General features: G+C 42.3%; 1 protein-coding gene across 1 annotated transcript; it reads left to right on the top strand.

Annotated features, from left to right (window-relative positions):
- The first annotated feature begins 42,361 nt into the window (after nucleotides 1-42,361).
- On the top strand, nucleotides 42,362-117,573 carry LOC126354164 (putative inorganic phosphate cotransporter). Its single transcript, XM_050003587.1, has 10 exons — nucleotides 42,362-42,635; nucleotides 58,946-59,166; nucleotides 62,902-63,135; nucleotides 65,232-65,316; nucleotides 73,832-74,055; nucleotides 81,684-81,845; nucleotides 98,728-98,860; nucleotides 102,686-102,927; nucleotides 109,700-109,823; nucleotides 117,309-117,573. The coding sequence occupies exons 1-10, from the start codon at nucleotides 42,482-42,484 to the stop codon at nucleotides 117,401-117,403; spliced, it is 1,674 nt and encodes a 557-aa protein (XP_049859544.1). The 5' UTR covers nucleotides 42,362-42,481; the 3' UTR covers nucleotides 117,404-117,573.
- The last annotated feature ends 4,323 nt before the right edge of the window (nucleotides 117,574-121,896 follow it).

Below are 121,896 nucleotides of genomic sequence, written 5' to 3' on the forward strand. Positions count from 1 at the left end.
CTCCATGAACCTGGGCTACGGTCCCGCACACCGTTAGCCCGTCTTCCGCTCACGCCGCAACATTGTGCAGTCCGCCTCCAGTGGTGTCGCGACAGGCGTGAATGGAGGGACGAATGGAGACGTGTCGTCTTCAGCGATGAGAGTCGCTTTTGCTTTGGTGCCAATGATGGTGGTATGCGTGTTTGGCGCCGTGCAGGTGAGCGCCACAATCAGGACTGCATACGACCGAGGCACACAGGGCCAACACCCGGCATCATGGTGTGGGGAGCGATCTCCTACACTGGCCGTACACCTCTGGTGATCGTCGAGGGGACACTGAATAGTGCACGGTACATCCAAACTGTCATCGAACCCATCGTTCTACCATTCCTAGACCGGCAAGGGAACTTGCTGTTCCAACAGGACAATGCAGGTCCGCATGTATCCCGTGCCACCCAACGTGCTCTAGAAGGTGTAAGTTAACTTCCCTGGCCAGCAAGATCTCCGGATCTGTCCCCCATTGAGCATGTTTCGGACTGGATGAAGCGTCGTCTCACGCGGTCTGCACATCCAGCACGAACGCTGGTCCAACTGAGGCGCCAGGTGGAAATGGCATGGCAAGCCGTTCCACAGGACTACATCCAGCATCTCTACGATCGTCTCCATGGGAGAATAGCAGCCTGCATTGCTGCGAAAGGTGGATATACACTGTATTAGTGCCGACATTGTGCATGCTCTGTTGCCTGTGTCTATGTGCCTGTGGTTCTGTCAGTGTGATCATGTGATGTATCTGACCCCAGGAATGTGTCAATAAAGTTTCCCCTTCCTGGGACAATGAATTCACGGTGTTCTTATTTCAATTTCCAGGAGTGTAGAAATAGAGAAATTAGTAGTTAGAGACCATGTGGTGATGGGATGACTAAAGTAATAAACGTTTATTTTATCCACAGGAAAAGACCATCATGCTTGTTTCTATAATTTTGTTTTGAAAATTTTGTTTAAGAAATGACGTAAGAGCAAGTGGCTTAGGCAATAAGTAAAATAAAATATCGTATCGTTAGTGAGTGCAGTTACACTTTGTGCCGGTGACTGGCCAGCTGACGACGAGCGGAACAGCAGACGAGAACCAGGAGGAAACTTCGTCCACATGGGCACGTTCGCTGCTGCTGCCACTGGCGGATCGTGAACGCTTCATTTTTGCACGTTTAATTACGAAGACGTGATAAGTACTGGACGAACGAAGTATGGGAGCAGTGTGAGAGTGAGGTGGACCGTGCACTGATTTATATGGGTCCTGGCTAGCGCGTGTATGTAGGCGCGGGGGTGTGATAGAGAGAGATGGCGCTATCTCTCTCCCTCGCACCGCGCCATGGCAATAGGAACTAGACACGCACCACGTGGTGGATCCACTGGGTGCGACCTTGTTGTTGTTGAATAACGGTGCTTTGGAATGGTGGCGGTGTTATAAAAGCATTTCATGCGTAGCGTGTATATGTAGGTGGGGGTGTCTCTGACGTCATCGCCGCGATCATGGATAACGGTACTTTGGAACGGTACCGGCAATGGAATGGCACCGGCCTTGTTCCAATACTATTGTTAGTCAGGGCCATTCTTTTGTAGGGAATTTTGAAAGTCGGATTGCGTTGCGCTAAAAATATTGTGTGTCAGTTTAAGCACAGTCTTTTATAATTTTTCTAAGGGGACGTTTCATATGTCCACCCTTAGCCGAGGATACGTCACTGCAATCTTCTGATTTTTTCTTGTAGTTTGTGTAATTAGTGTAGCTATCGTTTATTGCTAGTGCATAATTATAGAGAGAATTTCCTTTGTAGTTGTAGTTTTTCATTGTTGTACAGTAAAACAGTTGAGACATGCATGTAGATTTGCACCAAGTATTTCGCACCTGCGCTTGCACATAACTAGATATTATTTTCGGTGATATGTTAATGTGTTTTCTTATTTTTGCTCTTCAAATTGTGCTTTTCTTGTTATCGTGTGAAATACGTGATAATTATGGCGTGTAAAAAACTTAACACTAGGCTCCAAAGTAAACTGAGAAATGACAGTGAAGACGAAATCAGTGTGCTACCGCTACCGTGTATTGAATTAACTAATGCTCAAAGTAGTAATTTGGTAATTGTGCATAGGCAAATGGAGCGGGCTGCAAATAATGTTGTAGACAGTGAAACATTTAGTGAAGAGGGAAGCATTATCGATCGATCGGTCGGCAACAGCTCGCCTCGGGAATCCGAAATGACGCGGCACAATCTTGCAAATACTGTACATTCAGGTTTTGCGTCCGCACCGTTTTCTCAAATAAGTCAAGGCACAATTTCTGCTTTTCAAAATGCGAATATTGGCGGCTCAAATGCACTGCCGAATAGCACTGAGGAACATGTTTCAGACACCAGTGCTTTGTAATTACAGTTAATGCAACAAATGGGAAAAAAAGTTCAAAAGTTAGACACAATGCAACGAAATCAGAGACAAACAGAACAAAAGTTAGACACGATGGAACAAAATCAGAGACAAACGGAGCAACAGCTTCAAAAGTTAGACTCATTGGAACAAACGCTTGAACAAGCACGTGAAGGTTTAACTGCTGAGTTACTTAAAATCGAATCGAAATGTCAAAAAGTCTGTAATGATGTAAAAACACAAATTTGTGAGCATTTTCAACCTATTTTTTCGCGTCATGAAAATGCATTGTAGAATCACGAAGCAGCCACAAAAGAACTGAAAACTATTGTTCATGAAAATCACGACACCTTACAAGCTAAAATTGACTCAATTGCATCTACCGATTCGGTTACACAACTTGCAAAAACTCAGGAAAACTTAAAGTTAGTGGATACGATTTCAACACAAATGGACACTCTGAAACTTGGTTCAGAAAAACACACTGAGGAAATCTGTTCACTATCGGAGAAAGTAGCCGAACTTTCGGATCAGTTCACTAACTTATCTACAATGGTAGATGATGATGTGAATGACACAAGACCCGTAGCTTTCACTGACACAGAAGAGTGCGAACAAATCAGAAAATTCAAACAAAACCCAAATCAAATCAATACACAGTACAAAAGAGAAATCCAGGAAGTACAAGGTCAGTTGACACAGGTAATAAAAGAATTACATATTTCAGAGAACACTCGCGCTCCAATACGGGAAAAGGGACATAGAAATACGGAACAGCTACAAAATAATAACACAGGGCACTTCGGAAATTATGAAAAAAATTGGCAAGGTATACCGAATTTTGAGATGGAACCGCCGAAAAAAGTAACAATGACCGATATGCGACTCGCCGACATGATGATTTTGTCTATAAGCTGTTCATTACTACACGTAAATTCAAAACATTTAAGAAAACTGGTAACGACATTCATCCACAAGAATGGCTTCATCAATTCTCTCATTGTTTTTCTCCCAACTGGTCACTGGAGCACATGTTAGAATTGATGTGCGGTTACTTAGAGAATGAACCAGCTGTAAGAATGCGATCGGTCATTCACGATTGTCACAGTCAAGGAGAATTCTATCATGCCTTCCTCTCTGCATATTGGTCTCAAGCTACACAAGACCGAGTAAAACATAGCATCACAATGATAAAACATTTCGAACAATCTGAATTTTCCAGTCTTGTGAAACATTTTGGAGACATGTTGCACAAGAATCAGTACCTGTCAAACCCATACAGCCCCTCAGAACTCATCCGCATTTGCTTAATCAAATTGCCTGAACATTTACGACATATTATTTTGGCAGGACGTTGCAAAGACGACATTGGAGCTTTTCAGGTACTGTTACAAGAATTGGAAATTGATACTGACAATCGCAGGACGTGAAAACAGGAACACAACAGTTACAGGTCACATCCGTCACAATTCCGCGACGACAGAAATAATAACTCGACAAGACAAGGCTGTTCTTACAACGCAAATCATGACCAAAACAGACACCACCCGTTTGAAAACCGTTGGAAGAGTAGTAATAATTACAGGGAAAGATCACTTCTCTGTGGTAATGACTGTCACAGAGACAATCAGAGATACAGACAATATGGGAACCAAAATAATTATTATCAAGAGAGACAGAATAACTTCAGACGTAACGGTCCACCACAAGTTACGATTCCGGGAGAAATTCTCCACCACACTACCGACAAAAAAGAAACTATGTAAACTAGCGACAAAACGACAGACCTGAATTGCATCAGACAATTTGTAGAAGTTAGGTCTCCTAATCCGAATAACGACGTGCGCCAACCAAGACAGACAATGACTCGCACCGCAGGCAGCCACGTGCGCCGGCTGGCTCAGCGAAAAATAACATAGACACAAACCTTGAGAAAAATTTGTGCATTCTTTGCCGACGTATACCACATAATAACTCTGCGTACTAGGAGTAAAGGATTGCACCACATCTCACATGTAAAACCGTTTATTGAGAGATAATCTACCTTTTATCTTAGTCTTTGCTGTAAAATTTTTCACTTCACGTTACTAGTACTTTTTTGCAAGTTGTGTAACCGAATCGGTAGATGCAATTGAGTCAATTTTAGCTTGTAAGGTGTCGTGATTTTCATGAACAATAGTTTTCAGTTCTTTTGTGGCTGCTTCGTGATTCTACACGTAGAAACTGTTAACATGCAACTATGTTTTAAAGGTAACTATCCAGCCAAGAACCGAGGAAACTTATTTAGACAACTAATTACAAATTCATTGTTATAGTTGACAGAGGACACAGTGTTATTGTGTGTGTACATTTTTGCTTGTTAGTTGTACGATTACGTAACGATTATAAGCCTTACATACTTAGAACATATACTGCTAATGAGATTTTAATGCAACATTTTGGTTTACTTGAAAAGACATTCTTTATTTGAAGTACTTTCTTTGAGATTAAAGATGACTTAGTATTTGATTTCTTTGACCGCTACATGATTATATCACGACGCTACTAATGTGTGACACAATTTACATTGTTGCTTTGTGCCGTATCTGTTTTATATCTGCACAGTTTTTCTGAATTCTTCTGGAAAGTAAAACATGTTTTAGTAGTAACTTTTGTGGTATAGCTACAATGAGACAGCCTTTTCCACAGCACAACAATTCGTTACGGTATAGTACTTTCTTCATCACGGCAATAAATGTAATAACTACGATATCTATACGCATAGCATTTCACTTTGTTTATTACGAGGTAAGTACATTGACTTCTACATAACTTTGCTTACGGACGACGATAATTACGACACTTGGCACATTTTTTACCCTTAAGTAATGACAGATTTTATCTTAGAATAAGACGCACAGTTTAGCGCTACAGTACACGTATTTGAGTGATTCACTTTGTTCTTAAAACATTTAGGTTTTACGATTTTTGAAATACAAAGATACAAAGGTTTTCTGTGATACATTTCATTCCATTGCTGTAATCTGTAACACCTGAGGGTATAATTACTTTAATCCTTGGGGCGGTGGGGGGGGGGGGGGGGGGGGGTACACTCTTACTTTGTGTACCATGTGTGTGGCAAGCACAAGGAGCCCTAGGTAATATGGTATTTCCTTATACAACTTTACACATCGGTACCATATTTCTCTAACACGTAAATTACACAGCTACCTGATCATTTAACTGAGAGAGACAAACATTTTTTTTACTACGTCAGTGACACATGTTTATGTAATTACACAGTTACATAACTTCACACTTACGAAATTGTATTTTGTCTGTACTGTGTCAACTGTTCATATTTTTTCAGAACAATTGTGATACTATGAGAGCTTTGAGTGATGTGTTTGGTATGGGATCATGATTTTAAAGTACGATTCAGGTAGATGACACTACTGAAATGAGCAGAAAATTTTTTTAGGTTTTGAAATTATTGCAAAAGCTATGACGTTTTTGAGATTTGGCTGAGGTTTTATGATGTTATTATTACGATGACGATGTGTATTATGCTGTTGAAGTATGCCTATAATCAATAAGACGATGCTACCGTATATGAGGAATTTGATAATGCTATTATTATTATGAAATATTGAAGAAGTGTGGACGAGTATGTATATGTGTAATAAGGTAAGGAATAATGAGTAGTGGTTAGGGACTCTGATTTGTGAAAAAGGATGCTGGAAACCAAGAATCGTACTTTAAGAGATATGAAATGTGTGTAAATGCGTGAATGTATCACAATGCCGCCTAAAATCTTTTGGACTCTGTTATATTTATAGGATTTTGTTGCTACACCTTTGTAACGCGAATTCTCGACCTGTGAAATTTTTTTTATGAGACTGTCACTGTAGCGCAAACTGCTGTCATAAATATTTCGGCAAGGAAGTTAAGCGACCTTGAAGTAATGCGTTGTGGGCACCCAGCTTTGCTTGTCGCCTGGGGAAAAAGCCATTAGTTGGAGAGAAAATGAGGCCATTAACCTCGCTATTGACATTCCTTTGTAGAAAGCATCGCAAATATGACATGCTATTACTTGGAAACATATGATTATGCTGTGGTGCACGTACTTTGTGCTACTTACTGAAATGCTTATGAATTGATGGGAAATATTGTTACATCTGCACACCTGATTAAGACAAGTGTCTTTCAACGAGAATTGAGAGAATTTCTACTAACTTATGAAATGCCACAGGACTATTGAATGATATTTTTATGCTTTGCTTTACACAGTTGGTTATTTCATTTGATATCTGGTTTCCAGCTGTGTTGCAGCATTGGTTGTATAAAATGAAATTAAAAGCATTTGCTAATAATAATTTTATGATCCACATTCTTCGAAAAAGGAACACTTGGAAAGGAAAGAACAATAAGAAGGGACTAATAACAGTAAATGCACACATAATTTTCTTTTCAAGTACTTGGTAATTTTTTTGAAGAATAAGTTGTGGTGCACTGCTTTAATGACATAGACATTAAGATGTGAATAGACATTTCCCCTATCTGCATTGTTGTCTTTAGTGTACAATTTTTTTCAACTTGTGGGTTTGCCATGATTAGATATAAGTTACTGCATTGGCTGCTGCTGTTTGCCAGGCATAGTGCTACTTAATTTCACTTTGTATTACTCTGTTAAGCCAGTTTTACTACTGATTTATTTTTCTTGTTTGCTGCGCATTGCCTTATATTAGTTGTAATACTGCAGTTGCTTTGCTAATTTAGATTTACTGCTGCTAGCTTTCCCAATTTGCATTTTTTTGTCACTGCTGTTTGTGTTAATTGTTTTGTGCTGCTGCATTGCCTTGTCCCTTAGTTTATGCATCTGAGCTCTGTAGATTTAAGTTAGCTTAAGAGGGAATAGACTATATAAGAGAATTAGTTGCGATAAATTGGAAGAAATGCATTGAGAAGGTATACGAAAAAAGTACAGAAAGCAGGTCTCCAAGAAGTAAAGAAAGTTCTGTTTGCAAAACACTGCAGTAAAAAAAACCCTGTCCTTTCCTTTTGTGTTATTCCGCTTTGTGTTAGTGTACCCTTGCGTATTTGTGTTCTTCCTGTCTTTAGGTGTTTATTTGATGAGAGTTACGTTCTAGAATTATTCTAATACTATTTCATTTACTTTGCAAAGATGTTTAGACATTATTTTCGAAAGCAATTCTGATCTTTTATGTATTTACTTATGTCATAAGTCCTGTAACACTGATGTATATGTTTGCTTCTATTCTTTTGTAAAGCCTGTATTACTACAAATGTTATCTGTATTGTTATGTTCTTTAATGAGGTATATTGTACCTTTGTAATTGTATTCTCATGTTGTAAATTTATAATTGTATAGACACCAATTCTTCAAATTAAGTTTCCTTGCACAGAACACGTTTCTGTTGGTCATAGTATATGCACAATATGTGAGAAGTTGGGACTGTTAGTGTTTGTACGTGTGTTAATAATTTAGCAATGGACTAGTTAACAGCATTGCTGGTTCTAAGAACATTTCAAAAAAAGTTTTGTGAGTACGCAAGTGTTGGTTCATGGACTTGCTATATTATCCGCAAGACTCTTCGATGGTGATTGTGCACCTGCACAGTTGCGACAGATGGCTGCTGGCCGTCTCTACAAGGACTGCAATGGGTCTGTACCTTTGATGGCCCACCAATACCATACTCTCTACCAGGACTGCAGTGGGTCTGCACTGTGATGACCTACCTACCTATAGTCTTCAAAACTTCGATTGACTCGTGGGTTTGCTCTTTTGTGGACCATTACCTGCCTGCATGTCAAGAGTCAACACTGTCTTTCCGTTGAAAGGACAACACTACGTCTTCAAGACTGCATGTAAATCCGCTACTTCCGTGTGCATTTTCTTTTACTGCTCAGACTTTGAGAAAAAAATACTTTAATTACAACTTTGATGAATGATTGGGTCTGTCTTTATGAGAACAGTTTTTGCTTCTGACCAACATTGTATCAATAAGTGTGTGCATTTGATAACTTTGTTATTGTAATTACGAAAAATATTATCAAATCATTATTGGCCACTGCCCAAAACAATTTGTAAAATTTTTTGTGGGGAGCATGGGGTCTATGTAAGTAGGCTCTTTAGGTTTTTATGTTGGTAACGCCATGTAGCACTCTATATGAAATTGTGCGGTTCTAGGCCCTACAGTCTGGAACCGAGCGACCGCTACGGTCGCAGGTTCGAATCCTGCGTCGGGCATGGATGTGTGTGCTGTCCTTAGGTTAGTTAGGTTTAATTAGTTCTAAGTTCTAGGCGACTGATGATCTCAGGAAGTTAAGTCGCATAGTGCTCAGAGAGTCTATATGAAAATCACTGATTGTGCTGTGTGCAGTCTGAGGCTGGTGGGCATTGTTGCAATATTTGCTATTGTAGTGTTCGGCAGTTGGATGTTAACAGTGCGTAGCGTTGCACAGTTGGAGGTGAGCCGCCAGCAGTAGTGGATGTGGGGAGAGAGATGGCAGAGTTTTGAGAGCGGATGATCTGGACGTGTGTCCATCAGAGACAGTAAATTTTTAAGACTGGATGTCATGAACTGATATATAATGACTTTTGATACTATTAATGTAAATACATTGTTTGTTCTCTATCAAAATCTTTCATTCGCTAACTATGCTTATCAGTAGTTAATGCCTTCAGTAGTTTTATTCAGTTGGCAGTATTGGCACATGCTGTTATGCATTAGTTTGAGTAACGAAGATTTTTGTGAGGTAAGTGATTCATGAAAGGTATAGGTTATTGTTAGACAGGGCCACTCTTTTGTAGGGATTTTTGAAAGTCAAATTGCGTTGCGCTAAAAATATTGTCAGTTTAAGCACAGTCATTTATAATTTTTCTAAGGCGAGGTTTCGAGATAAATGCGTCGGAGTAAATTTTTTGGTAAAGCCGTAATAAACATTTTTTGAACGATGTCAGAGTCGTATGATTTCCCATTTAAATTTTTACTTATCGACAATGCTGTGCTAGGAAAATCGTGATTATTGCACCAGTTCATATAACGTAAACTTAGGGATGAATGTAGTCAGTGCTGCGTTTGGATCAAAGTTAATGAATGTTGGAGGAAAATCTGTGAAGCTACAAATATGGAACACCTGCACTGTGCAGTTATTTTTAGACAGGAGAAAAGAAATAGACTGTCTAAGGGACATCGTGGAGGCAAAATTAAGCTGGCAACGAGTGGGGATGCATTGGATCTTCTCCATCTACAAGAATTTGATAGTAGTAGCAAGTTGTTTTGAGCAAGAAATGTTTATCCAAGCGAAACGTGTAGAGCTCGAGGGGAGCGGAATTTTAATCAGTGGAACTAAGTGTAACATAATAGGGCCTAGCTTCCCTCTGCCAGCGTCAATTTCAGGAGTCACACAATTGAATGTTACGCAGCCACGGCTGTACTGGCAGATTTGCCAAGGCAGAATTTGACCTTATTAAATCAAACTCTCTACCCAGGTCTGTTGAGATCCGCAAACCAGTTCTTTATAGAGCAAGAGGGGCGCATATCAGCCGATCAGCTTGTTCAACATGTCGCGCAATATAGGGAAAGGCAAATAACGATCATTTTGAACACCCCTGTGCCAAGTGCCAAGTGAATAAATGAAGGGGAAGTATGAAATTGAAGATTACTGCAAAGGAATGTTCCGTGAATATAGATAAAAGTCTAAGGCAGAAGTGGAAGATATTAGAGACACCACTGCTGTGATTGAGAATAGGATAGGTAGTTTAGAAAAGACAGTACAGGGTAAGCAGTTTACTGCATCACCAGTAATAGTGCAAATAAGGGATGGTAGTAGTTTCAATAATATAGTTTTTGATCCTATTGGAGATGTACATCCCTTGTCTTTTGTGAATAGTTTGAGAAGTCAGTTTACTACAGATTGGACAGAAAAGGAGAAACTAAGGGGGGCAAGTGCTTGTTTAAAAGGGGAAGGTTTGGATTGGGGAGCTGACACACCAGAAAAATATGAAACATTTGAGGACTTTGTGTCAGAGTTTTTGAAAGAATACTGGTAGAAAGAAAAACAAAGTGTTGTCATAGAAGCTTCTAAGAAGGCCCCATGGTATGACAGGAGGAGTAGGGAGAATGTGAGAGAATATTGTGAGAAGTGGATAAGTAAACTAAAACATTTGGGCAGCACATGGAGTGACAAGATGTAGGAATAGCAGCTGACGATGAGGAGGAAGTAGGTGTTTGTGCTCTTCAGATATGTTTAGAAGGGAAGGAAAGTTCAAAGTTGAATTGTGATGACTGGGCACATAATGAAATTGAGCAGGATTTGGTATGCGAAGAAAGTAATGATGATGGTGATAGGATTTAGCAACCTTTTGTGAAATTGGAATGTTTGGTAGGGAAGAAGAAGCTCTTTTGGATACAGGTAGTGAAATTAGTGCTATTGCTGAAACTTTATTTAATAACATAAAGGAGCATCATGAAGTGATGAATGTACCAGTAGTAGGTTTGAAGATAGTGGGTGCTACAAGGAAATTAAGCAAGGTAATTGAAAACCAAATAATTTTGGAATTTGAGATTGGGGACATAGGTTTAGTGCACAATTTTTTTGTAGTACCTGGGTTATATTGAGCATGGATTGGTTGACAGAGTGCAAGGCGGAGATAAATTGTGGAGAGAGTTTGGTTCATTTTGAGGGTTATGGGTCAAGGATCAGTGTGAAGTTTGATGGATTGGTGATAGATAAGGACCGATTGATAGGGTATTTAAAAGTGTAAATGATGCCTGTAGTAAGTAATTTGGGTGATGTTAAGCTGAACTTGGAGTATAAGAGTGAGGATGATACAAGAGGACTTATGGACGAATTTAAGAAACAATTGTCTAAAGTTGAAGGGTTTAATTAATGCCAGAAAAAAGAATTGAGAGAAGTTTAGTGGGTGAATAGGGAAGTTTTTTCTGACAGGCCAGGAAGAGTAAAGAATTATGAATGTAATCTGGATATCAAACCACATGAAACTTTTTCGAAGAAACCTTATTCCATACCATTTGCACAGAGGGAGACAGTAAATAAAGAAATTGAGAGGATGTTGAATTGTGGTGTTATAAAGCGAGGGAAGAGTGAATATAATTCACCTCTAGTCATTGTGGGCAAGAAAGATGGTAGTGTGAGACTACTTATTGATGCCAGGATGTTAAACGAAGTGGTAATGGTAGAAACTGATAGGTCAGAGAGTATGTAGGGGATGTTACAGAGGTATCACAAAGTAAACTATCTTAGTGGTCTCAATCTGACCTGCGGATACTGGCAGGTGCCACTTGCTAAGGAATATAGGAAGTATACAACATTTTTGGTAAACCGGGAGTGTTATCAATATGCTGTTGTCCCATTCGCGCTGAATATTAGTGTGTCTGTTTTTATACGAGCCCTTGATCAAGTATTAGGACCAGAGTTGAGTTCAAAACTGACAATATATGTGGATGACCTATTAGTCGCCACTCAGTTATGGGAAGAACATTGCTGTTTATTAAACGAGATGTTTCAAACCTTAAGGAAAGGGGGCATGACGCTGAGACTCAAAAAGTGTGAATTGGTTCGCAAAGAGATAAGGTTTTTGGGTAGGATTTTGTCAACTACTGGTATTAAGATGAATCCAGACAAAATGAAAGCAATCAAAGAGTGTCCATCCCCAAGAAATAGGAAAGAGTTGAAATCATTTTTGGGTATGTGTAATTTTGTATGGGAATTTTGTGCCAGGCCAAGCTTTTAATACCCCATGTCTGAACAAGTTATTGAGTCCTACAGTGAACTATGTTTGGACAGAAGAGTGTCAAAAAGCATTTAATGAACTTAAAGGAAGCTTTGAAAGAGGAAAAGATTTTACACCATCCTGATCTTAGTAAACCATTCTGTTTGGGGACTGATTCGAGTGGGTATGGTATAGGAGAGAAATTGTTTCAAAATTTTGGGGATGAGGAAAATGAAGATTATAGGACCATAGCCTCTGCAAGTAGGTCATTGACCAGGTATGAGAGAAATTACACTGTGACTGAGTGTGAAGTACTGGCAATAGTTTGGGGATTTCAAAAGTTCAGAGATTACCTATGGGGGAATAAAACTATCTTATATACTGATCACAGAGCCCTTATATTTTTCAAAAAGTTTTGGCTGCTACATAGATGGTTAACAAGATGGACTTTGTTCTTACAACAGTTTCCTTTTGAGATAAAGTATATTAAAAGTACACAGAACAAAGTAGCAGATGCTTTATCCAGGTTACCATTGATTTAAGGTAATGATACAGGGTATGATGTTGATGAAGAGCACATAAATTTGTTTTATATAAAAGGTGTTCAAGGAGAGAAGAAAATTGGAGGTATTTGCAAAAACATGAGAAGGTATCAGAATCAGGATAAAGTGTGGAAAATGATAAAGCGTGAACTGGAAAGGAAAGATAGTAACAATAAGTTGCCAAAGTAATACAAAATTCATGATGTAGTGTTGTTTAGACGAACTGATGAAAATTCAGAAGTTTGGAAAATATGTTGTCACTGTGGACACAGAGATAAGAATATAGACTATATTCATTTGAGTTTTGGATATGTAGGTGCTAAGAAGTGTGTGCAGAAATTGAGGGAATGTGTATGTTTTGACAACATAGTAAAGAGAGTGAATAACTGTATTAAGACATGTGACAAATGTCAAAGAGCCAAAGTTACTACTCAAACATGTAGGCTCCCTATGCAAAATATTAAACCAAATGATGAAATGGAACTGTTATCTGTGTATCTTTATACCTTGGTATCTTTATCCCTTGGTTTTACCAAAAAACCAAGGGAGGTTTTGCATACATTTTTGTAGTGTTGGAAGTGTTTTTTAGATTTATAAAACTTTATCCACTATGTAGAGCTACTGGAAAAGCCGTTTTGAGTAAATTGGAAGATGATTATTTTGTGAAGCCTGGGAAACCTAAGCCCATATTATCCGACAATGGGTCACAGTTTGCATTTAAGAAGTGGAAAGAAGGCCTTACCAATCAAGGAGTTACAGTAATTTACACATCAACGTATCATCCACAAAGGAATCCAATAGAACGTTATATGAGTGAGATTGGCAGATTCTGCCGTACTTATTGTAGCAATGACCACAGTTCATGGGGAGACATAATAGGAGACATTGAGGATGTAATGAATACTGTTGTTCATGAGGTACTGGGGTTTACACCTCAGGAGATTATGAAAGGTGAGAGACAAAAAAGTCTGATGGAGGAAAAGTTATCTTTCCCTGCCAAGGAGGAATTAAGTTGGGGTGAAAAGAAGAAAAGGGTAAGAGAACTGGTAGAGAAGAAACTGTTGGGAAAAGAAGACATGATGATAAGGTGAAGGGTATTTTATAAGGGTAGGAGATTTGGTCCAGACTTATGAGAAGTCAAAAGAGATAAATAGTGAGATTTCTAAAATTTTTGATGTATACAAAGGACCATTTGAGGTGGCTGGTATACCCCACCCGAATGCATTCTATCTGATTTATCCCAATTCCAAGAAGAAATTTGCGCTTAAGAATGTAGTTGATTGAAAACCATATAAGGTAAGAACAACACACTAATACATTTGCCCATTTACTGTTTACAGAGGAAATAGATTTCGGTGTAAACAGTGTAAAGATTTGGTTATGAACTGTAAATAAGTGTTTTAAGAATAATTTCTTGTATTCCATTATATAAATTTCTTTTTGAAACCAGAGAGTTTTTTTTTACATGTTTGATGATGTGAAGAGTCAAGTAGTTATCAGATTCAAGCAATCAGATGTGAGTTGTTATAGTAGACTCTGGCTTTACTTATAAATTCTTCCAAAGACACTCCAGAGTGTGTGATGATAAGTAGTACATACAATTGTCAAGAATCTAGCAAGATTAGTCTGCAGCAGCATTGTATAGATTTACTGTAATTATTTGTTCGTCCTAGAATTCTGTTTGTGCTGTAACTAATACCAGTGTTAATTTTAGTCTTTACTATAAAAATATTCATTTGTTAATTTTATTTACTTACTTTATGTCAACATACTCAAAAAATTGTCTACAATACTGTTTCATTGATCTTAAGGTTATTTGTACTGTTAGATGATGTATCCAATTGTTCATGTCAAATATTCTGAATAGGAGTGTGAATACTTTAGCTCAATTTATATACCCATGACATGACCTATCCTTATGACGTTGGTTGTCTCACAAAAGTCAATGACATTTTATCTTGAGAGGTTCCTGGGAACATCTCATGATAAAATGGAGGGCATATGTAAAGACATTGCTAATTACTCTTATAAAATTTTTTTCGTGATTTTCTTTATATTTCTATTCTTTTTCTTTTGTTCATATGGACCTTGCTAATTGTGATTATGTAAAATTATACTGTGGTTTTTAAATGAAAAGATGTAATTGTGATTATTTCGTTTGCCAGTGGATAAATATCTTTCTTGTTTTATACCTGTGGTAAAGTTTGTAAAGTTCTCTTTTGGAATATAATTAATTGTGAAAAATGCAGTCAATAACATTTATAAAGATTTATGTAATTTACGATAACGATATAACATCTATAGACAGGGGACAGCGATAGTGATATTGATTGTCGAAAGGTTGTTGTGTAGTAGAGGGGATGGTGGATGGTGCGTCTATGAAGCGTGCGCAGAAAAATTGTATTGTGTTTTATGACAAACATACCTAATAGTATGGACAGTGATACACGACTGTCAGATTATTAATTCTCTTTATCACTGCGGCATGTAATGCCATCGCCAACGAAAGTGCGCCAACAATACTTTGTTGTGGCCGACACGAACAGTGCTTTTATGCTAATGAACTTTGCTGGTATTGGTTTTGGGTGGTGGACCTGTTGTCTATCACATTCTATCAAGCCGTGAAAGTGAAGACTTTAATTAACTGTGCAATATAAATGACTTTCAGATACGTTGTCGAAGTTAGAAATGCGAGAACAGAGTGGACATTGTTTACGGTGTGCTTCACACACAAGAACAATTCTATGAACTGTGTATTTGTGGCTAAGACTATATGAATGTGACGAACTGTGTAATTATGGACGATAGCGTCACGGACAGTGCATAAAGTGTAAAAACGAGCGATGTCTACGTAATGTACTCTGAAAGAGAGGACATGTCAACAATGGTCGTGTACTGGCGTCTTGTGGTTTGTTAATCACCACGGGGTTAATGATACAACTGTGCCGGAACTTTATTTGCGTTTCGCCGCAGAAGATTAACCAACGGAACTGCCTGTGTCCTGCTCTCATCATCGTAGCCCGCCGACATCGTGCTGCCCAACGCAACACTTGGTATGCATCAAAAACGTAAGCGATTTCGTCGAACGTTATCCCCTGACCTAGAAACTTTCATTCTCTAATAAAAGTATAAGAATTTTTACAGACTCTATTCAAATAAGTTTATGTTTTCTTTCTGCTAAAGAAAATAAAATTATAATCAGTGAATTAAAAGTTACCTGGTAGTCTTTGTGGAAACACCAGTAAATATAAACTTATTCCTCTCATTAGAACTAATTGTCCTTGCATGTCAAAATTATTGTAGTTATTTTATGTAGTTTTATGTATTGTTATGAGACTAGATACATGACAATGACTAATAAGAGTATTTTGTCGCAAAAAATGGCTTCGCGCGAAAATAACGGCGACCGCCATAATTGCTTGCGCTCTGACCAATAACGGAAAAGCTGCTATTCCCGTAATGGTGCATTTCCAGTTGTGAGCGTGAATTATAAATGCCAGATGTATGGTGACCCCCCCCCCCCCCCCTCCCACAGTGTTCATGCGATTATTAACTGTATTGTGTAGAATTCACGACATTTTTTCACTTTTTCTAATTCCTTTTATATATTGTGATAGATGTCTTTGAAGTTTCAGAGAATATGTACACAACTTTGTCGGTTCAGGTTAATTTCAGAGCAGTTTCTCGTGAATATTAGAGTTTTCAGTTCATAAACGAAGTGGGATCGTGACCAATTGAGAAGTACAACAAAGAGTGTGGTTTTCCGACTAGAATTTTGGATGACTTCACAGTTCAGATGTTGATAATTAATTTTCCTGTGGGTTGAGGTCATCACAACTCCAGCGGCAGTTGTGGGATGTTTCTAGTTCGTAAATCACACTGTTTACTCAACAGACTGCTTAAAATTCCCACTTTAGGTCTATTAAAACGCACATTTCCTCCATTGTTCATATCCTAGTCACGTTGTTCTCTATGTAATATAGACAAATAAAAACTTCAATATCAATGTACATGTTTAAGACAAAAAGGAAAGTACCATGTTTAATCAATAAAGACAGCGGCTTATGAAAGTTCCGTTACAAACAGTGGGACACTACTTCCTGGTAGATTAAAACTGTGCGCCAGACCGAGACTCGAAATCGGGACCTTTGCCTTTCGCGGGCAAGTGCTCTACCAACTTTTTTTTAATGTATATATAATCTCATTTTGTTCGTTTTCGTGTATTGTATCTGTTCGGGGCGGATGTCGGGAGACACCCGATTCAGTTCGTGGTTGATCATCCATTAACTCAGTTTTTTTTTTTTTATTGCAGAAGGCAGCTAACCCTCTGACCGAACACGCTGAGTTACCGTGCCGGCTGCCAACTGAGCTACCCATGCACGACTCACGCTTCCTACTCACAGCTTTATTTCCAGCAGTACCCCGTCTCCTATCTTCCAAACTTTACAGAAGCTCTCCTGCGAACCTTGCTGAACTAGCACTCCTTAGAGAAAGGATATTGTGGAGACGTGGCTTAGCCACAGCCTGGGGGATGTTTCCAGAATGAGATTTTCACTCTGCAGCGGAGTGTGCGCTGATATGAAACTGGCTGTGAGGACAAGGCGTCAGTCGTGCTTAGGTAGCTCAGTCGGTAGAGCACTTACCCGCGAAAGGCATAGGTCCCGAGTTCGAATCTCGGTCCGGCACACAGTTTTAATCTGCCAGGAAGTTTCATTTCAGCGCACACTCCGCTGAAGAGTGAAAATCTCGTCCTGGAGTGGGACACAAATTTGCAATAGTTGTCCACGTAAGATAAACACTATTTTATCTTTCCCACATTTTAGTAAAACCCTAAAGTCATTCTTACCTGATCACTGTTCCTACCAAGTAGCAGAAACATTACAACATGTAAATCACGAAACTCAAAAGAAAAAGGAACAAAATACCTTTATTCAAGTAGCGCAAGCTGTCCTGTAGATTAAGCCAATCTAACAAACTCCTCAAATAAAGGTGAACTTACATTTACTAAACATCAAATATTTTAGTATATACTGACACTAAACTAACAAAGCATCAGAACCTATTATATACGCGAATATTATGAAAAAATATTTAGACTTAGCGTGATGCGAACGATCATCAGATCACGTATCTCTTCTTGAAACGTCAAGGCTACTCAGTACGTTAAAGTGACAATTCATTTCAGGCCCTCTTATAAGATCTTCCCACTGTCTAAAAGCTTTAATTGTAGCTATGTACTGACAAATTTAATTATAACAAGTTGTACCAAGGACAATGTGTTTTTCGTAGATCCTCAGTGTGTCGCTACCTTCAAATGATATACTCTCGTAGTACGCAAGTTACAATAAGTTGCCACGAATATGATGTCTCTCATTATTTTATTGCAACGAATAACGCAGTGAACAACAGGTTTTCGAATGATTCTCAATTTGCTGGTGCTCTGAAACGACATATATACATGTAGGCTTGAACGGAATGCCAATATGGCGCCTCACAGCTCAATGTTAAAGGGAGATGGCGTGCATGTAACGTAGGTGGCTTTGTGCCATCTGATTGGTCAACGCTCAGATGCACGCTCAGGATATCTGACATGCTGGATATTGCTCTGCACGTTCGGAAAGACTCCCGAACGTGCTATCCCACGCTATGACGTCAGAAACTCGGAACGCTCAACATTCGGATGCACGGTCCGTGTGCCGACGGCTTTAGGGAGATGTCCATTTATATGAGTCTCATTTATGCTAGATAGTTTTTGCACAGATGTATTCTTAAACTCCAGAGGTGCTTATGACTTACAAGAGCCTGCCGACACATTACCAAGGATGATTTGACTACACTGTAGAAGTTTCTCTGGGAAGCTGTTACACATTCTCCAAACAGTCCCAAACTCTCCTCAGGCGTTTTACATAGTTTTAGAGCACTGAAGAAAGACATTCATGGCACTCGATTTGCTTCAGGGAAAGAGGTGCAATGCCTGGGAGCATTCATGGTGACTGCAAACATTTTACCACGAAAGCTTTGACTGCCTTGTTTCACAATGTAATGCATGTATCAACAGCTGTGTACTTACTTTTTTTCATCTGTCAGGTTTTCATTTGACTGCCTCTTGTACCTGGTATTTGTCGCCCTGCCCGCCATGGCTGAACTGTCCCTCATCTTAGGCCTTACCTATGTATACACCGAGATACCTTCTGACTGTTTTTCTAATAATATATTCTTATCAGTTTACAGTTACAGGTTGCAATGAACCTTTTTCTTCTTGCACCATGTTGTCATCTTCTGATACGACATAGGACTTCTGCTCAAGTGATTACCACGAGTAGTCAGCAACGGCTAGAAAAATATGATTTGTGTAGACATCGCTGCCTTCCTTTAGGTCTAGGAGGGTTTCGATTATGAAATTCAAAAATATTGTTCACATACTGACAAATTCAGGAACGATTTTGCTACTCTGTCACTTTTAACTAGTACTCCTGTTGTAGTACACCATAAAGATGTCAGACTGCCTTGTTTCGCAATGGAATTCATGTATTAACAGCTGTGGCGAATATTTTTGAAATTATAAGTAGTGTACCCCCCCCATTAACCATGGACGTTGCCGTTGCGTGTCTCAGCGATACAGATAGCCGTATCGTAGGTGCAGCCACAACAGAGGGGTATCAGTTGAGAGGCCAGACAAACGTTTGGTTCCTGAAGAGGGTGAGCAGCCTTTTCAGTAGTTGCAGGGGCAACAGTCTGGATGATTGACTGATCTGGCCTTGTAACACTAACCGAAACGGCCTTGCTGTGCTGGTACTGCGAACGGCTGAAAGCAAGGGGAAACTACAGCCGTAATTTTTCCCGAGGGCATGCAGCTTTACTGTACGGTTAAATGATGATGGCGTAATCTTGGGCAAAATATTCTGGAGGTTAAATAGTCCCCCATTCGGATCTCCGGGCGGGGGCTACTCAAGAGGATGTCATTATGAGCAGAAAGAAAACTGGCGTTCTACGGATCGGAGCGTGGAATGTTAGATCCCTTAATCGGGCAGGTAGGTTAGAAAATTTAAAAAGGGAAATGGATAGGTTAAAGTTAGATATAGTGCAAATTAGTGAAGTTCGGTGGCAGGAGGAACAAGACTTCTGGTCAGGTGACTACAGGGTAAGAAACACAAAATCAAATAGGGGTAATGCAGGAGTAGGCTTAATAATGAATAGGAAAACAGCAATGCGGGTAGCTACTAGAAACAGCATAGTGAACGCATTATTGTGGCCAAGATGAATCAGAAGCCCACACCTACCACAGTAGTACAAGTTTATATGCCGACTAGCTCTGCAGATGACGAAGAAACTGAAGAAACGTGTGATGACATAAAAGAAATTATTCAGATAGTGAAGGGAGACGAAAATTTAATAGTCATGGGTGACTGAAATTCGTCAGTAGGAAAAGGGAGAGAAGGAAACGTAGTAGGTGAATATGGATTGCGGCTAAGAAATGAAAGAGGAAGCCGCCTGGTAGAATTTTGCACAGAGCACAACTTAATCATAGCTAACACTTGGTTCAAGAATCATAAAAGAAGGTTGTATACATGGAAGAAGCCTGGAGATACTGACAGGAACGACGTTTTAAATTGTAAGACATTTCCAGGGGCATATGTGGACTCTGACCACAATCTATTGGTTATGAATTGTAGATTAAAACTGAAGAAACTACAAAAAGGTGGTAATTTAAGGCGATGGGACCTGGATAAACCGACTAAACCAGATGTTGTACAGAGTTTCAGGGAGAGCATAAAGGAACAATTGACAAGAATGGGGGAAAGAAATACAGTAGAGGATGAATGGGTAGCTTTGAGAGATGAAGTAGTGAAGGCAGCAGAGGATCAAGTAGGTAAAAAGACGAGGGCTAGTATAACACCTTGGGTAACAGAACAAATATTGAATTTAATTGATGAAAGGAGAAAATATAAAAATGCAATAAATGAAGCAGTCAAAAAGGAATACAAACGTCTAAAAAATGAGATAGACAGGAAGTGAAAAATGGCTAATCAGGGATGGCTAGAGGGCAAATGTAAGGCTAGGGCTAAGATAGATACTGCCTACAGGAAAATTAAAGAGACCTTTGGAGAAAAGAGACCCACTTGTATGAATATCAAGAGCTCAGATGGAAACCCAGTTCTAAACAAATAAGGGAAAGCAGAGAGGTGGAAGGAGTATATAGAGGGTGTATACAAGGGCGATGTACTTGAGGACAATATTATGGAAATGGAAGAGGATGTAGATGAAGATGAAATGGGAGATATGATACTACGCGAAGAGTTTGACAGAGCACTGAAAGACCTGAGTGGAAACAAGGCCCCGGAAGTAGACAACATTCCTTTAGAACTACTGACAGCCTTTGGAGAGCCAGTCCTGACAAAACTCTACCATCTGGTGAGCAAGATGTATGAAACAGGCGGAATACCCTCAGACTTCAAGAAGAATATAATAATTCCAATCCCAAAGAAAGCAGGTGTTATCACATGTGAAAATTACCGAACTATCAGTTTAATAAGTCACGGCGGCAAAATACTAATGCGAATTCTGTACAGACGAATGGAAAAACTGGTAGAAGCCAACCTCGGGGAAGATCAGTTTGGATTCCGTAGAAATATTAGTACACGTGAGGCAATACTAACCCTACGACTTATCTTAGAAGTTAGATTACGGAATGGCAAACCTACGTTCCTAGCGTTTGTAGACTTAGAGAAGCCTTTTGACAATGTTGACTAGAATACTCTCTTTCAAATTCTGAAGGAGGCAGGGGTAAAATCGAAAGGCTATTTACAATTTGTACAGAAACCAGATGGCAGTTATAAGAGCCGAGGGACATCAAAGGGAAGCAGTGGTTGGGAAGGGAGTAAGACAGGGTTGCAGCCTCTCCCCGATGTTATTCAATCTGTATATTGATCAATCAGTAAAGGAATCAAAAGAAAAATTCGGAGTAGGTATTAAAATCCATGGAGAAGAAATAAAAACTTCGAGGTTCACCGATGACATTGTAATTGTAATTCTGTCAGAGACAGCAAAGGACTTGGAAGAGCAGTTGAACGGAATGGGTAATGTCTTGAAAAGAGGATATGAGATGAACATCAACAAAATCAAAACGAGGCTAATGGAATGTAGTCGAATTAAGTCGGGTGATGTTGAGGGAATTAGATTAGGAAATGAGACACTTAAAGTAGTAAAGGAGTTTTGCTATTTGGGGAGCAAAAGAACTTATGGTGATCGAAGTAGAGAGGATATAAAATGTAGACTGGCAATGGCAAGGAAAGCACTTCTGAAGAAGAGAAATTTGTTAACATCGAGTATAGATTTAAGTGTCAGGAAGTCGTTTCTGAAAGTATTTGTATGGAGTGTAGCCATGTATGGAAGTGAAAGAAGGACGATAAATAGTTTCGACAAGAAGAGAATAGAAGCTTTCGAAATGTGGTGTAATGATGTTGCTTTATTTTGTTATGTGAAAGCGGTGCTGATAGACAATAAAAGCGGGTTAAAAGCTGTGAGCTATCTGAGGAAGTTAACGTTGCATTACTGAGCAACTGTTTCACCAGGTATCCAGTCTAGCTTACCAAATTACCAACCAGACTAACATTAATTATAATCTTTTAATAGTCATACGAAAACTGGTGATACATATATAAAAAAGAGAATTTAAATAAAATGAAAAAAAATCAGTTTATATTTGGAAATTTATTTTAACATTGATCATTGAAATTTCAGCATATTAAACTTGTGTCATAACTAAGCTGGTGCCTTATTTAGGATTGTTGTCGACCGCGCTCCTGAAGTGGCCCGGCTGACAGTGTGTCCTGCTGGGAAACCCACCGGTTTACAACTAGTCCTCCTCCTCGCTGCTCCCGCTGTCTCGTAAGAGTTTAGCCGGTTCGCTTTCAGATTCTCAACTGCATTCACAGAAATTGTTCATCAAAGTTAGGTGACTAAAAAATGTCATACATAATACCACTTAGTATTGTCTTTCACAATTTTTTTTTTTTGGAATAAAGGTGGGACTTAATTTTTTTTACATAAAAAATGTTAGATGAATCGACAATATAAAAATAAAAGTTAAATGACTTGACAATATAAAAAATAAAAGTGAAATGACTTGACAGTATAAAAATAAAAATTAAATGAACTGACAATATAAAATCTAAATCCACATCACTAATGTGGTTCACTTACGTTTTAATAAATCAAATGCTACTTATTAATTCGCTAAAATGAATAGGATTATGCCTTGTGTAAGTATAGGTGAGGACAGCATAGGGTTCACATGTTATTTACACACACACATGCACTCCTGTTGTCTATTCTACAAACTAACTACCCATAAACATGCATTACTCAAAATTTTACTTCAATCCACTACTAGTTAATCCAACAAGCTACTTCAATGCTATTTCAACACCGTGTTTTTACCACTACAACATTTTTTTAATTCGTCCTCTTCTTGACGCGAGCGGCATATGTCTTGTCACATGATTAATATGGAGAAACTTTCCTTAAACATATATAGTAAAAAGAACAATAGTTATTTGCATGCTAAAACATTTATACCAGTTGACACACCTGATAAGAGACTCGCAATTATATATTTATCATACTCATATGTTCATACCTAAAACAGTAAGACAATTTCATCTAAAATTACGTTATCACAAGAATTAATCACACAGATGACTCTGAAAAGGGTAAAGATATTTTAATTATACAGGTTATACTACATTTTCTTACCCATTTTGCTCCCATTTCGTTCATTCTTTAAGTTACCTTTCGCTTCCAAATCAGTTATTTCGCCTGTGCTGGTCATTCTGGATTCATTTCTCATGAATGGCAAAACTGTGGTCACCTCTATTCTGTAAAACCGTTTCATCCTAACATATTGAACTTACAACAGACACAAAAGATCCGAATCTTCCTGTAGTTTAAATGACAAATGTTTTGCTTCATCCTTATTACATTAAACCATGCTTTCCTTCGGTCCCATAATCAAAATTATTTTATCTTCCTCTACCTTCAAGAGCGAAATTTCCTCAGTACAAATCATATAGGCTGCAGTGCATCTCGCACCAGCGAAAGCAGTAAGCTGTAATGCTCACAGCATCAGGGAAAACACATAAACGTCGCTTTTCTAGGACAAGTATTAACGCAGAATAATCTTTCAGGCTCTGGCTCAACATCAATCAACACTACAAAAAGGATCCATATTTTTGTTCCATTCTACATTTGCTGAAATACTGCACGTATTTGACTACCACAATAATATTTCAGGGCCACGTAAATTACACAAACCACAACTATTCTTTCACCTTGAAAGGATTCAATCTACTTACGAAATCCACAGTCAGCACTTTATGTACTCAGCATAAAGAACAAAAAAGATATATCATCAGTATTAACATATTAGTGCATATTGGGGAGCCATTGGTTAAACAATCGTATTATCGCATCCTGTTTTCAAGATTACAAACTTACTCATTCCTTTCTCAGAGTTCTCCTATCTTAAAATATTCATACAGCACGCATACTATAGTAAGATATGCTCATTTATACTGACAGATATATAATAGTAATAGATAGATACTAGCACTGAAAGCAAAAAATCGGAAACAAGGCTACTAACAGCTGGGGACCTGGGTTTTCGAGACACATAATACCCACAGATCAGATATTCCCCTGAGTTTTGCATTAATTCAACACAGATCTTGCTTCTCTCAGGAGCGACTCTTTTCAATTTACACCAAAAAACTATAAACAGCATTTCACTCGTTCACAAAGAAACCTTTTATCTTCACATTTGAACCAACCTAAATCCTAATTGCACAAGGAAAAAAAAACTAAAAACATCAATTCAGTCATCACATAGAAACATCTTTATCACTAATTTTACCAACATATTATTCAAAATGCATACGTCACAAATTTAAACTAATCAGTTCTATCTCCTTACCGTCCTCTCTACTCCTCACTGTCCTCTCTATATACCCTCTGTACTCATTTGCCATGTCGCTCATTTGTTCCGATTGGGCGCCTTCTGCGCTGATCGTTTGTCTTTGCCGGTTTTGTTCATTTCCATTTGCTGGATTATGTCTAGGGTTAGGCGGCCGAATTTCAACATCATGAGGTGCTCCGCCTACAGTCCTATTCCCACCGTATTCATCGTAAAATCGATTCTGGTTTCCGTACCTGTAGCGTTCACGATCTTGTCCACGTCCACGATCATTTCCGTTGTTCCACCTGTGTTCGCGACTGTCACCCCAGTTTCTATGCGGATGGTTCCGATTATTGTTCCTTTCGCGTCGCGACGACCAGTCACGCCGTTGATTAGTACTACGACCACGACTGCGATCACGCTGCTGTGCCCCGTAATAACTTTGTGCTGATTAGGCGGGCATTCTCCTGTATTATATTCCAACTCTTGGGGAAGTTTCTTAAACGTCTCCACGTCCTCTTTGCATCGTCCCGCAAGAATGACGTGGCGCAAGTGCATCGGCAATTTGCCTGCACCATGTGGTCGAACAGGCGTGCTGGGCTGCCGAAACCAGACGGGTTCAAATTTGTCAGCATAATTATGCCATGCTTGACCCTATCTTGTGCCGCTTCCGACCAATAGGCGGACAGAAACGCTTGTCGAAACTCCCGAGTGGAGTTGCAGTGACGCGCTGCCGACCTCATGCGAATCGCCGGTTCGCCTTACAAATAGCCACATATATATTCTATCTTATGTGAACTTGCCCACTCGGGGGGAAGACAGAATTCAAATTGCTCGAGCCATGCTCGTGGATGTATTCCTTTTTGAGAGTTTCGAAATATCTCAAACTTTCTCACCGTAAGGAAATGTTTGAAATCAAATCCCCGCATTTCCTCCCGGCGAGGCACTTGAATGTTTCTATTTTGCTCATGTCTGCCCCTCAAAGTACATTCTTCCCTGTCGTCAAAATCTCCCTCGTGGCCGGAGTCCCTCTCTGCACTGTGCGTACGGCTATTTTTAGTGCTATTGGCGAGTTCGGAATCGCACCCCATGCGGCTTTCCAGACGGGCCACGCGTTCTTGTAATTCACCTGTTACAGCTTTGTGCCGCCTGTTCACTTCGAACTGTCCCTTCTGAAATCTAAGAAGCGAACGCACTTCTTCGGTCTCTGCGACCGCTACCGGTGTAGTACTGTTATCGCTCTACGTCACCTTCATCATGCCTACGCTGTCCGCTAATGCCGCAATCTTATCATGTATTTGTCTGTTATCCTCCGCCCCAGTCTGCTTCAATTGTTTTACTTGCTGCTCGAGTGCGTGAATCGCAAGACTGTTGTCCGCTACTGTGTTGCCAACGGTCGCGGGACAATGCGTTTCCGCCTCCTGGACCCTCGAGAGTACCTGCTGGTGTTCTCTTTGGCATTGTTCTCTCAGCGCTTGGAAATTTCTAAGTAGCTGTTCTTCGCTCTCTTTCAATTCCGCATCGCGACTCCGCTTGCACTGTTCTAAGGCTTGCAGACGGTCATTGATTTGTTCAAATGTACGGCCTAATTCTTTCATGATATCACTTTTTATTTCACTTGCCAGATTGTTTATTCTTTGTGAGATATATCCTCGAACACTCTCTGCAACGACTTGTCGACTTTATTTGTCTGCTGGATTAGTTTTTCGTCTTCTCTTCGCTTAGTTCCCGGATCGATTTTTCAGATTTTTGAGTCATTTGTTCGCCTAGCTCACGGATCGAATTTCCAGATGATACTTTCTGTTCTCGAAACGATTTTTAAGATTTCTCTGCGTTTTCTTTATTTTGTTGCAATAAGGCTTTCATGAGTTCTTCCAAATCAGTTTGGTTAGTTGGAGGCAAATTAATTTCTGGCTCTGATGTGAGCCCGTTCGTCCTGTTTTGCATTTCCTCTGAAGTATTTCCCATTGCATTTTCGGAAGCGTCCGATGCGTTAATATTCGAAATCAGATTATCCCCTTGGTCCACGTTGCTTAAGTTGTTGGACTGCCTACTTTTAGCTTGGGTACGTGTCAGCATTAGTTCAATTTATTATACCCGGTACGCAACACACTAATCAGAATAAATGTATCCCCCAAAAATCACGACAGTCACACGAAAGGTACCCAACCTAGTACGCACTTTTTGACACTTAAAACAAATTTATATCTTTGATCGAAACAGAACAATTTACAAGACAGAAAAAAAACACACACATATAAAACACACAAATATAGAAAACAAAACAACACAACACCGCTCAACAACGCCGTGAATCTATTGAAAGTATGCTCAAAAACAACGCAGAAGTTGGTTGAGCGCTACAGGGAAAAAAAAATTAAGATTATACAACGCTCGCAATCTAACGTTTCAGACTTTCCAGAGTCTAGCGGAATCACACAACAGGGTCGCCATGTGTAATGTTGTTGCCTTATTTTGCTATGAAAGCGGTGCAGATATTCAAGACCATAAACGTGGGTTAAAAGCTGTGAGCTATCTGAGGAAGTTAACGTTGCATTACTGAGCAACTGTTTCACCAGGTATCCAGTCTAGCTTACCAAATTTCCAACCAGACTAACATTAATTATAATCTTTTAATAGTCATACGAAAACCGGTGATACGTATATAAAAAAGAGAATTTAAATAAAATGAAAAAAATCAGTTTATATTTGGAAATTTATTTTAACATTGATCATTGAAATTTCAGCATATTAAACTTGAGTCATAACTAAGCTGGTGCCTTATTTAGGATTGTGAAAATGTGAGTTTGTAATCTTACAGAAAACATCAAATAGGGAGGCAAGATTGGGAGACTGCATACAACACTACATTCATAAAATAACACACGAAGAACATTGAAACATAAGCAAGAGGAAGTTAACCACAACGAACCGATTCAATTTTCATCTAAAGAAGTTACATTCGTAGCGCAATCCTGTCCGTCATGTAATTACCACACACTGGTATACTAAATTCATACTAACTCTCTGTGAAATCTTCCCGAAAAGAATAGCTGAGGGTTACTTTGATGATTACACCACATGCTTCACGTGGTCAACTTGGTTTACACAAAGAGTGTACTCCACAATAATCTTGATAATTAAACTAAATTAGATCGAAAAGCAATTTACAAAACAAAAACCTCGAACTGGTTACTATCGTCTTACTATTAACCTGATGGGTGAAACAATTGTATAAGCACGTGGTATTGGTCTCACAAAGTACACCCCACGTGCGTTGAACATAGAGAAAAGTTGCTATATAAAAAAATATTGTTAAGACAAGACGTTATAATCTCACGCACATTCGCATTTAAAATTGATGATCTTAGTTAGAGTTACTGATTAACACGTGGTTCCACTTTAATCACAAAGTAGTGACAAAGCAACTACTGGAAAATATTCTGAAGTTCACACTCGAAATACACTGCGTTGCAATTTAAGATAACATTAGATATTTTAGAGCTAAACCTGAAATAAAGGTGATAAATTTTCAGTTAGGCTGAACTTAAGAAATCCATTGTCCTACGGACTTAGCAGACACGCGCTTAGCCGGAGATCTTAACACTTCAGACGCTCGCCACGGACAGACCGACCTGCGCTCCTACCAAGGGTGCTTCCGTATACAAAACGGAAGTGGCCAGAGGGGCAGCTTCCTATACCAACATGACAAGGGACGGACAGAACCATACTAAGGACAGAAACCTCTTTGCTTATAGAAAGCATAGATACCTGTTCCGACGTTGGTCCTACTGTTCTCTCGCAGACAGGCTTGTCTGCTACCCTCAAGCATGCAACTAGAAATACATTTGCTCATTTATCCTCTCACACAAAAGGGAAGGGGGATGACAGTATCTTATCATATACAGTACATAAAAGAAAGCGGATGTAGGTTCCGTATGAGACTGTGTGACATGAATTGCATATAAACTGTGTTTTAAAGTGTAGTAGTGTGACAGATCGTTCTTGTTTATGTGTAAAAGTAACACGTTCCACTACTCAGTCTCCTCGCAGATAGTCAGAAACGCCACAGTAAATTTAGAAGAGGAATTTATGCCGTAAATGACAACAGATTTAAGAAATTAACATGAAAGGAATCCAACAGAGACCTTTCAGTGGTGCCACAGAAGAATGCTGAAGATTAGATGGGTAGATCACATAACTAATGAGGAAGTACTGAATACGATTGGGGAGAAGGTAAGTTTGCGGCACAACTTGACTAGAAGAAGGGATCAGTTGGTAGGACATGTTCTGAGGCATCAAGGGATCACAAATTTGGTATTGGATGGCAGCTTGGAGGGTAAAAATCGTAGAGGGAGACCAAGAGATGAATACACTAAACAGATACAGAAGGATGTTGGTTGCAGTAGGTACTGGGAGACGAGGAAGCTTGCACAGGATAAAGTAGCATGGAGAGCTGCATCAGTCCAGTCACAAGACTGAAGACCACAACAACAACAACAACAACAACAACAACAATTAGTGTACTTAGTTTTTTCCGTCTGTCAGATTTTTATTTGACTGCTGCTTGTACCTGCTATTTGGCGTCCTGCCCGCCATGGCTGAATTGTCCCTCATGCCTGGGCCTTACCTGTGTGCACTGATGTAACTTCTGACTGTTTTTCTAATAATATATTCTAATCAGTTTCCAGATATAGATTACATCGAACCTTTTTCTTCTTGCACCATGTTGTCATCTTTTCTCAACTGTAAGAATATCCAATACCACAAGAGACTGCCCAGGCACATGCGATGTCAATCATTATCATAGCTGTATATCTGCAGCGAGTGTTACCTTCTATTGCAACAATTATGTCAATAAGTGATACCCGCTATTTCATAATGCTGCTGCCAGAGAGTACATAGTGAGAGAGTACATAGTGTATGATGACACAGCACTTCCAGCATGGCAACTTGGTAAGACGGCATTGCAAGTTTCAGATGGCTCTGAGCACAATAGGACTTAACTTCTGAGGTCATCAATCCCCTAGAACTTAGAACTATTTAAACCTAACTAAGCTAAGGACATAACACACATCCATGCCCGAGGCAGGATTCGAACCTGCGACCGTAGCTGTGGCGCGGTTCGAGACAGTGTGCGCCTAGAACCGCTCGGCCACACAGGCCGGCGGCATTGCAAGGAAGGAAGATTGGATTTAACGTCCCGTCGACATCAGTCAAATAAAAGAACGCCATTGACGGGGGTAGGCTGCAATTTATGGTCAGATAAAATTTCCGCGACACTGTTTGACCGAAAAATAAGAAAGTATTTCACTATCCTGTGCCTCCGAAGCTGGAGTAAAGAGTGGTGGAGGAGGTCGCCATGAGCAGTAGTATGTCGGTCTTAGCTCACGCTCATTAAATGAATCTCTCTCTTTACGTTAATCATACCATTTTTAATTACAGGTAGAGTCTCTGAGTCGTGGAATCATGGTCGATGGCCTCTATCTTACACTTATTGTTTACAAGGTAGGATCACCCTTGTAAAGTGATCTCTTGATGTTCTGCCTACAGAGCAGACTAGACGCAATTGTGTAAGGCGCAGTGTGTGTGACGACACAACTGGATGAATAGGTTTATGTGGCATTGCTCTTTAAATTGTGTACGCTCTCTGGTGACCAAACAGTAGCAGATAACTCCTTTCACAATTCACCTTCGTATCCAGATCTGGTGAACGCATGACGTATTCTTCATGTCATGTTAATCGAATCGTCTACTGAGCTACTTGTTAGAAAATCCAATTCGTTGTGACTTAGACTACGAAGTTCTTTGCTTAGCTGAAGACTGACAGTCGAAAATTTAATGAACCTTAATGTTTGTACTTAGTAGGTAATAGTGTGTATAATATTTAACCTTTGGGGATTGTTCTGGACCTGTTTCGCTAGTCACAGCATATGTCGTCTTCCAGAACCAAGTCTCCTGTCTCAACCGCAGTGTCTCGTTACTAAGATGTGCAGTGTGTGGCGCAAGCTGTTGCAGTACCTAAAGGAGCAGTAGAATACACTAAATGGACATGCAGAATATGTTCACTCACAATAAAATTTAAACATCATTAGAAATGGCCGCTAATGGAATCTCGTGAAAAAATTTTGAATGCCTTATATACGAATTGCTGTCTTTTTTTTAGGGTTCTGCACGTCAAACGAAAAAAAGGAACACTTACAGCCTCACTTCGTTGTCCCTTGTCGCCTACTAAGGTCTACAGTCACCTGGCGGAGTGGAAAATTTTAACTCCTAAGAAAATGCAATGAAAAGCCATCGCTATTTGTGCCCAACAACTATGAAATTTGGCGTGAAACAAAGTTGTACAGCATGAGCAAAGGAAAAATATCCGAAAACTATTAACTGATAATTATATCACATGAAAAAGGCATTTCTTGTCAGAGCAAATGCTAAATTAAGCAAGAAATTCGAAGTTGTAACATAAAATTAAAACATTCACGAAAGGCTTGGAATTCCTGGGAATGATGTTTTGTCACTGTGGATATCGATAACAGGTAAACTTCGTCCACATTCTTGCTTACTTCGATATATGAGGTATCTACTGTATATACATAATTAAGTTTGCAAGGCACCCTCAGAAGGCGTGTGCTACTAGTACTTGGCCACTCTTTTATTCAGTAAAAACTTATTATACTTACGGAGACAGCCAAATGCGTTCGGAGATATCCCATAAACTGTTAGATTTCACGATCTGAAGCAAGGCAGCCAGCGATCACGACTAAACAAAGACAGCTGTGGTCACGAAGTGGGTCTTGAGCGGAATTAACTATGAAGTTTACGTGAGCAAAAACATAACTTAAAAATGGCATAGTACACAGAGAAAAACACACGTGAAAATGTGAATCATTTCCTGAAACGCGTCGTGTAAATAATAAAGAAAAGAAAATGCTGACTGGCAACAGAAAAGTTGTTTACAACTAACTCATTGTTTCCACGGTCACATGCATTCACAAACCGTTTATAACGGATCAAATCAGTTTATTTGTGGCAAGCCAGGCAACGGATGTTATAAATAAGCAAAAAAATCTTAAAATTAAAGTACTAAAAACAGTTGCTCATATGAGATTCAACCAGCACTGTCAACAACTAGGTATAACTCCGAATTACGTAAAAATGAAAATAAGTTCAAGGGCAATACAGAAAAACTTATAAAGCACAAAACAGAAGAACTATGGCTGAAAACCGAAATAAGGTAGCTGCACAGGAAGGAATTGCTAAACAGACAGCTACTGAATATGCAGACGGATGCAGAAAACAGTATGAAATTCACAGTTTACGACAGCATATGGAAGAACATCTAAGACACAATAGAAAAGGAGTATCTGACCATTTGCAGTACACATAACACGAAACTGCAAACCTTGACATCCAAACAAAATAACAAATCCTGCTTTGTAACAACAGCAAAAAACACACACACATTTTACATAACCTCAGTAACTGTACACTAAAATAGGTCAGAGATGCAGCTAAACATGCAGCAGATGCTGCAATATTAAGTTCAAATGCAAAAGCAACAGTAGGTCATAAAGTAAGAAAGCATCTTTGAGAAAGAAATGAATAAAGATACATTTTGATCTGACTATACAATGATTGATGCAAAAACTCTAAAATCTATAAATAAAATACCTAGAAACAACCATTTCATAGTTACAAAGTCAGAAAAAAGCTGTACATTAGTTGTTATGAAACAAAAGCAGTACATGCACGAAACAATGAATTCATTGATGCTAATAATATTCAGCACATTAAAAAAGACCCCAACAAAACAATTTCAACTCCGAATTAAGGAACAACTGAAGATTATACATTTCCCATTGATAGAAACTGAAAAGAAATATCTTTTATGCATGGATTCAGTGGCACGATAGCTAATAGCACACTCAAAAATACACACAGAAGGTAATCTGATATATACCGCGGTATACTCTATGAATATCCCAGTATACAAAGTGTCAAAGAAGCTAAATGAAATACTGATGAAATATTATACATGTGAAACAACGTATTCTATATAAAAACAGCATGATACCAGCTGAAGAACTAAAAGCCAGAAAACTCCCCCAAGATGCTCACTTTTTATCACTTAACATTACCAAACTTTACCCAACATATTCATACAAGGAGCTGTAACAGTAATCCATAAGGACCTTATGAAACATGAAAAACTTTGACAGAGATTGTTGAATTTATGTAACTCCTCCAGGTAACCTTAAGTTACAACTACTTTACTTTTAATGGCAACATTTATAAGCAGGCACACGGGCCAGCAATGGGATCATGTATGTATCTACCCCAGATGACACATAAATAAATCACTCGGAACAAAAATTATTTAGCAGGCGAGAAACCTGCCTAAAGGAAATGGAATTTTATTGGGTGTACGTAGATGAGACAATACTGTTAGTGAAAGTGGATGCCAGAGGCATAACAAACTTTCTAAATTAATTCACTAACTTACATGAGAATTACATTCACAGTGGAAAAGAACAAGACAAAAGCATCAGTTACCTGGACCTAAATACTACAAGTTACAATAACACACATATATTCAAAATATATAGGAAAACTAGTGACTGACACCACAGTCCCCCAGTCACCCAAACATCCATAAACAGGCAACATACAAAAAAAGGTTCAAATGGCTCTAAGCACTATGGGACTTAACATCTTAGGTCACCAGTCCCCTAGAACTTAGAACTACTTAAACCTAACTAACCTAAGGACATCACACAACACCCAGCCATCACGAGTCAGAATAAAATCCCTGACCCCGCCGGGAATCGGAACCGAGAACCCGGGCGTGGGAAGCGAGAACGCTACCGCACGACCACGAGATGCGAGCAGGCAACATACTGATCATTAGTACGTAGGGCAGCTAAAATGCTTGTAATCCAAGAAAACATACGTCAAGAAATAAACATAGTGAAACAGACTGCAGTTGCCAATGATACACCGCTTCCATCGTTGACACAGTGTTAGACAAAGTGAAGAAAGACCAGACGTCAACTGTACCACAGAAATAAAATATAAAAACAAATGTATATCTAGCATCCCATACATTAACAACTATTTTCATAAACCACAAAGTAAAAATTAGGTTTTTTGGATCTAATAAAATATAATATAATCTAATACATGATGTAAAGTGTAATCATGACCAGTATCCAAGCTGTGAAATACACAAAGTAAGATGCCAGGAATGCTCCATGTCCTACCTAGCAGAAACAGAAATTTGAACGCCAGCTACACAGAGCACATTAAAGCCCACATAAACAAAAGATACATAACATTAGAAATAACCTCACACATACATAGGGCTTGCCATACTGGACGCTACTGTGGTATTTCTTCACGCCTCTACCAGTGGCAGTAGTGTACACTCAAGAAAGGCTCAAATGGCTCTGAGCACTATGCGACTTAACTGCTGAGGTCATCAGTCACCTAGAACTTAGAACTAATTAAACTTAACTAACCTAAGGACGTCACACACATCCATGCCCGAGGCAGGATTCGAACCTGCGACCGTAGGGGTCACGCGGTTCCAGACTGAAGCGCCTAGAACCGCAAGGCCACACCGGCCGGCTACACTCAGCACAAGCAAGCTTTTGCATCCACGTGCGTGTAAGTCGGTTATCTTCTTCTGTTGGGTGCTGTGTCTTCCCCGACAGCTTGATGGTGTTGCTTTAGCTCTTAGTGCACTAAGAATATTTTGGGATCTGCAGCACCCGTTTTTAAAGTAAGTAATTAATTTGGTTGATATATTTCGGTCACATATGCTATGTAAGGAATGACATTTAACCTGCGTTTGATGATAATATCTATAAAAGTACGTACAAAATGATTACAGCCTACTGCGTATTTGTCGTGCAGTACTGGCTGTCCAATCGTCTTTCAGTACCAGCCGGAAGTAATTTTAATTTTTAAATTATGTTTTCTTCTTCTTACTTCTTATCAGATTGAAATGATGGGAAAATGAGAAAAAACAAGACTAAAATGAAATGAAGAGTGCGTGAAAACGGCTCTTAAGCACTTAAACGTACCCGGCGTATTTCTTCTTCTAATAATTTCGGGTGTGCCGCCGGAGTTGTCCGGCATCTTCACGTGAGTAGGTAGACAACTACTCAAGAACATTTTTGTTTTAAAAAAAGGTTGGAGCCCCTACTGCGTACACCGGCAAGATGGCCAACACAAAAGATCTACTGCCATCTCTGCATAACGGTTAATGTTCACCAAGTGAGGTCTGTGCAGGAGGTGGGTGCCAACGTCTGATTATGATTCACTGTTAATACACCCTCATCTGGAGGTAGACTGCGTCGAAAATAGAACGAAGGGTAGCCGTTTGAAGGGCAGAGGAATCAAAATGCTAAGGCTGGAACTAAGGGAAAAAACCTCTGCGATAATTGGGTAGGGTAGTAAACGCTGTAGCGGATTTCTTGTTGCTTGCGACAGGTCATACAGTGGCAAGTTTTGTTGGTATCAATCATTGACACCGAGTCAGAGCCATAAGTCGTCGTAGTGAGAGGAGTCCGGTGCGGCAGGGCAGTGTGCTGCTTTGAGCGCTCTGCGGCGCTGTCTCGTTGGCGATTTCGTGCAGCGTCAGGCTGAAGTTGAACGGCAGCATCTCGCTGTTCGGCGCCGTCTCCTGTTCACCACACCGGGCAGTTAATCCTCAAGCAGTTGTGCGTGATTGCTTGACGAACTGCACTGCCGATTCTTCGGAGAGTTGCAAGGCCGTTTTCTAGCGTTAGGGCGAGGATTGCTGCCTTCTTTTCTTCTGCCTTGGCGCTAGTCACCCCCGTTACTTTCGGCGTCGCTACCGTTGCCTTTGGAGCGACGAATGTCTTCGCGGAGCGCTTTTCCTGCGGCGCTGCTGGGGCGGTTGCAGGTGCGCACACCATTACGCTCTCCTCATTCCCCGCAGCCAAGGCGGCTACGAAGGCGGCCCTCTCTGCAGCGATGACGGCTTCAAGGACCGTTGTCGATTCCTCCACGACGCTGCAAAGTTCGCTGCCGCTGCTCTTCCCGACCGCCCGGTTGCAACGGTCGTCCCGCTGTTGGCGGGGAGAGCTGCCTCCGTGCTGTCTCTCTGCACTACTGGGCTTGTCTTAGCCGCCGTCGGTGCTGTCGTCATCTTCTTCTCCGCTGCGTCGCGGCGGCCGCGGGCGCCAAGCCGCCTTCGGCCCGGCTTTGGCTTGGAAAAGCCGGATAGCCATGCCAGCTGGCGACGTGTGGCTCGCCGCACCGAGCACAGGTCGGCAAAACTTCTTAGCCACGTCGCAGGTGTGGCTGTCGTGCTCACCTGGGAACTTAACGCACTGCTCTGTGTTGCGGTAGTACTTCGCTACATGGCCCTCGCCCTGGCACTTGAAGCACTGGGGCTGTGAATGCCGGTTACAGGGAAGCGCAACATGCTCAATGAGAAGAGATCGCTAGAGCCGTCGGTAGTTTGCACTGCGAGGACAAACAGCGGCGATCTACTCTTGTTGGTACGACTATGTTCCCGTATGGCGGCATTACCCAAAACTGCACACAACAGCCCTTCTCGAACTGCTGTAAATTTGGAAATTTGTGGTAATTTCCTATGGAACCAAATTTCTGAGGCCATCTAACTCACGCTAGGGACAAAACACACGCTTATATCCGAGGGAGGACTCGAAACTTCGACAGGGGATCCGCACGAACCGTGGCAAGGAGCGTCAGACCGTACGGCTACCCCGCGCGGCTCCGACTGGTGTCTCATCACAGCACAAAGGCATCCCTCTCACTTCTTGCAGCAGTGGTCTTCTCTCACCCACGTGGCACGTCAGCAATATGGGCGGCCACAGCGCTCTTGATTTCCCTGTGGTCGGCCATGTTCGCTGGCTGCACTCAGACCATCGAGTGTGAACCCACAGAGTCGTAGATCACCTCGTGCTTTGATCAGAACGTCATCAAGTCGTACAGTGTTCTGTATGCGCCTCTGCACTTACTGTAAAAAGGGGTAAAAGGTTGCGACTCGTCTTCTCGATTCTTCTTGGCCTCGTCGGCTGACTCAGTGAGCTGCACGACCGATGGCCACTTCGTGAAGGCAGGTTTCTTCTGCGCAGCCTCCTTCCCTCGGCCGTGGCGCGGAGACAAGACAATTTGCTTTCGTTGTTAAATCAACGTACGACAATTTGCTTTTCGCCACAGCCACAGCACACAACTTCTTGGCGAGCTCTCGTAGACCCAGTGGGCGTAGCGCACGGTAGCAGCGCCCCTTACTGGTTCAGTCCGAAGTGACACTCAAGGGCTCAGCTGCATTCACGGTATTTATGCCGAATCTTGCGCACGCGAAATGTGTGAGACAGCCGACTTGAGTGTACTGCCCTCGGTGGTAGAAGTGAGGGATGATTTACTCATTGAGTAGAGAATGACCTCGTTGATTACGCTGTGAGTGGATAATTTTAATTATAGGATTCCAGATTTTGTCCAGTTATATATGGGGAAGTGTTTTCACCGTACACGTAGTTCTGTGGAATTTGTGAACCATTTGAAGACAGTTAAGTTTAGCAGCACTAATTTAATAGTTAGCTTTGATATGATCTCACTTTCTACCGATGTGCCATTAATAGACTCTTACACCTTCTTGGTAACTTATTCACAGCTGACCTGGCGCCCTTATTTCAACACACTGTGTTCTCGACCTACTTCTTATTTAATAATGAGTTCTTTGAACAAACAGACGGAGTCCCCTGTGATGGCTAATCTTTTTATGGGAGATTTTGAGAAGAAAGCATTTGGGTCTGTTGTTTCAAAGCCCACCGTTTTCTGGCGTTATGTAGATGATACTCCTGTTGTAAAACCTAATGGCGGACAAGAACTGGAGAAATTCCTTCATCATTTAAACTCATTACATGGGAACATCAAGTTTACGATGGAGACTGAGAAAGATGGGTCTTTACCCTTTCTAGATGTGCTAGTACGCAGTAAGAATGATGAGTCATTCTGTCTATAGAAAACCCACGTACACAGATCTATCTCTCCTGGAGTCTAAGTACCATCACCCCGCAGAAACCGCCGGTGTTCTTAGTACCTTAATACATCGAGCCACCTAATATCGCCGGCCGGAGTGGCCGAGAGGCTCTAGGCGCTACAGTCTGGAACCGTGCGACCGCTACAGTCGCAGGTTCGAATCCTGCCTCGGGCATGGATGTGTGTGATGTCCTCAGGTTAGTTAGGTATAAGTTGTTCTAAGTTCTAGGGGACTGATGACCTCATCAGTTAAGCACCATAGTGATCAGAGCCATTTAAACCATTTTAACAAAGTAATGTCGGACGATGAAAACCTTCATCTAGAATTAGAACACTTGGAGACGGTTTCTAAAGAGAATGGCTACAGTCCACACCAAATAAGGAAGGACATGCCTAGCTATAATAACAAAAAGCAACCCATTGAGAATATTGACGACGAATATGCATCAAGTATGTTCCTTCCATAGCCGGGAACGTGTCTTCTAAAATAGGCAGATTGCTTAGTAAAAATAAAACCAGGGTTATCTTCCGTCCACCAACGAAGAACCTGGCCCTGATTGGATCCGTTAAAGACGACTTACACCTGAAAAATGCGGGCGTCCATAAAATTTCTTGTGAGTGGCGTGTTGCATACCTATAGGTCAGACGACACGAACTATCCAGGAGCTTTGCGCAGAACTCGAAAGACACACCCGTCTTCGGCAGCCGTTAAAATCAGCAGTAGCAGAACACTGTGTTCCCATGGGACACAAAATAGAGCATAAATTTTAGCTCCAGTTTCCAGTACAAAGATTTAAAAAAAATTGCTCTAAGCAATATGGGACTGAGGTCATCAGTCCCCTAGACTTAGAACTACTTAAATGTAACTAACCTAAGGACATCACACGCATCCATGCCCGAGACAGGATTCGAACCTGCGACCGTAGCAGCAGCATGGCTCCGGACTGAAGCGCATAGAACCCGTCCGCCACAGCGGCCAACTATCAAGATTTAAGTGAGTTTGAACGTGGTGTTATAGTCGGCACAGGAGCGGTGGGATACATATCTCCGAGATAGGGATGAAGTGGGGATTTTCCCGTACAACCATTTCACTAGTCTATCCTGAATATCAGGAATCGCTGCGGCCGGGAAAAGATCCTGCAAGAACGGGACCAAAGACGACTGAAGAAAATCGTTCAACAAGATATAAGCGCAACCCTTCCGCAAACTGCTGCTGATTTCAATGCTGGGCCATCAACGTGTGCCAGCGTGTGAACCATTCAACGAAACATCGTAGATATGGGCTTTCGGAGCCGAAGGTCCACTTGTATACCCTTGATGACTCCACGATACAAAGCTTAGACCTCGTATTGGCCTGTCAACACCGACATTGAAATGTTGATGACTGGGAACTTGTTGCCTTGTCGGGCGAGTCTCGTTTCAAATTGTATCCAGCTGATGGATGTATGGAGACAACCTCATGAGTCCATGGATCCTGCTTGTCAGTAGGGGACTGTTGAACCTGCTGGAGGTTCCATAATGGCATGGGACGTGTGTAGTTGGAGTGATACGGGACCTCTGACACATCCAGATATGACTCTGACTTGTGACACATACGTAAGCATCCTGTCTGATCATCTGCATCCATTCATGTCCATTGCGCATTCCGACGGACTTGTGCAGTTCCAGTAGGACAGTGCGACAGCCCACACGTCCAGAATTGCTACAGAGTGGCTCCAGGAACACTCTTCTGAGCCGACCACTGTGGTCGAGTGGTTCTAGGCGCTTCAGCCCGGAACCACGCTGCTGCTGCGCCGCAGGGTCGAATACTGCCTCGGGCATAGGTGTATGTGGTCCTTAGGTTTAAGTAATTCTGAGTCTAGGGGACTGATGACCTCAGATGTTATGTTCCATAGTGGTTAGAGCCATTTGAACCATTTTGAACACTCTTCTGAGTTTAACACTTGTCCTAGCCACCATCCCCCCTCCCCCCCTCCCACACACACACGTGAACATTATTCAGCACATCTGGGATTCCTTGCACCTTGCTGTTCAGAAGATATCTGTAACCCCTCGTACTTTTACGGATTGGTGGACAGCCCTGCAGGATTCATGGTGTCATTTCCCAGCAACACTACTTCAGACATTAGTCGAGTCCATGCTACTTTGTGTTGCGGTACTTCCGCGTGCTCGCGAGGGTCCTACACGATATTAGGCACGTGTACCAGTTTCTTTGGCTCTTGAGTGTAGTTGAGGAGTCGTCCGTTATTGATATACCTAGAAAAATGTCTTCACTTTATCCTGGCACAATTCAGTCACACATACTGCCTAAAATAGGTTAAAATTTTAACAGCGTGCATTCCATAGTAGGACTTCGCACTGGAGCACCAGTGAAATCCATTTAGTATTTTTTCAAAATGAATTTGCATTGACGAAATATTGTCTGCCACCTTGACTTTGTCCCGTGAATCGTCAAACATCTGCAGTGGTACAATACCAGGAATTTACTGCAACAGCAGCAGCACCTAATAAAGTGTTGTGTGGAATCATTTGTGCTCAACTCCATTAAACCACACTGAACTCCCAATACGAATTTCACATTGTAATCGCAGAGTTGTTTATTTCTCTATGTTCATTTTGAATAGCTTAGATTCACTTGTATTTAATGAGGACACATTAAAGGGATAGAATACCACAGCACATGAGAGATGTTTCATAACCCATGTTTTACGATACTGGCCTTTTCAATTTTATATTGAAGTGGTTCTACAATGTTCAACAGGTGGTGTCTGTTTATACATCAGTGACTTTAGTGTAGTAAAACATACACAAAAACTATTTCTGCGGTTAGTGTTTGTTAGTACTGTCATTCAGAACATCGTGTGACATACAGATTAGTCAGAGTGCATTAATAGTTCCCTTTTTGCATAATCGAAGTCCCAAACCTTTAAGCCATGCTTAATATACTTAAACACTACAATTTTTGTTAAAGCGATCTAGAGAAACTGCTTATCTCTCGAGTAATGTCTATACATAGAAGACATTCTGGTTTTGCACTTGTTTCTGTTGTGTAATGAGTCTGAGGTAAGCTATAAATGCATCGTTTTGAAGGACAGTTTCAAAGACTGAGTGCTCATCAGCACTACTGCAGGGTGCTTAAATACAGCCCGTAACAGCACCTCATATTTTAATTGTTTTGGCTTACTGTAGACAGTGAAACAGGATTAACTATCATTCATAGTAGCTGCGGTCATTATTCTGCCACACCAGTAGGTGTTCAGACGTGTGAAAACAGTAGTGAAGAGTTTATAGACAATTAAATAGTGGTGGTATTTTATGGCATCATATTACTGATGCGCTTAGAACCATAAGGGCTTCAAGTAAACCGTCATCGATTTTGAGATTGTAGCACATATGTGTGGCTCTGAGATCTATAGATCTTATGGTGAAACAGCTTGATGTATATCTGTAGGACAACACTGTATACACGAACATTTATTAAAAGCGTTTTTATGGAGTTCTCGGGTATTTATTTCCATATGGACCCAAAGAACAGTGCATAATTTTGCTACTCTGCACTGCTCAATTGTTATCTATGGTTGCGAACATATTTTAGCGTTTACATCATGTATGCAGTGTAGTACTTAACAATCGGAGGCAGCTATATATGAACCTGAAGACATAGAATGTGGATAATGAAAATGATGGTCACGAGAAAAAAGAAGTGTTGGAATGCTTATAATTGCATGTATGGCTACTTAGTACATGTTCTTTATGTTCCGAGTATACTTTCACCTTTGCTACAAGCTTAACAAATTTCAAAAGGCACTAGTGTCACCATTCTCTAAATTTAAATTTTAGAATTGACATTAATAATAAATATAATTATAAATTAGGTTCTTTATTTTCCCACTGGAAATTTAGGATGTTGAGACTTCGTTCAAGAAGAGGTCAGAACTATGAGACTGGTGGCTTGTTATTTGATTTTCACAAGGGCCTACTTTTATAAAAAAAATTTGTGTGTGCTTTGGGCGCTTATGGTTCTCAGTGCTTCATCCATGTTGGAGAGAAACGTGGCTTATAAATTTTTAGAATTCCTTGGCATTTTGAGAGTCTTTGTTTTGATACTTTCACATTCTCGGAAATATGTCTTAGAAATTGGAAAACTGATAAGAGTAAGAATTTAAACAGCTTTAAGAAAGTTTTTGTTTCGAGAGGTCATGAGCTTACTCGACCCCACGCCTCCCCATCTCCTCTCTGGATGTGCAGCTGCCACAGTCAGAATTTAACATCTACACAATGCTATAAATTAGGAATGTACAGCACGACCTTTGAGGGTGATGAATGTAATTTTTTTTTGGATTTGCGTCTAATGAATAGTAAGCTACTTTTGTTTCCCCAGTGTTACTATCTCTCGTAATTACCGCATTCACGTGTTTTAGTTTGAAATGAACCTTAGCGGTATCTCCTCATATAAAAATTTCAAGATACTCAAGACCTCATAGATGACTGCAGTGACACACAGGACCAAATATGGTCCTGTTGTCTGTGAAGCGGAACCAGAGTCGCCCGTGAGGATTGAGGATGCTCCCACTCCCCACCCACGACTCCGATCAACGACCGCCTGACCAATGACCGGAGCCGCCTGTGTCCGCTGGATGCCAGGCCAGGCATCAACAACGCGTAGCGTCGCAGGGTAGGGCGTGACGTCAGTGATCACGTGCCGGCGGCGCTGAGCCTCACTTAGCACGCGGCGGCTAACGACCGCCGCCGGGAAGACTAGGTGCGGAGGCTGGCCGGGGGCCGCAGTGCCGCCCGCCGCCCGCCGCCGCCATGAGGACGCCGGTGTCGTTGGACCCCCTGCCGCTGCCCGCCGCCGTGCAGCTGCGCGTCGAGGAGGCCCTCAAAGCTGCCGCAGCCAACGGAGGCTGCGGCGCCGATGGCAACGCTGACAGCCAAAAGCCGCCGCTGCCCCCCGACACCAAGAGTGAGTGTTTTGCTGTCTCACGATGCACACCGGAGATTTGACAGTCTCATGTGCAGTACCTTTCCTGCAAAACGCTACTGATCGAAACTAGCGCCACATATTACAACGTGAAAATTCAAAAATTATACTACTTACAAATAAATTCTCTTATGTTGGAACAAATAAGCCCTCTCTGTTTCTGAGTGCTGTCTACAGTACATACGTCGATCCCGATGCAGTTTTTTGGCAACTGTTGACAACATTTCTCTTGGAGAAACAGTGTGCTCGCCGAAAGTAATTTAAAAATGGATTACAATTTGTTTCGATTGCAATAAAATATTTATTTCAGCAGCTACCGGTTTCGGTGAGTTTGTAACCATTGTCAAACCGTCTATACCTTGGTGGTAGGAGATGGCAGTGAACGGAGAAGCACTGCTCGCCATAGAGTCGTAACCTGTTTCGTTCACGGCCAGCACCTACGCTCATGGTATAATTGGTGTGAGGATTGTCACACTCTGAACGAAACCGGTAACCAATTAAATAAATGTTCTGCTGCCGTAGAGATAGTTTGTAATTCACTTTGAAAGTATTATTTCGTTCAGTTATCGAAAACGCTACGAGCTACACGTCATGACGCCACAATGGAAAAGTCAGAAATATGTTGTCAACAAAACTTTTCATTAACTTTATCTTAATGTTTCTCAGCTACTAAAACATTACATAAATTTTGTACCTATCCCAACTATATGACATTTCTGTCAGTGATCCAGATCACTACTAATTGCAGTCAGTGTGACACACTGCAATGCCAAAAACAAAACAAAAAATATTATTAAAAAAATTCTCACCCATTTTCTCTTACTGCTACCCAAAGCTTAAATCGTGAAGCAAATGTGAGTGATTAGAGATTTTTATCTGTAGTATCTGAAGCAGCATACAGGACCAGATATGCCGTAGAGACGAAGGAGGCAGCCGCCTAGTGCGCTGCAATTTGGAAGAGCGAGAAAATTTTGGCGAAAATCCATAAAATTTTCACGAATTAGATTTGTTAAGTTGTTAGCGGTTTACCCTCCTCGTCAAAATAATTTCGAAGCATAAGTCAACGGTACATTTTATAAAAAATAAATACACTAGTGTGCAAAACTTAATGACGACAGTAAGCTTCGCAAGATGTGCCAGTGTCAAATAACGTAACTCAATGAAACTTGCGCCGTACATAGAAACACTTCTATGTGTAGCAGGGAAGGTAACGGAAAGAAATATGTAATGTAACGAAGAGAAATGATGCTCTTATTCAAAGACAATAATTACACTGAAGACACGCGATTTATGAGGGTCATCTGGATTTTACAAAACCTGGGGCATGGACCTTAGTAGGATCTGTAGCCACCATGGATAGCAATGCAAGCTCTGCAACATGCTTCCATGCTAGACCCAAGGTTGATACAGAATTGTTCTGGGATATTAGTTGGTTATGCGGACTTGCTGTAATTATTTTCTTCAACGCATACCACATGTGCTCGATGGGACAGGTCGGGGAAACGGCAGGCCACTCCATTCGCGGAATAGCCTCTGCTCCAAGGACTTTTGCACCTGCGCTGATTGATGTAGTCATGCGTTGTCATCCATGAAAATGAAGTCAGCGCCAAATGCACCCCTGTAAAGACGCACACAAGAAAGGAATAAAATGTCATAATAACACTGGCCAGTGAATGTACCACCTTCGACGATCTGGTCAGTACACCCATGTAACATATGCTTCCCCACACCATAACACCAGAAAGATGAAAACGATCATGTTTGACAGTGTTCCTTCGTGCATTCCCACCTCTTGCCACGTGAGGATGCTTCCAGAATCACTAATCAGACTGAATCTACTCACATCCGACAAGAGCAGGAGCCTCTGCTCCTCGTTGCTCCAGTCCCCACGCTCTTGGCACAGCTTCAAACGAGTCGATGTGTCGGTGTCAAAGGACAAAATGAATTGTCTTCGTTCATCCATTATGTTCCTTGGGACAACAGCTGGCATGGACTTCATGATGCAATAATTTGCCAACAGCCGTATGTATTGTAAAAATTTATTTTATTTAATGAACTTCTATGTGCTACCAGTTTCGGCATTACATTGATGCCGTCTTCAGGCCTCACTTGTCTTTGTCGTCGGGCAAGGCGATGACCCGTACGCAGTCGCCTTGCCGCTGTAGTGTCAGATTGTGTGCCTTGTAGTCCTGTTAAATGTGGCTGCAGCTGCAACCGCTGTTTTGTGTGAGTCCCTTCGGCTGCACAATGTAGCGGTTATCTGCTGATGCAGTTCACCGTGGTCGAGCATCTCATCTCCATTTGGCAGCAGCGCCTATCGTTTGGAACGCTCCCTATGCACATGAAACAATGCTGTGAGCAATACCAAACTCCTGGGCTACACTCAACACACTTCGTCCTTCTTCCAGTTTCCTTATGATACTTCCCTGGCAGAAATCATCCACACGTCTGTGTCCACGCCGTGTTGTAATGAAGGACACCACCATAGTTCTCAGTAACTGCTCGTCGATGTCACAAACAGTCTTTTCGCTATCTTTTAACTGTTTCGCGTAGTGGGGCCAGCCCCATTGGCGCTGTAGTCACGCTGATATCATGCCATCAGACGTTCAACGTTTTAACATATTGCGTCTCTACAGTCTGAATTCTAGGAAATGTCGAAAGTCCCACTACATTTACGACTGCATTGCTCAGATTTGATCCATGTACAAATCTAAGAATATGATGAAAGTGTTCAATAACCATACATAGCAGAAATTAAACAAAAAAGTAAAGAGTTCCTCGATACCAAAACGGTGGTAAGATGATTTCTTTCCCGTTTACTTTCACGTGCTTCTCCAGCTCGTTCTCCCATCTGTATTTATCTGTGGCGACGGAAAGTTAGAGTAATAAAGGCAGGTGCCGTACGAATGCACGTGTTACGTATACAAGTAGGATAAGAGTAGGATTAAGTTAGGTTGGTACCGAAAAAACTCTACAGACTATGTGAATTTATACACTCCTGGAAATTGAAATAAGAACACCGTCAATTCATTGTCCCAGGAAGGGGAAACTTTATTGACACATTCCTGGGGTCAGATACATCACATGATCACACTGACAGAACCACAGGCACATAAACACAGGCAACAGAGCATGCACAATGTCGGCACTAATACAGTGTATATCCACCTTTCGCAGCAATGCAGGCTGCTATTCTCCCATGGAGACGATCGTAGAGATGCTGCATGTAGTCCTGTGGAACGGCTTGCCATGCCATTTCCACCTGGCGCCTCAGTTGGACCAGCGTTCGTGCTGGACGTGCAGACCGCGTGAGACGACGCTTTATCCAGTCCCAAACATGCTCAATGGGGGACAGATCCGGAGATCTTGCTGGCCAGGGTAGTTGACTTACACCTTCTAGAGCACGTTGGGTGGCACGGGATACATGCGGACGTGCATTGTCCTGATGGAACAGCAAGTTCCCTTGCCGGTCTAGGAATGGTAGAACGATGGGTTCGATGACGGTTTGGATGTACCGTGCATTATTCAGTGTCCTCTCGACGATCACCAGAGGTGTACGGCCAGTGTAGGAGATCGCTCCCCACACCATGGCACCAAGGCAGAAGCGACTCTCATCGCTGAAGACGACACGTCTCCATACGTCCCTCCATTCACGCCTGTCGCGACACCACTGGAGGCGGGCTGCACGATGTTGGGGCGTGAGCGGAAGACGGCCTAACGGTGTGCGGGACCGTAGCCCAGGTTCATGGAGACGGTTGCGAATGGTCCTCGCCGATACCCCAGGAGCAACAGTGTCCCTAATTTGCTGGGAAGTGGCGGTGCGGTCCCCTACAGCACTGCGTAGGATCCTACGGTCTTGGCGTGCATCCGTGCGTCGCTGCGATCCGGTCCCAGGTCGACGGGCACGTGCACCTTCCGCCGACCACTGGCGACAACATCGATGTACTGTGGAGACCTCACGCCTCACATGTTGAGCAATTCGGCGGTACGTTCACCCGGCCTCCCGCATGCCCACTATACGCCCTCGCTCAAAGTCCGTCAACTGCACATACGGTTCACGTCCACGCTGTCGCGGCATGCTACCAGTGTTAAAGACTGCGATGGAGCTCCGTATGCCACGGCAAACTGGCTGACACTGACGGCGGTGGTGCACAAATGCTGCGCAGCTAGCGCCATTCGACGGCCAACACCGCGGTTCCTGGTGTGTCCACTGTGCCGTGCGTGTGATCATTGCTTGTACAGCCCTCTCGCAGTGTCCGGAGCAAGTATGGTGGGTCTGACATACCGGTGTCAATGTGTTCTTTTTTCCATTTCCAGTAGTGTATATGTGTTTACACATGTGGTGTCTGTTCTTTCGGACATTTTGATCCTGCAGCGACTGTGAACAAGACACAAGGGATTTAAAGACAACAGCTGCCAATGATCATTGATTTATATCAATGGGACAAGTCGAAGGATACGCACACTGGTGTCCCGCTGACTAGGCAAATATGCTGACCACTACGCCACCTGTACACAGCTGTCACCACAACCGAATAGACTACCCTAGCACGCCTCCTGTCAAAACCAAATTCTCAACTTGTACCGCACACTACTTAAGTAATTAACCTCATTACTTGCGGCTTGTCGCCAATTGCTGTAAGACTTGGAGCTTGATGTGGATCTGCACTGAAGGGGTCACTGGGCGTCATCGCCTTGAGGGGAGTTGGAACGTCCTATCCCTACAATGTTAAATTTAATGACTTACCTTCCTTGTATTTCAGGAACCACAGTAGTCATTGACATGAAACTCTTACAGGACATAAAATTTTATGTTCTGAATCTACTGAACTAAAATAACTGAATTTCAGAAATTGCTTTCGGAAATACAATTTTTTAATTACACAGTTAAAATTTTGTGTACTTTTTTGTACTTTATCCTAAATACTTTTTATTATGCATAACATTATGTCCTTCTTTTAGTTCAGTAGACTCAGAGTATGTATGTTATTACTCCCTAAAAATCTGAATACTCTACTCGAAGGGGTTTCTGAGATTTATGGAAAAATGCAACACAAAATTTTAATGTTCAGGAACGACTTCTAAAGACTGTAACTCATTTAATAAATGCTTATTTTTTTATTTTTAGTCACACAGAGGCAGCCTATCCCCTATTGCATATCATCCTCTTGATCTTTTTCCAACTTTTTCTTATATATTTTTTTCTTTCTGGACTTCTTAGTGCCCAACTGTGGTGTATACTCTGCTTTAACAATGTGAACCATGTCCATCCGTTCAAGTTCTCTGGTGCAGTTATCTCCAGGATTAATAACCACATGCTGTAGCAGTTCCACCCTACCAGTGTCACCATGACTAAAAGCAATAACAACATTACTGACCCCCACTTCAGTGTCTTCATTCAAATAAAAACATTTTTTGGCAAGCGAATCCATATAAGATTATTGAAAGACTCATTGGGATTTTGAGTCTGACTATACAGACACTTTTTCAGTAATTCAGGATTTGCCACCGAGCGAGGTGGCGCAGTGGTTAGCACGCTGGACTCGCATTCGGGAGGACGACGGTTCAATCCCGCGTCCGGCCATCCTGATTTAGGTTTTCCGTGATTTCCCTAAATCGTTTCAGGCAAATGCCGGGATGGTTCCTTAGAAAGAGCACCGCCGATTTCCTTCCCCATCCTTCCCTAATCCGAGCTTGTGCTCCGTCTCTAATGTCCTCGTCGTCGTCCTCCTCCTCCTCAGGATTTGCCAGGCCTCTGTAAATAGGTTTTATGATATCCATGACTGCCGCTGGGATGGAATCTTTATGGCTGTATTAACTGTTTGAGTACTGGGCATTGAGGTAATTGTACCATGAATCAGGTCCAGGAGGGCAAAGGTAGCTGTGGAAGGAGGTAGCCCATACTACCTGCTTCATTTTCAACAAATCCTCAGCATTATTTCTAATTGCTATCTCATAATATTGCTGTAGTTCATCAATCATTTTGCCTGTCAGCCTGCCTCTTATGGTTTTGCCATCAGAAAGTTTCTTGTCTCTCAAACTTTGTTTCAGCTTCCTCAAATTGGTGCCCATCCTCTTCTGGACATGACCAACACATTCCAGTTTTGTGATAATCTTCTCACCAGAAGGCCGAGCGGCTACTACACTGTTATATACTTTTGACTCTCCATCACCTAAGAAATTAGTGTAACACACCCCCTTTTCGTTCACATATCGACCAAACATTTCATTAGCTGGCCTCCACACCACCACTTGTTCCTTCATAACTTCTGATACTGATATGCCCTTCTTCGTTCCTTGATTTACACTTATAAAAATGTTTGGTTAAAATCACATGGGTCACTGTAGCAACAGAATTCTTAGAGCCGTGGCCGTGCTTCTGCCAAGTGCCATAATTTATTTCAACGGCTTTGTTTGCAGCACCCTTCATTGACTCACATGCAACAGATTCCACAGCAGCTCCAATAAATCCTGCATACTTGTCGATTTCACAAGGTGGGCGTGGTATATTCATCAAGGCACATATTGTTTCTGTCGCAGTGAGTCCTTTGCCAATGGCTTTCAATCCATAAAACCACCTAAAATTTTCACAAGGTGGGCGTGGTATATTCATCAAGGCACATATTGTTTCTGCCGCAGTGAGTCCTTTGCCAATGGCTTTCAATCCATAAAACCACCTAAACTTTACTTCCAAATAATTATCTTTACACTTATCAGAATTCCAGAATGCATGAGTATATTTACAACTGGCACAATTAATGGTACGTTTCCTGGCTAGTTCACTTGATACTTCACTGTCTTCATGTAAACTAACTAGCACTCCACGTATTTTACAACACACACATTTACCTAACACCCTTGTTAGGATGCATAAATCTATCAGAATATAACCTAACCTACTATTTGCATCACTTCTGTTTTGAGAAAACTGTTTATTACAACGTTTTATTTTAATCTTCGAAGCACTAATAGGTGTTTCTCTAGATACTGATGAGCTTGCCCGCATTTCATTGTCTATAACTTTCCCTTTATTTGAAAATCTATTATCATGTAACCCATGTTTCTTAAAAGCAGTTTGTTTTGGCGTCGTACTTTACTTTTTGAAAGATTTACCAATCCATTTATAACTTTTCCTCGGGAAAACGTTAGCACTTCGACATACAACGCGTGTTCATACTATGAAAGGATACGATACCGTTTTTACCAATGCTACCAATACAAACACATAATTTAACCTTTATAACGCAGTAGTCCACAGCCCTCTATATAAAATTATATATTTCATTAGATCTTGAAGTAATGCACATAAAAATTTTAACATTTTGCACCGGTGTGAATTATATTAAAGTAATAAAATGAAATACTTACCATGTGTGTTTATAAGTGATACATGTATCATTTTAATCGGAAAACAGCAAATTTTATAATGAGATAAAAATCCGAAAATGTGAAAACAAATTTTTCGATGTAACTCCCCTTCATTATCTTTGGTGTCTGTTCATTCCGACAATCCTTCTGTGAACATGCGCACGAAGCTCGAACTCTTACGGCAACTGGCGGAGTGCCGCGAGCAATGAGGCTAGTTTGGGTATGATGGGCAGAGTCGTAGGGTGGTGCATGCGGTGACTGTGACTACTGCGTCCGGATAGCGTAGTGGTCAGCACATTTACCAAGTAAGCAGGAGACACGATTTCGAGTCTCCGGCGACACAAGATTCAACTTTCCCCATTGATATACATCAATGTCCACTGGCAGCTGCCATCTTTAATTCATTTTTGTCTATGTGATGTACTCTGTACATTTGGATTATCTTGGAACGGACGGAGGTGACTGAAATACATTCACGGAAAATGTTTAAATTCAAGAACACCGGACATGCACTGTGGCAAAGTATTAGTACACTGAAACTTTCAAAGACCGCACGATCTTGCAGGATCTACCGGTTTCTTTGCATAAATTCGTTTGTTGCAGAAAAATGTCTTATTATTGAAAATGTTTCGTTTCTATCTCTTGAAGTCTTCTTGATTTTCATGTACGTGCGAAAATTACTTTTCGTTATAATGTACAGGTAGCATTCGCGTTCCAGGAGACTGGACGATTCTGAAATGAACTTTGCGAAATAAGTGAACTGCAGACAGTGTATGCACTAACTACACTAAGTTAACAAACAATATCAGCAAAAAAAAAGTCTGCCCGAGAAGGGAAGTAACAAGGAAACTTTCGGTGCGACAGTCTCATATGAGACAAAGTGACTCGGTGTGAGCTGCTCTTGCATATTGCACAAAGATGACACATGAAACGTCTGTGGTTAACCACAGAGAGAATTTAGTGGCCTTGGAAATGAATACTGTATAGTAAGGTGTACGTTGCATAATGGACAAGGAAGAGTAATACCAGGAAGATTTATTTGTGTCTTCTTTTCTCTCAGTAGAAACATTACTTCCTTCTCGTTACATAACTACAGCGGTTATAAAAATCAGTCGAACATATTTTTAATAACTTTAGGTAACACATTAAAAAATTTTAAGCTATCTTGCCGGATCATTCAGTAACACTCCCCAACAACATATACTCGGATAATGTGAGAAGCTTTAACTGATAATGTTGGTAGGTTTGATAACTGACGTTATGAGAGGTGCAGAAACCTATAGTAACATGTGTATGCTTTAAGATAAAAACTGACAACACAGTTTATGGATTGCGGTAGATGCTAGCACAATACCAAACGCTACTAATAAATATGTGACATTCGTGAAATTTTCCGGAAAGATTCAACTAAGGGAGTGAAATACTGACCCTGATAAACGAATTATTCCACAGAAGCGTAGGATATGTATTCTGGAAGTACCTTAGGATAAAATAACTGTGTCAAGGGAGGAGCTTACTGAAAACAGATGGATCAGCACTATCTTCTGCCAACAAATTCAGTAGGTGGGAAAGGACTGCTCATTTCGACATTCAGGTTCCAGAAGAAAATTCAATGTCATTTTAGATGTGGCGATATACAGGTAAAGAAAAAATACCGCACTTTGAAGTCGACAGGCAATTCCTGATCCCAGTTCAAAATAAAAATGTACCTATCAGAACCTAGTCCCGCCAATAGGATTAATACAGATACGATTTAAAGAAAACGAGGCTCTAGAAATGATGTAAAGTGCGTGCAGCGTGGCCAAGAACACAGAGCGTGAAGTCGGGGCGATGCAGGAGCTGTCGGATTGGCTCAGTGGAACAAATAACGCCACGGGGAAGGAATATGCAGACTCCTCTATGTTCCAGTCTGTTCACAGCAAACTTCTTTTTTCATTTACAGCACAAAATTGTATCCAACTCACACCTCCACAATGTTGTATCTTGTGTACTTCTTTCTTGTACTATTACCTTTATTTAAACATTAAGACATAGCATGAACTTCTTACACACCTAAACAATCACTTTGTTTCGTCTATAACAAATAAAGCCAACAGAAAATAATAGAGTCTACATCTACATTCATACTCCACAAGCCACCTGACGGTGTGTGGCGGAGGGTACCCTGAGTACCTCTATCGGTTCTCCCTTCTATTCCAGTCTCGTATTGTTCGTGGAAAGAAGGATTGTCGGTATGCTTCTGTGTGGGCTCTAATCTCTCTGATTTTATCCTCATGGTCTCTTCACGAGATATACGTAGGAGGGAGCAATATACTGCTTGACTCTTCGGTGAAGGTATGTTCTCGAAACTTTAACAAAACCCGTACCGAGCTATTGAGCGTCTCTCCTGCAGAGTCTACCACTGGAGTTTATCTATTATCTTCGTAACGCTTTTGCAACATCGACTTTGTCCAGTGAGGTACAAGTACAAAATAGATAAGCTACACTAGATTGCGCATTATGCTACGCGCCAGTAAACGTTCCCCAGCTCGCTTAGGTCAATGATTCGCGCCAGAGTTCGCGCATTGGTCCACCTATGGCCCTTATGCAAGCAGCTATTCGGCTTGGCATTGATTGACAAAGTTGCTGGGTGTCCTCCTTAGGGATACCGTGCCCAAGTATACGCAATCGGCACGTTAGATCGTGAAAACCCGAGACGCTCTGAACTGGGAAGGGATCCGGCGACTTCGCCGGCCCAGGTGCGGATCATCAAGCACGAGCACAGGCAAGAGAGATTCTCGTCATGTGCGAGTTGGCAGTATATTGCTGAAATGTAATCCCAGAATGGCTCGCCATGAAGAACAACAAAACGGGGCGTAGAATATCGCCGTAGTACATTGTGCTGTAAGGGTTCCTAGGATGGTAACCAAAGGGATCGTACTACGAAAAGAAATGGCTATCCAGATCATCACGCCAGGTAGTCGGGCCTTGTGATAGGTGAAAGTCAGGTTGATATCCCACTGCTGACCGCTGGAATCTCATTTACAGGAGTAGACTTATCTTCAGTGATGAGTCCCGCTTCGAACTGAGTCCCGATGACCAGATAAGACATGTCTGGAGATTCTCCGGACAGTGATGGGATACCAACGTGACTGTCGCTCACCACGCAACCCAACAACCAGAAGTCATGGTCTGGGTTGCCGTTTTTTTCGTAACAGGACCTCTTTGGTTGTCATCTGGAGCGCCCTTATAGGACAACGAAAAAATGGTTCAAATGGCTCTGAGCACTATGGGACTTAAGATCTATGGTCATCAGTCCCCTAGAACTTAGAACTACTTAAACCTAACTAACCTAAGGACAGCACACAACACCCAGCCATCACGAGGCAGAGAAAATCCCTGACCCCGCCGGGAATCGAACCCGGGAACCCGGATAGGACAACGGTATGTCGATATTCTACGTAGTTTAGTTGCCCTTCATGACAAGCCACCCTGGGCTTACATTTCAGCAAGATAATATCTACCGGCATATGGCGAGAGTTTCTATTGGCTGGGTTCGTGTTTGCCAAACCCTACCTTGGCCAGCAAGGTTGCCGGATCTCTCCCCAGTCGACAAACTTTGGAGCATTATAGGCAGGGCCTTGAAACCAGGTCGGGATTGAGTCGATCTAATGAACCAGTTTAACAGAATCTTGTACGATGCCCCTCAGTAGAGGCACAGATTGATTAATACGTTATTATTCCGCTCAATTTGTAAAACTCTTCTCTTGAATTAATCACAAAATTTTTCTGAATTTGTGATCATTTGTTTGTCTGTACATGTATTTCACATTGTCTGCACATGTATTTCACATCTACCACTATACGTCACTATTAGATAATTCCTTCGTGGTGTGTAGTTTTTTCTTTCTTAAAACAAATACGTAAGTTGAGTGATAGTGAATTTTTAGAATGGCTACATTTCAATAAGTACTAGTGGGGACCAAATCTGCTACCCTTTCCTACAGCTCAAACTTCCTTAATCTATTACAGCTTCAAAGCGTATAACACACTTATGTGACTCTGTCTTCAAAGTATAGAACAATCTGTTCGAGCATTCGATAAGAAAGAGGGTAGTAACTATCATGCGGGACATTTGAGTTGCAATCATGTACCTTCATACTGGGTATTGTGTTGGTACCCGATGCTGCAGAACAGTTACTCTGAGTTAACTGCAATGAAGGAGAAGAAGTATTCCATGAATACATGATAGAGGAAACAGATTTGTGGCCTATAGGGCACTAATCGAGGACACTAAAAGTAATCAATCAAAGCCTAGTGCTGTTGACTTAAATGGAGCCAATGCTGAATATGATCTCATAAAAACTTCATTTGATTTGCTCAATGAATGTTCTGTTATATTGAACTTAATACCGGCTTGGTAAGCAATGCACACTATCCTGAAAAGCACCAAGGTTCACTTTGCAACTGACAGAACTTCGTTACTCTTGGGGGGCCGTGAGACACTGGATGGTCTTACTGAGAGATTGTTCAACACGTTTGACGTCTGAGTATCACTGATAGTGATAGGATATTCACGCGCTTGCTGCCATGGCTCACGAGACCAGCAGGGCACACACTCCCACTTCACGTGCTGCTCCAGGAAAGCAGCCTTTGTGCACCGCATGATAACCGCAGCTCAACAGGAATTTTCTGATCCTGTATACTTTAGGATCCGGACGCAACCGGTGTTTTTGTTGCAAACAAAAATCATTTTGTAGAATTCAACCATCTTGTATAATATCCAAATGTCACAACAAAGCGTTTCAAAGGCCAAACCTCTGTTAAGTACGTTGATAATTCTTAACTCTACTCGGAATCAGGCAGAATCAAAGTTTGTGATGGCTCCCACAGATGGTGATGCAGAGAGTAACACAAATGAAGGAACGTAATCAGGCTTCCACGGCCAGTTTGAGCTTAAGCCCAAGCAACATGCAGCGCGCCCCAAACTAACTTTTACTACGGAAGTAGAAGAACTCTATTGCTTTACTATTAATAAAGTTTACAACAAACACAAATGATTCACTTTCAGAAAACCAAAATGCACATATACTATTGTGAATGCTTGCTCCTGTGCCCTTTGAAGAGGCTACAGAAATAAAAATCAAATAGTAGGCAAACGCACACTCAACCAGGAGATAGTGCAAAAAAAGAAATAATTAAAACCATCCCAATGAAATTTCATGCCAATATGCCTCAACCAGAGAAATGTGTTAGAAAATCTAAAGTCAGATGCCGTTTCCAAGTTAACAACACGCTACAACTTCTCGTAAAACGTTAGTTGAGAAGTGCACATGACAAATTTGATAGCTGCGGCGTATACAGAATAGAATACGGTAATTGTGTTACGTATTGTATCGTCCAAACCGGCCGCTCTTTTAATGTTAGTTTTGAGGAGCTTTTACACACGGGTAACAAAACTGCCTTTGGGTTGCATTTAGCGGAAACCGACCATACTATAGGGAGTATTGAAAAAAGTATGCGTATTCTGCACAGAGCGCAAAAAGACCGTCCTCACAATTTATTGGATGGGCTTTAAATTTATAAAGCCAAAAGGTAGAGCCGCGAAAGTGCTCAATGGGCAATGTGATTTTGTACCCAATGCCTAGTTTGCTTTGTTTGAGAATGTTTTACGTTAATGGTAGAACGTCTCTCATATGTATATCTTGCCCTGTCGTTACGTAGTATAGGGTGCACCGCATCACATATTTGCTCCGTTCGCTCGCATTTGAGTCTCCCTTCTCTTTTCATGGAACACAATAATTGTCAAGATAATCTTATTAAGTGATTGTTACAATATCTCATTACAGTTTTCTTGGAACGGCGTGTCCGAAGGCATGTGACGCCCTTTATTTGTTAAACTCCTCTGGCTTCTTGCCTACGCTGCATTCTGGTGGCGAGGCCAACAGACGTCACTGATTCCTTATTTTAGTCTTTTGCCTTCATCATTTTTCGCTTGTTTCTTTAGTAATTCTATCAACTTCGTTGTTTTTCTAGCTCCATAATCTTGTTCTTACATGTGTTATTTTTGTCTAAAATGGCCACAAGGTCTTCTTAGAAACATGTATTATCACTTTACTACTTCCCTTTAACAATAATAAATTTAACTTTATCCGTTTTTCTAATTATTAGACATTATCACTGTAATAACGTATACTTTGGTAAGCCCACTATAGACTTTGCCTATTGTATTACTCATTTACTGCATACTTTACAATATTATAATCAACGAATTTGTGTAGACTTACATTAGCGACATCTGATGAGCTTACGGCACGAGCATATGCTGTGGCTAGTGTAATGTAGTTAGTAATAAACAGTAGCGATAGAGACAGTGTGACTGCCAGAACTGTGTCCTAGTTTACATCACATTTCAAATATGTGAGACGCTGCTAAGCTGATTTTGTGTATATTTTGTGACGATGCCAGTATGGATTTATTGTATTAGGAAATGTTGTAAAACAGTTATGCCTTGTCATATTTTAAGCGTATGCTTTCACACCCATGAAAGTAATAACTTTTCCTTATGGTACATTTCATTTTTCCAAGACGTAATCTGTTCACTAGTTGTATTTCATTTCCCATGTTTTGCTACAGATCTGAAGATGGTCATTACTTACCGAAACTGGTAGTCTGAGGACCAAACGTCTTGTGATCACTGGCGGAAATAAATGAAATTCATCAGATAAAGTAATCATGAACCATTAGTCATTAGTCATTCTGCAAAGACGATCGAAACGTTTCTAAGCTTCAGAATGACGAGGGTTAATATCCAGAACGATTTTATTCAAACATCCCTGGTCGAGCTATGAATAATAATCGTAGCGTGAGACGCAGGCAAAAGTCTCACTAACTCAAGGGGGCAGTGACTGACAAATGGCCCACGGTGGTATTAACCAGCTAAGGAGCGGCGACATCCATCTCGCACGACAACTATGTTGCATCCTCCACGAGATTGTGTGCCAACACTGTCTGAATACCTCTGATCACGCGTCTGCATCGATATCGTGCTGGGTAGAGAATGTTAAACACTGTTAGATACCCAAGTCGGCAGTTGCATTGCACTATTGATCGCTACTCCCACCATTATGGTAATCTGAAGGACCTTTTTTTACTGCAGAATTACCCATCACTGTACTCTTTGATAGCCTCATCTGCAGCACGTCCACATTTTAGAACATACCCTGTTCCTTCAGTGAATTTACTAGCTGCTGCGCCAGAAGTACTGTTGCAGTTCCGTACTATTCTTTAGTGTCACAGTGTATGTGAATCTCAAGTCACAAAATGCGATTTTAAAGTATAATTTATCTTTTATAGTCTGTCCAGCTTAGAACTTTTAATAATTTGACGGAAATGATGATTTTCACCTTAGCTCTTCAAACGAGTTGTTTGTGTAAAATTGAAAATAATTTACTTTACGGTTAAATGTTGCTACATAATTACTTTCGCAATAAAAGTATTTTCTAACATTATTGGGATTTTATTTTAAGCTGGGCTACGAGCGAAGGTGCTGCTCACCAGGCTGCTTCTTAGACTGCATCACGAGTCAGCCTACTTGCGAAAGACACAGTTGAAATGAGTGCTGTGAAGTTGCGAATTGATAAGAAGAGACGTCAGGGTCGTTTACGAGTGCTCTTCCATATGCGGAGCTGTAGATGTACAGGTGTCACAGACAGCGACATACAGGATTCAGTTCTGCCGGCAGCAGAGAAATATTGTACACATTTCCCAGGTTTATTTGCTGGGATTTACGGACTGTTTACTGGGTAGAAATTTATCACAAAGTATTTCTGTAAGCACAGTAAAATTTCCGGAAATAGACGCTCCAACTAAGATGTTACGCAATGAAAACCAGAAAAACTTTTTAAACTTTATTTCAATGTAGCATTAATTAAATTTAGCCCAGTTATAAACAGAATAATTAATGAACTGAGAAGAAGTTTTTGAGGGAATCGTTTGACAACGTAGGATGATTCAAGATCATCATACATTTCATTCTATAGTTGTTCCTACAACGTCAGGGTCGCCACTTCTAACTGGACAATTTTCATTTACACTCTTTTTCCCTTCCCGAATATATTCTTTGCGATGTTCGTGATCTCTTCTGTCCATTGCGAATAACAGACTTGAACCCATTAAGAAAATATTGACTTTGTTTTATGGCATCGTTTTCTCTCCGCCATACACAGACATTGGACTTGTTTGCTACTACACATGAACAAAATGTTGACTCATCGGAAAATATTCATCTACTTTCCGTATACACGTAATTATACCAGAAGCACTGCCGAGCTTAAAGTATGAATGAGACAGACGGATCAGCAGGAACACTACCTACTACACACTCTGACACATTTCAAATTTAACACTAGATTTTGGGCACAGTCTAGTGATCGGTTCTACAGCGCAAGCTGTTCTCTCATTGCTTCTCAAATACTGGGTAAGAAAGTCGTTTGTACCATTCGAACCGGTTACCTAATAGAGGAGGTATTGAATAGAATTGGGGAGAAGAGGAGCTTGTGGCACAACTTGACTAGAAGAAGTGATTGGTTGGTAGGACATGTTCTGAGACAGTGAGGGATTACCAATTTAGTATTGGAGGGCAGCGTGGAGGCTAAAAATCTTAGAGAGATACCAAGACATGAGTACACTAAGCAGATTCAGAGGGATGTAGGCTGCAGTAGTTACAGGAAGATGAAGAAGCGTACACGGGATAGAGTAGCATGGACAGCTGCATCAAACCAGTCTCCGGACTGAAGACCACAACAACAACAACAACTACAACAACAACCTAATAGAAGAGCAGCACGTCAATAAAGGGAATGGCTATAAGGCTACTTAGTGTTATGTTGTCAACGGAGAGGGAATGTAGTTTATCTGAAACAAAACTCCACTTGTGTGTGCAGGTTGGTGGAAAGTCCGCTACACTCTCCTGCTGATGGGAATGCTGGGTGTGGCGAACCTGTACGCGCTGCGTGTCAACCTGTCGGTGGCCATTGTGACCATGGTCAACCTGACAGCACTGGAGATCCGAGAGGCCAAGGAGGGTCATCACCTGAACGGCTACGCCAACACCAGCACCGAAGACGTCTGCCCTGGAGAAATCTACGAACCGGGCACGGCGGACGTGAGTATCTCTCTAAATGGAATCTACTTCCACTAGTTGTAAGTTTTTTTTAAGGTGGAGCACTGAACTGATGTGACAGATATGTAATAGCGACCAAAGTCAGGAAACTCGCTATACAAATCATTGCAGTTGTTAAGATCAGTAACAAGACATCGTGTACGACATCACTATTTCGAATGACATAAACGTTGTTAGCGTTTCTCGGCTTTATCCAGTCTGGTTGCTTCGTTACAGGTCCATAGCTCACTGTCAAGAAGGCTGCAGGAAAATGACGAGAAACATTTAATTTTTATCTAACTGGTAACATGTCATTTCAACAAGTTCTCCCAGAATAAATGTTTTTAACTGTTTTCATTGGAAAATTTCGTTATCCTGTGCGTTAAAAATCGGGTTATTTAGCGTTGAGAATGTGTACTTTGTATTGTATTTGTTGCCATGAAAACATGCGCACACTGGTATCACTCTCACTTCCCATTCTCTAACGAGATAAAATGCATATTGGATACAACCAGAAATTTTCAAGCCTCAATATGCAACGGTTATATTACTGGTTAAGGACACAAATACATCCATAGAACACACTGAAATGACAATAACTTTAGAAAGGATTACTAATGGTTCACACAAAACAGCTTAACTCTTAATCAGATTAAACTATTCCGGACAAGAATGGAATTCAGGTATGAGTATAGATCAATGGCCACAGACTAAAGAGCTTAGTGTGTAAAGTTTCTACGAAACCATACAGATAAAAAATACTGAAGTGGCGTCATCACGTGGATAGGTTAACCAAAAACTTCGGTAAGTTTCAGCCCGCTTTTCTAAGGAAGGAAGACACACTGCTATTTAGCGCAGTGATGATTTTGTGACTGTACCCTAACTTTTCTGCTTTGTCACTAACACATGTACTGTGTTATTATAGCATTTGTCCGGAACATACAGGATGTAGTAAAAACTTTCATCCGATTTGACTAGGCTATATATATCCTATATGGCTGGAGGTATACAAGTTAAAATTTACTTCACGTTTCTAAGTTTTTATTTTCTAAGGAAGTATCTGGCTTATTTCAGAAGTATTCACATATAATCTTTGGGTTCTTTTTAGTATTACGTTACGGGTCAAAGTTTTCATTTACGTTTCACAAATGGTCAGCTTGGCCTCCACTGGACGCACGGAAAACATCTACACAACAAGCTAACTCATCCCATTCTTTTGCAGGCATGTCTCGCGATACTGCATTAGATGATACTGCTATATGGTGGTGCAGTTCACGCAAAGTTGGAGTCTTCTAAAAACCTCCACCAAAAAAATCAAATTCCATGCTACCCGTATGCACTTTGCCGCCGATCCATCCCTGAGGCAGCACATTTTTATGAACTGTTGTCAAGCACTGTTGTCAGTGCAGTGATGCTCCATCCTGTTGAAAAACGAAATTCTCAGAATACTCTCCCGATTGTGCAAGAACTGAATCTGCAATATATCCAGGTACTGGTAAAGTCATGTGTGGTCAGGGAGGAGACGGACGTCTTAATGTACTAAAAGTTTATTAATTAAAATTTTAAATGTCTAGACTGCACTTTTTGGTACAATTAAAGCGTGGTAACTAGTTTCGGTTCCTTTATTCAACCATCTTCAGATCGCTGAAACCGAAAAAAAGGGTTGAAAATGCAGCGAAAACTATCATCATAACCTGCAGTCATGTAGTTATGTGCATTTGTATTGTGGGCCAACAAGACTGGTATTATGTACTTACAAACATCATGAGCGAGCCAGGTTGAAAAACCATAATTTCACAACGTGACGGTAATAAAGATGGTTAATGGCTATCTGCATTAGTAAAAACAATTTTTGTAACTGGATAGCAAGTATTATAGTGCGAGAAGTACATGCACTGTCAGTATTTGCAATGCCTGGCCTCCACAGAAATGACCCAGCTTAGCGTATAAAATAGTAAAAATAGTTATGTTTACTTGTACAACGTGGAAACTAAAATTCAGATACCAACAGCGCAACCAACCTGGCAGAATACTTCAAAATTAACTGAATTATCTGATAATCCAGGACACTACACGACCTATCTGTCTCATTATGAAGTTTGTATCTACATGATGTCGTTGTGTTATTGGCCCACAATACGAATGCATGTAACTGCATAATTTCAGATGATGACGATAGTTTTTACTGCGTATTGACCGCATTTTTACACTTTCGGCGATCTGAAGATAGCTGTAGAAATCAATAGAAACTACTTATTGGGATTTAATTGTATTATAAAAGAAAATTACGGTCTAACTATTAAATGTTTATAAATTTAAAAAAATTATTTCATAAATTTACAGATACAATACATGATTTGCCTAACCGTCTTTTCTGTAAAGAAGACTGTACATGAAACATTTTTTCGGGAAGCGGTTAAATAACGCATTAAGCTCTGGGGAGTCATCCTCGCGCTCTGCTGCGCTGTGTGTCGATTGTGTTCCCCACATTTTCGAGTTGCTGCTGTTTACTTTCAGCTTACATCGAATGTAGTCTCATCATTGAACAGTAAACAATAAATTGTTATTATCCTCCTCAACGACCAGAATGAATTTTCAAAATCTTACACGATATTAATTACCTCTTGTAACTTTTAGCACCTAATTCTCTATTCGAAAATTATTTACTACGTCACCTATCACTGAGATATATAAAAGATTATTCACATTACCGATTTCGGAAATTACTTCCCATCTTCGGCTGTGCGTAGCCCACAAAAAGTTTTCTACAGGCTAAACAAAGATAGTTAAGCACCTTGAACGGCATAAAGTTATTTAACATTGCAATGAATGCGCATCAGATCGTCACATGATAAAAGTGTCTTTTGCTATGTGACGGTGTGATGTAAATTCATTAAAATGTTAAGGAACTCTACGATGTTCAAAGTGCTTAACTGTGTTTAACGTGTACGAAACCTTTTGTGGATTAAGCCCTTCTAAAGCTAACAAATAATTGCCGAAACCGATAACTCGAATATTCTTTTACATATATCTAAGTGACCGTTGGTGTAATAACTCACAATACAATCATTGCGACGGTCGGGTGCTTCCAGTTAGTAATATGTCAATTTTTAGATTCCTGTTTGGTTTGGACCTTAAATTTCATCGCAAAACTCGCCCCATACATGGCTGGACTTGTGTGGGCTAAGTGCAGAACACTGATGTAACCTACGTTTTGGACGATCAAACGCGGCGACCTTTGGATTTCGCTTTATATACACAACAGCGCTTATGCCACGTCCATTGCTCTGAGCTGTAGGAAGCACAGCACTGTGCTCTCGACAAATATCACGCCCCACAGTTGTAACTGAATTGGACCTGCTAAACCGGAAAACTCAAAATGCCACTTGTTGCGTTGCTATCGTTATCTTGAGCCTCGTTGGCGAATTAACGAGCGAACAAGTGAGCCAGCCGTGCCACAGAGACTCCTGTCGGTAACGACATGTACCGGAAATTTACGAAAGAGGCCAAGGTAAACGTTCGTTTTCAATGCGCAATTTGAATTTCACCCCAGATTTCTGTCCTAGTTCACGTGGAGTATATACGTTCGCGAAAACAACTGAAGTGTTTTGTAACACCATTTACATTGATCCTATTGCCATTATATGAAATTTTGCGTAAACCGGATGATGAGATAACGCTTATGTATATGAGTCGTATGACGTTGGGTAATACGGCACGATGATGCGCCACCCGCAGACAGGGGAGTTCCTGTGGAACGAGGAGCGCCAGGGCTACATGCTGGCCGGGTTCTTCTACGGCTACGCCTTGGGGCAGCTGCCCGGCGGCATCCTGGCAGAGAGGTTCGGTGGCAAGCTGGTGTTCGGTCTGGGCACCTTCCTAACCGGAGTCCTCACCATCGTCAGCCCGTTCGCCGTCTGGCTGCAAGAGGACCTGTTTTTTGTTGTACGCCTGCTGGAAGGCCTTGCCGAGGTAAGACCTACCGGAGATAAAGCATGCACAATCGTCTTATAGTTTTGATGGGTTGTTGTTTCTTTGTATTTAAAATTATGTACAGATGTTTGCGGCCCAGAGTATTACATTTAGAATTGTGACGCATTGATTGGAGCACAATCTTACAAAATAGTGTATATAATATGGTTCTTGACGAATGGTAAGTACGACATAAGGTCATTCATTGTATGCACAGGTTCGAATTAAAAAGTATATGCACAGGCTGATTCAGCTGCCCCTAGCGATAGATTTTAGGCTACCCACAACGCTTTCGAAACCACGTGTGAGATTTTCATATTTTCTCGGACGCTGTGCACAAACTGTTAGTGGTACAGAGAAAGTAAACAGGACCATTTTGTAGGAAATTTGATGTAGTTAAATTTTGTAAGGATGTGTATTCACTGGAAGTCACGGTTTACTAGTTATTCAAGAAAAATACATTTGAAAGTTTCTTTGTATGTTTTCCTCGGATAATTTGACAATTAAAGCCTCTAGAAAAAATTTATCCCATTTCAAAATTTAGCAAGAAACTAAAAAATTTTCTATACAAAGGTCCTGTTTATTTTTGTGTCAGAGTAATAGTTTGCAAGCAGTGAGCAAGAAAACATGAAAATCTCATGTCCGATGTTTGAAGACACATGTGCGCGTCTGTGTGTGTCTGTGTGTGCGCGCGCGCGCGCCTTTGTGTGTGTGTGTGTGTGTGTGTGTGTGTGTGTGTGTGTGTGTGTGTGTACAGGATGTAACAGATATAAACAGATATAAGTGCAGATATTATGTGCATTGGTACCTTAACGTGTACAAATATCATTATATTGGTTGGATTTTCTCGGATCACTCTTCCCACAAACATGTCACAAAGTGTACGATCTGATGTTTCCTGCTTGGTCGTAACTGCATCACTAAGGGCATCGCGTCTGTCAGTATGGGCTAACTGTTTTGCGTTCTGGCGTCCACACTTTAACTCCTGACCTGCTGCCTGGGAGAAAATAAGCATTAATGGCTTGCACTTGCCACATGTACTTGGACATACTAACCAACCTAAATACATATGTATTGATTTAGAGCAGGTTACTGGTAATATTGACAGAAATACGCTATTTGAAATTATGAATGTATTAGGTGTCAACTTCAGGGAGACAAAGCTAACATCTTGCGCAGGAACCAATCAGAAGTTGTAGGAGTCAGAGAATGTGAAAGGGAGGCTGGGATTAAGAAGTGAGTAGGAGAGGGTTGTAGCGTATTCCTGATGTTATTCAGTCTCTACACTGAGCAAACACTAACGGAAAATATGGAGACATTCCCAAAGGGCATTAACAGTCAGGGAAAAGAGATGGAAAAGGACGTAGTAGATCAGTTAACCGAATGAATAGAGTATTGATAACATGTTGTAGGATGAACGTCAACAAAACAGAAAAAAGCAGTAATAGAACGTAGTCGAATTAAATCAGGTGACGCAGAAAGAATTAAATTAACGAAATGAGAGGCAGAAGTAGACAGGATATAAAATGTATAGTTGCTGAAACACAAAAAGTACGTTTGACAAAGAGAGATTTTTTTAAATATCTAATATAAATTCTCTGAACGTTTTAATCTTGGGTGTAGCTTGCACGATATTGAAAATTGAAAGATAAACAGTTAAAATAAGAAGTGAAGAGAAAATTTTCAGACATTGTGCTGCTTGATATCAAATGTGTAGATCAGATAACTAATGATTGGAACTGGAAAGAAAGAGAATGGTACAACTTGGCATAAACATACATCGAGAAGTAGCGAAGAATCATCAACTTGCAATCCGTGGGTGACGGAGGAGGGTGAAAACTTGCAATTAACGACGTAGATGAAAAATATTTTAAATTACAGTATGTGACCAAAGTAGTGACTTTTTCTGATGCTTGCCGCTTCTTTCACTTCTGACATTATTTTCTTAATGTGAAAAATTACTTATTGTAACCGGATTCGGAATCAGGGAAAGGTGTAATACCAATGGAAATGTGTCCAACATGTATTCCGGTGTTTAGATCGACCATTGGGTTGAGAACACCATTAATTTAGATGACGAATGTTTTCTGTTTCAGGGTGTGACTTTTCCAGCTATCCAATATATGATCTCCAAGTGGTCGCCGCCGGAAGAGAGAAGTCGTTTCTCCATGATATTTTCAGGTATACTATCTTACAGCTTTCGCCTCTTTTAGAAACAGACATATCTACTAGCGACCCCTGTCCCATCATTCGAAATTGATTTTACTAAAACACATATCATTAAATGTAACCGTTATAGGCTATACTCTCAACTTCTTTTGCTTCAGTGCACCATGTTATGGAGCAGTATAAGTGCTCAGCTGTTTTTTTTAATATTACTGCCGATTGATCGAGATTTGAAATTAGTAAGGAACTATGATTTGAATTATGATCAACGAAGACGCCATCTTTGATCGAAAAGAACATTACATAACTATCAGTTGTGTTCAAGTCAATATAATCTAAATATTTCCATAAACAAAATAAATGTGATAGATTTCTTAGGAAGTAACCTTCCGAAGAGCCAACATAATAATCAATAACCAACCAATTGAACAAGTCTCTAACTTTAGCTACCTTGAATCTAGCACATCCTGTGAAGAGGGAAAATATTTCTTTAAATAAGTTCCATATCATATGTGGCAGCATAAGAGCATTAAAAAATGAAACCCATAAGGACAACCAGCTCAGATTCTATAATGCTATCGGTATCCCTACGCTGCTTTATGCAAGTGAGCCATGGATAATGAGAGAGAGAAAGAGAGAGAGAGAGAGAGAGAGAGAGAGAGAGAGAGAGAGAGAGAGAGGGAGAGAGAGGTAAAAGCCGCGTACAAACAGCGAAAATGAACTTTCTAAGGTTTATGACAGGGTTTTCTAAATGATATCGATTTAGAAATGAAGCGATTGTAGAATGTCTGAAAATATGTAAACTAAACGATAAAATAGGTCTACATTAAAAAAATGAAGAGACCATCAGAACTTACGAGTGAAAGGAGACTAACAAAAGCAGCAAGCAGATAGAAGCCAGCTACAGTTAGGTGAGGAGACTAGTGTAAAGATAGGAATAAATCCTACAATCCTATGAAGCCAGAACAGGTCACTAAGACCTAATCCTTTTTGGGGAGAAGAAGCAGAAGAAACAGATACGTTCCTGCTGTGTATCTGGATTTTCCAGTAGAATATGTCCCGTCCATAAGAAGGAGTAGTGTAAGCGACGGGGTTCTCGGAAGGGAGAGTAGTACTTGTGTGTATGGGTGTTGGAGGGTTGGAGGATGGGGGGGGGGGGGGCGATGAGCATGTTTCTGCAGGAGTATGATAGCGTCTGAAGAGGTCTGCTGCAGGAAAGACGTGTCAAGAAAGATGCCATTTAGTGCTGGAAGGCTTCCATACGGAGTATCTATGGATTCCTGGTAGAATTTCCAATTTTTTTGGAGTAATATTAGATAACACCTGGATGCAAATTGGGATGGGAAGAATGGGGAAGAGACAGGGTGCAGGGGATAGAATGGAGAATAGATAGGTGATTACTTCCAGTTCGATCGAGGACGCTGCATTGAGGCATCAAGTGTTGGAAGAAGATAATATGATTTCTAGGATAGTGCATATTTCAAGATACTTGTGCTGGGGAATAGGGACAATGTCACCTTGGAGGGAGTCTGTAAACTGACATCATTGGTGTTCGCAGGAGATCTGCTGCGGATCTCAAGGTCAGTGGTATAACATAGATAGAAAAGGTATGAACGTTGTGGGTGAGCAAGTCATAGGGGATGAGATGATTAGGTCAGATGTATGAGGTGAACAAGGGAACAGTTAAGATTATGAAGAAGAAAATGAAGATTAGGTGGGAGCACTGTATAAGGGTTGTCGCCAAAAATTCTTATTGTTGCCGATTGCAACTCAGCCCCTGGTCAGGGAAGAGAATTATCTATGCGCTGTAGGATACAGCGTTGAAGAAAATTCTGATTTAAAAGCAAGGTAAGGATTTTGTATTTGTGTGGGACATGAATAAAGAAGCCACCGGCCTTGCTACAGTGGTAACAACGGCTCCCACCAGATTACCAAAGTTAAGTGCTGTCGGGCTGGACTAGTACTTGCATGGGAGACCATCCGGACTGTTGGCAAGCAGGGTGCACTCAGCCCTTGTGAGACAAACTGAGGAGCGAGCTACTTGATTGAGAAGTAGCGGCTCCAGTCTCGTAAAGTTACATACGGCCGGAGAGTGGTGTGCTGACCACATGCCCGTCCATATCCTCATACATTAATGCCTGTGGGCTGAGGATGACGTGGCTGCCGGTCAGTACCGTTGGGCCTTTCAAAGCCTGTTCGGACGTTGTTTAGTTTAGTTTATGCATAAAGAAGGCTTTACGTATTGAAAGGGAATGGTTGTTGTGGAATATGATGTTGTAGTGCTGATGCGCAGGAGCAAGAAATTGAGAATAGTTTGTGTGGGTGAGAACTAGAGGGGATTTAGAGTATAGTGTCGATAGGGATGAAGACTGAGTGAACCTGGCTGTTTGAGCAAATAACTTGGGAGTTCATATGGAAGATGGAACAGGCAGTAAGGGAGATTTGTTCGAGAGTGTTGTAACCTCCCCCTCATTTATCGACCTTAATGACAGTGAAAAATTAAACCATGTGCACCTAATGGAAATTTGGGAAAAGCAATCGTCACCGAAGCTAATTTGTCAGTAAAGAGGGAGGAAAGGGTTACATACAAATGAAAGGATAAATGCAAATTAAATTGGAGGAAATTAATTTTGAGAAAAGGGTAAAATTAATAAAGAAAGTAAATGTGCGGTCGTTACGTTAACAATTAATTGACGTTAATTAGATATTTGAGATTTGGGGAAAATTACGGTCGCCAGTCCTATGGACAACTACTATAATAACTGAAAATGAAAGATTAATGCATATAAAATTAGCACTAAAAGCATGGCAACTGAAGATTGACACGTGTTGTGTGAAAACTGAATGTTTGTCAGTAGTAATAAATTTCGCTACACTCTGACTTAATTTAGCAAAAGAATTAATAAAACGGTAAAATTGAAAGTGAATTTAGTGACTGAAATTTCTTTCTGAAGCACTACGAAATTCAATAAAATAAGGTTCTTCTTGGGCTACCTCAACAATCATTTCAAAAGCTACTTGAATCTACGCAATTTAGAAATAAGAGGTTTAACTTTGAACTTGAATTAAATGATTCTGAACAATTAACAATAGTAAAATTTAGTACGTACCAAGCTGAGCTGCAGTCACAGGTAAGCTAAAAAATGGTAACAAAACTCGCACTCTTAATTTGTGCTTGTGTAATCTAAATATTATAGCCAGCTATGAATACTTTAACTGAACTTTGAAATTAAAGCAGTGAAATGGAATAATATTACTTTAATGCTGGCGTATGAATTTCAACGACACTCGAGTTCATTTAGGAAGAGGATGGGACCATGCTTGGTAATGCAATTGGGTCAATGAGCAACAAAGGTTCATACTAAGTTGCTGTATTTTGCTAATGGAATAGTTTGAAAAGCTGAGGTCTGCCGTACAGTTCTAAAACTTTACTTGCTTTCAGTCTTCCTTGTTGGCTGATTGAAGGTTTGAAGTCGTCGATCGAGGATGTGGCGACAGTCACTCATTGTCGGCTGTCGCTGTTGCAAAAGCTGGATGTTGGCCCGCCTTCTTCTCGACACTGTCACCAGGCGAAATGGGCTCTTGATGTGCGCCAGCTAATGCTTCCCGTCCGCGACACCGTGTCAGAAAATATCATAGCAAGTCGAGCGCAATTACATGCTGCCAAACCCCAAATGCGCTGCAACTCGCGGAAGCGTCACACAACACACCACACGACCTATCGATGTAATCGTTAGATAGCCTAGTTTTCCCTAGGCAAGACCCAGCGTAAAATACAAATAATATTTACAAAACAAACCAATTATACATCGATGTAAATGCATATATATACACTCCTGGAAATTGAAATAAGAACACCGTGAATTCATTGTTCCAGGAAGGGGAAACTTTATTGACACATTCCTGGGGTCAGATACATCACATGATCACACTGACAGAACCACAGGCACATAGACACAGGCAACAGAGCATGCACAATGTCGGCACTAGTACAGTGTATATCCACCTTTCGCAGCAATGCAGGCTGCTATTCTCCCATGGAGACGATCGTAGAGATGCTGGATGTAGTCGTGTGGAACGGCTTGCCATGCCATTTCCACCTGGCGTCTCAGTTGGACCAGCGTTCGTGCTGGACGTGCAGACCGAGTGAGACGACGCTTCATCCAGTCCCAAACATGCTCATTGGGGGACAGATTCGGAGATCTTGCTGGCCAGGGTAGTTGACTTACACCTTCTAGAGCACGTTGGGTGGCACGGGATACATGCGGATGTGCATTGTCCTGTTGGAACAGCAAGTTCCCTTGCCGGTCTAGGAATGGTAGAACGATGGGTTCGATGACGGTTTGGATGTACCGTGCACTATTCAGTGTCTCCTCGACGATCACCAGAGGTGTACGGCCAGTGTAGGAGATCGCTCCCCACACCATGATGCCGGGCGTTGGCCCTGTGTGCTTCGGTCGTATGCAGTCCTGATTGTGGCGCTCACCTGCACGGCGCCAAACACGCATACGACCATCATTGGCACCAAGGCAGAAGCGACTCTCATCGCTGAATACGACAAGTCTACATTCGTCCCTCCATTCACGCCTGTCGCGACACCACTGGAGGCGGGCTGCACGATGTTGGGGCGTGAGCGGAAGACGGCCTAACGGTGTGCGGGACCGTAGCCCAGCTTCATGGAGACGGTTGCGAATGGTCCTCGCCGATACCCCAGGAGCAACAGTGTCCCTAATTTGCTGGGAAGTGGCGGTGCGGTCCCCTACGGCACTGCGTAGGATCCTACGGTCTTGGCGTGCATCCGTGTGTTGCTGCGGTCCGGTCCCAGGTCGACGGGCATGTGCACCTTCCGCCAACCACTGGCGACAACATCGATGTACTGTGGAGACCTCACGCCCCACGTGTTGAGCAATTCGGCGGTACGTCCACCCGGCCTCCCGCATGCCCACTATACGCCCTCGCTCAAAGTCCGTCAACTGCACATACGGTTCACGTCCACGCTGTCGCGGCATGCTACCAGTGTTAAAGACTGCGATGGAGCTCCGTATGCCACGGCAAACTGGCTGACACTGACGGCGGCGGTGCACAAATGCTGCGCAGCTAGCGCCATTCGACGGCCAACACCGCGGTTCCTGGTGTGTCCGCTGTGCCGTGCGTGTGATCATTGCTTGTACAGCCCTCTCGCAGTGTCCGGAGCAAGTATGGTGCGTCTGACACACCGGTGTCAATGTGTTCTTTTTTCCATTTCCAGGAGTATATAATTACAATATATAAAGACCCATAAATGTCATATCTTCAGGTAACAAAATAAGGAAAAAAATTATAGTACAATAGATGGCAATAGGAGGATATGCATTTTCAGCGTTACAGGGTGTCGTTTTTGAAATTGATTTATACTTTGGAGGATGATCATAATTAATACTATTAATTCTTCAGCAAAGGGAGGTTTTTCTCCAGGGAATTTTAGTGATTCATGAGGTTATCAATAGGGCAGATTGCGACAGTGCGTTCAGTAGTGGTAGGCTGGGGGCTTGGCTTTGCATTTCATGGAATAGATGGATTGGGAGTTGTTTCAGGTAGGAAATAAAGTCTTAAGAAAATTAGCAGCCTTACAAACTGGACGATTGAGTGGTTTTTACGTTCGACCTTGAGGTGATCACTGTAAAAGAGACACTTTTGGGGTTGGAGGTGGGATCTGGAATATTACATCTTATTTTGGCAGTGTTATATCAGGACTTCCTCTTTAAACAGATGACATGTGGTGGAGGCAGATTGAGTAAAAACATGAGTTAAGGGGGCCAAGGTCACTATTGATCTGGAGGATTTTTCAGACCTCTAAATCAAGATAGAATTACGCTTCCTCGTTTGTTACCTCAAGGCTGACTTTTGTGACTACTACAATGACGGTGCAAGGATGGTGAGGGAGCGGTGTTGTGGTGGGAGGTGCTAAGGAGGCTTTGGGAGCAAAGGTTATGTAGTGATTTTGGAGAGTGGGTTGGTATAAATGTTAGTTTAGGGGCTTCAGTAAGATGTGGTACTTGTCTGGGATGATTTGTTGGATTTGTAAGTTTGAGAGGTATTTTATGATTTCGAGGGCGAGGGATTTGGGTAATAGAAATTGTAGGAGAAAGGATATTGTGTCCATGTTTACAGTGTTGTCCAGTTGTGTTTCAGGTTTCCTGGGTGTGGGACTGGGAGCATCATCCGTCTTTCGGCGTTTAGTGCTCCTTTAGTGGCTGTTGGATGGAAGGATGGATGTGGGATGGGGATGGCGTAATATTGCGCCGTTTAGCGTTAACTGTGATTTGTGCTGAACCTTCAGCATGACTTGCATTGGTTAGTACAGTGTGGCTTGTGAAAGGGATGTTCGTGATATCATCTGCTGCTGTTGTTGCTCAGCAGGTTGTTCTCGATGTGAAAATCGTAGAAGCGTCGGCTGTTGAATCTTGGCTGAAAGAGTATAAAGAGGTGTGGGAAGGGAGAGAGGTGCATGTGTGTCAGTAATGATGGTGGAACATATTGTGAGCAAAGCAGGACAAACTTAGGGTGATGCATGAAATAATGTGCTCCTCATGGTGGCAGTGCGAATAGGAAATGGAGAAGTAAAAGTGACTGACGTGGTTGACTGATCCATGGTGGCCAATGGCAATGAGCGGCATTGAGTGGTGTGTAAACAGCAACTAAAGTGGCGACTAGGGTGATGGTGACGTAGAGTGATCGATGTGGTGATGAGTCAGTGGTTAGGGACAAAACGTCTTCGACGTTGGCAGGGGTGACAGCAGTAATGTCTGGGGTGAAGGTGGTGGCAGAGGCGGAGGCAAAGGCGGCGGAGATGACTATAGTGGTAGAACTCAACAGGAGGGCGGCTATGTTGACGATACCCAAGGCGAAAACGGTAAACCCAGGGGGTTCTTCGACGACAACGAGAGCCAAACATACAGAAAAATGAAGACAAAATATACCAGACATTGTATATGATACATACTACTTATCTGTTTGTGAATCATAGGAGAGAGCTCCTATCTGTCTGAACAGTACAGGTGGTGGGAGAAGTGCAGCTATCAAATTATTACCAGTGAGCAGAACGTGCTCTAGCCACTGTAGTCAATAGCCGCTGGGTATAAGGGATTCCAGCTCTTGGATAAGCAAGCAAGACATTAAAATCCCAAATCAACACAAAAACTGTCTCAAGATTACATAAGAACAGAAAATAATGTTGTAGCTTTTAAAACAATGGATTACTCAAGAAATGTCATTTATTTTTTGAATAATGAAAACTAACAAGGACAGCACTTTGATATTAAAATCATTGTAAAACGCCAATGGTCATACGTGATGGCTGAGGCGCCAACTTCCTGTAGGTTTGCATAGCAGAGACAATGCCGCACCACAGCAAGCCGTAGGGAAGGTAGGGTATTTGTGTTAGCAGTCTTCCATGGGGAACCCATTCACGGCTTGGAGGTTCCTATCTATCTAGTCTGTCTAGTAATATCAAAACACTCACTTTAAAATAGGCCATCGAAACTATTAAAACAACTATTCCGATCGAACTCATATTGCTGTTTGTTATTTTATGTTTATGCTGGGATTATCAATAAAATGTACATCTTCGTATTTGTCTCAATAATTTTATAAGTGTCACCACAGCCTTAGGCCATTTTCTGTTTCTTTCTTCAAATAGCACCTGCTTGCACCTGCTTGCAAAAACAAGTGTAGATGTGAGACTCCTACTGGTTTTATACACCAAAATTCATGCTTTAACCAGCCTGTTAGTACTGACGAGATGCACTTATTAATGATGTTGTTGTGATTAACAGGTACCAGTTATAATATAAGCATGGTAGATCCGTCACTCTTTAAGTGTTAAAATATTTCTTTATAGAACATGTATTTTTTAAAAAATATTGCAGCGGACTTACATGTGAAGCGAAAGTCATTTTTTTCTGAAACTTCCTGGCAGATTAAAACTGTGTGCCCAACCGAGACTCGAACTCGGGACCTTTGCCTTTCGCGGGCAAGTGCTCTACCATCTGAGCTACCGAAGCACGACTCACGTCCGGTACTCAAAGCTTTACTTCTGCCAGTATCCGTCTCCTACCTTCCAAACTTTACAGAAGCTCTCCTGCGAGTACCGGCCGTGAGTCGTGCTTCGGTAGCTCAGATGGTAGAGCACTTGCCCGCGAAAGGCAAAGGTCCCGAGTTCGAGTCTCGGTTGGGCACACAGTTTTAATCTGCCAGGAAGTTTCATATCAGCGCACACTCCGCTGCAGAGTGGAAATCTCATTCATTTTTTTCTGTTTGCTTACACAGACCGGGGAATTGTTATTAAGCGACCGTTACAGATTGATATGTCTCCGACATTTGACAATGTCAGGTGTTACACTGTCGAATGTTCTGAAAGTAGTGCTGCATAGGGACTACTGATTGTGGTTTTACAGAGACTTTGTGCTGACTTTGATTTTGTAGTAGGTTTGGTGTTGCTTGTGACTTCCTGATGAGCGGCGATATGCGAGTTTCTGTGTGTCTGCGGCAGGCAGCTACCTGGGCTTGAGCATTTGCCTCCCCGTGTCGGGCCTGCTGTGCGACTCTAACCTGGCCGGCGGCTGGCCGCTAGTCTTCTACGTGTTCGGCGCCATCACCGTGCTATGGTATGTGCCGTGGCTCGTGCTGGTCTACGAATCGCCCGCAGACCATCCATGGATTTCCGAAGAAGAGCGCCGCTACATCGAGGCCTCAGTCGGCACGGACAAGCTGCAGGTCGGTGCTGCGCTCTGGCCACATCTACACTACTCTCACATTAGAAAGTGTATTGATGTATTACATTAGACCGGAAAACACTGTCGTGCAACACATCCCTTTCATCGACATTAATGTCATTAAGACCTTGACGGCTTCGTCGTAAGGAACTGGAAAAATGAACAGCCTTCCCCTTCCAGTTCCCCACCTCACAATCTACACTCCTGGAAATTGAAATAAGAACACCGTGAATTCATTGTCCCAGGAAGGGGAAACTTTATTGACACATTCCTGGGGTCAGATACATCACAGGATCACACTGACAGAACCACAGGCACATAGACACAGGCAACACAGCATGCACAATGTCGGCACTAGTACAGTGTATATCCACCTTTCGCAGCAATGCAGGCTGCTATTCTCCCATGGAGACGATCGTAGAGATGCTGGATGTAGTCGTGTGGAACGGCTTGCCATGCCATTTCCACCTGGCGCCTCAGTTGGACCAGCGTTCGTGCTGGACGTGCAGACCGCGTGAGACGACGCTTCATCCAGTCCCAAACATGCTCCATGGGGAAAAGATCCGGAGATCTTGCTGGCCAGGGTAGTTGACTTACACCTTCTAGAGCACGTTGGGTGGCACGGGATACATGCGGATGTGCATTGTCCTGTTGGAACAGCAAGTTCCCTTGCCGGTCTAGGAATGGTAGAACGATGGGTTCGATGACGGTTTGGATGTACCGTGCACTATTCAGTGTCCCCTCTACGATCACCAGAGGTGTACGGCCAGTGTAGGAGATCGCTCCCCACACCATGATGCCGGGTGTTGGCCCTGTGTGCCTCGGTCGTATGCAGTCCTGATTGTGGCGCTCACCTGCACGGCGCCAAACACGCATACGACCATCATTGGCACCAAGGCAGAAGCGACTCTCATCGCTGAATACGACACGTCTCCATTCGTCCCTCCATTCACGCCTGTCGCGACACTACTGGAGGCGAGCTGCACGATGTTGGGGCGTGAGCGGAAGACGGCCTAACGGTGTGCGGGACCGTAGCCCAGCTTCATGGAGACGGTTGCGAATGGTCCTCGCCGATACCCCAGGAGCAACAGTGTCCCTAATTTGCTGGGAAGTGGCGGTGCGGTCCCCCTACGGCACTGCGTAGGATCCTACGGTCTTGGCGTGCATCTGTGCGTCGCTGCGGTCCGGTCCCAGGTCGACGGGCACGTGCACCTTCCGCCGACCACTGGCGACAACATCGATGTACTGTGGAGATCTCACGCCCCACGTGTTGAGCAATTCGGCGGTACGTCCACCCGGCCTCCCGCATGCCCACTATACGCCCTCGCTCAAAGTCCGTCAACTGCACATACGGTTCACGTCCACGCTGTCGCGGCATGCTACCAGTGTTAAAGACTGCGATGGAGCTCTTATGCCACGGCAAACTGGCTGACACTGACGGCGGCGGTGCACAAATGCTGCGCAGCTAGCGCCATTCGACGGCCAACACCGCGGTTCCTGGTGTGTCCGCTGTGCCGTGCGTGTGATCATTGCTTGTACAGCCCTCTCGCAGTGTCCGGAGCAAGTATGGTGGGTCTGACACACCGGTGTCAATGTGTTCTTTTTTCCATTTCCAGGAGTGTAGCTGTACGTACAGTATTTAATCAGCCAGAGCATTATGACCACTGACCTACCATCGATGTAAAACCGTCCAGGCGGTAGCAGCGACACCTACTTAGGAATGACTGTTAATCAGACACACGCACATTGCATTTAGTAACAGTGAGCATGCTGTCCGTGTGTAGAACGGCGAAGGCGCGCAACCTGTCTGAGTCTGACCGAGGGCAGATTGTGATGGCCCAGAAGCTCGGCAGGAGCATTTAGGAAGCTGCACGATTTTCTGGGTGTTCGAGGAATGTTGTAGGGACTGTCTTCAACACGTGGGGAAGCCAAAATGAAACCACGTCCAGGTGTCCTTGTGTTGGGCAGCCACCCCTCATTACAGATATAAGATGTCGTAGGCTGGGCAGACTGGTAAAACAGGACAGACGTCGCACTGTGGCGGAACTGACATCAGACTTAAATGCTGGTTAAAGTACAAGTGTGTCTGAGTACAGAGTGAACTGAACACTCCTAATGATGGGCCTCCGCAGCCGACGACCCATGTCTGTGCCAATGTTAACATCACGACATCAGCAACTGCGATTGGAATGGGCGCGTGACCATCTCCACTGTACGTCGGCGCAGTGGCAGAGAGTTGCGTGGTCTGATGAATTCCTACACCTTCTTCATCATGTCGATGGAAGGGCCGGCCGGTGTGGCCGTGCGGTTGTAGGCGCTTCAGTCTGGAACCCCGTGACCGCTACAGTCGCAGGTTCGAATCCTGCCTCAGGCATGCATGTGTGTGATGTACTTAGGTTAGTTAGGTTTAAGTAGTTCTGAGTTATAGGGGACTGATGACTACAGAAGTTAAGTCCCATAGCGATCAGAGCCATCTGAACCATTTTTTTTTTTCGATGGAAGGGAGCAAATCCGTCGTCGTCCAGGACAACATTTCCTCCACCCTACAGGACGGAGACAAGCCGGCAGCGGCTCCATTGTTTGGGGGACATTCACACGGGCATCCATGGGTCCAGTGAAGCTCTTGCGAGGCACCAAGACGGCCAAGGTGTACTATACACTGAATTCAGACACGTACACTTCTTCGTGTTTCCATAGGACCGGGGAAATTTTCAAAAATATAATGCACCATATCACAAGGCCAGGAGTGTGATACAGTGGTTAGAGAAACACACTGGCGAGTTTCAATTGGTGTGCTGGTCTCCCAGCTCGCCGTATCAGGACCCAATCTGCGATTCGACTGAACGAGGCGTTAGATCTCATCACCACTCTCTCCGGAATTAACGGGAATTAGGTATCTTGTGAGTGAAGGTGTGGTGCCGAGTCTCTTTAGCGACCTAACAAGACCTCTTTGCTCTCATGCCACGACGCGTCGCAGCTGTTATCATTGCCAATCGTGGAATAACGGCTATTAGGTAATTATTCATAATGTTCTGGCTGATCAGTGCGTATACTCTGAACACTTGCGGCCAGAAATAAGTGACAGAATATTTAGTATTGCACCACATTTTATGGTTTCTTACCGATCCATTATCGCATAGGGTGCAAGAAGAATGACTACATGAACACCTACACGTGTGCTCTGTACTTAGTCTAATCCTTTCAGTTAAGAGGTTGATTTAAAATTGGATGTTCTCCACTTAATAATGGTAGGGAAATTGGCGCCCATCTCCAAGGCTGCCAACGGTTGGTTTTCAGAATTTCCGTGACGTTTTCTCCTGAGTCAAATAAACGTGTCACCACCCGTGCTACCGTCCTTCAATAAGTTCAGTATTCCCAGTCGGTTATATTCAATAACCACTGTTAGTTGTGTCTGCTGTGGATCCTACGTAGTTGATCAGCATTCTAAGATGGGAAGCAAAGGTCTTTTCTAAGCAGGTTGTCGACTGACTGCATATTCCCAGTATCCGGTCAATGAACCGAAGTAGGCTACTTACTTCACCTATGACTGAGTCAATATGATGAATCAATTTCTTATCCACACAATGCGTGGCACCTATGTCTTTGAGTTGACAGTAGTTGTGACTCATTTATGTTGTATCTATAGGATACTAGTTGTCTGCTTTTTTTGAAGCACACAATTCCTCAATATTCGCACAGTTCTAGATTCTGAGGTCTGTCTGGATATTTGCACAACTTTTTTTTTCAAATACCTCATCGTAGATAACCACATCTTCTGCAAAAAATCAGTGATTACTATTAACATTGTCTACCAGCACATAAATATACAACACAAACTCTACGCCTAATGTAACACCTATTTCTGTAGACAGTCTTGAGCATGTGATTTTAAATTACAGGCCACCACAGGCAAATTTCCACGTTTTGACTCAAATGACCCACACTGGCTGTAAAATGCTTTTATTAAAAATTACGACCGGTTTCGCCTCAATTTAAGACACATGCTCAAGTGATAGAGATTCTTTTTAACAAGTAATGGCGGGAAGTTAACTGCCATAGACCCACTCCTCAGAATTCACGTCATGGTAGAAACACCTAACGCGGTAAAAGCGGCAGTCCGTAGTTAAACTGAAGGTGATAGCACAATCGAGCCACGAGCAGGAAGGTTGTTGAGCGTCAGTAAACAGAACAGTACTGCTATCACTTTTTAAAAGAATCTCTATCACCCGATGATGACTATTATATTGACGTGAAACAGTTTGTGAGTTTTAATAAAAATATTTTGCAGACAGTGCGGATCATTTCACTCAAAATTCTTCAGTAGTCACCTCTCTAGCCAAGCAAGAGGCTGCGTCCTCCCTGTCCAAAAATACTCAGTCCTGTAACAAACTTGGTCTGATAACCACACGATTGCACTTTTCTTAAGAAACACTGGTGTGCTACTGAATCAAACGTTCTTCAGAAGTCAAGAAGAACACCATCTACCAGGTTACCTTTATCCATGGCTTTCAGGATTTGATGTCAGTTTCGTGTGACTGTTATTTTCGGAATCGATGGCTGGCTCTGAGCACTATGGGACTCAACTGCTGTGGTCATTAGTCCCCTAGAACATAGAACTACTTAAACCTAACTAACCTAAAGACATCACACACATCCATGCCCGAGGCAGGATTCGAACCTGCAACCGTAGCAGTCGCGCGGTTCCGGACTGCGCGCCTAGAACCGCTAGACCACCGCTCGGAATCGATAATGATGTGCATAGAGGAGGTCATTTTCTTTGAGATACCTCAGTAGGTTTCAGCTAAGAGCATTTTCTAAGATTTATGGATAGACGGAAGTAACGGAGATTTGGTGGTAGTTTTGTGAATCGCTTCGGCTAGCCTTGAAGATATGTGTGACCGTTGTTTTCTTCCAACCCCTGGGCACATTTCTTTTCTTGGTTGTCATATCTATGGTATATTATAGTGAAACTGGGAGCTAGTATGGTTGCGTATTCTGCATATAACCTGACAGGCACTCTATTTGGCCCTAGAGCCTAGTTTAATTTTAGGTATTTTAACTGTGTTTCAACACCACTGGCACTATTGCATTTCGGTCATCTTTGTAGTGATGCTAGAATTAAACTAAGACGTTACCTCCGTATCTTTTTTGTAAAGAAACAATAATTCATAAGAGAGTACATCTTTTTCTTAACTGCCCTCAATTTCGGTTGCTGTGTCATCTCTGAGTTACTGGACTCTAAAATTAGTACCACTGATAGCCTTTACACGTTACCATAATTTCTTACGGTTTTGTAAGAGACACTTCTGTAACATTCCACTACTGTAGTCGTTGGAGGCTTCAGGCACTGCCAAACGCGTTTCGTCAACATGGAAGTCTATAACCGTGTCCCTTGATTTACACCTTTGGCGCAGTAATCCGTGTTGCTTTGTCATGCCCAGCAGACATACGTATGAATTCGACCTGAAAGAAAACTAAAACACATAACAGATACTGACTAAATTATTCGTTTTACCTCTTCTTCACCCACCTTCCCTATTAGTAACTAAGTGGGGTTACTTAATGTAGACTGGGTTTCCTTTGAAATGAAACAGGAATTTCTTTACATGAATTTAGTGTGACCTGTATCGGCACTATTACACTCTCTGACACATGTTTCTATATAGACGATAACGTTTTTACTGACGCTGCAGGCGCTGAGTAAACCGTTATTAGATTTTGTCCTTTTATCCTCATGAATGTTCACACAGGTTTAGCCACAACCGAATTCTCAAGGTAAACATCTCCATCTGTCACCGTTCATTCAAACTTAAGTTCATTTGCTTTATAAAATACATTTGCTTGTATTGTGTACTGAACCGGGGACAGAAACTACGGAGGGGCTTCGTCTCCGTCGTAGCCCTCAGTGGTTCACAACCCTACAACAGACTACAGCAGTGCACTCAACCCGCCACCCAGACGCCGCCCAACACCGAAACCCAGTGTTATTGTGCGATTCGGCCTACAGTGGACGACTCCCCCCCCCCCCCCCCCCTCCGGGAATGTCTTATACCAGACGAGTGTAACCCTAAATGTTCGCGTGGTAGAGTAATTATGGTGTAAGCGAACGTGGAGGCACTGTTTCAGTGTTTTCGCAGCAATCGCCGACATAGTGTAACTGAGACGGAATAACGGGGACAGTCCCGCATTCGACGAGGCAGATGGAAAACCGCCTTAAAATCCATCCACAGGCTGGCTGGCACACCGCCCGGGAAGCAGCGTGTTAGACCGCGCGGCTAGCCGGACGGGCAATAAAATACAATACTCAAATCAGTTTATATTAAGAAGTTTCTCTCGAACTTACTTAGTGTTACAACCATGTTATGATAAACAAAGTTATTAACAGTATGAACAGTAAGTCAGAAAAGAATCTGCCGCCGCACAGCTGTGCGTCTCCAATCCTCTGACTAGAAACGAAGTAGTACTAAGCACTCCATTCGCTGTACCCCTCAGAAATAGTCCGATAGGTATGAGTGCCCGATTGCGAGACAAACGGCTAAGAATAAGAGACTGCTGTAACCGAAAAAATGTCAGAACGTGTTTTACAATGAGACTTGTGTCAATTGGAAGTAGAGAAAATGTACAGTGTTGTGTTTGTGGCTGTTCGTTGATACATATAAAGAAAAGCACAAGACATAGTATTACAGCAGTTTTTACAGCATCTTTTCCAAGTTCAAACTTTTTTTCCATTTTCTTGGCGTTGGAGGCCAACCTTACCCTTGCCGGTATGGCGAGGCTATCCACTTATTCCATACTGCTCCACCTTATTCGAAACACATAACCAAATTATCTTGTTAATCTACTCAGCTTCTCATTTACTGCTAAGGTGACCTCACACACAGCAGAATAAACAATTTACTGTTGATGTCGTTTCCTGAAGCCAAAGACTGAATCTTACAAGAAACTGTGTATTATGGTTATTTACACACGGCCTTCTCAGAAAGTTCGAAAACAGTTGAAGTAAGGAACTCTATCTATCTCCTGTTTGAAAAATTAGTTTATGTATTTGGCTCTTTGTGGAAATGGACCGCACTTGAAAGACATATTGCACAGATTGATTACAGCGCAAACCGATGGTGCCCTTATAGACTTAGGTTTTACTGATATTGCTTCATTGCTATGTCAGTTTCAGTTCATCGATACTTTAATAATTCTATCATGCACAAATTTCTGATCACAGCACGAATCGTTGGTGCACTTACCGACGTAATCGTTATCTGCTTCATTGCTGTAAGAATCTTTATTCATCGATAGTTAATAACTCGATCAATCTTATTCTCGCCCGCATCTCGTGATCGTGCGGTAGCCTTCTCGCTTCCCACGCCCGGGTTCCCGGGTTCGATTCCCGGCGGGGTCAGGGATTTTCTCAGCCTCGTGATGGCTGGGTGTTGTGTGATGTCCTTAGGTTAGTTAGGTTTAAGTGATTCTAGGGTACTGATGATCATAGATGTTAAGTCCCATAGTGCTCAGAGCCAGAGCCAATTTTATTCTCGCTTGTTTCTTTCAATAAGTAGTTTTCGGGAAATAACTTCCGTCCATCCATCGTTTGAAAGCAGTTACAGCTGAGTGGACGTGTTGCATGTGTTGCAGGGACAGCGGAAGAGGCCGCCGGTGCCGTGGTGCTCCGTCATGAAGTGCCCCGGAGTGTGGGCGTGCGCCATGATGCACGTGGGCATCGGCTGGAACTTCTTCGGACAGATCACCTACCTGCCCACCTACATGGCGACCATCCTCAGGTTCCCCATCCGCAGCGTAAGTATATCTACCAAACTCATCTAAAATCCACTCCAAATTCCGTAACTATCACCTGTTTACGTATTCTGTTCGTGTATCGTTGGTACGGGAATAGCATAGCACGTCACGGGAAATTATCATGACTATACTTAATTCCTAACAGTACCTTTACTCCACACATTGTCGTGTACACGTTATTCAGGAAATTAGCCCTGCAACTCTAGCGACACCCGCATGGTGTCTTCACATGTTACTGAACTATTGCAGGTTGTAAGCTACCGATTATTGTTAGCGTGGTAATTTGTTAGCAGACCCCGCGACCTGCTCGCTTGGAGATGATATTTGATAAAGAGACAGCGGAGGGTGCAACCATGGTCCAAAATGGGAGAAATTCTGTGTTGAAGCTATTCTGAAAATACGTGGTACAAAACACAACACGTCTCACTGGGCGCTGCTGTCAGTCTGGCCACTAAAAGCGGATAGCCGACGGCCAGGTGAAAATGTGGCAGGCATCAAAGAGCACGTAACTGAGACGGCAGAGGGTTGAACTTATATTAAATATTACAAAATAAAAACGGAGGGTAGTGGTATGTTGAAAGAGCTCAAACTCCACAGCGTGGCTGTAAGTCCTGCGGCGGGGCCGGCTATTATCTAGTTATTATAGAACATAGAGAACAGCTACATGCTGACCACGAGCTAAGAAGGACCAGTCCACAGGTCCCTCTTCGTCACGGTACAAAATCTGTATTTATTCATATGGATCTTCAGCATTTTTACGTGTGTAGTTACGAGTAGATGCAGTCAAATCACCGTTGTGCCTACTTTATGTAGGACCTTACCAATTCCTGCAGCGTAAGACTCATAATTTTATGAAACAGCAACAAGGCAAGGCCACGACAATATCTACACAGAGGCTGAAGCCAGCGCATGTGGAACAAGAAGAGGACGCAGTGCTGCCTACAGCACACTCAACCGCGGACACCAACAGTGGTGGAAAATCGTTAACACTCGAACGTACAATAAAAAGGCACCGACAGAGATTAGGACGACGACCGGACTTCACAGAGGGATTTCATCCCGAGCTGTCCGTCGAATTTGTCCTATGTTTCCGGGGGTACCAGGGAATCACGTTTCCAAGAGAAGAGGAAATACCAGCAAAGCTCTGCACACAATGGTAACAATGGTAACTTCGTTCCCCACATTCAAAACGGCAGTAGGGGGGGGGGGGTTGTCACTGTGACGCATTATTACAGTGATGTGTGGATGTTCGAGAGTCGACAACGGTTCAGAGACGATATTAAAGCGGTCAAGGAGTTCAGTGCTTCCATTTATTCTTTGTTTAGAGTAGTCAAGGGTTTGATTTTGCTTTTCAAGATAACATGAATCAAAAGTTTATGTTCAACAGGGACTAATAATGTAGTTATTATAGAATGTGGAGAACTGCTACAATCCCACCTAGCCGGGCGGTGTGGCCGAGCGGTTCTAGGCGCTACTGTCTGGAACCGCGCGACCGCTACGGTCGCAGGTTCGAATCCTGCCTCGGGCACGGATGTGTGTGACGTCCTTAGGTTAGTAAGGTTTAAGTAGTTCTGAGTTCTAGGGGACTGATGACCTCAGCAGGTTAAGTCCCATAGTACTCAGAGCCATTTGTATCCCACCTACCCCAACAGGCTTTCTGTTATCTGACCCTTCACTGTGCAAGTGTAGCGTTGAAGAAACACTGCCTAAATACCTAAAAAGCAAAGGCCGCATAACTCATTCTTTGAAGCAGCATCTGTAAGTTCGTAAAATTTCTGGCGTTCGGGATTCTAAAGAACTTGCTTGAAAATATTTAAAAGTTCAACTAATCAGGCTTTATTGTCTTCAAAATTTGTTGTAAACGGCTATGAAGCTCCCTATTTACACTCCAACTAATGTTGTTGTTGTTGTCTTCAGTCCTGAGACTGGTTTGATGCAGCTCTCCATGCTACTCTATCCTGTGCAAGCTGCTTCATCTCCCAGTACCTACTGGAACCTACATCCTTCTGAATCTGCTTAGTGTACTCATCTCTCGGTCTCCCTCTACGATTTTTACCCTCCACGCTGCCCTCCAATGCTAAATTTGTGATCCCTTGATGCCTCAAAACATGTCCTACCAACCGATCCCTTCTTCTAGTCAAGTTGTGCCACAAACTTCTCTTCTCCCCAATCCTATTCAATACCTCCTCATTAGTTACGTGATCTATCCACCTTATCTTCAGTATTCCTCTGTAGCACCACATTTCGAAAGCTTCTATTCTCTTCTTGTCCAAACTAGTTATCGTCCATGTTTCACTTCCATACATGGCTACACTCCAAACAAATACTTTCAGAAACGACTTCCTGATACATAAATCTATATTCGATGTTAACAAATTTCTCTTCTTCAGAAACGCTTTCCTTGCCATTGCCAGTCTACATTTTATATCCTCTCTACTTCGACCATCATCAGTTATTTTACTTCCTAAATAGCAAAACTCCTTTACTACTTTATGTGTCTCATTTCCTAATCTAATTCCCTCAGCATCACCCGATTTAATTTGACTACATTCCATTATCCTCGTTTTGCTTTTGTTAATGTTCATCTTATATCCTCCTTTCAAGACACTGTCCATTCCGTTCAACTGCTCTTCCAAGTCCTTTGCCGTCTCTGACAGAATAACAATGTCATCGGCGAACCTCAAAGTTTTTACTTCGTCTCCATGAATTTTAATACCTACTCCAAATTTTTCTTTTGTTTCCTTTACTGCTTGCTCAATATACAGATTGAATAACATCGGGGAGAGGCTACAACCCTGTCTCACTCCTTTCCCAACCACTGCTTCCCTTTCATGCTCCTCGACTCTTATTACTGCCATCTGGTTTCTGTACAAATTATAAATAGCCTTTCGCTCCCTGTATTTTACCCCTGCCACCTTTAGAATTTGAAAAAGAGTATTCCAGTCAACATTGTCAAAAGCTTTCTCTAAGTCTACAAATGCTAGAAACGTAGGTTTGCCTTTTCTTAATCTTTCTTCTAAGATAAGTCGTAAGGTCAGTATTGCCTCTCGTGTTCCAACATTTCGACGGAATCCAAACTGATCCTCCCCGAGGTCTGCATCTACCAGTTTTTCCATTCGTCTGTAAAGAATTCGCGTTAGTATTTTGCAGCCGTGGCTTATTAAACTGATAGTTCGGTAATTTTCACATCTGTCAGCACCTGTTTTCTTTGGGATTGGAATTATTATATTCTTCTTGAAGTCTGAGGGTATTTCGCCTGTCTGATACATCTTGCTCACCAGCTGGTAGAGTTTTGTCATGACTGGCTCTCCCAAGGCCGTCAGTAGTTCTAATGGAATGTTGTCTACTCCGGGGGCCTTGTTTCGACTCAGGTCTTTCAGTGCTCTGTCAAACTCTTCACGCAGTATCATATCTCCCATTTCGTCTTCATCTACATCCTCATCTATTTCCATAATATTGTCCTCAAGTACATCGCCCTTGTATAAACCTTCTATATACTCCTTCCACCTTTCTGCCTTCCCTTCTTTGCTTAGAACTGGGCTGCCATCTGAGCTCTTGATATTCATACACGTGGTTCTCTTCTCTCCAAAGGTCTCTTTAATTTTCCTGTAGGCAGTATCTATCTTACCCCTAGTGAGATAAGCTTCTACATCCTTACATTTGTCCTCTAGCCATCCCTGTTTAGCCATTTTGCACTTCCTGTCGATCTCATTTTTGAGACGATTGTATTCCTTTTTGCCTGCTTCATTTACTGCATTTTTATATTTTCTCCTTTCATCAATTAAATTCAATATTTCTTCTGTTACCCAAGGATTTCTAGCAGACCTCCTCTTTGTACCTACTTTATCCTCTGCTGCCTTCACTACTACATCCCTCAGAGCTACCCATTCTTCTTCTACTGTATTTCTTTCCCCTATTCCTGTCAATTGTTCCCTTATGCTCTCTCTGAAACTCTGTACAACCTCTGGTTCTTTCAGTTTATCCAGGTCCCATCTCCTTAATTTCCCACATTTTTGCAGTTTCTTCAGTTTTAATCTACAGGTCATAACCAATAGATTGTGGTCAGAGTCCACATCTGCCCCTGGAAATGTCTTACAACTTAAAACCTGGTTCCTAAATCTCTGTTTTACCATTATATAATCTATCTGATACCTTTTAGTATCTCCAGGGTTCTTCCACGTATACAACCTTCTTTCATGATTCTTAAACCAAGTGTTAGCTATGATTAAGTTGTGCTCTGTGCAAAATTCTACTAGGCGGCTTCCTCTTTCATTTCTTAGCCCCAATCCATATTCACCTACTATGTTTCCTTCTCTCCCTTTTCCTACACTCGAATTCCAGTCACCCATTACTATTAAATTTTCGTCTCCCTTCACTATGTGAATAATTTCTTTTATTTCATGGTACATTTCTTCAATTTCTTCATCATCTGCAGAGCTAGTTGGCATATAAACTTGTACTACTGTAGTAGGTGTGGGCTTCGTATCTATCTTGGCCACAATAATGCGTTCACTATGCTGTTTGTAGTAGCTTACCCGCATTCCTATTTTCCTATTCATTATTAAACCTACTCCTGCATTACCCCTATTTGATTTTGTGTTTATAACCCTGTAGTCACCTGACCAGAAGTCTTGTTCCTCCTGCCACCGAACTTCACTAATTCCCACTATATCTAACTTTAACCTATCCCTTTCCCTTTTTAAATTTTCTAACGTACCTGCCCGATTAAGGGATCTGACATTCCACGCTCCGATCCGAAGAACGCCAGTTTTCTTTCTCCTGATAACGACATCCTCCTGAGTAGTCCCCGCCCGGAGATCCGAATGGGGGACTATTTTACCTCCGGAATATTTTACCCAAGACGATGCCATCATCATTTAATCATACAGTAAAGCTGCATGTCCTCGGGAAAAATTACGGCTGTAGTTTCCCCTTGCTTTCAGCCGTTCGCAGTACCAGCACAGCAAGGCCGTTTTGGTTAATGTTGCAAGGCCAGATCAGTCAATCATCCAGACTGTTGCCCCTGCAACTACTGAAAAGGCTGCTGCCCCTCTTCAGGAACCACACGTTTGTCTGGCCTCTCAACAGATACCCCTCCGTTGTGGTTGCACCTACGGTACGGCCATCTGTATCGCTGAGGCACGCAAGCCTCCCCACCAACGGCAAGGTCCATGGTTCATGGATAGAAATTAAGAACAGAAATTAAGAACAGAAATTAAGAACAGTTTATATCACAAGTTCTCCACGAAAGCAGCCTGAAGTTCACGATTTCGACCCGTACGATTTTAACATTCTATACAGTCACTGACCCGCAGCTATTCGAGAGTTTGCTACATCAAATCGTTCAGTGGACTTCTTAAAAAGAAATGCTCCCCAAAATATCCCGAGATATTCACGGAACACGTCATGCGGAGTTTCAAGTACGACAAGGAAATTATCACGCTTCTAACTTCCAAACCTTCACAATAAAGTATTTTAGTTTTCTTCTGAAAACCAATTTATCCTCAAAGATCGCTATGTAAGCACAGTCACTAGATTACTACTTTTGACGTCCTCTGATCCATGAAATAAGGAGTAGTAGCTACATCATACAGTGCTTACATCAGTCTCTTACAGGAGGACTATATAATACGCATGAAACAGTCGAGGCTGTTTTGCATACTATATAGTCTTCATGTGACAGAGTGATAGCATTGTATGATGTAGCAGCTCTACCAGATTTTATGGATAAGAGGATGGCAACATACATATATTGCCGAAACTAGTAATCCTGTAAATGTGTTTAAAACAGCGGCCTTGACAAATAAATTGGTTTTCAAAAGAAGGCTACAATACAAAATTATAGATCGCCTCCTGCCCTGACTGATTATGTCGGGTAACCATTTCACTGTAATGTTCAAAACTAAAGTCGCTTTATTAATACAATAAAACAACTGAAGTAATGCAAGACGTTGTTCGTCTTAACAGAAATATGAATCGGATTTTCCATAAAGATCTGCACAATATGACAGTTCCCAAGCGGCTCATAGATACACAAAACTGTGCAATAAAGCACTACACACAGCGCGGGTAATGCTTAGGCCCTATTGGCTGATGATTTAGACAGCCAAACAGAACATCTGCAGCCTTCAAATGTGGTAATTTCTATGTCATCCAATAAAAAACGGAAGTAAATTTATGAAAAAAATACTGAATTTAAAGAGCCAAAGTTAATTTAAATAAAATAAAATAAGAATAATTTACAGAAATGAAATTCTAACCCATTTAACTCGTAACATTTCTTCTGGCTGCCTTTATACTAAAGCATGCACATGATACATTATTGCACAGGGATTTTCCCACGCATACATTGTACATGGTTTTCAATTAAATGAAGCAACTGCACTTAACGTATGTCCTCCACACACTCTCTGTCTCCCCGTATCCTGCACCCAACAAAAAATAAATAATAATTCCTAAAGTGGTTACTATAGCGTCAGAAAGCTATTGTAACGAAAGCAAAGAAAAGTCTAGAAAAATAAGTTCTATGAACTGAATCTTTCTACCTATAGCTTCAACTGATAATATAAATGAATAAATTACAGCCTCTAGCTCAGTTAACTAACTGCAGAAAATGTATTATCTGTTTTACGTGAAATTTTATATCTGTTGAAGTACCGGAGACATTGAACTGAGATTTTTACAGTATGCTTGTAGTATCAATACATGTCCATATGTGGAGTATGAAAAGATCGAATAATTGAATACTATTTCTTCTTATTTATAGGGATCATGCATAACTAAATCGTATGCACGGTAGCCCAGCTCACGCTGCCCTGCGGTCAGTGGTAGCTGTGCTGATGTGAAAAGAAAGAAAAAATCGTTATTTAAATTGTGGAACTGTTCTGAAAATATAAGTAGATGCACTTTTATAGGAGTTTTGGCACACTAACTGGTTCTCCAGAAAAAAAGGCAGTTCAGCTGGCCTCAGAAGGACGGACGTATAATTACTTCATGAAATTTAAAACTCTTTGAATATGTTCGACTTGGTCACGTACTAATATATGCAGCACCAAGTTAGGATTGCACTTTTATTATTGATCATTGTATTAGACTGAGAGCTAGTTAAGGAATTTAAGTGGCGTATTAGTGTTTGTATTACAAAAAAATATAGCGTTGTTGTTTCTCAATTTTGATGGAAGTGTTTAGTAGTTCGGTCGTGGAGTACTCCTTCTGCTGAATGGTTACGGAGTATGCTGTTGTGATTTGGATTCTTGAAATAGAGCAGTTTATGCGAGTGGTAGTTTATTTACTCGACGACAATGAGCTTAGCCTATGCCACAGGCGAATTTTTCGCATACCTCGTTTCCGAGAGTTCCGGAACCTGTACAGAAAACTGGAATAGAGATCAATATAAACATCATTTCCGCCCTTTCTATTGCTCATGAAAACCACATATTGCATAATGTATCACACAACAAGACCTTCAGAGGTGGTGGTCCAGATTGCTGTACACAACGGTACCTTTAATACCCCTTGATGCATGCCTGTATTCAATGTGGCACATTATTCACAAATTCATTAAGGTACTGCTGCTCCAGATTGTCCCACTCTTCAACGGCGATTCGGCGTAGATCCCTCAGAGTAGTTTGCAGATCTCGTCGCCCATAAACAGCCCTTTTCAGTCTATCCCAGGCATGTTCGATAGGGTTCATGTCTGGAGATCATACTCCCCACTCTAGTCGAGCGATGTCGTTATTCTGAAGGAAGTCATTCACAAGATGTGCACGATGATGGAGCGAACTGTCGTCCATGAAGACGGATGCCTCGCCAGTATGGTGCCAATATGGTTGCACTATCGGTTGTGCACTCACGTATCGTACAGCCGGTACGACGCCTTCCATGACCACCAGAGGCGTACGTTACCCCCACGTAATGCCACCCCAAAACAGCAGGGAACCTCCACCTTGCTGCACTCGCTAGACAATGTGTCCAAGGCGTTCAGCCTCACCGGGTGGCCTCCAAACACGTCTCCGACAATCCTCTAGTTCAAGGCATATTCGACAGTAATCGGTGAAGAGAACGTGATGCCATTCCTGAGCGGTCCATTCGGAATGTTGCTGGGCCCATCTGTACCGCGCTGCATGGTGTCGTGGTTGCAAAGATGGACCTTGCCATGGACGTCGGGAGTGAAGTTGTACATCATGAAGCGTATTGCGCACAGTTTGAGTCGTAATTCGACGTCCTGTAGCTGCTTGAAAAGCATTATTCAACATGGTGGAGTTGCTGTCAGGGTTCCTCCGAGCCATAATCCGTAGGTAGCGGTCATCCACTGCAGTAGTAGTCCTTGGGCGGCCTGAGCGATGCCTGTGATCGACATTTCCTGTCTCTCTGTATCTCCTCCATGTCCGAACAACATCGCATTGGTTCACTGCGAGAAACCTGGACACTTTCCTTGTTGAGAGCCCTTCCTGGCACAAAGTAACAATGTGGACGCGATAGGCGTTGACCGTCTAGGCATGGCTGAACTACAGACAACACGAGCCGTGTGCCACCTTCCTGGTGGAATGACTGGAAATGATCGGCTGTCGGACTCGCTCCGTCTAATAGCCGCCGCTCATGCATAGTTGTTTACAACTTTGGGCGGCTTTAGTGACATCTCAGAACAGTCAAAGTGACTCTCTATGCTGTACGATATCCACAGTCAACGTCTATCTTCTGGAGTTCGGGGAACTGGGGTGATGTGTGTAGTTACGAATTTTACTCTTAGATTTCTTTTTATTAGTCAGATCTCAGTGAGACAAATCACTTTTTTTTAACAATTAGTAGAATCGTATCAATTACGAGGATATTCTATCAAACCCTCGTATTGTGTGGTTTCACACTGCCTTGGGATGTTATTGCTGACATGCCCGAAACAACAGGCAATACTCATAGCAAATTGACGGTATTGCCATGGCCAATCTTGTCTCCTCTCTAAAAATGGTTCAAATGGCTCTAAGCACTATGTGACTAAACATCTGAGGTCATCAGTCCCCTAGACGTAGAACTAATTAAACCTAACTAACGTAAGGACATCACGCAGAACCTTGCCCGAGGCAGGATTCGAACCTGCGACCGTTCAAAAAAAATAGTTCAAATGGCTCTGAGCACTATGGGACTCAACATCTTGGTCATCAGTCCCCTAGAACTTAGAACTACTTAAACCTAACTATCCTAAGGACATCACACACATCCATGCCCGAAGCAGGATTCGAACCTGCGACCGTAGTGGTCGCGCGGTCCAGGCAGAAGCGCCTAGAACCGCTCGGCCACACCGGCCGCAGCAGCGCGGTCCCGGACTGAAGCGGCTAGAACCGCTCTACCACCACGGTCGGCTGCGTCTGCTCTCGGGTAGTAACCTTTTTTACAGAACATTTCTGGGAGAGAGCAGTTGATTCGGCACTCCACGCAGCTTCTGACAAATGTCTTACATTCTGCATCCATTCCTGGGCAGACAAAACTCTGACTAATTTTGCAGTGTCCCGGACTCTGGGAACAGCTAGGTTGTGCAGTCACGCAATTGCTTATGATCGAAATTGGTGAGATATGAACGGTCGTACATTTCTGACAGACGCGTCACATTACAACCGATACAACATCTGTTTCTGGTACAATCATACGTTGTAACTTCGGTCCCGCTCGGTTATCCAGAAACACGCGTAGCTCATGATCGTGCTGCTGGGATTCGACTAGGACTTCGTAATCAACTGCACTGGGTATAGCTTCAACACCTCAGTGAGTGTCACTGGCACATTTGAATTTTCTTGCACATAGAGTACGGGAGTCGTAAACGGGCTAATTTAGTCCAAATATCGAAGTTGTCTCGGTGATGCTTTCTCTGGTTTCATATTGAAAGTATATGTGAGTGGTTTATCGTCCGTGTATATGGCACAGTTTCGGCCTTCTATCGAATGCCAAAATTTCCTAACTACGGCATATCCCCGGTGTACAGTTCTCGATCGTAAGTTGCCCATCATTGCTGTAGCGGTGAGAGCCTGCGACCGAAGAACGCGAGTGGCTGCCAACTACGTTTCACTTGTCGCTGAAGTACGGAGCCGGTGATGGCAGCTGATGCATGTGCAAAGAGCGCAAATGGGGCGGGTGATGCTGGATGAGGTAATTGTGTGGCCTCTGCTACTGCTGTTGTGAAGCTGTGTGTCCGACCGTTGCATTTTATTGTTTGGCATTGGTGCACCCTTCAGAAGTTCATTCAATGGAGCTGGTGTTAGTGCATGATTGCATACATATTGATGATAGAAATTAGTAACGCCGAGAAAACGACGTAGCTACCTAATTATATCGGGACGGGAGTACTTGCAATGGCTTGCGTCTTATATTTAGGAGGTCGCATGCCATGGGAGTAGATTATATATACCAGAAACTGAACCACTGTTGCCACAAATGTGTACTGTTAAGGGTTAATAAACTTGTTTAAATGTTCTAGATGCTCCGCTCCTGACGCACACATCACTAATAGAACTCCAGAGCTCTTGTGATTTCGTCCATAAAGCTTTGAAATATCTGTGTCGTATTACACAGCCCGAAAAGCATTCTCACAAACTCAAAAGATCGAAGGGCGTTGTTACAACCATTTTGTGCATGTCTTCTAGTGCAACAGGAATTTGATAGTACGCTCGAAATAAGTCAGCCGAGGAGAATATTTCTTACTGTGTATGTTGAAAGCGAAATTTTCTATGTGCTGCACCGGATACCGGTCAGAACTGGTCCTTGCACTAAGTTGTCGGTAATCGCCACAAGGACGTCATCCATTATTCTTGTTTGCCACCACGTTTAAATTGGCTGCCCAACTGCGACAGGAAGCTCGACAGATGTCTCGTGTCAGCATGCTACAGAATTCGTGCTTCACGACTTTTAATTTTTCCGGCGTTAGCCGCCGAGGTGGTGCGTAGACAGATGGTCCTGATGTGATTACGGTATGGAGTTCTGTGGCGTGCTTCAGTGGCGCCAGAATGTGCGATTATTTTGTTATCTCGGGGAACTTTCCTAACTTGCCCCAAAGATTCAGTGTGCAGGGTTAATTATCAGGGCCGGCCGAAGTGGCCGAGCGGTTCTAGGCGCTTCAGTCTGGAACCGCGCGGCCGCTACGATCGCAGTTTCGAATCCTGCCTCGGGCATGGATGTGTGTGATGTCCTTAGGTTAGTTAGGTTTAAGTAGTTCTAAGCTTTAGGGGACTGATGACCTCACATGTTAAGTCCCATAGTGCTCAGAGCCATTTGAACCATTTTTTAAAATAATGAGGCCTTGCATACGTAAACGATCAATAGCTCGTTTAAATGTTCTAGATGTTCGGCTTCTGACGCAGACATCACTAAAATGTCGTGGAGCATCTCTCGAAATCGTATTTACTGTCATATGAGTGACAAAGCATATCTTTCTTCCGCTACCCAATTAGTAGAATGTATCAGCTGCCGGTCGGGGACCAAGCCATAAGAAGGTAAGAAATCTGCTTCCAGAATAGGATGCGACACATCTGCAACTGAAACTGACATTCGGATCTGAGACGTAATCCGAGATTTAAGTACTAGTGTCACGCACCCATGTGTCCTGATGTGGGAGTCGATGGCGACGAATGGGCAGTAATCAACGTTGGAACTGCGGCGTGGTAGTCGGGGAGCCGGGTACACTGACACTTCCACTCCTGTGGCTACCAAATAATGCATTTTGGTGCCACGGTCCTGGACGAAAAGGCGACTTCTGCTTTTGTCAGGAGTGGCGGCTGCAGATATGCACTCTGCGCCATGTTTCCACTGCATGGTGGCGTACATTTCCGGGCGTCGCTGCCGAACTTGTTACGGTGCCAGCAGTTATTCAGCGTGGCAGATGATCGCTTGAGGCTTCGCGACGATCGACTTCGTAGCCGACGACGAGTGCGTGTCGCTTGCATTGTAAGGATTTGTGTAGGTCGTTCAGCTAACTGCGACTGCAGGGATGAAACAGTCACTGCAGGCACGTTGTCTTGTTGTGAAACTAATATAGACACACTCGCAGACGGATACATTTCCACTAAACTGGTGCGTGTGTGCTAGCGCTTTCAAATCACCGTCGCAAAGCGTTAAAATTTTCTGTGTATCGGACGGTAAGCGTGACAACCAGATGTTTCGCGGTATGTTGTCACTGACTGTAGTACTCGCCAGCGTCCGTAGACGTCGTAAAAGCTGAGATGGGGTGCCATCGCCGAGTTCTTCCGCTCACAGAGGTTTTTTCCAGTCGCTTCGGCTCTGATTGGTGTAGACGTGAAAATAAAGCGTTTACAATATCGCATATCGTTCGGTGTTCGGCGGTACAGCTAGGATGTCTTGCACTTCCGCAGCTAGATCTCCATTTAGTGCTGCGACTACGTAGCTGCACTTGGTTTCATCTGACGATATCTTTCCTTGTAGGAACTAGCTTTCCAGTTCCGCGAACCATAATACAGGGTTATGTTGCCAGAACGGTGGAGATTTTATGGCGATTCTGCTGATACCGCTGCTTGCAGCTGGTTCTACGTTTATTGCTGAGTCTGCTATTTCAAGCGTGAAACTAAACGCGATGTGGCTGGTGCAGAAGAAGCGAGGCTGTGTGTTGCGATGCGGTACGGCGTGTCGGAGTCGGTGGAGAGCTGGAATCTACGGAATACCTTGCCAGTATATCAATGTGTTTAGTTGTCAGACAACACACAGGGTATGTGATAGGTGTGAACATGAAGACGACACTCGTTTTTCGCAGTCCAGTAAGTAAGCCACAGTCGAGTATTGTATCTCCAGAGAACATACCACGAATTGTTCTGCCACGGAAAAACTGGCCTCTAAGGGATCGTTCTGAGATTTAGTTATAAGGGAATCTCTGGAAATCAGATTGGCAGAAAATCGTATTACTCGTTATGTCGGTTTACAGCGCTGTAAGTCGCAGTCTTGCTTGGTCTTGCGGTAGCGTTCTCGCTTCCCGCGCGCCGGGTCCCGGGGTCGATTCCCGACGATTCAAGGATTTTTCCTGCCTCGAGATGAGTAGGTGTTGTGTTGTCTTCATTATCATCATTCATCCTCATTACGGTCGGAGGAAGGTAATGACAAACCACCTCCCGTAGGACCTCGCTTCGTAGGCGGTGCGTATCTCCCGCATTGAACCTTACGCTCCTCGGAGTATGGGACCTCATCTTCCGGTGATTTCTTCCATATCGTCAGAAGAAAACATTTTATACTTAGGGACACGTTTAGCCACAGTAAATTTTATTAATTCGACATCTGCACCGCAAATTCACAGGCCCGCATTCCGACAGACAGAGCGCATGTGCTAAGACCACTACGTGCCATATACTGAGCAACATTCGAAGAAGGCGTGGCAGTAGATAGATATCGCTCATGTAGCAGCTGCCTTTGCGCATGCATCTCCGCGCCAATGTTTAGTATGAAGTTAGCGAAGCTAAACAACATACTCCAGTGCAAAACATCTACCTGAAGACGTCCGAATGGTTGTCGTCGTAATATCGTGACATGATGTCTATTTCATGAGGCTGCTATCTGGAAACTACATGGAATACTCCATCCTCAGGGAAAATGTCAAGAATCACATATGATAACTGCCATGTTTAATATGTGACGTTAATCAATTGTGGTGGTGACCGTTTAATGTTCTATAGTTTCTCGGTCCCCCATTGAACCATGGACCTTGGAAAGGTTGGATGGTCCATATAACTCCATAATATAGATAACAGTTCCGTTGGTGTAAGCACAACGGAGGAGGTCAGGCAATTTTCAGTAGAAGCAGGAGGCAACCAGCTCTCTATATGATTGATTGATGTGGCATTGTAACATTAACCAATACGGCCTCGTTATGCTGGTACTGCTAACGAATGAAAGCAGGGTGAAACTACTTACAGACATATTTCCCAAGAGCATGCAGCTCTACTTTTTGTCTATTTGAACAACCTCTCTCTTGACTATTTCGCCTTTCAAATCTACCCATTGGTCTTCTGTTGTATTCCTCTGCACGATTTCTGTCAATCATTGTCTAATATTCCTTCTAAAACTCTCAATCTTCGGTTCTTTCAGTCCGTCCAGCTCCCATCTCTTTAATAGTACCACACTTGGACCTCAACGTGGAGATTACCCTACAGTACGTCTTCATCAGGGACACCAAAACCGGCATTCTGCAGGGCGGAGCTAAATATGGTGAATCTCTTAATCGGGTAGGTAGGCCGCACAATTTAAAAAGGGCAGTTTGAGAGGTTGAAGTTAGATATACTGGGAACTAGTGATGTGTCGGGCTAGGAAGAACAGGAATTCTGGTCAGGTGAGTAAAAGTTTATAAATATAAAATCAGATAGGGTATTGCAAGAACATGTCTAGTGGCGGACAAGAAATTAGCACTGCAGATAAGCTACTATGAACAGTATAGTTAACAGCTTATCATAACCAAGATACACACGATGTCAGTACTCAGCACAGTAGTGCAAGTTCATGCAGGTGATGAATAAATAAGGAATTGAAAGGATGTATGATATGATAAAAGAAGTTATTCAGGTAGTTAAATGACAAGAAAATTTAATTGTGATAGATTTGGAATTAAGCAGGGAAAAGGAGAAAATGAGAACTATTACGTTAACATGGAGTGGCGGGAATGAATGAAAAAGGAAGCCGTCTGGTATAATTTTGCACAGAGCAGAATCTAATACTCTCTAACACTTTGTTTAATAGTCATGAAAGATACATTTAAGACACAGGTGGGTTTAACAAAAATTGCAAAATGGTAAGAGAGTGATTTAGAAATCAGATCTTGCGCAGAAAAACGTTTCATTGGCAGATGCAGACTCTGATCATAATTTATTCGTTAACAGCTGCAGATTAAAACTGAAGACATTGCAATACGATAGGAAACGAAGGAGATGTGAGCTGGTCAAACTGAAAGAACTGGAGGTACTTGAGAGTTTCAGAAGTAACATTAGACAATGACTGACAGAAAGCGGGGAAGGAATACCACAGAAGACGAATGGGTAACTGTGAAAGACGAAATAGTAAACAGACCAGTTGTTAAAATAGACAGACGACAAATTTCACTACAAATCCTTCGATAACGCACGAGATATTGAATCTAAATGACGAAAGGAGAAAATATAAAAATGAAGGAATCGGGGCAGGCCAAAAGAGCACATAAGCGTCTAGAAAATAATATTGAAAGAAAGTGCAAAACGGCAAGGCAGAAACAGGCTGGACATTGGCTTCAGTGACGTAAAGCATGCACAACTAGGAAAAATGTGGATGTCGTCTACGGAAATATTGGCGGAGAGAGAGGCGTTGTATAACTACCAAGCTATAAGTTGGAAAACCAAAACTAAGGAAAGAATGGATAGGTGAAAGCGGAAGATAGTATATAAAATTGCTCTACAGGGGAAGCGAGCTTGAAGGTAGGTTTATAAAAAGGGAAGAGGAAGTAGTTGAAAACGTGTTGTGAGATTTATTACTACGAGAAGAATTCTATCGAAAATGAAATTACCAGGCCGAAACAAGGCCCATGGATTAGAAGATACTCTCTCACAATTATTGAGGTCCTTGGGCGAATCGGCCATGATAAAACTGTTCTACCTGGTGTGCAAAATACACCAAATAGGTGAAATAACCTCAGGCTTCAATAACCATGTTATGGTTCAAATGGCTCTGAGCACTATGGGACTTAACATCTGAGGTCATCAGCCCCCTAGAACTTAGAACTACTTAAACCTAACTAACCGAAGGACATCACACACATCCATGCCCGAGGCAGGACTCGAACCTGCGACCGTAGCCGTCGCGCGGTTCCAGACTGAAGCGCCTAGAACCGCTCGGCCACACCGGCCGGCAACCGTGTTATAATCCCAGTTCCAAAAGAGTCAGGCGCCATCAGTTGTGAATATTACGGAATCACCAGTTTAATACGTAAAGTTTGCAAAATATTGACAAGGATTATATGACGAACAATAGAACAACTCGTAAAAGACGATTTGGGAGAACAGTTTCGGCTCAAAAAAATGCACTAAGACGCGAGGCAATATTGATGCTATGTTTATGGCATCAGATGATTTAGAGAAAGCTTTTGACAGAGTAGAATGGAATACACTTCCCAAAATTCTGAAGGCAGCAAGGATGAACTACAGGGAGCGACAGGTTATTTACTACTTGCACAGAAGAACACTACAGTCATAAGAGTGGAAAGATATGGAATGGATCCTGTGGTTGAGATGGAAGTCAGACAGAGATATTCAGTGTGTACAATGAGCAGTCAAAGAAACAAAGGACACATGTGAACAGGGAATTAAAAATCAAGTAAAAGGAATAAAAATATTGAGGTTTTCTAACACAATTTTAACTGTATCGGAGACAACAAACGACTTAGAAGAGATATTGAAAGGAATGAACGTAGTCTTGGAAATAGGTTATGAGATGAACACGATTAAAAGTAAAACAAGGATAATCAATGTGTCCTAATTGAAGTGGGTAGATGAGTTTTGTTATTTGGGCAGCAAAATAACTGACTATGGCTGCAGTAGGCAGCTTATATAATTCAAACGAAAAGCATTTTTTAGCAGCAGTAATTTTTTAATATCTAATGTAAATTTAACTGTTAGCATATATTTTCTGGAGGTATCCATCTGGACTGTTGTCTTGCACGGAACTGAAACCTGGACGGCGGATAGAAGCTTTAGAAATGTGGTGCTACAGAAGTATGTTGCTGATTAACTAATGAGTCAGCAGCAACATTTTCTGAAACTCAATCATGTATGACTGTGGGATGGTTGTGATATTTGCGAGTATTTCGTGACTTTTACTATGGTCACGAGCTTTTATAAACCATGTAGTGTCCAAAACATGTTCCACATCACTGTTGCAGAACGCAGCACTGTCGGCACTGCCTTACGTGGTCGGCGGAGTGGCGAGTGTGCTATCCAGCATCATCCTGGACGTGATCATCAAGAGAGGCCTGGTGACGCCTCTCTCCGGCTACAAGATCTTCAACGGCCTCAGTGAGTAACTGTTGCTGGTTACAATAGGTGCACCACGAATTACAAAAGTATAGATTACGCCACTCCAAAATCCAAATATTAACTGGGGGTTTCATTTTTTGCACCAGTGTTAGCATACACTACTCCCTCAAAACCAACCCTTGAATTTCTATTCTTTTCCAAATTTAACATCACATTGTTAAGTAACTGCCACAAACAGTTCAGGATAACTCGCTGTTTATTTTAAATATACGTACGTTTATGAGGTCACGACATACTTGTTTCTGACATATACACTCCTGGAAATTGAAATAAGAACACCGTGAATTCATTGTCCTAGGAAGGGGAAACTTTATTGACACATTCCTGGGGTCAGATACCTCACAGGATCACACTGACAGAACCACAGGCACATAGACACAGGCAACAGAGCTTGCACAATGTCGGCACTAGTACAGTGTATATCCACCTTTCGCAGCAATGCAGGCTGCTATTCTCCCATGGAGACGATCGTAGAGATGCTGGATGTAGTCCTGTGGAACGGCTTGCCATGCCATTTCCACCCGGCGCCTCAGTTGGACTAGCGTTCGTGCTGGACGTGCAGACCGAGTGAGACGACGCTTCATCCAGTCCCAAACATGCTCAATGGGGGACAGATCCGAAGAGCTTGCTGGCCAGGATAGTTGACTTACACCTTCTAGAGCACGTTGGGTGGCACGGGATACATGCGGACGTGCATTGTGCTGTTGGAACAGCAAGTTCCCTTGCCGGTCTAGGAATGGTAGAACGATGGTTTCGATGACGGTTTGGATGTACCGTGCACTATTCAGTGTCCCCTCGACCAGAGGTGTAGTACGGCCAGTGTAGGAGATCGCTCCCCACACCATGATGCCGGGTGTTGGCCCTGTGTGCCTCGGTCGTATGCAGTCCTGATTGTGGCGCTCACCTGCACGGCGCCAAACACGCATACGACCATCATTGGCGCCAAGGCAGAAGCCAAGGCGACACGTCTCCATTCGTCCCTCCATTCACGCCTGTCGCGACACCACTGGAGGCGGGCTGCACGATGTTGGGGCGTGAGCAGAAGACGGCCTAACGGTGTGCGGGATCGTATCCCAGCTTCATGGAGACGGTTGCGAATGGTCCTCGCCGATACCCCAGGAGCAACAGTGTCCCTAATTTGCTGGGAAGTGGCGGTGCGGTCCCCTACGGCACTGCGTAGGATCCTACGGTCTTGGCGTGTATCCGTGCGTCTCTGCGGTCCGGTCCCAGGTCGACGGGCACGTGCACCTTCCGCCTACCACTGGCGACAACATCGATGTACTGTGGAGACCTCACGCCCCACGTGTTGAGCAATTCGGCGGTATGTCCACCCGGCCTCCCGCATGCCCACTATACGTCCTCGCTCAAAGTCCGTCATCTGCACATACGGTTCACGTCCACGCTGTCGCGGCATGCTACCAGTGTTAAAGATTGCGATGGAGCTCCGTATGCCACGGCAAACTGGCTGACACTGATGGCGGCGGTGCACAAATGCTGCGCAGGTAGCGCCATTCGACGGCCAACACCGCGGTTCCTGGTGAGTCCGCTGTGCCTTGCGTGTGATCATTGCTTGTACAGCCCTCTCGCAGTGTCCGGAGCAAGTACGGTGGGTCTGACACACCGGTGTCAATGTGTTCTTTTTTCCATTTCCAGGAGGGTATATTGTAAAGTTATAAACCACACTATAAAGTAGCGAGATGATATGTGTCAGTGTGGTAGGCCTTTCGGAAGAACGTTTTCAGCGTTTGTGAGATTTGTTACTACACTCACTGGAAAAAAAGTTGGGGTGTTAGACAAAGTAATCGAATGAAAGGGCACGCGTTTAGGTTTTTTGTTACAGCTCTGCAATGATTAAAACATTGCACATTCTATAGTGAAGTACTGCAAGTGCAGTAGGGAAGTAGGATTGAGCTGCCAGTTAGCGAAACACACCTTCAGAAAGGGAATAGTAACTCCTCTATGCTCTTTCTTGAGGGCTGCTGAGGTAATTGGCTACAAAAATCTCGATAACCTATAGCGTTTTCAACAGTTGTGGCATGTCTGTTTTGACAAGCTGACGTGTTGCAGCACTACTTGTTAAGTTGACCGTGACGATTTATTTCTGCTGCTACCGACGATATTAACGAATATGTATCAGTATCGTAATCTATTGTTTTCTCTTCCTTCCCCTGCAGTGTTCCGTCATCGTATAACTGTATGTCGTCTATCCATAGTCCGCCATGCTACTCAAGTTTTTCAGGTTTTACTCGTAGTCCAGTGATACAAGATATACAAAATATTCGCGGGCATGTAGATAAAGCTCTGCGATTCCCCTCGTGAGAATAGTTCTTCACTCCACCAAAACGGCAGCCTCCGAAACTGATAGCTCATCCTTTTCGTGTCTGTGATGCGAAATATTTCGCTTTATGTGAATGGAAAGTTTAGACAGTCGTCTCTTTCACAAGGCCAACTTAGCACATTATAAACACACCTTATTGCTTTTTGAGACATATACACTGAGGTGTCAAGAGTCAAGGGACAGCAATAAGCCCTTATACAGATGCAGTAGCATCGCGTACACAAGATATGAAAGGGCAGAGCGACGGCGGAGCTGTGATTTGTGTTCAGGTGATTCATGTGAAAAGCTTCCGGACGTGACTTGTGGCCGCACGACGGGAATTAACAGACTCTGAATGCGGAATGGTAGTTGGAACTGGACAAATGGGACATTCTGTTTCGGAAATCGTTAGGGAATTCAGTATTCAGAGATCCACAGTATCAAGAGTGTGCCGGGAATACCAAATTCCACGCTTTGCCTCTTACCACGTACAACGCAGTGGCCGATAGCCTTCACTAAACGACCGAGACGAGAGCCGTTTGCTCAGAGTTGTCAATGCTGACATACAAGCAACACTGTGTGAAATAGCAGCAGAAATCAATGTGGGACGTACGATGAAAGAATCCGTTAGCATAGTGCGGCGAAAGGTGGCGTTAATGTGCTACGACAGCAGACCTTTGCTGACAGCACGACATCACCTGCAAGGGCTCTAGACAACTAAAAAACTGAGGCCTGGTCAGCTGAGTCCAGATTTCGATTGGTAAGTGCTGATAGTAGGGTTCGATTGTGACTGAAATCCCGCAAAGGCATGGACCCACGTTGTCAACTAGGCACTGTGCAAGCTGGTGTTGGCACCATAACGGTGTGAGCTGTGTTTACGTGGAATGGTCTGAGTCCTCTGGTCGAACTGAGCCAATGGTTGACTGGAAATGGTTATGTTCGATTACTTGGAAACCATTTGCGGCGATTCATGGACTTCGTTTTCCCAAACATGTCACCGGGCCAGAACTGTTAGCGATAGGTTCGAAGAACTTCTGGATGGTTCGAGGGAATGATCTGGCCACCCAGATCGCGAAGATTTACGGGACATTATCGAGAGGTCAGTTCGTGCACAAAATCCAGCACCGGCAACACTGTCGTAGGTATGGACAGCTGTAGAGGCAGCACAGCTCAGTATTTCTGCAGCGGACTTCCAACGACTTGTGGAGTCAATGCCACGTTGAGCTGCAGCACTGCGCTGGGGAAAAGGAGATCCGACACTGTATTAGGAGGTATCCCATGACTTTTGTCACTTTAGTGTATGTTACGATGTATAATTGTTTTTTATACTGCTGGGGTTAGAGCGAAAGACGAAGGAGGCCAAAGTAATTAGTGCTGGTCGTTATTGCACATTTCACTCCTCGAGTACTCCCTGAAATACCTACTGAAGCCTCAGCCTCGGGCCTAGAAGACGGCACACCTCTTGACACTGTCCACTGTGCTTGCAGCGGGCGCCGGAGCGGCGTTGACGCTGCTGCTGCTGCCTCGTGCCGGTTGCGACCGCATGCTGGCCGTGGCGCTGCTGTCGCTGAACGGACTCTGCCTGGGCGCGCAGTATGCAGGCAACGGCTCCAATCTGCTGGTGCTCGCGCCTAACTTTTCCGGTTCGCTGTACGGAATCTCCAACACATTCGCCAACGTCGCTGGCATCCTCGCGCCATACGCCGTCGGCTACCTCACCAATGGAAACGTAAGTCATGCACACTACGCATAAAACGACTGTGTAGGAGAAGTGAGCACTTACAGATTTCCCGTTTATAAACTGTTTGTTTTGCTAAACACCGATTAAGAAGTATGTAGTCAGAAGGCCGTATAAAAAATTTACGTAATGGTGACTTCACAAATTTTGTCCATTCCTTTTGTGTAACATTTGGAGCGTCAAGGGAACAACAGCAACCCACTCTTCCGCTATTATGTAAAATTGGAGGACAAAAGAACAATAGCCTAATCACCCATAATGACAAATGAGGTATTTGTTGTTTGAGTCTAGTTGTAAAAACAATATCCTCATTGGCAAAAATTTGCTATCAGTCATTTATCCACGGCTCGTGTTGTAACAACTAGTGTTACTGCCTCCAGATCGCAGGGTTACAGTTTGGATTCCTAGCCATATAAGAGATTTTATTCGCTCCTGATTTGGGTGTTCATGTTGGTCTCATTAATTTACGTCATCGTCACCGACAAACAAGTCGGCGGAATGGTGTCACATGCAATGGCAATCACCAAGTCGCCGTGCAACCCCAGATGGTCCATTAGAATTGCTATAGGGACTGTAGGCCACATTTCAAGCGGCTGCCAATTTTCGGCGATGAAGTTGTGCAATCCAAGATGCTGCGTGGCGGTGGTGAGAAATGCATTCATCCAAGATAGCACTGGCTGGAAGTTCGGCAATGCAACATGGTGGTGGCAAGAAATCAAAAAACACAAGGTGAAGCAGCTAACTCAGTAATGGTAGTGGGAAATTGTAACAAAAATCCAATATCGGGGAACTAGCTCACTTGCATTAGCAGCCATTATGGCGCCGTCTTTAAAAGAACATCAAAAATCTCAAATTTGAAACATGTTCAAAAGTTGTAGGCACTGATGGAAGAAGATTCTACACAGAGAGGAAAGTCTGTTATCTTGAAAACACAATCTTTAACCAAAATAAAATAATTTACCGAACCACAAGGAGGCTGTTTATTGCAATACACTAGTATAGCTACAGAGATCTGACTGCAAACAAAAATTCGATCTAGCCCTAAACGTTATTTCCCGAAACACATAAAATTTCAAGCACAAAACACATGTGGCACTATCCTTGTAATCTAATTTTTCTATGATGTTTGAGAAATGATACATGGCTCACCTAATGGTGCTACAGATGAAGCTTACAGCTTCACCAGTGGTTGTGGATGAGTTTTGTTCAGTCTATGAACTGTGCATAAAAGAAGGCAAACTAAGTGAACTTATGCCCAACAATTTTACAAACACACATGGGTGATACAACTTACAGTTTAAAGTGTATTTGTCAACGAGAATAGTTTGATCTATGTACCAAAACAAACAACGTTAGCCCCATGTCGAAACTGTCTGTATTTTTTTGTCAGAATGATATATTAACTTCGCTAAAACTGATGTCTAAGTTAGCTAAACATTATAGTGACGCCAAGCTAAGGTATTAACTTCTTTTTCCAGTACAAAACATGTGTCATATTCTATTGATAATTAATTTATGCTTGCCTTCAGTGGGGACTATGTGACTCATCAACACCCCGCACATGATCGTGTTACAGGAAAATTGCAATGAATTGTCACATAGAGTGTCATGTGTAACATACATATCTGCTTTCCATACAATGGTTTAAAGTGATTTGTAAGTCTACTTAATTCATTTTCCATTGGGTGGGAAGCGAATTTAAGAAAATTATTTATCGTAAAAGTAGTTTACAGAGTTATGCATATACATTTACACAAATGAAAGAATAGTATCCTTTATTTTTAGTATTTTTCATACATTCTGTGATTTTAACTATACATGATAGCAGTATATCCTTCTTTTCGTGATACTCTTTGTAAACTCTTGACATCAGGATGAATTGCACATGCCGCATCTTTGGTCTTTTATAGTAACATTCACTCTTCATGGAGTCATTACGTCTGGAATTCTTTATGCAATGTCTGGGTGTCTTTGCAAAGTAAATCCTATCCATTTCTTACCAAATTTTCCATCTTTGAATGAAATATCCAGCTTCAGCCCAGCAACAAGATTGTGTTAGTAGACGTCTGGTAATACGGAAATGATTCTTTGGTTCAACGAGATCCACTTCACTAAACGAGCTTCACACTGACCAAGTATACAGGAGGGACTCATCTGTTTTTGAATTGTATATATTCCAGGGATTTTATACATCACACTGGTCTGGGAACTTCGCAAAATTTACTAACATCACCTACCCCCGTACCATTTCTTACGACAGTCTCATTTTTACAATAATAATATTCAACACAATAATCTTGTAATTAGCATGTATAGCAGGTGTTAACTACTGGTTATATAAACTGTATTGTAAAATAGAAGCCTACAGTGTGTATGTGCAGTGTTTGTCGGCTACTATTTCTGAAATAGTATTCTAACACGAAAAGTTCACTGTGTAAATTTTTAGTGGGTTTCATCTAATGCATCTTAAAACTTTACTTTAGCACCAGAAACTTACAATGTGTATGTACAGTGGGTGTCAGTTACTAAGTCTTTATCATTTTTCTCTCGCTTTCTGGTAAGTGTCAAACAAATTGTCCTATCTACATCTACATGCCTACCCTGCAGTCTGCATTTACGTGCCTGATTTCATCGAAGCACTTTCACATTATTTGTTTATTGTTCCATTCTCTAACAGCATGTGGGAAAAATGAACGCTTAAATCTCTTTGAGTGATCTCAGATTTCTCTTATTTTATTGCGACGATCATTGCTCTCCATGTAGGTGGGCATCAACAAAATATTTTTGTATCTGGAGGAGAAAATCGTTGATTGAAATTTCATGGAAAGATCGCGCCGTATGGAAAATCGCCTTTGTTTTAATGATTGGCATCCCAACTCACGTAAGATACTTGGGACATTCTCTCTCTATTTTATGAGAGTACAAACGAGCTGCGCTTCTTTGAACTTTTTCGATGTCCGCCTTGAATCCTATCTGTTAAGGGTCCCTCACTGCACAGGAATACTCCAGCAGAGGACGGTAAGCGTAGTGTAGCCCATCTAGGGGGTTTGTTGCATCTTCTAAGTATTCTGCCAATTAAATGCTGTCTTTGGATCGCCTTCCCACAACGTTCTATATGTCATCGTTCCAGTGTAAGTCGTTTGTAACTGTTCCCCCTAGGGATTTAGTTGAATTGACACCTTGTAAATTTTTGTGTGATTTATCATGTAACCAAAATTTAACAGACCCTTTAGAGCTCATGTTCATGACCTAACATTTTTCATGATTTAGAATCAAATGCTCATTTTCGCACTGTGCAGATATCTTGTTTAAATCGTGACTTTAATACACTGTACATGATAGCATCATCTGCAAATTATCTAAGAGTACTACTCAGATTGTCTCATACCATTTATGAAGATTAAGAACAGCAGATGGCCCATAACATTTCCTTGGGGAATGCCACATATCACTTCAATATTAATTGATAACTTCGCCTCAAATACTATAAATTGTGACGTTATTGACAGAAAATAACCAATCCGTCGCAAAACTTAGATGGTACTCCATAGGTATGCAATGTGATTAGAAGTTGCTTGTGAGGAAAGGTATCAAAAGCCTTCTGGAAATCCGGAAATTTGAGATCCCCTATCTATAGCACCCATTTCTTCATGAAATAAAGAACTAGTGTTGCACAAGAACTATATTTTCTCAATGTATGCTGACTATTTTTCAGTAGATGGTTTTCTTCGAGCTAATTCGTAATGTTCAAATATAGCACATGTCCTTGAATCCTCCTGCAAATCAGTGTCAGTGATACAGGCTTGTAATTCAGCGGATTACTTCTATTTCCTTTCTTGAGTGTTGGTGAGACCTGTGCCACTTTCCAATCTTTGGACAGGGATGTTTCCTCGAGCGAGTGGCTGTATATGATTTGTAGGTATGGATCTATTACATCAAAGGAATCTAACTGGTACACAGTCTGTTCTGGAAAAGTTGCCTTTTTAATCTGAGTTGCTTTGCTGTACTGAGGATATCTACTTTTACCTTACTCTAGTTAGCAATAGTTTTTGATCCGATTTCCAAAATATTTACTTCGAGTTCGTCGTTGAAGGAATTTCGGAAAACCGTATTTAGTAACTGTACTTTAATGGTACTGTCATCGGTAATATTATAATTGTTAGGTTGCAGTGAGGGTATTTATTATTTCGAGAGAGACTGGAAACTACTAAAAGCATATCGCATTGGACTCAGTGTTAAATTTTGAGCTTCTGTAAAGCTTCACCAGTCTTGGGATTGTGCGTTCTTTTAAATTTCTCGTGCATTTTGCTTCTGCCTGACCTGTTTTTTTAATTTTTCTATATGGAATGACCTCCATCTCGTATTAATTTGTTTCGTATAAATCTCTCAATTGCTATCGATAATATTTACTTGAATTTAAAATCATCTGGCTTATGCTTATTTAATGAGATCGGAAGGTATGGACACTGTCTCTTAGGAAAGCGTCAAGCGAATTTTTACCTCATTTTTTTTAAAAAAGATGCATTATTCGTTTATTTTTGGTGAGTTTGGATGTTACTGTTTTCAGTATCGCTACAATGACTTTGTGATTACAAATCTTGCATCCGTTAAGATGCTTCCTATTAGCTCAAGGGTGGGGCGGGAGACAGTGAAATGAATCAATTATTAATTTATTCCGGCTGCACAGTATATCCAGTCTTGTAAACTGACATACGGCCGGGAGAGCGGTTTGCTGACCACATGCCCCTCCAATCTGCATCCAGCGACGCTTGTGGGCTGAAGATGTCACGGCGGTCGGTCGGCCTTCCAAGGCCTGTTCGGACGGAGTTTAGTTTATTTTGTACACTGTAACCTCTATCTGTCCTAATTCACAGGATGGACCTGTTTTAATTCAGCTTAAAAGAAACCTACTTCTTGCAGCAACAAACACTCTACCGTAAACTGTATTTAATCTCTCGTTCCTGAAAATCGTTAGATCCTCTGCGAAAGTTTCGGCGGAATGTCTCTCCTACTTTATCCAGGTTTCAGTATCTGTAACGACTTGAGGGTCAGTGCTTTCTATCAGCGCTTGTAGCTCTGGTTCTTTTCCAAGACAGCTATAGCAGATTACAACTATAATACGAAATGTTTCTAGGTCCACCCTCGTCCTGCACTTGACCTGATTTTTTTGAGACATAAGCCCAATTTGTTCTTTCTTAAGGTCCTCTAGCCTTACAAAAGGCTACTCTTTTCTGCACAGTTCCACAACCCACGAAGCGGCTTCCTGTGTTTGATGAAACCTCACTTGTTAAGCGGAACCCGACATCCCGACAAACTTCGGTATCTGCATCAGATATGGTTGCAGAAGCCCCTGTAGCTCTCCAATCGGCTCTATACTAAAGGTCCGTAATCGGTCCTGTCGACGATGCTACAGATGGAGAACACTGTCTTCATCCTGTAAGTGAGATTGGAAGTCTCTACCACATCAGTCGTTTGAAATCAAAGACTGTCTCTTCCAGTCCAAAGAGGCACACATCATTAGCACTAACACCGGCCACTACCTGCAGTTGTCTACATCCTGTGCTGTTCATGACATCTGAAAAGACCCGTTACATATCTGAAGTGATTCCCCCACAGTATACACACACAGTGCACACCGAACTTTATCTTGGCAGCTATATCCCTAACAGGCTCCATTATGTGCCCAACAGTGGAGCTCCAACTACCTGCTATCTCACTCTTTTCCCAGAACTTATTGGCTGAGAGGCTTCTACTAAAACAGGACAAGTAACTGAATTTGTCTCAGGATGTTTATCAGCCACAAGCAGCGCCTAAACCTTTTTGTCAGACCCACTGGGGAGGTCACAGCCTATTTCTGTTCAGTATACAATACATTAAGCCATGATACTTATATCTGTCCAATATCTTACTGAATATCTATAATGAAATTTCCAAGTAAAGCATGCAATGTGAAGATTGGTTTGAGCAACACAGCGCTTTACTAGAAATCATTTTATTGTAGATATTGCTTTTCTACCACCTTTGAAATAATGTACCCCGCTGGTTAAGTGGTTTGATAAAGTTCAACATGAACTCCAAAAAACGGTACAACTAGGTGAAAGGGAAGGATCTGGCAAGAGTGCTAAACAGCCCACACTCCGTTGCAGAATTTAACACTCAATCTGACTGCGCAAAATACTGTTTGTTTTTCATTGCTGTTAATAATATTTACTTATTCTAAATTGCACAATATGGATATCCTGGAGATCCTGATTTACACAGTTTCAACGACACAGTTGCAAGCCTATCAAACTGTTACCCGGAATTATTCTGCTACTCGTTATATACACCTGTACCAACAAAAAAGTTTCAGCTTTTGAACAGCCCTTCTGATGACAGTTTTACCGTTAGCGATACGCTGAAAGTAATGACACTTACGTGAACAGCAGTCCATTTCTTCCTCTCTTTAGATTAATTCATTATATGCATTATAACTGGTATTTTATTTACTTCAATATTGGGGAATAAATAGGCAATGAATTATAACTGACAAACCACTGTACAGTACAGCAGGTTTGCAGAGTAACGTGGACAGCGTCGCAGCTGACAGTGCAGTATAGGCAAAATGTATGCAAATTTTGTGATAAACTGATAAACGCAAAGTAACTTGTACCAAAGGTGTACTGATATTTGGTGAAGTGGTTAACTCCTAGTACGAATGATAATTTTTGTGATGTAGTGACGATAGTGGGTGCTCATTTTCCGCTCGGCCTGACTGTTTCAGCAAACGAGGGGTCAGTGGGACATCATGTTCCTCATCTCTGCCGGCGTGGGCCTGGTCACCTTCCTGCTGTACTTGGTGCTGGCCACCGACAAGGAGCAGCCCTGGAACAGGCCTGAAGAAGAAGGTCGGTACCGACGAGCACGGATTTGTACTTCTCATTTCCAAAAATACGCACCATTCTACTTGCTCTGCTGTACTCTTCCAAAGGTGGTGATAAAAGCTTAAATCATCAGTGTTCACAAGAACTTTCAGAATCCAAACATCCAAACTGATGTTGATCCAATGCAGAGTGCGGTGTTTGTAAGTCATTCCCGACACCCCATAGAAAAGAATCTCTTCATAGACCAACGTTCACTAAAAGAGTACTACAATGTTTATCCTTCAGCTAATATAAGATGTTATGTTTAGTAGAATACTCGCTCCATTACGTAACTGAGTTGTCAAAGACACTGTGGCTTGTGTTACGATGTGTTGTGGTTGATACGTGGTCTGATTTCAAGTCTTCGCAACGTGTCCGTAGCTTTTGTTTGTGTGCCCATTCGCGTATTTCACGTTCTGCCTTTTTGTGCCACTCTTTTCTTTAGCCTTTGGACTGCATAGAGTTCCATAACAGAAAAATATTCCACAGTAGCAGAACGTCGGCCACATGTTCAGAAAGAGCCGTGCTCAGTAATTAATTAAATTGAATTCTAATGGAATTACACACAGTGACAATAAAACAGGCGTTTATACAATGGGCGATCAAAAAGTTTCCATTTGAGGGCGTTGCTGCAGCGTATAGGCAATGTAGCGGATTCCAAGACCGCTAAGAACAGGAAATTACTGAAATTATGACGATATATTACTGAAATGTTAAGTTTTCTTGACATCTTTACCCGTTTCCGAAGTACAGAGGTTTCTAAGTTACCCTACACGTACTCGTAAAATCCGTTGTGAAGTTAACCGTAGCTTATAAAGCGACGTAGCAAGGAGGAATATGCAATTAAGTTTCTCCGTTGTCATCAGAAGGGTTCTTGAAGTTCTACGTTGTTACAGAACTGAAGCATATGGAAAAAACAACTGTGCACATAAATTCGGTCTAAATTAGTTTTACTGTATTTCAATTTCACATAAGTGAACTATCAAATTTTTACTGACCATACAGGTCTTTTCATATAGGCCTAAGTGTCATTCCCTGCTTTGGGAGGAAAAAGAAGGGTACCAGAAGAAAAATGTCCCCATCCGTTCCCAGAAAAGACGAGTATACTCCTGTTTATCAGAAGACTCAACGAAAAAGGGTACCAGTTGCCTCATTCTACCTTCGTCGGCACCTTTAAAATTTTTCGCGACAATTTTGGCATGCGAAGATATTTGCGCTATTTTATACTGGGAGAGAAGGAGACAGTGGCATTGGGAAAGAGACAGGTAAGTCGCAGATACTGGAAGATAGTAGACAGTGGCCGAGGAATAGAAAGGGAGAAGCATGCAACAGCAGCGTGAGAGAAAGAAAAGGACACAGTGGCAGCGGAACGTAGTTGACAGAACAGGGCAATACTAGGAAAAGAATGAACGAAACAGTGCCAGTGGGAGAAAATGAAGAGAAGGAAAAAGTGGAAGTGGGTGAAAGCCAGTGAGAGGGAGAGGATCTATGGCATTGACAAAAATTAAGAGAGTGCCAGTGAAAAGAAGTAGCAGCAGTGGGAAGAAGTAAATGAGATACTAATAGTAAGAGAAAGCGAGAGGGAGAGAGTGACACTGAGACGAGACAGTATTAGTAGGTCAGAGCGAAGGGACTGTCACTGGAAGAAGGGGACGGTGACAATTACGGTGCATTTACACGTGACTGCCTCGCAGCTGGTCGCCGTGCGGCTGTGGCTTGCCCCACCTGGAGGCAAAGGCACCCATCGTGATCACAAGTGCGAGTGGAATCACTCGCATGCAGATGTTGAGGAAGAGCCATGCAACCTACACGCGTGCCTCTACTTGCGTGTGGAACTAGCAGGATCGCACCGCGTTAGGAGCAAGGCGCAATGGCGTAAATGGATCTTTGGAAAGCCAGCAAGAGATGACAACAATGACATCGGCCGAGTGAGTGAATTAGAATGTGCACGTGGGAGTGTGGTGTCATAGGTTTAAAGGGGTAAACGAGTTGGTGCGAAGGAGTTACGGTTAGGTCAGCTTGTGGGAGAGAGAGGTGAACTGCATGATAAAAAGAGCGCGAATTTGGTCGTGTGCCAAAATGTTTGGGAAATTTTTTAAAATGCTCAAGGAAGTAGAATGAGGCATATGGTAACCCACTTTACAGTAAGAGTCCTTTAATAAAAAGAAGCATATTAGGCTACTTTGTGCTCCAATAGAAGCAATTTTCAGCTGGTTCTCTCTACACGCAAATATCCGACAGATACGGTCAGCAGCCATCTGCGACCGTTTGCTGGCGACATTACGCTGCACGGGAAGTTGTCGTCCTTGGCTGACTGTAGAAGGACACAATATGTCTTAGAATATCGATTTGGTGTGTTGAATGACAGCTTGCACTAAATTTAGAAAAATGGAAGTTAACGCAGTTCAGTAGGAAAAATACTACTATGATGTTCGAACACAGGCTGGTTGCTTGACACAGTCACAGAGATTAAATATTAAGGTGTAAAGTTCCAAAGCGATATGGAATGGAACGAGCACGTAAGAACAGTAGTAGGGAAGAACAATGGACGACTTCGGTTTATTGGGAGAACTTTAGGAAAGTGTAGATCAATAACGAGATCGCTTATTAGAAGACTTGTGCGACCCATTCTTGAGTATCGCTTGAATGTTTGAGATTCCCACCATTTCGGATTGTAGGAAGACATAAAAGCAATTGAGAGATGTACTGATAGGTTTTTTAAGAGAGATGTGATCAGTATGCGAGTGTTTAAAAGATGTTTCATGAACGCAAGTGAAAATGCCTGGAGGAAAGACGACGTTCTTTTCGCGAAACGCTATTGAGAAGATTTATAGAACAGACATTTGAAACTGACTGCTGAATGATTCTACTGCCACGAACGTACATATCGTATAAAAACACAAAAGAAAATATGGCTCTTGCGGAGGCGTAAAGACAATAGTTTTCCCCTCTCTCTCTGTTTGGTAGTGAAACAGGATACGAATGGCCAGTTGTGGTATACGATACCTCCGCTATGCTCCATACGGTGGCTTGTGGAGTATATACTGGGTGGAACGAACTGTGTCATGAAATTTTAACCCTGGATGGCTGACGCCAGTAGGAACCAAAATTACTAATGTTGCGTAGGTCGCCAACGCACAGTTTTTAAACCACGAAAACTTGGCACCACGCGCTGTGATTGGCCACGGGATTGTCCTGTTGCCGCATGCTCTGGACAACGCATGACCGCAAGTGCTTTGCCTGCCGGAGATCGCAATGTATCCAAGGCGGCCCGCATGCTCGGTGGTAGCGCGCCAGCCTTCCACTCTGGGGGCCTGGGCGGGGGGTGCATCCGCCGGTGTCACCACACATCCACTTTAGTTTCATGATAAGACGTACCGAGAACAAACCAGTCAACTGTTGTTAGATCGCATAAAGTCTTTTGAAAATTGTGTCGGCACTGAAAAAGGCCTTTTTTGTAGCCAGGACATTGCTTACTTCAAGCAGGTGCTCGAGCTGGCGACCTTCTAACGCGACACAAGCTTGGTAATGTCGAACGGTGTTTTGCCGAACTCTTTCAAAGATTCCTGGCATTGCCCTGATGTGATTGGTGGCCTGTTGGATGAGATCCACTAATTCTTCTTCGTTTCTAGGTGGGTCGCGTCTGGGTGGGTGAACTAGAATCTTGAAGAATCTCCATAGGAAAAAATCCAGTGGCACGAAGTCTGGCCATAGCGAGGGTCATGGCAATTACCCCGCCGTCGAAGAGTTCATTTAAATATCCGCGCACAGCACGACTGCTATGTGCAGGCGTTCCGTCATGCTCCATCCACATGCATAGCCGTATGTCCAAAGGAACATCTTCCAGCAGGCCGGGTGGAGCAATTCGCCCCAGTAAGTCGAGGAGGCTGACAGATCGGTCCAGTAAGATGGTCACCCACAATGCATGCCCAACTGTTGAGCGAAAATCGTTCTTCGTGTCCATGGACGTACGTGACATGCGGTTTTCTCTTTGCCTGGCAATGAACGTGTTGTAAAGGTAATTCTGATGGAAGGTGCACTCAACGGCCGGCCGCGGTGGTCTCGCGGTTCTAGGCGCTCAGTCCGGAACCGAGCGACTGCTACGGTCGCAGGTTCGAATCCTGCTTCGGGAATGGATGTGTTTGATGTCCTTAGGTTAGGTAGGTTTAAGTAGTTTTCTAGGGGACTGATGACCATAGATGTTAAGTCCCACAATGCTTACAGCCATTTGAACCATTTTTTGCTCTCAACGGTAAACAACACCATGGCGGAGAAGTCGGGATCTCGTGGAACACGTCGCAGAAATCACCGTAAAAACCTCATCTTGTGTTCACAGTCCGCCACAGGATTCAGGTCTTGGACCAGGTGGAAACTAAATATATGCTGGCCGTCGTCCCTCAAAACCTCCCAGACTAACCGATGAGTGCCCCCCATGTCGTGTCCAACGGGTCGAGTACTTGTCGTAGGTGTTTCCTGGAAGTGCTCGAGAACAGCCTCTTCAAATGCAGGATCTTGTTGTGTTCGAGATCTTCCAGCATTAGCATGATATCCAGCTAACCACCCTGTTTCGCTAAGTCGCTGGTGAATTGCTGTATGCGGGTGTTGTGGGCGTCTTGCTGGGTACCGTTCCTCATACAACCATCGAGCTTCATACGCATTACCATCGGCTGGTCCATAAAAACTGGGCTTCACACTCAAGTAAAATGTTTTGATCGACATCATGTTTACGCCAGTGACTGTTAAACGTTTTATTTCTACTATTGCAATTTCGGCCTTAGGCCATATTCAAGTTAAGATGTTTTGGCTTTAGACCATGTCAGTGTGTATGAAGTTGACATGGTTTAAAGCCAAAACATCTTGTCCACTTTATACACGCTGACATGGTTTAAATAGCATTACATGTGCACTTGATAATGGCCTAAGTGCGAAATTGCAATAGTGGAAACACGATATCTTCCATATCTCGTTGTTCTTCAAACGAATACTGTGCCGCCATGCTTACTACACGACTAAAGCGCAGGTGTGTGTTATCGATCCACACAACATTAGTAATTTTGGTTCCTACTGGCATCAGCTATCCAGGGTTAAAAATTCGTGACATAATATTTCTCCACCCTGTATATAGATACAGATGTATAATTGTGATAAGACCACTTATTCTCTATATACATAAGCGCTGCGGCAGACAGTATCATTATCACGTATGGTTGTGGTCACGACCATGACACTATGGTTTTGACAAGTATTAGTCCTTCTGCAAGCACTTTACTTCCTTGTTATAATTAAAGTGAAGCTACTAACGAAGGTCTAGTTTGGACTGTAATTATAGTCAAGGCAGGGAAACAAGGTAGATATGATAAAGCGTTAATATGAAACCGATTTACGCTGAAAAAATGTTAGTTCCAGTTTTGGCGACAGATGTACACCTGTTGATTTACATCATCTCGCTGACGTCTACAATGCTAATATTGAACAAATCGTGTAAGCGGCGGTTAATGATCAACATTATGCCTTTCTCACTTGTTTGTCCTATTCTGGCCACGACCCGTTCCTAATGCAGTACTTATGCTGTTGCTTAATAAGATACGCCAGTAGATCAGATTTCAACAATTCCAGAAGATTTGACATTTGCAGTAGCTAACTTGGCTAATATAATCAGACATATCTGGAATTTTTAAACACAATAGGAACTAAGACTGTAGTCTCTTATAAGTCACGAAAAAAAATCGCTTAACTGTACCATTCTGTTCGTTGTTTCTTTCTCAGAATGAAAACTATTGTGGGTCAATGCAGATAATCAGATAACGAGCTTAGATTTGTCCCAGTTCACTAATAGGTTCTGATTATCAGCTGTAGCAGATCACTGACCGCTTTTTGAAAATAGATCCTGGAAACCTTTCACCGTTGTCTTTCATCTCAGGACATATGTAAGTGAGAAACAGTATATAACGTTACTTATGACAGAATGCATCATATGACAAATATACATAGCCTGTGTTCCTGTCCTACAAGCAAATTCAGTCTTTCATTCATATTTTAATCCCGCCAGCCAAATCGTTGGGTGTAACACTTGTAGAGTTGAGAAATGGGTTTGTAACTGAGGAACTGGTAGGGTAATTTCTACTGAAGTACGTGCATACATCGCTTACTAACTGAGAAAATAAATTACTTCGTTGCGAGATACCCTAATACCTTTATGAATGGGCTACGGGATGTGAAGAGCATGAGGTAAAGTGTAAGATTTTAAGAAGTTCGATCAACATGTTACTAAGTGGGAAACGACACTCCAAGAAGGCAGTGGGGTGGGTGTTAGGTGACATTATTGTCTTTCGCCGTGAGCAGTTTAACTTAAACCTGCTGTCTGAAAAAAAGATAATGCGTGAGTAAGATACCTCTAGGTTACCTAGAAGTTTGAAGCGAGTATTAGAAGTAAAACTAGTGTCGAATTCATAGTTTTTGTCGGGAACCGTGTGACTGCTACGGTCGCAGGTTCGAATCGTGCCTCGGGCATGGATGTGTCTATACACATAATTAAGCTTGCCCGGAACCATCAGCACCCGAGGCGTACTTGAATCTGGCCAGTACTTAAGTTTAAGTAGTTCTGAGTTCTAGGGGACTGATGACCACAGCTGTTAAGTTCCATAGTGCTCAGAGCCATTTGAATCATTTTTTTCATAGTTTTTGTGGTCAACATGGTCATTGTTTATAATCCCCGTAACATTTAAGCACAAGTTCAGTCGAACAGAAGGAAGCGTCCAGAGTGGGATTTGAGATCAACTTGCTTTTACCACAAGAAACTCCATACTGCTGCTGAACTGAGGGTTCATTCAAGAATTTATAAATCTAGATTCTGGATGAGAAACAAAAGAGTTATTTCTAAACGAATTTTTAATTAATATTGAAAAATTTGTAACAGATGTTAATCCATTGTTTGCATACTGTACTTGCAGTCTTCTCTTGAAACATATAGGCCTTCGATTTTCCTCATAAATAGATTTAGTTCCTTTTGTTGTAAAAAGAACTCAGGGATATATAATCAGTTAGTATTTTTAATATCAGTAAATGATTCTGCTTAAAAAGAGAGAGAGAGAGAGAGAGAGAGAGAGAGAAACAGAAGGAGAGCTTGACGTTCGTTTTGTCTGTATTGTTACCTTCAGCAGTTGATTATACTGGTTAAAAATTTCATATATTTAAATTTTTTCTATCTAATATTTTTGCTACACTTGTACACATGTATGTACTCAAGTGTCCATAAAGGCTACTCTGTGTTGCATAAAGCAGTATTGTAGAAAAAATTGCAGGGTAGTACCACATTTCTAATTTATAATTTTCAGTCACAGCTTGAGGCAGAATCAAAAAATTAAAATTTGATTTTCTGACACGTAATCAATGTCCACCGCTAATGTCGTATATATCAAATACTGCAAGGTACAGAACAAAATAATAACTTAGTATTTATTTTGCTTACAGCGTGTCAGATTCCAGAGACTCCAGAATCCTATAAGAAGTTCGACGAGGGCCACGTCAACGATGCGTTTGAGAAAGAACACTCAGTGTACATCTGAAATGCAGCTGTTAGCTGTGTTGGACATTTTGCTTAAATTAAGTCTAATATTTATTCACATTTTGTAACGATTATTTGTTACCGGTACTTGTCACCTTGTAAATATCATGTACATAGCTGTAACATAAAGACTGCAACGCTATGCAGATTAAAGATATTATGTTATTTGAATACTTTGCTTTTCTCTGGAGTATCAGTCATTCCATAGTTACAGAGATGCCCTTGGAAGATAGAAACATTTCAACAGAATCCACAGAAGGAAACATTAGAACCACCTTCACCAGTTGTTGATACATATTTGGAGTATCTGAAGTATAATCTTACTCTCAAGGACTGTATTACAACTACCTTATAGGATGTTACATATATCTTTGTACTGATTAAACAGTAGTAGAAGTAAAAGTCTTCGCAAAACTGTCCTGTGAAGTGTGGAAAACCTGAGAGGAGCTGGAGATAATATGATACAATGTGTCTCATTTATCTTCATCACACAAAATGAATTTTATACAGAAACAAATTATAAACGTGTCGATAAAATAATGCTTAACTACCAGGGGCCCGTGAACCAGTATCCATGCCTGTCTTGTAAGTATATTCATTACGAAGATAGTAGCACGTCCGTTTTGAACATTTTCTATATTTTTTAATACTATAATTCACTTCCTCTCCTCTAGACCTGTTGCAAACGTATAACAGTGTACCATCGTAAACGAACTGTATTTTCACGAATGTATAATCTTTGATGTGGTCGGGCTGATTTATGACATTTCCAATAACATTAGAGGCGTAGGGGCACCAGTCATAGTAGGAGGGTGTGACATCTAAAGAATAACCGTGAAATACTAAGAGCAGCTTCAACTAAACTTTAAAGACACCAATTGAGCTGGATATGTCTTATGGAAGCCACAATGATCTGCATCGTTTGGATCTCAGATGTGGTGAGCAAAACCGTCGCTCGGCAGAGTAAAGGGTTGACAAACGTGGCTCTGACAAATAAGTCCGAGATTTTGATTATTTCAAAAATCGTTAATAATCTAAATAACAGTTGATTCTTCTATCTGACGACGTAAAATATCGGTCCAGTATGACCGATTTATAACAAGGACTCTCTGACAAAAACATAACGAGAATTTTCAGATAAAATGAAATAGTGAGGAATAATATAGGTACCAAAAACAACTAATTTTTATAGATAATGAACAACGTAAACTAATAACTGATTCACTTGACAGTGGCTGCCAGAATAAGGAAGACAGGAATAACCATCATCTTACACATGACTGACTAAAAGTGTGCATGCAGACTGAAGCAATGAATGAAACTTTGCACCAAGATCAGCATTCGAACCTGGCTTTCCTGCTCACTATGCAAGACAGCCAACCCCTACGCCACCCTGGAGCAGTGGCTTTGCACACCTCCACTGACTATCCTAGCATGTCTCCCTCCTCAGTCTCCATTCCCACTCATGGCTCAGCCCACTCGGTATTCTACCTAAATTTGAACAGAATCGCAGACGCTCTCCAGCTTTATTGGAATAGTACCTCAGCACCGAAAGAAACGGGGAGTCCTGGCTGAAACCCAGGTGCAGTTGGTTTAATTGATTGAAACTATGTGATTCCAGAGATCTTTTCAATTTTCAAACATCTATGAGGTATGTATGCAGACTGAAGCGACGAATGAATGGGAGATGTCACTGTGACAGGATGGCTTTTTGATTAGCGCATCTGCCTAGTGAGCAGGAGACCTGGGTTCGAATCCCAGCCTTGGTACAAATTTTCATTCGTCCCCTCACTCTGTATGTATACAGCATAGGTACCTGATACTTGAAAAGGTCTCTGGAACCATATAGTTTCATTTGACTGATAAAAAGATACAATCGCGGTGTCCTCACAGTGACTGCTCCGACCTTGCCACAAGAAATACGACGTCACAAGGGACTAGAATACAGTCTGAGCTGTTACTGAGCCCTGGAAGCTTAATCTAGAAGAAAAAGATTCCGCAATCTAACTTTTCAAAATGAGCACCTATCAAACAATTGATAACTCTTGTTCCCAATAGCCTGTGCTGCAGATTCTCAATGTGATTTGAGCTGCAGGATGGGGTAGTAAGAAGGGCTCCCGACAGATTGGCCACTGAACACTGCATGTCCTCGTACAGCTGTCGAACCAAACCCCCTCATTATTTGAGGAGCTGAAACTAAGTTCCTATAGCAGAGCTGATTCCCCTGTGCTTTCCCTGAAGCTGACATAAAATTATCTTTCGCCAAAGCCTAGATGCAATTAAATTCTGACAAAGAAAATGTTCGTAACTGATCTACTAAACATTCCTCCTAGGAAAAAGTTTGTCAGCCAGCCTATGACTCGCGTTTTAACAAGCACATTTCCTAAAAGTTAAACAAAGGGTCCCACTGTTCGTAGATGTAATAATTTCAGCTAATCCGCAGTTCTCCTTCGTCAGAAAGTGGCTTTCTGTCTTTACTCTCTGATAATTTTAGAGCAATCAATAGAGCTCCTTCCCGCTTCTTTTACGTTACGAGAGGTCTACAGAAATGCAGATCACAGGGCAGAATAGTTTTGGCTTTGTAAAAATGGGCTCTATTTTATACAGGGCCAAGTTTTCGTCACAACTCATTATACTGGTGTTGTAAGGTGGAGTCGACATATCCTCGTGCTGTGCTCGGCACCGTATTTCAGAGATAGCAACTGCGTTCTCTGCCAGTCGACAGCTCGTGCCATACCTAGGCCTGACTTACCACACTGACGCTCGTCTGCACTCCTCTTAGAACGGAATTGACCAAGCTTGAGGATTACCCTGGAGTCACTGAATCATGCCTGTATATTCCTGAGCTCGTTACATATCCCAAACATGCTGCTACAGAAAATCACATGCAAAAACTATTCAGTATGGAGAGAATGTTAAAACTGGAAGTGATGCATTGTCGCAGCAGTCATGCGAGGCTGCTCATAATCACGGTTGATATATTTGCTCAGTACCAGAATGTTTCAGATACGAAAATAAATTAATGAACTAACATAGGAATGACACTCGCCAGTCCAGACTGATGCGTTCAATCGTCCCCAAAAGCAGTGAAAAAATTGCTCAGAGGTTGCCGTACTAAGACAGACTAGTGTAACAGCAATAAGAAAGTTTTGTTATTAAAAATGTCTTTCAGAGTAACATGGAGGAATGATTAGGTAAGATGCGAATTAGTTCTTTGCAGGAAACAACATCTTGACTTAATGACACTTCACTCACTGACCTAAGGATTAATCATAGCAACTGGTGGTGCAAATTGTGCGTAAAAGTGAAAATAAACGTATTGACCATGATTCAGGTGTTATAAGAATAACTTTGTATCAAGAAAATTAACAGAAAATTAACCTACTTCGAGTAAGACATGAGTGATTTTTTCCACCGTGTGCAAACTCTGGGGATTAATCGATGAGAGGATACGGGAGAAGAAAGAGATTTCCTTGCCAGAGACCATCTATAAAGTCATACTTTGTTATTACAGAGACTGCACCATGCAGCCACAATTAGAGTATGCATGGTTTCCTCGTAGAGGGTGGTACTGTTGCTCATACGTCATGCCCTAGCGTCCTCTCCTGCCATAGCAATTGGTAATGTTGTTTCCGATTCACTCGTAGTGGATGTGATGCAGCGTTGTACGAAATGGCTCCGTAATCTAATCGAGAGCTTGCCGACATGGTGCTTACTTACGGAAAGACAAATGGCAATGGGCGGCGGATAGCAAGGTTTTAACAGGAGACCTGCCCCCGCCGACAGCAACCACAGCATTCAATGTTTGCAACTGCGTTTCGCCGTTGGTCTTAGACAGGGTCGTTTCAAGAAGCAGGAAATCATGAAAGACGTATCCAAAATGTTCGGACACCAGATCTGGAGGAACACGTGATTAACACTGTGGAAGGCGACCGCCGTGTCAGTACCAAGTAGCTGGCCCGCCAGTACAGGGTAAGCCAGACGGACGTGTGGAACATTCTCCACGACAATTGTTACTACTCTTATCACTTACAGCAGGTGCAGGGCTTCTAGCGACAAACATTCCACATCGGGAGCAGTTTTGTCAGTGGTTTCTTCACCAGGAAATCACGATTCCGGTGTTTGTGTGATCCATCCTATTCACAGATGAGGCCACCTTTACGTGGATTACACTCACCTGTGGGATAGTATGCAGAACCCTTATGTTATGGTGACCACGAATCACCAGCATTGGTACAGCCGGAATGTGAGGGCCAGGATAATTGGCGACCGTATTTGCGAACCAGTCTTATTTCCACGTCGCCTAACAGGCCGGAACTCTCGGCGTTTCTTCCAGATGACTTTGCTTCCCATGCTGGAAGAAGTGCTATTGATGATTCGAACAGTTATGTGTCTGCCACATGATGGTGCTCAAGCCCACTTTTCCGTTAACGTGCGGACGCATCTTAATCGTGTTTTCGCTGGTCTGTGGGCTGCTCGTTAACTGGATTTCTA

The sequence above is a fragment of the Schistocerca gregaria genome, chromosome 3, assembly GCF_023897955.1.
Source record: "Schistocerca gregaria isolate iqSchGreg1 chromosome 3, iqSchGreg1.2, whole genome shotgun sequence".
Taxonomy (NCBI): domain Eukaryota; kingdom Metazoa; phylum Arthropoda; class Insecta; order Orthoptera; family Acrididae; genus Schistocerca; species Schistocerca gregaria.

Excerpts from the sequence above, each read along its gene's own strand:
- LOC126354164 (XM_050003587.1), top strand. The coding sequence starts at position 42,482 with ATGAGGACGCCGGTGTCGTTGGACCCCCTGCCGCTGCCCGCCGCCGTG. Across the intron at positions 59,167-62,901 it reads ACGAACCGGGCACGGCGGAC|ACAGGGGAGTTCCTGTGGAA; the intron begins GTGAGTATCTCT and ends CGCCACCCGCAG. Across the intron at positions 102,928-109,699 it reads GCTACCTCACCAATGGAAAC|CAAACGAGGGGTCAGTGGGA; the intron begins GTAAGTCATGCA and ends TGACTGTTTCAG.